Here is a 144179-nt window from a genome sequence, read left to right as displayed (position 1 = left end):
CAGAAGTCCTGGTTGCAATTAGATATATGAAAGTTTCTCCTGGACAAAGAAGTTGGTTCAAAAATGTTAGGAATTGGTTGAAAGCCACAGATCAGAAGCATTCTGCTTAGAACTTGGAAGGGGTTATCTGAAGTTGAAAAAAATCTAATCTCAGTTGTATGACTCATCAAGGAGACTGTCAGAGTCTCAAATTAAAAGAAATAGCTTTTTTAAACCTATAGAGGTGATGGAGAAATGAACTTTATCTGATGTTTAAGTACTAGAAAATGATGGTGTTAGATAATGGGACTGTATTTTTATTGCATTTCAAAACCATTCCAATTGTGATATATATAAATAGCTTGGATTTGGATACAGAACTGGCTCAACTGGCTCAAAGGGAGAAGACAGACAGTGGTGGTGGAGGGTTGTTTTTCAGACTGGAGGCCTGTGACAAGTCGAGTGCCACAAGGATCGGTGCTGTGTCCTCTACTTTTTGTTATTTACATAAATGACTTGGATGCGAGCATAAGAGGTACAGTTAGTAAGTTTGCAGATGACACCAAAATTGGAGGTGTAGTGGACAGCGAAGAGGGTTACCTCAGATTACAACAGGATCTGGACCAGATGGGCCAATGAGCTGAGAAGTGGCAGATGGAGTTTAATTCAGATAAATGCGAGGCGCTGCATTTTGGGAAAGCAAATCTTTGCAGGACTTATACACTTAATGGTAAGGTCTTAGGGAATGTTGAACAAAGAGATCTTGGAGTGCAGGTTTCTAGCTCCTTGAAAGTGGAGACGCAGGTATATAGGATAGTGAAGAAGATGTTTGGTATGCTTTTCTTTACTGGTCAGAATATTGAGTACAGGAGTTGGGAGGCCATGTTGCAGCTGTACAGGATATTGGTTAGGCAGCTGTTGGAATATTGCATTCAATTCTGGTCTCCTTCTTATCGGAAAGATGTTGTGAAACTTGAAAGGGTTCAGAAAAGATTTACAAGGATGTTGCCAGGGTTGGCGGATCTGAGCTACAGGGAGAGGCTGAACAGGCTGGGGCTGTTTTCCCTGGAGTGTCGGAGGCTGAGGGGTGATCTTATAGAGGTTTACAAAATTATGAGGGGCATGGATAGGATAAATAGACAAAGTCTTTTCCCTGGGTCGGGGAGTCCAGAACTAGAGGTCATAGGTTTAGGGTGAGCGGGGAAAGATATAAAAGAGAGTTAAGGGGCAGCTTTTTCACGCAGAGGGTGGTACATGTATAGAATGAGCTGCCAGAGGATGTGGTGGAGGCTGGTACAATTGCAACATTTAAGAGGCATTTGGATGAGTATATGAATAGAAAGGGTTTGGAAGGATATGGGCTGGGTGCTGGCAGGTGGGACTGGATTGGGTTGGGATGTCTGGTCGGCATGGATGGGTTGGATCGAAGGGTCTGTTTCCATGCTGCACATCTCTATGACTCTATTCTACTTTATCATCTTTTCTTTTGGATAATAAACTTGTCTTATTATGAAAACTAAATCTGTAGCATTGTTTGCTGATATTTCTGTAAAGATCACCTTGTTAATTTTGTAAAGATTTAGCCAGCTTTCTGACCAGGATTTGACTGGTCTAATAATATCATCCGTTAAGTCCATAACAGTACTATAACTTATTATTTCTTTAAACATTTTAATCTTTTTGATTTTATCTTGTCCAATGTTATTCGCATCAGATAAAATCAAAAAGATTAAAAGGTGTGAAGTGAGGTGAAGCATCTATTATTGAGGCTATAAGTATTCTGTCTGAGCCTTTTATATTATTGTAAGAGCAAAAGTTTTTTTTCCCAAAGTAGATTTATGAGTGATTTTTTTTTAATGTGCATTTCAAGACTTACTACTATTATCTTAATCATTCTTCTGTGCTGAGTGCACGTTGGCTGTGTGGGTATTAAACATGCAGAAGGGCATGGCAAAGATACAAAGGAGGCACAGAAAGGGCATTGTGTTCCGAATGGCATGGGTTAAAGACATTACTTTCAAAAGGTTCCAGAAAGCAGACTATTGTTCATGAATGCACTCTGGTGGGTGGAATGGTGGTTAGCATTGCTGCCTCACAGCGCCAGAGATGCAGGTTCAATTGCTGCCTCAGGCAACTGTCTGTGTGGAGTTTGCATATTCTCCCTATGTCTGCATGGGTTTCCTCCAGGTGCTCCAGTTTCCTCCCACAGTCCAAATAATGTGCAGGTTAGGTGAATTGGCCATGCTAAGTTGCCCGTTGTGTTAGGTGAAGGGGTAAATGTAGGGGAATGCGTCTGGGTGGGTTGTTCTTTGGAGGGTCAGTGTGAACTTGTTGGGCTGAAGGGCCTGTTTCTGCACTGTACGTAATCTAATCATGGACCTATGTCCTCAAGACTTTGGCCCATCTCAATAAAAATTGTGAGGGCAGATGTGAACTGCCTAGCCCACAGATTGAGAGTGTAGGATATGGGTTTACAACCCACACAATTATATTGGTGACACTTGCCTTTTGACCCTCCTGCGGCCACTTGATTTAAACAATTTCTCATGAGTCCTATTTGTTTCTTAAAAGGTGTGTAAGGGCAAAAGGAAATATGAGAATTAAAGACAGCAGTTCCAACATGTACTTAAAATCTACTTTTGAATGCTTTAATGAAGATATCTGAAGCAACAAGACACATTACACTACAATGAAGAAAGCAGAAAAGTCCGGCCTTCAGGGGAATGCAATCACTTTACAAATCAGGATAGTGCTCCCAATTGATTTAGATACCTTTTTTGCAGCTGGCAATATGAGGCAAGCGGAAAGTTGATCATTAAAGGAGCAACTGTCAAACAATCCTCATCTCAAGAACCAATTCAGGAAGCCCACCATTTGGAAAATCATTGAGAGTTAGGAGGGAATACCTGGTGCTGAGAACCAGTGAGGAGAGCATGCAGATGTGACAATTATGAGCAGCAAAGAGGGGAAGAAACAACAGCAACTGTCACCTACTTCTTGAATAGTGCACTGCCTTGGTACCAAATGAAGATGTTGTGTTACATTACAGACTTGCATTTACATTATAGTTGCGTGGTCCCTTTGTACGCTCCTGGAATATAAACCTTTTTCAAACTCTTGACTTCAGAAGAACAATTCAATTCTGTTCATGATAAACCCCAGACAGACAGATAATCCAGCATTGAAAGGCTAAGCCATTTCATAGTCTCTGTCACGTGGTTTACTACACATTTCAGGTTTGCACCTCTTCAAGGTTTCAAGTTTGTAATTCAGCCGAGGAGAGCTCAACCTCTGACCCGGAGGGAAAAAAAAGTTAATAAAGGGCTCACAGAAGGTGATATCATGACAGAATACATTGATTCTCTCAACTTTCTTGATCAAGCAGATATGGTCAACAATCAAGAAAAAGGAGATATCACTTCAACTCATCAAGATTCTGGAAATAAATCACTTGAGAACTGTCTGCCAGTGTATGAGAACTGGATATTACTTCTTTCATGTGGTGTCACTGATAGTATGCTGCAATGCTCACCAATGTTTACAGATGCACACTTGAAAGCATTCTATCTGGGTGCATCACAAAATGGTATGACAACAGCTATGCCCAGGACCATATGAAACTACAGAAAGTTGTGAACGCAGTCCAGGCTAATACACAAGCTAACCTTCCATCCATTGACTTCATTTATATTTCTTGTTGTCACGGTGAGGCAGCCAACATCATCAAAGACCCCCTTCACCCAGTTCTTCTGTCAGGCAGAAAGTACACACAGACCACCAGGGTATTGGAGCAGTTTTCTTCCACATAAATGTTATTATACTTCTGAATGGACCTCTTAAATTTCAAACAAATGTTGATCATACTTTCTGTGCACCTTCTTTGCAGCTGTAATTTTGTATTCCTCACTCTGTTCAATCATCCAACATCTCTGTGTCTTTGTATGTCATGATCTGCTTGCAAAACAAACCTTTCAATACACTCAGATGCATGCGATAATAATAAATCAAATCAATGTTACTGGAGTGTTTCTTAAAAGCAACCAACATCAAAGCTGGTCAGGCAGTCAAAGCTTTGGGGATACAAATAGGTATGCTGAAATTACTATACCATTCAATTCAATCAGCCAGTATTGGCGCCTCATGAGTAGCAGACACACAATGATAGAATCCCTAGTGTGGAAGCAGCTCATTCAGCCCATGGAATTCACAATGACCTTCCAAAGAGTATCCCATTCAGCCCCAACCCCTACTGTATCCCTGCATTTCCCATGACTAATCCATCCAACCTCCACATCTGTGGACACTATGGGCAATTTAGTATGGCCAATCAATCTAGACTGCACTCTTCTAACTTTTGGAGGAACCTGCAGCACCGAGAGGAAACCCACACAGACACAGGGACAATGTGCAATCCCATATGAAGCCCAACTCCCAAAAGCCTTCAACCATTTCCCTAACTTACCTTTAAATGTTGATTATGGTCCATTTCAAACAGACTTCAGTAATGCAAGGGCATTCTGCCCTTATTAATCATCTACAAAAGCATGTAATACTTACTTTTGATGTAATTATAGCTGTGTGCAGGGATACAGCATGTCCATGCAATCTAACCAGCATGTTGTCTTTGTTCAAGCTCTCTCATCGTGCAAAGACTTCAGATATGTGCATTCTCATTGGGAAACTCAATGCTGTTTGGAATGGTGCTTGGGACAATCTTTTGTTTTCTTCAACAGCATGCACAAATAACAAATGTTCACATTTGTCGGAAACGTTTTACACCACGTGCCACTGAAATGAATTCCTTTCTGATTTCTTCGCTCCTTGCAAGCTGTAAGCTTTAATGCTAGTTACACATGGACGTTCTGCAAGCGTCAGTAATTTGCATGCAGAATATGTAAATTCATATTTCATATTTAAATAAAGCCCCAACTCACCTGAAACACAACATAAAATGTAAAAGTGGGCAGATCAATTGAGATTGATCACTCTCAAACTGCAAGAGATCACTACTCCAGTGGTAGTACCCCTACCCATAAACGTCAGCAGATGGCCATGGCAATGCTGATTCTGAACACTGAGTTGATGATGCGTCCAATGGATGCAGTTGACATCCTCCATTACAAAAAGTGTAAGTGAGGCTGTTCAGTTGCAGATGGGGTACTCTGAAAATAAAAACCTTGAGGAAGACAAGGGCAAATCAACTCAGTTAAGTCTTCCATAACAAACAACTGAAGAAAGTTGTGAGTGATATTTAAGTTAGTATCTGTCCAAAGGTAGAACACAACGTGAATGAATGGATTTTGATTGGTTTCTTGTAATAAGTTAGACTTCCTTGCTCCAACAGCAACTATATGGTATTTGGCATGAATTTCCTATATTTGCATTTACAATAAAGAATACTGAAGTCTTAAAGGGTGCTGTTTTTAAGATGGTGAGAAACTACATTAAAGTTCACAAAATTCAACGTATTTTATTTACACAATAGATTCAAATATTGTCTCGGAGCAATTCAACCATAACAGCATCAAAATAAATCCTTGGAATTTTATGCCACCCTCCAAAGCTGCCCTGGGAACAAGTGTGAGATGGGGTTGAGCTTTGTAAATTCGGATGAGGTGAGAGGAATGCCAGTACCCATTGACATTCCATTTTTGCTGGTATTTTACCAGCAGAGGTGGAAAGGCTGAGGAGCCATAGGTCAACCTAAGACCCTTAACTGCACAATCAATGCTCACTTAAGTGCCACTTTCAGCTTTTTGCTGGCATTTTACCAGATGGAACAAAGAGGGAATGAGGCTGTATACAGGCCATCAGTGAAAATGAAGGGTCTAACCCCAGCGGCTGGTGTTGCCCACAGGAAAAAACATCCTTCTCTAACAATTGACACCCCTTTCACTGAGGCCTACACTATTGGTCCAGGCCAACTCACCTTTATCCTTAGCCTCTGCAATGTTTGTTGGCCTGGTATCTACTTCAGTCCCATCAATGGACTTCACTCCCAGTAGCACACCTGGATTTGAAAAGCAGTTGGCCTGCTGATTAGATTGCAACTCTTGGAGGAGGGACATACTACCTACTGAGGAATGGAAGCCATGATTTCAGGCAACTAATAGCCACAGCAACGTAGAGAAGCACTCCAAGGGCTGGCAGACACAGACATCTGACTTTCTGGTTGAGCCACCTTCTTCACATTAAGCCCCAGTCAAAGGGAGAATAACTGAAAGGAGAACAACTGGGTCTGGTCCTTTGTAACTCTCAAGCATCCAAGTATTCTTTGAGCAGAGGTTCACAGCTTAGATCCAAGAAGGAAGCCCTTGTAGAATTTCCCCATGCAGGGGAGAGCGAGGTTAGTGAAAACAACCTTGTTATTGACCAATCCAGAACAGATTGGGTAATAAACCTGTGCATTCCTGATCTGCCTGGCTGAACCAAGTGAGGCATTGAGGTCATTATAGAAGGAAACCTGTCCACGTACAAATTCAATATTTTGCTAAGTCAACATTTATGTCCCTGCCAGAAATGTTGTTTGTTCCAAAAGCAATTCTATTTATTTTAAGAGGCATAGTGTGTCCATTGGCAGAGTGAACCACGTTTTGCAGTTATGGCATGTTTACTTTAACATTTGAATTGCAATGACAGTGTGAGGTGCAAGTTTACAGAGAAAATGAAATTTCTGAGATAAGGCATATGTTTACTCTAGAAAGCAACAATATTCAGGAGGCAAAGTCTGAACTGAATGAACGTTGAGTTAGTGGCATTTTCTATTTGGTCTCAGAAGTCATAGTGCTTTTAAATTTGTGCAAGCTTTTTTTCAGTAGTATTGTACTGAAGCAGTAGAAAACTAAGTTAGAATTTAGTTTATGGATCCTGATTTTTCACAAAAGTTTGTGAATAGCTTTTGTGCAGGAGCTCTGGATATCTCAAATAATTTTATTCATTTGTTGGATGTGGGTGTTGCTGGCTAATCAACATTTATTGCCTGTCCATTGTTGTGCTTGAGGTGGTGGTGAGCTGCCTCCTTAACCATTGCAGTTGATGTGCTGCAGTACCCTTCAGGAGGGAATATCACAGAGCTTACAGACAGAGGTCATTTGGCCGAACTATATTCGAGACAAGCTTCCTCCCACCCTATTCAGTTCAGTCCATCATGTTCTTTCTTCGGAATGTAACTGTACAACTTCTTAAAATGCATCTATCTAATTTCTTCATCTACTTTTATGCCACGTTCTAATCACTTTCTGGGTAAAGATGTTTCACCTTAAATTTCTTATTGGATTTAGTATTAATGATCACCAGTATTGGGCTCCCCTCAAATGGAAAAATCACTTGCTGCAAAATATGCCTACTAACAAACACTGGAGTATGGATTAGGGCTTCAAATGGTAAAGTTCCCATTCCTCGAATCTTTTCCTGGAATCTGACATATTGTTATGACGTCGAGGTCAAACCTTGCACTGCTAATTAAACTAAAACACCCAGAGAAGATCACCTTGCCTTGTAATCTGTTAAAAATGTGCAAATGGAAAAAGATCCCTGATTTCCATTGTATAAATAAAAGTAACAATTTATTTATTTAACTCTAACAGTGAACACTCAACAAAACTATTAACAAACTGAAGTCTTTCCCCTAACTAACCACTATCCCTTAGCTGAGCACATTTCTATTAGTATGCTATTCCAATAACACAGTTAATAATAATGGTAAAACAACACTTAATCTCCTAAAGTCCACACAGATGGTTTTTTCTTCTTCCTTCAGCCTTCCTTCCTCTTCCTTAATCTGCCATCTTTTCCTGGGTCTTCTTCTTACTTTTTACTGTGAACATTTTTAGCTATCAAATGCCTTGGCAACTTTTAAACAGAAGGTGCTTTCATAAGAGATTTCTTTGAGATCTTTTCATGTTAGATGGGCAATTAGCTCTGAGCAATTTTCAAAATGCCCTCTTTTATAAAACCCATTGCTCTTTCCATCTCATTGGTCCAATACTGTCAATACAATCACATTTTAAATTATGGTTAATCAAATCTGGTTGCTTTAACTTAAAAAAAACAACCCAAGCTAATATTAATAACCCTATCACCAATTGTTAACATACTTCCAATTTTTAGTACTCTGTGTGACTCTGTCAGCTAGTCACAGACACACATGCTGTCAAAACCTCTCAGCTCAACAAAGCACACTCTCTTAAAGGGACCATACACACTTTCAACTTCATAACAGTATGGAACAGGAATGCAAATATCTTTATCCAATTCTTAAAGTGATTCTTTCATAAGGGAGACTACAATTAGTATCATTCCTCATTCCTCCAGTTAGAACATAGGACATTACAGCACAGTATGGCCCCATCAGCCCTCGATGTTGCGCTGACCTATGGAACCAATCTGAAGCCTATCTATTCTAAACTATTCCTTTCTCATCCATATGTTTATCCAATGACACTTGAAAGCCCTTAAAGTTGGCGAGTCTACTACTGTTGTAGGCAGGGCATTTCACACCCCTACAGCTTTTGGGGTAAATACCTCTGACATCTGTCCTATATCTATTGCCCCTCAATTTAAAGTTATGTCCCTTTATGCTAGCCATTGCCGTCCAGGGAAAAAGGCTCTCAGTATCCAACTTGTCTAATCCACTGACTATCTAATACGTCTCAATTAGGTCACCTCTCAACCTTCTTCTCTCTAATGAAAACAGCCTCAAGCCCGTCAGCCTTTCCTCATAAGACCTTCCCTCCCTATCAGAAAAGCATCTTAGTAAATCTTCTCTGAACCCTTTCCAAAGCTTCCACATCCTTTCTATAATAAAGCGACCAGAATTGTTTGCAATACTCCAAATATGACTGCACCACTACAGCTGTAGCATGACCTCGTGGCTCCAAAATTCAATCCCTCTACCAATAAAAGCAAACACACTGCAATCCTTTTTAACAACCCTATCAACCTGGGTGGCAACTTTCAGGGAGTTATGTACATGAACACCGAGATCTCTCTGCTCATCTACACTACCAAGAATCTTACCATTAGCCCAGTACTCTGCATTCCTGTTGCTCCTTCCAAAGTGAATAACCTCACACTTTTTTGCATTAATCCATTTGCCACCTCTCAGCCCAGCTTTACAGCTTATTTATGTCCCTCTGTAACCTGTAACATCCTTCAGCACTATCTGCAACTCCACTGAACTTCATGTCATCTGCAAATTTACTAACCTATCTTCTACACCCTTATGTTGGTCATTTATAAAAGATCTTTGCGGGACACCACTGGCAACTGAACTCCAAGATGAACATTTCCAATCAACCATCACCCTTCTTTCAACTAGCCAATTTTTGATACAAACCACTAATTCACCCTCAATCCCATGCCTCCGTATTTTCTGCAATAGCCTACCGTGGTGAACCTTATCACACGTCTTACTGAAATCCATATACACCACATCAACTGTTTTACCCTCACCAATCTGTTCGGTCACCATCTCAAACAACTCAATAAGGTTTCTGAGGCACGACCTACCCTTCACAAATCCATATTGACTATCCCTAATAAACTTATTCCTCTCTCAATGATTATAAATCCTTTCTCATAACCTTTTCCAACACTTTACCCATAACCGAAGTAAGGCTCACTGCTCTATAATTACCAAAGTTGTCTCCACTCCCCTTTTTGAACGAGGGAAGAACCGGGCGCTCCGGTTTCCTCCCACAGTCCGAAGATGTGCGGGTCAGGTGAATTGGCCATGCTAAATTGCCCATAGTGTTAGGTAAGGGGTATGGGTGGGTTGCGCTTCGGCGAGTCGGTGTGGACTTGTTGGGCCGAAGGGCCTGTTTCCACACTGTAAGTAATCTAATCTAAATTTGCCATCCTCCAATCTTCTGGCACTATTCCTGTAGACAATGACAAGAGAAAGATCAAAGCCAAAGGCTCTGCAATCTCCCCCCCCCCGACTTCCCTGAGAATCCTAGGATAGATCCTATCCAGCCCAGGGGACTTGTCTATTTCACACTTTCCAGAAATGTTAACACCTCCTCCTTGTGAACCTCAATCCTGCCTAGTCTATTAGCGTGTATCTCTGTATTCTCCTGAACATCACTGTCATTTTCAAGGTTGAATACGGATGAAAAATATTCATTTAGTGCTTCTCCTACCTCCTTGGACTTCATGCACAACTTCCCACTACTATCCTTGATTGGCCCTAATCTTTCTGTAGGAGAAAGTGAGGACTGCAGATGCTGGAGATCAGAGCTGAAAATGTGTTGCTGGGAAAGCGCAGCAGGTCAGGCAGCATCCAAGGAGCAGGAGAATCGACATTTCGGGCATGATTCCTGAAGAAGGGCTCATGCCCGAAACGTCGATTCTCCTTCTCCTTGGATGCTACCTGATCTGCTGCGCTTTTCCAGCAACACATTTTCAGCACTGATCTCCAGCATCTGCAGTCCTCACTTTGTCCTACTGCGAAAACACTTGGCCATTGGGTAGGATGCTGACTTGTGTTGCACTTAAACCAGAGACATCAGTTAACAAACACTGCACCGTGGAACGTGCCAATTGCTCAATTTTTGAAAGGCTGGGCTCCACGAAGCGCTGGTCACCTCCATGTTCCTTGACATTCAACATAAACATTTCAGGTTTCCAGCAGGCTTCTGAGAGCATCAGGTTAACTCTGTAACCTGATGTAATGAAACTTTTTTTTTAGTCTTAACAAAAGTACTGCATAATATCTTCCTCTGGTAAGCAGGGATCTTGTGCTCTCCTTTCATCCCTTACCTGCTCTTGCACATTTATACCTGATGTATCACCATATGATGATTTCTCTTTCATCTAATCTACTAAATAACATACAGTGCAAAAAGGAATAAGAACTATGTTGTAGTGAAGAGAGACAAAAATACAGAATTGCATGTTTAGACAGTGATGACAGAAACAAGATGGGGACAGATTTAACACTGGCCAGACAGTCGCTCTGCCACAATACTTCAGAGTTGTGCATGGGTATCCTGTGGAATCCCCACTGTAAGACACTCTGCAGGAGTTGTCGCTGAAATTGAATTTTCCTCCGGGAAAATCCTCTACTCCTGGAACTCTTCAAAAGTCTCAACAAAAATCAGCCTGTAATGAAATTAAGTAAAACTGTTATTCAGGAAAGGTAGATGATTAAATGATCATTGTGTAACTCTTGAGTAACTATTAAACTGACCCCATATTCCTCCATCTCATCATTATCTGAGCCTGCCAGACCTAGCCCTTGAACACTAGCCCTACTGCCAACACCAGACCAGAACCCTACTCTGCCAGGGACCTGACACCCCCCTCCAATGATCCACAGCCCCCACCTCAACAGTACGCCTAATCTGACAGCCCTCCCACTGGATCTGACCACCCATTCCCCTGCCCTTGTTCAACTGAACTGGACTCAGCCCAAAACCCCACCAGCGCCCCCACCCAGACTCGACATGTCCACCTGGTACACTAACTGTTCCCCATTGGTACCCTACTTACTTACACTGCACTCTACCCATCTGGTAGATTAGATTACCTACAGTGTGGAAACAGGCCCTTCAGCCCAAGAAATCCACACTGACCCTCCGAAGAGTAACCCATCTAGAGCTACTTCCCTCTGACTAATACACCTAACACTCTGGGCAATTTAGCATGGCCAATACACCTGATTTGCACATCTTTGGACTGTGGAAGTAAACCGGAGCACCAGGAGGAAATGCATGCAGACTCGGGGAGAATGTATAAACTCCACACAGTTACCCGAGGCTAGAATCAAACCTGGGTTCCTGGTGCTGTGAGGCAGCAGTGCTAACCACCGAGCCACCATGCCGCCCCCACCTACCCTCCCAGCACCCGAACATCACACTTGCCTTATATACGTATCCTTCTTTGACAGCAACTGTAAAAGTGGCTGTCAGGACTTTTAACTTTCAAACTGAGGCAGCTGACTGCTGCGAAAATGGGGTGTGGTTTGCCTTCCTCTGACAATTCTAAAAGTGATGGATGCAGGTACAATTACAGGTAGTTCTGGAATAACGTGCATTTTGGCAGCACAATTTGGCTGTAATGTTACTGAAGAATTAGGGAATGGTATTTTCGAGAATGCTTATCTTGGTTCATAATAGCGCGATTCCAGCGTGAATCAATTCACGCACGTTAGTGATTTTCTATTAAGCGAGGTTTCACTAGAACACAACTACAGTGTTATAGGAGAACTATCGGTACAACTTTTAAAAGACATTTGGATAGATACGTAAATTGGAAAGGTTTGGAGGGATATGGACCAGGAGCAGGCAGGTGGGACAAGTTCAGCATGGCTGGTTCGACCAAAGGGTCTGTTTCTGTGCTGGGTGACTCCATGGCTCTATAACCATCAGAATGGAAATGTGGCTCTGCATTTCTAAGCAGTCTCTGAATGTAATCTGTTCTCAGAAATGCAGAGCTCCTTATTTCTGTTTTAAAAAAAGTGGTCTGAGTAGCAACCTATGTGAGATTGCCAATCCTCAGAAAATCTGGTCCATTATTTTAACTTTGGGATGTTTGTGTCATTGGCAAAGTACTAGTTGTGTCTAATCTTCTGGAGCTTCCTTTTAGTGTTGTCAGCAGTGAAAACTGCCTTCTCTTTACAAGCTGGATGAAACCAAGGAGGAAAATCTAGGGGTATGAATTTCCTATGTTGAGGTTCCTTATCTTCTGATTTGGATGGGATCCAACAGTCAGTGGAGGTCTTATTAAGGTGTAACATACAGGTATCACCTGCTGGTAAAAACAATGACTGCAGATGCTGGAAACCAGATTCTGGATCAGTGGTGCTGGAAAAGCACAGCAGTTCAGGCAGCATCCAACGAGCAGCGAAATCGACGTTTCAGGCAAAAGCCCTTCATCAGGAATAAAGGCAGTGAGCCTGAAAGCATGGAGAAATAAGCTAGGGGAGGGTGGGAATGGGTAGAGAGTAGCACAGAGTACAATGGGTGAGTGGGGGAGGAGATGAAGGTGATAGGTCAGGGAGGAGAAGGTGGAGTGGATAGGTGGAAAAGGAGCTAGGCAGGTCAGACAAGTCTGGACAAGTCATGGGGACAGTGCTGAGCTGGAAGTTTGAAACTGGGATGAGGTGGGGGAAGGGGAAATGAGGAAGCTGTTGAAGTCCACATTGATACCCTGAGGTTGAAGTGTTCCGAGGCAAAATTTGAACGTTTGCTTTACGCAATTTCGCTTTTACAGAAGATCTACATTAGTACCTGTTTTCACAAATCCGAAGAGGATTTTCGCTTTTACGAAAAAAACGGCAATAGATTTTCCCAATATAAATCATGCATCTTTGCTTTATGCCATTTTTGGCTTATGAGAGGTTTCCTGAGAACGCTCTACTTTCAGTTGACGGGGCTGCTTACATTGTCTGTCAGATGATTGAGTGCATGTTCCACTGATGTTAAATTGCTACACATCTACATGCTGAAGCAGCGGCCAGTATGTTTTCCAAAACAATCTATTTATATCCCTTTGGTCAATATGGTAAGGCCCTCAGGAGTGTTGCTGAACAAAGAGACCTTGGAGTACAGGTTCATAGCTCCTTGAAAGTGGAGACACAGGTAGATAGGATAGTGAAGAAGGCGTTTGGTATGCTTTCCTTTATTGGTCAGAGTATTGAGTACAGGAGTTGGGAGGTCATGTTACGGCTGTACAAGACATTGGTTAGGCCACTGTTGGAATATTGCATGCAATTCTGGTCTCCTTCCTGTCAGAAAGATGTTGTGAAACTTGAAAGGGTTTAGAAAAGAGTTACAAATATGTTGCCAGGGTTGGAGGATTTGAGCTATAGAGAGAGGCTGAATAGGCTGGGGCTGTTTTCCCTGGAGTGTCGGAGGCTGAGGGGTGATCTTATTAAGGTTTAGAAAATCATGAGGGGTATGGATAGGATAAATAGACAAAGTCTTTTCCTGAGGTGGGTAAGTCCAGAACCTAGAGGGCATAGGTTTAGGGTGAGATGGGAAAGATATAAAGGGGCAATTTTTTCATGCAGAAGGTGGTACATGTATGGAATGAGCTGCCAGAGGAAGTGGTGGAGGTTGGTATAATTGCAACATTTAAAAGGCATCTGGATGGGTATATAAATAGGAAGGGTTTAGAGGGATATGGGCCAGGTGCTGGCAGGTGGGACTAGATTGGGTTGGAGTACGTGGTTGGAGTGGACGGGTTGTACCGGAGGGTCTGTTTCTGTGCTGTGTATCTCTATGACTCTAATAGGAACAATGATTACTCTTTGCATTTCCAACCTACATTACTGGGGAAAAAGTAGCCATTTGTTTTAAAATAAATAAGTGCACCATCAAATTAACAATCACCAAGTAGCAAGTTACAAACAGTTCCTACCAGATGCAGTGTGGCAGTAACAAACAAAAGGAGTAAAACAAGGGTGGGGAAAAGAACAGTTATTTTAGTTAGCCTGTTCAGACATGTTATGACAAATATCTGAAGCAGGTGGAATTTTCTCTGCTACTTCACTTCAATAAACACTTTCCTGCCAGAATGCAGGTAGACTGGCAGAATCAGGATGGTATTGGACCTCAAGAAAGAGACTTTGTGAAGTGCCTCAGAGATGGATTCTTAGAGCAGCTGGTGCTGGAGCCGACCAGGGAGAAGGCAATTCTGGATCTGGTATTGTGTAACGAACCAGAATTGGTCAGAGACCTCGAAGTGAAGGAGCCATCGGGAAGTAGTGACCATAATACATTAAGCTTCAATCTGCAAATTGAGAGGGAGAGGGTACAGTCAGAAATGACAGTACTTCTGTTGAATAAAGGGAACTATGGAGCTATGAGGGAGAAGCTGGCCAGAGTTCAATAGTGCAATACCTTATCAGGGATGGCCGTGGAGGAACAATGGCGGATATTTCTGTGTATAATGCAGAAATTGTAGGTTCAGTTCATTCCTAAAAGGAAGAAAGATCCCAGGAGAAGGCATGGGCGGCCATGGCTGACGAGGGAAGTTAAGAAACATATAAAATTAAAAGAGAAAAAGTATAACATAGCAAAGATAAGTGGGAAACTGAGGACTGGGAAGCTTTTAAAGAGCAACAGAGGATTATTAAGAAGGAAATACGCACAGGAAAAATGAGGTACGAAGGTAAACTGGCCAATAATATAAAGGAGGATAGTAAAAGCTTTTTTAAGTATGTGCAAGGCAAAAAAATGGTTAGGACTAAAATTGGGCCCTTGAAGTCAGTAACAGGGGAATATATTACAGGGAACAAAGAAATGGCAGAAGAATTAAATGGGTACTTCAGATCTGTGTTCACTGGGGAAGACACAAGCAATCTCCCTGAGGTAACAGTGGCTGAAGGACCTGAACTTAAGGGAATTTATATTTGCCAGGAATTGTTGTTGGAGAGACTATTAGATCTGAAGGTTAATAAGTCCCCGGGGACTGATGGTCTACACCCCAGGGTACTGAAGGAGGTGGGTCAAGAAATCGTGGATGCGTTGGTGATTATTTTCCATAGTTCGATAGATTCGGGGTCGGTTCCTGAGGATTGGAGGGTGGCGAATGTTATACCAATTTTTAAAAAAGGTGGGAGAGAGAAAGCAGGAAATTATAGACCAGTTAGTCTGACCTCAGTGGTGGGAAAGATGCTGGAGTCTATTATAAAGGATGAAATTATGACACATCTGGATAGTAGTAACAGGATAGGACAGAGTCAGCATGGATTTATGAAGGGGAAATCATGCTTGACTAATCTTCTGGAATTTTTTGAGGATGTAACTCTGAAGATGGATGAGGGAGATCTAGTAGATGTAGTGTACCTGGACTTTCAGAAAGCTTTTGATAAAGTCCCACAGAGGAGGTTAGTGAGTAAATTTAGGGCGCATGGTATTGGGGGCAAAGTACTAGATTGGATTGAAAATTGCTTGGCTGATAGGAAACAAAGGGTAGTGATAAATGGCTCCATTTCGGAATGGCAGGCAGTGACCAGTGGGGTACCGCAGGGATCCGTGCTGGGACCGCAGCTTTTTACAATATATGTTCATGTTATAGAAGATGGTATCAGCAATAACATTAGCAAATTTGCTGATGATACAAAGCTGGGTGGCAGGGTGAAATGTGATGAGGATGTTAGGAAATTACAGGGTGACCTGGACAAGTTAGGTGAGTGGGCAGATGCATGGCAGATGCAGTTTAATGTGGATAAATGTATGGTTATCCACTTTGGTGGCAAGAACAGGAAGGCAGATTACTACCTCAATGGAATCAATTTAGGTAAAGGGGTAGCACAGAGAGATCTGGGTGTTCTTGTACACCAGTCAATGAAGGCAAGCATGCAGGTACAGCAGGTAGTGAAGAAGGCTAATAGCATGCTGGCCTTCATAACAAGAGGAATTGAATATAGAAGCAAAGAGGTTCTTCTGCAGCTGTACAGGGCCCTGGTGAGATCACACCTGGAGTACTGTGTCCAGTTCTGGTCTCCAAATTTAAGGAAAGACATTCTGGCTATTGAGGGAGTGCAGTGTAGGTTCATGAGGTCAATTCCTGGAATGGAGGGATTACCTTATGCTGAAAGACTGAAGCGACTGGGCTTGTATACCCTTGAGTTTAGAAGACTGAGAGGGGATCTGATTGAGACGTATAAGATTATGAAAGGATTGGACACTCTGGCAGCAGGAAACATGTTTCCGCTGATGGGTGAGTGCCAAACCCAGAGGACACAGCTTAAAAATAAGGGGTAGATCATTTAGGACAGAGATGAGGAGAAACTTCTTCACCCAGAGAGTGGTGGCTATATGGAATGCTCTGCCCCAGAGGGCAGTGGAGGCCCAGTCTCTGGATTCATTTAAGAAAGAGTTGGAAAGAGCTCTCAAAGATAGTGGTATCAATGGTTATGGAGATAAGGCAGGAAGAGGATACTAATTAGGAATGATCAGCCATGATCATATTGAATGGCGGTGCAGGCTCGAAGGGCTGAATGACCTACTCCTGCACCTATTGTCTATTGTCTAATGCAGTGGTGGCACTTCGGTACTTTCTACTTGGTGATTGTTAATTTGATGGTGCATTTACTTAGGTGCCACTACGACATACCAATTAAGTCAATATTTACAAATTCTTCTCCATTATCTGCTAGAAAATCTGCTGGCCTTCCAAGGCCTATGCTAATCCATTTTTCCATAACCGTACCCATTTGTCTGTTTGTCCTTATCATTCATTACTGCAAATATGCGTAACCTATTAGCCTTATCTACAAAATACATATGTCAGATAAAGGCAGCATTGTGGCATCAACGCCACGCTCACAGGAATCCGATTCACTAGAGAGGAAGAAAAGGACAACCAACTCCCATTCCTAGACGTGATGGTACAGAGAATTCACCACAAAGGTGTACAGGAAAGCCACACACACAGACCAAGTCCTGAACTATGAAAGCAACCACTCCAACACATACAAAAGAAGTTGCAACAAGACACGGTTCAAAAGGACCACAACACACTGCAGTACACCAGAACTACAAAAAGAGGAAGAAGAACACCTATGCAACGTATTCGCCAAAAACGGATACCCCCGCAATTTCATCAACAGATGCCTAAGGGAAAGACAACGGAATGAGGACATGCCACAATCCAAAGGACTCGTCATGTTACCATACATCAAGAACATTTCTGAACTGACAGCCAGACCACTACGACCACTAGGACTCAGAACAACACACAAACCAACAGCCACTCTCAGACAACAACTCACCAGGACAAAGGACCCGATACCCAGCATGAGCAAAACCAACGTAGTGTACAAAATCCCATGCAAGGACTGCACAAAACACTACATAGGACAAACAGGAAGACAGCTAATGATCCACATCCATGAACACCAATTAGCCACGAAATGACACGACTAGCTATCCTTAGTAGCCACACACATAGATGACAAGCAACACGAGTTCGACTGGGACAACACTACTATTTTAGGACAAGCCAAACAGAGAACAGCCAGGGAATTCCTAGAGACATGGCACTCATCCACAGATTCTATCAACAAACACATCGACCTGGAGTAAAAAGTGAGGTCTGCAGATGCTGGAGATCAGAGCTGAAAATGTGCTGCTGGTTAAAGCACAGCAGGTCAGGCAGCATCCAAGGAACAGGAAATTCGACGTTTCGGGCCAGAGCCCTTCATCACGACCTGGACCCAATGTACCAGTCACTGCACTGGACAGCTGGAACTGATAACTGGAAGCAGCAGAGACAAACCACTATAAATGCCGGAGGAAACAACACAGAAGCACTTCACAGGAGGCTCCCAAGCATTGAGGATGTCACCTAGACAGGGGATGAAACATCGGCAACACAAATTCCCAGCTCGGCCAACAGAACCACAACAATGAGCACCCGAGCTACAAATCTTCTCACAATCTTTGAGCATTGATCAAGTGAATCCGTTGAGGTGTATAGGGGGTATTGAAGTACACTTAAGAGGGAAATCAGGCTGGCAAGAAGGGGACATGACATAGATTTGGCAGGTAAGATAAAGGAGAATCCAAAAACCTTCTACATATATTAAGAGCAAAAGAACAACTAGGGAAAGAATAGGGCCCTTAGAGATTAACAAGGTCATCCATGTGTAGAGCCCCAGGAGATGGGTGAGATCCTAAATGAAGATTTCTCATTGTGTAGAAAGACATGAAAGCTAGGGATCTCAGGGAAGTAAATAGTGACATCATGAAGAGTCCACATGACAGAAGAGGTTGTGCCAGAGACATTTGTATCATCGATAGCCATGGGTGAGATGTCAGAAGACTCCAAGGCAGCTAATGCACCATTATTTAACAAAGGCTACAGGGAAAAGCTAGGGAACAACAGTGCAGTGAGCCTAACATCAGTGGAGAGTACATTGTTAGAGGGATTCTGATGATAGGATCTACGTGCGTTTAGAAAGGCAAGAACTAATTAGGAAAAATCAGCATGGCTTTTGCAGGAGAAATTGCATCTCACAAATTTGATTGAGGTTTTTGAAGAGGTGTCCAAGAAGATGGATGAAGGTAGAGCAGTAGACATTATCTATGGAGTCATTAACAAGGCCTTCAACAAGATTCTACATAGTAACATAGAATCCAGAGAGAGCTACCCAATTAGATACGAAATTGGCTTTACGGCAGGAGACAGAGGGTGTGCAGTAGAGGGTCGTTTATCAGACTGGAAGCTCGTGACCAGTGGTGTGCCACGAGGATTGGTGCTAGGTCCATTGTTATTCATCATTTATTTAGAAGATATTACATTAAAGAATATAGGAGGCATAGTTAGTAAGTTTGTGCATGACCAAACTTGCTTTTAGTGGTTAGTGAAGAAGGTTATCTAAGAGTGCAATGGAATCTTGATCAATTGGGCCAGTGGGCTGAAGTTCAGCAAATGGAGTTGAATTCAGATAAAGGCAATGTGTTGCACTTTGGTAAGGCAAATCAGGGCATGACTTGCAGTTAATGGGTCCTGGGGAATGTTGCTAAATAGAAAAATATACAGGTGCAGGTACATAATTCCTTGAAAGTGGTGTCACAGGTTGACAGGATGGTGAAGAAAGCATTTGGCATACTTGTGTTCATTGATCACAGCACTGAGTACAGGAGTTGGGACATCATATTACAGCTGTACAAGATGTTGGCAAAGCCACATTCGGAGTAATGTGTACAATTCTGGTCGCCATGCTATAGGAAGGAAGTTATTGAACTGGGAAGAGTGGTGTGTATATGAAATGAGCCGCTAGAGGAAGTGGCAGGTGGGTATATTTGTAACATTTAAAAACATTTTGGAGAGGTACATGGATCGGAAAGATCTAGAGGGATATGGGTCAAATGCAGGCAAATGGGACCAGCTCAGTTTAGGAAATCTGGTAGGCATGGACTAGTTGGGCTGAAAGGCCTGTTTCTGTGCTCGACGACCAAATATTTCAACCCTCGTTCCATACTTTTGGTCCATAGCCACTACGTAATTAAACTTCCAGGCTTAGTCGGTCCTGACAACCTGATATGGCGGTGTCTTCCAATATTTGATGTATATTTAACTATGTATAATTATTTGATGTATATGTATATTTGATGTAGATGTAATGTCATCAATAAAGATATTCCTTATCCACAATTCTGGCATCTTCAGCATCAGCTTTCATTTACAATGTAGCATGAATAGGTCAAGCTATTCACAGAAGGTGAACACAACCACCTGATGAAGGAGCAGTGCTCTGAAAGCTAGTGCTTCTAAATAAACCTGTTGGACTGTAACCTGATGGTGCGTGATTTTTAACTTTGTACACCTCAGTCCATCACCAGCATCTCCAAATCATAGAAGGTGAAGCATAGGGAAAAGGGAGAAGGGTTATTAGCAGGAAACCTTATTCGTGTTGGGTCTTATTGGAGCATCTCTTTTTACCTCTTTTCAAAGGTGAATAGCCTTACTCATCTGTACTATACAAAGAAGATGTTCACAGAATCTGCTATCTCTTTCAACTAGGCCTGCAGCCTGAGAGGAGCATGAGGACAATGTTGCCCATGGCTGTGAAGGTGACCATTAGCACCTGAATTTTCTCCAGTTGGGATCATTCCTTCTAGGCGAAACAGGATCCAATATCTCCCAGTTTGCTGTCCACTACAAAATCAGAAATGAGAAATGCTCTCCACATCATTGAAAAATGAGTTCACCATATTTTTGGTACAGGTGTCTCTGAATGGAAAGTGGACCTAAGCATAAGGTAGGGTGCCATTACTGGCACACGTTATGGCCTTAGTGGCATTGTTCTTAATGCTGAGTACCATAACTACAAAAACTTCCACTGTTGCTGTAGTGTGGCCACTGTCAACAAATCATTCTCCATCCTGTTGTAGTCATGAAGCTTATAAAAATAGGAACATGCAAATTAGGAACATATGCCACCCAGCCCCAGAAGCCTATACTGTCATTCAATTAGAAAATTTCCGCCTACGTCTGATAATATTTCCGCCTTTACTTATCAAGAATCGATGTACCGCTGACTTAAAAATAATCAAAGACTCTGTTAGTACCACATTTTGAGGAAGAGAGTTATAAAGACATACAATGCTCTATGGGGAAAGATTTATTTTTAAACTGTCTTAAATGGTGACATCTTATTTTTAAACAGTAAATCCTTCTTTTAGATTCTCCCGCAAAACAAAACATTCTTTCCACATTCGCCCTGACAAGGCACTCAGGAACTCTCATGTTTCAATCAAGTCATCTCTTACTTTTCTGAATTCCAGTGGATACAAGCCTAGCCAGCCCAATCTTTTCTCATTAGGCAACCTGCCCATTCTAGCTGGCCTAGTAAACTTTTTTGAACTGCATTTGCATCTTTCCTTCAATAAGGAGATCAATTCTTTACAGTTACTCCAATGCTCAGCATAACTCCATAATTTCTCATTCTTTTTCCCATGCAATGCACAACAGATTTTATTCACCTCCCCAATTACTTGTTGTGACTGCACAACCTTTTGCAATTCTGTGATGAGGGTGTGATTTTATATGCATATATTTGATGAGTTTGTATTTTAAAGTAGTTGCCTATAGGTCTTGGCCCAGTTTTTTAGAAGGGGTTTTGAAATTAACTAGGTCAGTCTTCCAAAACCATAATCTTAAACCACTGTATTTCAGTCAGATGGTGACTGCAAGGCCCCCTCGACTGTTAAGTGAAGTTTGTTTATATTGTGTGGTTTACGACCAGAGAGAATGTATTGAAAGACATTAGCTTCCATTTGGGTTTAGATTAATCAAGGATTGACTTCAAGTTACAAAAATCCAGAAATCAGAAAGATTTCATGTAGTTTGTAAAAGAACTGACTACAATCAGATGCGAATATAGTCTCTTCTTGAAAAAGGTGATTTTTTTTAAGTTAATGTCATAGGTTATCTCAGTGAAAAGAATGCAAATTGTGGAACATCTAGACTAGGAGCATTTGGTTAGAAACTGCATGTAGCTGTTCAAAGCTGATAACATATAAGCTCTCTGTTGTGTGAATTTCAAGTAAAAGGCTTTGCAGTTCATAGGTCTGAAACCTTAATTCAATCCCCCCCCTCTCCATTTGATATTGAAGGAAACCTTTTTGAGCACCTATAAAGTGATGATGTCGGAGAGTAGATGGCATTATGTGCTGTCATATGCTTTGAAATCTTTCTATTTCTATTTAGTTAGCATGTTTTCTGGTGCAAAGAACTAGGTAAAAGGCTACAACTGATTTCAGTGCTTTGACACGTATCTGTCATTCGCCACTTTATCAGGACATCTTTAAAATAATTTGGAATAGGTCTTCCACCATTTGAATTTTGAGGATCTGGCCTTTCAATGATGGTTTTCATGGTTTCAATGGTAATTATCAAAACCTCTACTTTATCGCTAAAAACAAATTACATTCCCTACAGTGTGGAAACAGGCCCTTTGGCCCAACAAGTCCACACCGGTCCTCTGAAGAGTAACCTCCCGCCAGGCTCATTCCCCTACCCTATATTTACCCCCTGACTAATTCACCTAACATTCACACCATCATATCTTGTTCTTGACCACAAATAAAAGCTACCAAAATCATTTCATGCCAACTTTATCCAATAAAACATCTAACTGCTCATATCTAATAAAAAAAATTCTTTTATTTCCCATCTTGCATATATTTGTTCTTATACAGTGTTAATCCAGTGGTTGCAGCATGGCTTAGAGAGATTGGCTTACCATGGGGAGACTACAGAACAGGAGTTCAACAGGTCCCTTCTGAACAGCTCTGGATATAGGAGAAAGTGAAGACTGCAGATACTGGAGATCAGAGTCGATAGTGTGGTGCTGGAAAAACTAGCAGGTCAGGCAGCATCCAATGAGCAGGAGAATTGACGTTTCTATCAAGAGCCCTTAATCAGGATGGGCCCTTCCTGATGAAGGGTTCTTGCCCGAAATATCGATTCTCCTGCTCCTCGGATGCTGCCTCACCTGCTGTGCTTTTCCAGCACAACACTCTCGACTCTAGCTGTAGAAGGTCTGGCTTCACCTGGGCAGGAAGATGGGATAGGTGCAATGGAAGTCATCCTGCTCCATAATTATCAGTCTTCATGGTGAAAATGTCAGAATACACTGACATGTGGATGAAATAGGATAGATATTCAAAATAAACAGAGAATTAGGGGAATCTGGGTAAGTGTGACAAGTGTGGGTACAGTTGATGGGTGTCATTTTGCATGGCATCTTGCAAATTAACAGTACCAGTCAGGGTTAAAGAACTGAACCAGTAATATAGAGTCGAGGCATTAGGTCTCAAACTGGGGCATGAAAGCATTCCTCCACACGAATCCATCTTAGATTACTCAGGACTCTGAGATAGCTCAAAATAGTCACCAAATTTTGTTGCTATCTGACACTCCTTGATGTCAACCTTAAGTCAACCTAAAATTACAAATAACCCTTCCAAAGACAGAATTGATTGTTTGAATCAATTTCAGTTAGAGATGGAGCACTGACAGGCAATAAAGAGTCCCCCAAAACAGTGATATAGGTAAATATAATATTTGGTCACTTTTGCCCAGGAAAATTCAGCATCTAACAGACTTGCTCAGGTAATAGTAGCAATTGAGCCAAGAGGTTAATTCAAAACGTATCATTATAGAAGGTACTTACAACTGATTTTTTTTAAGCAATATAATCTTTGTGTGAAACAAAAATGATTGCACAAAAACTCTGCATTACAAGATGTGATTGAAAACAGGCTCAACAAATAAATAAGACATTAACAAGGAAACTGGTTAATTATTACTTTTTAGCAAAACACGATAGCAAAGTGACTAAAACCAGGCTTGTAATACCGCACTACCCATGTACCCAGAATGAGGTCAGAATGAATAATTCCATAAACAGCTTGTTTTCTAGTGCAAAGAACTAGGTAAAAGGTTGCAATTGATTCTAGTGCTTTCACATGTATCTGATGTTCTCCTCCTTATCAGAACTTTGAGATGATTTGGAATAGCTTCTCCACCATGTGAATGCTGAGGATCTGGCTTTTCAATGGTAGTTATAATCCCAGTACAAAAATGTGATTCCTGAGTGAGGGATCCAAAATGCATTCAAAGGATAATTAACTGAAAAACCAAATGCTAGCCCACCGACTTTACAAGGTGATAACTAGACTCAGTTCCGTGGTTGTCAGCAGTACTCAGGTACGTTGTTGTGGTTCTGTTCGCCGAGCTGGAAGTTTTTGCTGCAAACGTTTCGTTCCCTGGCTATGGAACGAAACGTTTGCAGCAAAAACTTCCAGCTCAGCGAACAGAACCACAACAACGGACACCCGAGCTACAAATCTTCAACCAGACTTTAAGTACTCAGGTACCCCAGCTAGATAGCTTCTGTCTAAGCCAAACAAAAATGTTGGTTGTCAGAGAGTCAGAGAGGTACAGCATGGAAACAGACCCTTTGGTCCAATTCACCCATGCCGACCAGATATCCTAAATTAATCTAGTCCTATTTGCTAGCATCTGGCCCTTTCCCCTCTAAACCCTTCCTGTTCATGTTCCCATCCAGATGCCTCTTAAATGTTATAATTCTAACAGCCTCCACCACCTCCTCCAGTAGCTCATGCCACACACGCACACTCTGTGCACAAAAATGTTGTCCCTTAGGTCCCTTTTAAATCTTTCCCCTCTCACTTTAATCCTATGCCCTCTAGTTGTGGACTCCCCCACCCTGGTGAAAATTGCCTGACTATTCACCCTATCCATGCCCTTCATGATTTTATAAACTTCTATACAGTCACCCCTCAGCCTCCAATACTTCAGGAAAAATAGCCACAGCCTGTTCTGCCTTTCCCTACAGTTCAAACCCTCCAAAATCCTCGTAAATCTTTTCTGAACCCTTTCAAGTACTTGACTTTAAGTCCGTAACAACTAAGCCAACCTCTGTGTCTGGTTTCTATGCTTGACAACTTTTAACAAAGGGTACAAAATAACAATAATGGGTCAATGCAAAGTTGGTTCACATCCTTATTTCCTGCAATTACAAATCCTCTTGATTAGTCTTTCACACAACTTTCTCTTTTTAATCTTTAATCATATAAACATTCATTAGTATGATAAGGGGTCCAGTGGTGCAGTGGTAGTGCCCCTATCTCTGGGCCAGAAAGTCCATGTTTATGTCCCACTTGCCATGAAGGGGTGTCATAACATGTCTCAACAGATTGCTTAAGAATAATTTTCTGCTGATGGTATGTGGTTGGATGCAAATTAGTTGCATTTGAAAGTGGTATTGTTCCCTTAATGTGTTCTTAGTCATCAATAAAGAATTGCGTTGGGTGCAGACTTGAATCTTATCAAATCTGATATTAATAACCTCCTGACTTTGACTTGAATTGTGCATATGGAGGAAAAGCTTTGGTGAGTCAGGGAATTTGTGACTCACTGCAGAACATGCAACTTATGTGATGAGTCTTTTAACCACTAATCACCCAATGAAAATTCAATGGTGGCAATTCCGTTCAATGCCAAATTCTTGAAGCTTGTGTGTTATTTGCCACTTAAAAGCCCAAACCTGAATGTCATGATTTGGAGGGTACAGTCCAACAGGTTTAATTGGAAGCACTAGCTTTCAGAGCACTGATCCTTCATCAGGTGGTTGTGGAGGACACCATTGTAAGGCACAGAATTTATAGCAAAAATTTACAGTGCGATGGAACTGAAATTATACATTGAAAAATACCTTGATTGTTTGTTGAGACTTTCGTCTGTTCGAATACCATGATAGTTTCACTTCTTTCACATGTAAATCACAAAACTTTTTTTAAAAGAAGTTGCATTCTCAGGTTAACTGTAACAATTGGTGTTAGCCAGATATGTTGAAGGTGTTAGCCCCCATGTTCTCTGTCTGTGCCATAATGTATAGACTGATTCTAATCTAGAAAGTGTGTGTGTGTGTCTGTGTGTGTCTGTCTGGGGTGGGGGGTTTTGAGTGTGCGAGAGTGTATATGTGTGTATGTGAGTGTAGAGTGTTTAAGTCTGTGAGGGGGGTGCATGTGTGATTGTGTGTGTCTGAGGTGGGGGGTTCTGAGTGTCTGTGAGAGAGAGTGTGTGAGTGTAGAGTGGTCTAACTCTATGACAGGATGCACGTGTGAGTGTGTCTGTCTGTAGGGGTGTGTGAGTGTGTGTGTGTGTGTGTGTATACACGTTTGTCCATGGGTATGTGTGCGTATAGGAGTGCCTGTGTGTGTGTATATAGTGTAATGGTGGTCACCCGTAGAGTGACATGAACCCAATGTCCAAGTTGAGGCCCTTTCTATGGGTACGGAACTTAGCTATCAGCCTCTGCTCGGTCACTTTTAGTTGCTGCCTGTCCCGAAGTTCGCCTTGGAGGATGGTCACCCGAAGGTCAGAGGTCGACTGTCCTGTGGGGAAGTCTATTGTCAACTTATCAGACCACACCCTTTGACTGGAAGAGATTGAAGTCCTGAGCAGGGGTCTCAACTTCTGCCCCACCACCAAAATGGACCCGCTGGTTCTTGCGGCAGACACGGAGGAGTTTATCAGACAAATGAGACTCTGGGAATTCTTTCAAGGTGCCAGCAGTAATCCCAACGAGCCCACTGATGAACTAGAACAGTCATCACAGGGATCTGCAGTGTCAATTTGGATTCCACCAGAGGAACGATGCCCTGGGGTTAACATGTATGCTCAAACCATCAGGAAATATATAAATGCCAGATTCATCAGCCATACCCACTACGTCGAGCAAAACATCACCTGTCCACAACGCAATGCCATCCAGGCTCTAAAAACCTGATGTTTCCTGATGAAGGGCTTATGCTCGAAACGTCGAATTCCCTATTCCTGAGATGCTGCCTAACCTGCTGTGCTTTAACCAGCAACACATTTTCAGCTGTGATCTCCAGCATCTGCAGACCTCATTTTTTACTCTAAAAACCAATCACAACATTGTCATCAAACCAGCAGATAAAGGAGGAGCCATTGTCATTCAGAAGAGAACAGATTACTGCGAGGAAGTGTATCGACAACTGAACAACCAGGAACACTACAGACAACTACCAGTTGATCCGACCAAAGTAAACACCCGTGAATTAAATACATTGATCAGGACTTTTGATCCAGTCCTTCAGAGTTCCCTATGTGCCCTCATCCCAAGTACTTCTTGTGTAGGCAACTTCTACTGCCTTCCAAAGGTACACAAAGCCAATACAACAGGGCGTCCTGTCATATCAGGCAATGGGACCCTCTGTGAGAATCTCTCCAGCTATGTTGAAGGCATCTTTAAACCTATTGTACAGGGGATTCCCCAGCTTCTGTCGCGACACTACGAATTTCTTACAGAAACTCAGCACCCATAGACCAGTTGAACCGGGAACATTCCTCGTCACAATGGATGTTTCCGCACTCTACACCAGCATCCCCCACAATGATGGCATCGTGGCAACAGCCTCAGTACTCAACACCAACAACTGCCAGTCTCCAAACACTGTCCTACAACTCATCCGCTTTATCCTTGATCACAACATCTTCACTTTTGACAACCAGTTCTTCATCCAGACACATGGAACAGCTACGGGGACCAAATTTGCACCCCAATATGCCAACATCTTCATGCACAGGTTCAAACAAGACTTCTTCTTGACGCAGGACCCCCAACCAACATTATACACCAGGTACATTGATGACATTTTCTTCATTAAACGACATAGTGATATCAACAAGTTTCATCCCACCAAACTCACTGCGGACTACTCTCGACTATCTGTCTCATTCTTGGACACATGCATCTCCATCAGGGATGGACACATCAGCACCATACTCTACCGCAAACCCACAGACAACCTCACAATGCTACACTTCTCCAGCTTCCACCCAAAACATATTATAACAGCCATCTCCTGTGGACAAGCCCTACGCGTACACCAGACCTGTTCAGATGAGGAGGAACGTGACGGGCACCTGGAAGTACTCAGAGATGCCCTCATAAGAACAGGGCACGATGCTCAACTCATTGAACGCCAGTTCCGACGTGCCACAGCAAGGAACTGTAATGATCTCCTCAGGAGACAGACATGTACTGCAACCGACATGGTACCCATCGTTGTCCAGTGCTTCCCAGGAGCTGAAAAACTACGCCATATCCTTTGTGACCTGCAACACATTATCAAAGACGATGAGCACCTCGCCAAGACCTTCCCCACATCTCCACTGCTTGCTTTTAAACAACCGCCAAACCACAAACAGATCATTGTTCGTAGCAAGCTGCCCGGCTTTCCAGACAACTCCACACAACCCTGTCACAGTGGGCGCTGCAAGACGTGTCAGATTGTGACATGGATACCACCATTACACATGGGGACACCTCCCACCATGTACATGGTAGGTACTCATGTGACTCAGCCAATGTTGTCTATCTTATATGTTGCAGGCAAGGATGCCCCGAGGCATGGTGCATTGGGGAAACCAAGGAAAGGCTACGACAATGGATGAATGGGCACCACACAATCAACGGGCAGGAGTGTTCCCTCCCAGTTGGGGAACACTTCAGTGGTGCAGGACATTCAGGTGACCATCTTCCAAGGCAGACTTCAAGACAGGCAGTAGCAAAAAGTGGCCGAGCAGAGGCTAATAGCTAAGTTCCATACCCATATGGAAGGCCGCAATCAGGACCTTGGGTTCATATCACACTGCAGGTGACCACCATTGTACCATATACACACACAGACACACACACATACATATGGACACACGTATACACAGACACGCGCACACATCCCTACAGACACACACTCCCACATGCACCCCTTCACAGACTTAGGCACTCTACACTCACATATACACTCTCTCTCACACTCACAACCCCACACCCCAGACAGACTTAGACCACTACACTCACACACAAACACATATATACGCTCTCTTTCAGACACTCACAACCCCCGCCAGACTCTCACACACCCCTGCAGACATACACTCCCACATGCACCCCCTCACAGACTTAGACACTCTACACTCACATACACACTCTCTCACACTCACAACCCCCCCACCCCAGACAGACACACACAAACCCACATGCATATATACATTTGTGGGGTGAACTTGTACTTGCAGAGTTACATTGTACTTTGCTCAAAAACTGCTTGAATTCATGTAAGACTGTTTTAGATTTTTTAGATTAGAATCAGTCTAAACATTATGGCACAGATAGAGACCACAGAGGGCTAACACCTTCAATGTATTATCTAGCTAACACCAATTGTTACAGTTAACCTGAGAATGTAGCTTTCAAAAAAAAGTTGTGTGATTTACATATGAAAGAAGTGAAGCTATCATGGTATTCAAACAGATGAAAGACTCAACAAACGATCAATGTATTTTTCAATGTATAATTTCAGTTACATCACACCCTAAATTTTTGCTATAAATTCTGTGTCTTACAATTGTGTCCTCCACAACCACCTGATGAAGGAGCGGCGCTCTGAAAGCTGGTGCTTCCAATTAAACCTGTTGGACTATATCCTGGTGTTGTGTGATTTTTAACATAGTAAACCTGAATGTCTGATTGAATGTGGAACATGGGGAAATGCAGGGTTACAGAGATAGGGGAGTGGATAGGTCTGGGTGGCATGCTCGTTGAAGAGTCAGTGTGGGCTCAATGTGTGCGTTCCCACACTGTAGGGATTCTGTGATCACATTATTTCATTGATGCTATACCTTACTATATATAAAATTCCAAATGTATATCTTCATTTATGAATAAAAAAAAGTGAAAATCACAATTTTCAAAATCAGAGAAATATTAGTATACTTAAACATACAGCATGACTATCACAACAGTATAGAACCACATAGAATTTACGCACAGAAGGCCATCAGCCTATCTTATAATATGCAATTTGTAATATTTCAGGCGCTGGCCATTCATTCAATGCTTGCATTATTCCCTGCGTCTTCCTGAAGGAAGTTGGAATTATCAACCTTCTGGGCCATGACTGTCACTCACAATTTGGTGGTTCACCAGGCGTTTCCGGCGAGGTGGTCATTGGCAACGGGCCACGCCTGCGCACTACCGCCGCCGCCGCCGCCATTTTGCTGCTTTCCCGCCCGCTGCGGGGAGGCGGTAGCGGCGCATGTGCGGGCCTGGCAGGGGGCGGCCTAGCGGTGGAACGTCAGCCGCATCAGCGAGGTGCTGTCACTGCATTGCTCCCGTTATCACTCATCCCCGGGCGCGACGCCTCACCCCTACCCCCACCCCATGATTTACTGAGCACGTTGTGCAGGATTAGGTTCCCGCCCCCAAATAATAATCACCGGCAACATAGTGTGAATTAGGTTTAGTTGAAGCAGGTAGGTACTGACCTTGCTGTTGATTAGTGGTGAACAAAGCTGGCGAATTTACAACGTGCAGTTGCATTTTAACATTCAGGTTGATGATGAGAGAGGCTGAAGCACCAGAGAACTCTGCAGTTTTGAAAGAAGGAGTGGATCACAAAGCTAAGGCCTCGAAATAATTTAAGAGAGACATGTGATCTTGTAGAATTGTTTAAGAATGGAAGATGGACCTTCAGTCTGAAGTGGCGCTGCAAAGTAACTGCCTCATACTCTTCTCAGCCACATGTTCTTCCTTTTCAAACAATCCTAACTAGTTTTAAATGTCTCATTTAACCTGTCTTTGTTGTACTTGGACAGTGCATTCCTGATCCCAACCATTAGCTATGTGCAAAGGTTTTCCTTATGCCCTCACTGGTGATTTTGTCAATTAAATCTGTGCACGCTTATTCTCAATGGTTTCACCATTGGGAAAAGCGGTTTTACTATCTCATTTGACCAGATATTTAGTGACATTACCACTGTTGCTGGATTAGTATTCCAGAAGCCCAGACTAATGTTCTATTGTTTGGCTTTGAATCCCACCAGTGACCATGACTCAGTAAGATTTAAAATAATTATGAATAAGAACAAAGAAAATAAAGGGTTTGAATTGGAGAAAAGGGATTTTAATATCGTATGACAGGATCTGGTCAAAGTGGACTGAGAGCAGCAAATTATATGAAAATCTCCATGGATGGATTGGGAGACATTCAAAAGGGTAATCATGAGAGTGCAGGGACAACATGCTCCCATGACGATAAACGGTATTTGTTTTTGCATGGCAATAGGGACAGACATGAGATGTAAAATTTTCCCAATGTGACAAAAAACCCATAAAAAAATTACATTCTATACCACCTTTCAGGAATTCATGTTGTTCTTAAGTCCTTTATAACCAATTGAATACTTTTAGAATGTAATTACATTAACGTTCCAGTGGTTAAAAGAAATATTTAAGTGGTTTGTAAAATTTGCTTTTCTTTTCAAACAGACAACCATGTCAGTGAGGCCTCCGACTTGGAAACGTTTAATAAAATGAAAATGCACTGCAGGAGTAAAGAGCGATGAGGTTGCAGAATGTAGAAGAAACATGAGAATAGTACAAGCAAAAATTTGGAAACAATGATGGAAAGTGAAATTTTACCCCATGATACAACTGTATTTTTGGCAAAATCAGAAGAGGACATCATGGAATATTCTGTGGAGCGGGGAGTATCTGACAAAATGCATGTTATCACGTTGCAGGTAGTCAACATGAATGAACACATCCAGCCCAGCCTAAGTGAGGTCAACGTGATGACAATGAACCAACAAGGAGTTGAAATGATTCCAAGTGAGCTGAGGCAGGCCTTGAGTAGTGAGGGTGAAATCATGCACACTCTTCCACTCCCTGAAGGAGTGCAGGTTTTTAAGGTATGAAGTTAGGAACTTACTGGACAAGAGGCCTTTACTTCTTAACATCCTTTTAAAACCCTTATTTTAAATTTCAAATAGTTAACAAATATGCATTTACTCTACAAATTAAACCATATGCCACCATCCTTTGTTGGGTTCTACTCATGCATGTCATACAACAAATAAACAATGAGCAACAGATTATGTCTTTGTCAAGAATTTCCAGTAAGGTTAGGACACAGTATGACTGTGAGAAGCTCAAGCAGTCACGGAAATTTGGTCCTACCTATTCTCAATAGAAGCAGCATGAGATTCATCAAGATGAAGTAGTGTGTTTGTCTGTTGTGCTGAGAAGAAGGCAGCTAAACATTCACAAGTGTTCTGCATTGTGTTGCTTACAGTGCTGGTCCCTGCTGCTGGTAGAGCAATGGTACAACTCCAACATTAACTGATGACTAACCAATGCCGAAAGGTGACCGACCTGAAACTCTGCACAGATATTACTGACCTGTGTATTCCAATATTCTCTGTTTTTTATGAAAGGCTCTATCTTCAATGGAGAAGATACGTTTGATTTGTTTGGAGTTGATTTGTCAGCTGACATGCCATGGTTAGAAAGTTCTGAATGAAATCAGCCCAATGTGACAGTGATAGTCTGTGATATTCCAGAATATTGTCCGTTGATTATGTTGTGAATGTTTTCAGGTCAGCCAGTTGGACCTAATACAATGAGTTCCCTGATTGGGGCTGTTAATCTGATGCAACAGTCTCTGGGCTGACAGACAAAAAGTGGAGTTTCAGAGATTCTGACACTCTGGGTGCTGACTTTGACTAGGTTGTGTCAGAGTCAAAGACTTTCTTTGTGTAAATATAGGGTAACGGGATACTGGCCTCTTTGGAGCTATTTCAGTGGCAACGATAGTAAAGCATATTCCTGAAGAAACTTGCTCGCAACAGTCACCTTTGAGTTGAGGTAAGCATTTCTTGCGTCATGCCTTTATTTGGGAAGCTTGACTCATTCGACCCTGCCTTCAAAGTGTATGGAAAGAATGCATTATCTTTCAGAGCAAATAAAAAGCCATGAGTAAGACCATAAGACATAGGAGTGGAAATAAGGCCATTCGGCCCATCGTGTCCACTCTGCCATTCAATCATGGCTGAAGGGCATTTCAACTCCACTTACCGGCATTCTCCCCGTAGGCCTTAATTCCTCGAGACAACAGGAATCTATCAATCTCTGCCTTGAAGACATTTAGCGCCTGGCCTCCACTGCATCCTGTGGCAATGAATTCCACAGGCCCACCACCCTCTGGCTGAAGAAATGTCTCCGTATTTCTGTTCTGAATTGAGCCCTTCTAATTCTAAGGCTGTGTCCACGGGTCCTAGTCTCCTCGCCTAATGGAAACAGTTTCCTAGCGTGCACCCTTTCCAAGCCATGTATTATCTTGTAAGTTTCTATTAAGTCTCCCCTTAATCTTCTAAACTCCAATGAATACAATCCCAGGAACCTCAGCCGTTCCTCATATGTTAGACCAACCATTCCAGGGATCATCCGTGTGAATCTCCGCTGGACACGTTCCAGTGCCAGTATGTCCTTCCTGAGGTGTGGGGACCAAAACTGGACACAATACTCCAAATGGGGCCTAACCAGAGCTTTATAAAGTCTCAGTAGCACATCGCTGCTTTTATATTCCAACCCTCTTGAGATAAATGACAACATTGCATTCGCTTTCTTAATCACGGACTCAACCTGCATGTTTACCTTTAGAGAATCCTCGACTAGCACTCCCAGATCCCTTTGTACTTTGGCTTTACGAATTTTCTCACCATTTAGAAAGTAGTCTATGCTTTTATTCTTTTTGCCAAAGTGCAAGACCTCGCATTTGCTCACGTGAATACCATCAGCCATTTCCTGGACCACTCTCCCAAACTGTGTAGATCCTTCTGTAGCCTCCCCACTTCCTCAGTACTACCTGCCTATCCACCTAACTTCGTATCATCTGCAAATTTCGCTAGAATGTCCCCACTCCCTTCATCCAAATCATTAATATATAATGCGAACAGCTGTGGCCCCAACACTGAACCCTGCGGGATACCGCTGGTCACCGGCTGCCATTCCGAAAAAGAATCTTTTATCCCAACTCTCTGCCTTCTGTCAGACAGCCAATCCTCAATCCATCCCAGTAGCTCACCTCGAACACCATGGGCCCTCACTTTGCTTAGCAGCCTCCCGTGTGGCACCTTATCAAAGACCTTTTGAAAGTCTAGATAGACCACATCCACTGGGTTTCCCTGGTCTAACCTACTTGTCACCTCTTCAAAGAATTCCAACAGGTTTGTCAGGCATGACCTCCCCTTACTAAATCCATGTTGACTTGTTCTAATCAGACTCTGCTCTTCTAAGAAATTAGAAACCTCATTCTTAATGATGGATTCTAGAATTTTACCAACAACCAAGGTTAGGCTAATTGGCCTATAATTTTCCATCTTTTGTCTTGATCCTTTCTTGAACAAGGGGGTTACAACAGCGATCTTCCAATCATCCGGGACCTTTCCTGACTCCAGTGACTTTTGAAAGATCTCAACCAACGCCTCCGCTATTTCCTCAGCCACCTCTCTCAGAACTCTAGGTGAATCCCATCGGGGCCAGGAGATTTATTAATTTTAAGACTTTTTAACTTTTCTAGCACTATCTTTTTTGTAATGGCAAACATACTCAACTCAGCCCGCTGACTCCTTTTAATTGTTGGGATATTACTCATGTCTTCCAATGTGAAAACTGACGCAAAGTACTTGTTCAGTTCTTCTGCTATTTCCTTATCTCCCATCACTAGGCTTCCTGCATCAGTTTGAAGTGGCCCAATGTCTACTTTTGCCTGTCGTTTGTTTCTTATGTATTGAAAGAAAATTTTACTATCATTTCTAATATTACTGGCTAGCCTACCTTCATATTTGATCCTCTCATTTCTTATTACTCTCTTTGTTATCCTCTGTTTTTGTAACCTTCCCAATCTTCTGATTTCCCACTGTTCTTGGCCACTTTATAGGATCTCTCTTTTTCTTTAATACATTTCCTGACTTCCTTTGTCAGCCTTGGTTGTCTAATCCCTCCCCGGATAATCTTTCTTTTTTTGGGGATGAACCTCTGTACAGTGTCCTCAATTATACCCACAAACTCCTGCCATTTTTGCTCTACTGTCTTCCCCGCTAGCCTCTGCTTCCAGTTTATTTTTGTCAGTTCCTCTCTCATGCCCTCATAATTACCTTTATTTAACTGTAACATCATTACGTCCGATTTTGCCTTCTTTCTTTCAAACTCCAGACTGAACTCTACCATATTATGATCGCTACTTCCTAAGGGTTCCCTTACTTTAAGATCTTTTGTAGAGTCTGGTTCATTGCAAAGCACTAGGTCCAGAATAGCCTGCTCCCTTGTGGGCTACATGACAAGCTGTTCCAAAAAGCCATCTTGTAAGCATTCCATGAATTCCCTTTCTTTGGATCCACTAGCAACATTATTTACCAAGTCCACCTGCATATTGAAGTCTCTCATGATCAATGTGACCTTGCCTTTCTGACATGCCTTCTCTATTTCCCGGTACATGTTGCGTCCCTGGTCCTGACTACTGTTAGGAGGTCTGTACACAACTTCAATTATGTTTTTTTTTGTCTTTGTGTTTCCTCAGTTCCACCCACACAGACTCCACATCATCCGACGCTATGTCATTCAGTGCCATAGATTTAATTTTGTTCTTAACTAACAAGCCAACCCCACCCCCTCTGCCCACCTCCGTCTTTTCGATAAGTTGAAGATCCTTGGAGGTTTAACTGCCAGTCCTGACCCCCTGTAACCACGTCTCTGTGATGCCTATCACATCATAATCATTCACTATGATCTGTGCCATTAGTTCATCTGCTTTATTATGAAGGCTACGAGCATTCAGGTAAAATGCCTTAATGCTAACTTTCTTATCATTAGAGATATTGGAAGTCATATGATGTCCTAAGTTATCCTTGCTTTTTTCTGCATTCCCAGTCTGCCTCAATTTTAAATCCGACTGGACACATTCTATCCTGCTGCTTATCTTTCCATTTAACGCCATACTCCCTGTCGCTTTCACTTTCCCTTTCCCCCCCAACTCAGAAGTTTAAAGTCCTACTGACCACCCTATTTATTCTCTTCGCTAGAACATTGGTACCTGATCGGTTCAGGTGGAGACCGTCCCAACGGTATAGATCCCCCCTGTTCCAAAACTGATGCCAATGCCCCATGAAGTGGAATCCCTCTTTCCCACACCAATCCGTTAGCCACGTGTTTACTTGCCTAATTTTCTTGTCCCTATGCCAATTGGCACGTGGCTCGGGCAGTAATCTGGAGATTATGACCCTTGAGGAGCTGTGCTTCAATTTCCTGCCTAGTGCTTCGTAATCCCCAAACAGGTTCTCCACCCTAGTCTTGCCTATGTTGTTAGTACCAACGTGGACCACAACAACTGGATCCTCCCCCTCCCGCTCCAATGTCCTTTCATGCCGGTCTCCTAACAGCTTGTGGACCCTAGCCTTTTTCTGTTCTTAGGAGCCTAACTTTCCCTGAAACACCAGATACTAAAACCTTTCAAGAATTGATGGATTTAGTAAAGGAATATTACAATCCCAAGCCTCCTTTAATTCTGAGACGGTATTGTTTTGATTTGGCAGTTTGAGAACCAGGGGAATCCGTGTCAGGAATTTGGTTAAGACGACTGGCAGACAAACGTGACTTTGGTTTATCCCTTAATGAGATGCTGAGAGACCCCAGTTGGTATGTGGGATTAATGATGTAAGCGTTCAAGCTGAAGCCCAACTGGACTTCAAACAGGCACTATGATTGGCTTTATCATTGGAAAATGGAGTAAGTGGATCATATGAGTTTCAGGGTGTTCGGATGGAAGTGGACACTCTTGCCAGGCCAACTGAGCTTGGGGAACACCACCTGAGTGCAGGCAATTGCGTAGCCTCACTCAGGACATAGCCTGATTGGAGGGTCTCTAGGTTGGTTGATGGCAAAGCCCCAAAGCAAAACCAAGTATCAGCCAAATAGTTAAAAGTTCTTCAGGATCTGGGCCGGCAAGCCTTTGTAGTTGCTGCTGGTATTTGGATTCGAGACAACAATAGAGACCTACTAGACCTAAGCTGAGTAATATAACTCATAGGCTGGTAACCAGGAGAAATCCCCCATACATCTTGTTTGGAAGTTACGTTGCTACGCAACAGTCAAAACAGTGGTTAAATGGTCATCTGGTTCTCATGGAGGTGGATACTAGCACATCCATTCCAGTGGTCGCAGAACCAGTTTTTAACAAAAATCGCTTTGGACTTTCAATCCTTACATTTGTGCAAGATCTCAGTTAGGCTGAGAATCTATACAGGGAAGCCTTTACAGATTAAGGGTACAACTGTGATTCTGGTCTCGTACGAAAAGCAGCTGGTTCAGTTACCAGTGATTGTAGTAAAAGGTTTAGGAGAGATTCGCCTAAATTAGCTCAATGTTTTTCAATTAGAACATGGCTGCCTGAGTGAAGTCCTAATGATTATCCAGAAGTCTTACAGCAAGATCGAGGGACAATCAGAGGAGCCAAGGCCACCTTGCATGTTGACCAAGAAGCGATTCCATGATTCTGCAAAGCCCACCCAGTGGTATTTACCCTCAGGGCAAATAAAGAGACAGAAATCAGAAGGCTGAAAAGTGAAGGAACCATCAAAGTAGTCCAATTTGCAGAATGGTTGTTTTAATTTTGAAGCCCGAAGGGTCAGTTTGCCTTTGTGGGGATTTTAAACAAACGTTAAGCCACTTTTCGTATCTAAATAAGTACTCAATACCTTGAATACAGGATTTATATGCAAAGCTGTGGGGCTGGGACGGGGAGCTGTCCTTCACAGAGCTGGATATAGGCCGCAGTTACTTGCAATTGTGGTTGGACAAGGATTTCCAGAAGTATGCTACAATTCATTCTTGTAAGTGTTTATACCAAGACTGTCATTTGACCCTGCTCATTTTGCAAGGTCTGCCTCAGGTTACCATTTATTTAGATAACATGTTATTAGCAGGGAAGGCTAATAAGGAACACTTAGAGAACTCGGACATAGTCCTTTTGAGGATGGTGTGAAGGGCTAATGTGTGTTCCAGGCTTCCCAAGTGACCTACCTGGGCTACAGAATCAATAAGACCGATTTACACCAATTGGAAGATAAAGTGAGGGTGAGAGTGCCCCGGTTCCCATGTCTGTCCAGAAGGTTAGATCTTTCCTGAGGCTGGTAAATGATTATGGAAGGTTCATACATAATGTGACTTCCATCCTGACATTCGACCATCAATTCCTAAAAAAAGGTCAGCCTCAGAAATGATTGTGCAGTCAAGCCAAACTTTCAGAGGCGTGAAGAAATAGCTATCGTCCTCTAAAGTGTTTTACACTATGATCTCAAGCAAGATCTGGCATTGATGCACGATGCCTCCCTGTATGGCATCGGGGTGGTTTTAACTCAAAGGTTGCCCAGTGGAGAGGGTGCCACATTTGGACACAGAATCTCAAATCTGAAACACCTGGTGGTGATGGGGGAAACCAAAGGGCTGTCATGGTCAGAACCAAAATCTTTTTGGATCAGGAGAGATTAGCTCACAGTGGAGGATGGCATATTGTTATGTAGAGCAAGAATGATTGTCCTGAGCATAGGTCGCTGCCTGGTACTAGTGAACTCCAACAGTGTCATCCAGGTGTCTCCAAAATGAAGATGCTGGCAAGAGTTACATCTGATGGCCAGGTTTGGATGCAAGTTTAGCCATGTTATTGGAGCAGTGCCCAGAATGCTAACAAGGACAAAAATGACAGCCAACACTCGTCCACGTCAGTGGGAATGGCCGGGTAAACCTTGGATTCAGTTGCACATTCAGTGTGCAGGTCTTTCCATGGGCTCAATCTTCTTAGACATTGTAGATATCCACACAAAGTAGTTGGTCATGCATATGGTCCATTCGTCAAATACAGGAATGACAATAGAAAAAGCGCAAACTTTTTTTTAATACACAAACTTCTCGAAGTGTTGGTCTCAGATAATGGGCCATCATATATCAGCAGGGAGTTTTGGTATTTACTAAAGTTGAATGGTGTTCAACATATAAAGATAACTCCATGCCATCCATTATCTAGTGACCTGGTAGAAAAAGCAGTCCAGACTTTCCAGGAGCTTGTGTATTAAAAAAAGTGTGCACTTTTTCTATTGTCATTTGTGTGTTTGATGAATGGACTGTATGCATGTCCATCAGAACTTTGAAGGTTACTGGAAACTTGTAGTATTGCCATGCTTGAAATAATTTGAAATCACTACCCTGGCCAATTCAATAGTCATTCATAGACAGGTTTGACAATGTTTTATTGCTAAGTTGCTTGGTTTTGAATTGTTCACCATCATTCTCATTGACAGATGCTTCACTCGCAATATAATTGAACAGTTTAGAAATACCTAAACATTAGTTTGTCACATGTCTAGGAGACAGTACAAAAATTACTAATCATTTTGCTTTATTGAAATTCTGGTATACAGGTATAGACGATCCTTTATCTGAAATTGTAGGGGCCAGCTGTTTTCTGGAATTCGGAATTTTTCATATTTCAGAATAAGTGACAGTTTGATGGTGAAATTTAAAAAAAAATCTTACCAGAGGGTCAGACTTACTAAGTAAACAGGCCTCGAGAGAGAATCAAGGCCTGCTGGTGCTGGGCCACGCCCTCTCATATCGTATCTGAGTGACACACATCGAGGGGGTGTCGACTTGAGTTAACTGTTTGCATGCCAAGCAACCTTGTTATTGAGAAATAAACTTCCCAAAAAAACCTTCAGTCTTTGGAGCTTTCCGGATTTCAGGATTTCGGATAAAGGATTGTTCATCTGTACTAGCAAAGACAGTGTAATAGAATTTAAAATTGTGTTGCTGGAAACGCGCAGCAGGTCAGGCAGCATGAAGAAGGGCTTATGCCCGAAACGTCGATTCTCCTGTTCCTTTGATGCTGCCTGATCTGCGCTTTTCCAGCAATACATTTTTAAGCTCTGATCTCCAGCATCTGCAGTCCTCACTTTCTCCTAGTGTAATAAAATTTGTATGCTTCGTAAAACTGAACATTTTTGGAAGAAGACAAATATTTTGCGTTAACTCTCCTCTCTTGAGCATTTGTTTTAGTTGTATACTTTAGTCCTTGGCAAACTGAGGTGGACAGGCAGCATGCTCCCTAGTCTTTAGAAGCCAACCTATAATTAGGTTAGGGTTGTTAAATGTTGAGACGAAAGTTGTTGCAGGACCCTTTCTATGGGTAATGCCCTCACTGTAAGTGACTGTCATACCCAACTGGTAATCTGCGGGGCTACATCCATATCGTTGCGGTTTTGGGAAATCAATATCTTGTACTTCAACTTATTTTGAAGTTACTTTGTCAGTTCATTCCAGCTAACTTTTTTCGCAGAGGACATTAGATGATTATTTAAATATAAATAATGTTCAGGTTTATGGAGTCTAAGCCTTTCAAATCTACCTTCACTAGTGAAGTTTGTCATTCTTGGAACCATTTGTTAAATGTCTTTTGCACTCCAGTGTATTTACATCCTCCAGCTGAAGGGTAACCTACCTCTTGCACTCTATGCCCTAATAAGCCTAGAATACCAAAACTTTATTTACCACTCTCCACCTACCCTGCCACCTTTAGTGGCTTAGTTACATAAACACCCATGTCTCCGTGTTCCCTTTAGAGTTGTTTTCTTTATTTCATACTGTCTTCCATGTTCTTTCTGCCAAAATATATCACCTCACACTTATTCACATTGAATTTCTCATGCCACCTCTCCGAGCACTCCACCAAATCATTAATGCGAATTTGATGTTCTGCACTGTCCTTCAGATTAGTCATGACTAGATGCTCAGTGGAGAAGATGGTTTTGACCCTGACCCTGATCTAAGTGATTTTTACTTAGATGAGGGCAAAGAATGTAGGGAGGGCAGCTCAAGAACGAGAGCCAGCTGAAAAGATTTTACTGAAAGTCAGAGCTGGAGGATCAAAGGGCACTTGATCCGGACACTGTTGCATTTAAGTGTAGCAGCTTAACCAATATTAATTAAAGGATAAACCTGTGAGGAAATATTGCTGAGCAGGAGTTCAAACAGAACATATTAAAAACATGTCCAAATGGGAAGGGTAAATATTTAAAAATATTTTTAATCTGCAGTTTGTATCTCAATCAATCTATGCCATTGTGTACATCATTAAAAGATAAAAACTTATTAATGACAATATTATATTAGCCACTACGACTTCAGTCTTGGATGATGTCTGATTCTGAGCGTTCTTAATTAATAAACATATCTCTTCAAAAATCATGAACAAAATGTGCATAACAACATAAACATCAATTTACATTGGAACTTAAATATTGAACAACAGAATACAAGCGTTCTGCTCTTTCTAAAATGCACCTTGGTATTTATGACATACATAAGATTTTTTATGGAAACCGTTTGGACATTGGAGATTTGAATATTGTCATAACTAGGGAAGTGTGTCGATAATTGATCCCAAGTGTTACACAAGCTGCCATAAATATGGAACCACCCAATTAAACCAACAAGCTGACCTATTTGCCTGACGTGACCACTCTTCAGGATAAAAGTAATTCATTGTAGGCTTTACTATTAACTGGAAAATGATTATTTATCATAAGCAAACTTATTCTGCAGCAAAAGTCAGCAAAAAAGTTCTTAATTGCTACAAAGCAACTTAAGCTGTACACTTTAAAAACCCCAAGCATATATGCATTAATTCATGAATAAGACAGACTAATACAAATGGTCATAAATATTATGAGTGTGAAAATATTGAAAGGGAGAAAGAAATTGTGTAATCTAAGAACCCAGATCACAAGAATACAATGAGTTATTTCTCACAGTTCTTTCCAGTTGTTCTTATTGATGCTGACAAATTTCTGCCGAGCAATGGTTGATCTTCAGTTCAGTGGCTGATGGATGGATCTATGTCTTTTCTTGTATTCGAACCATTTTCAAAATCTTCAGTTTTGCCTTTTAAACTCAGAGAAATGGCAAGAGGTGCTTCTTGTTTGCAAGGTTCTCATGTCTCTGAGTGCACAGAACTCACAAGACTGTAACAACTGCTGCTGGAGCAATACAAAGAATGTCGTTAAGCAATATTTCATTAACTCAGAGACTCCTGGTATCACTTTGTCCCATAAAATATGCATCTCCTTGATCTAAGAAGTAACCTAATCCTGTGCAGCTGAAATGTACACTGAACAATCCCACTTGATCTTCAAGTTGCAAAGGCTTTCCTGGTACTTTTTAGCTTTAAAGCAGGTTCAATTTTCATTTTACAGTATAAAGCTGTAAAGAAAAACAAAGAAATGTGGTCCTTACTGTGTAAGTCGCTATAATGCCAGCAAGAACAAGGGAGAGGTATTACCCTCGTTATTCATATTGTTACATGATGAAATACAATAAAGTTGTGGTTTTGCCTGTATTTGTGCTGCACTTTAACATTTTGGTTATTTGATAACATTATTAGGTAGGGCCAAATGGAGAGATGCAGTATATTGAGAGAATGGAACTGGATGCAGCCCATACTCCAGAAGAATACATAGGCACAGTGATAGAACAATACCACAATCCACTTGTCAAGAAAGAGAAAAAGAGTCTGCAGTGCGATATACAAATTGGGAATAATACAGATGTGACCATTCATCATTGTAGAGACAGACAACTGGAGGGACTACAGTCGGGTGTAGCTGTTGAAAAAACAACTAGTTCTGCTGTTACGGCTGGATTTAACAAAACTAAAAAGCAAGGTTAGTGTTCGTTTTTATTTGAGCATGTGTAACGTTTGTTGATGGTTATTTGAAGTGTTTTGACCTTACCATCCCCATCTGTAATATGAAAAATTCATCAGTTTCAATGTTCCTACTCTTGTTGCTGCATGATTAGAAGCTAGGAGGCATGAACGCAAATTCTGCACTGACTTTCAGCAATGGGGGAATCTGCAAATCTCACTTTAACAGAGAGTTCTTATAAAATGCATTTTATTCTATCTGCATGTATTCTTTGAACTGTGTGCTTTGTATTGCAGCTAATGCTTGTGTGTGGGGAAAGCTATGATATTACTTAGAAAGTTAATGAGCCTTATTGAGCATTTCCATAGGATTAAGAAGTCTGACCAAAGGATAATAGAAGATATTTATTATGATGTGTGATTCATCACTGTTTCAATCCATAGGCAGGATTCAGCCAGATAGTTTGGGGCATCCAATGTTTGAGAGAAGATCTTTCAATGGAAATTTCTGGGAGTGAATCAGAATCGTCCACTTGGACCGTTCATGCACCAATGACCACAGATCCTCTAACCTCCCCCTTTGCTGTGTGATCATGCCTCTTTATCAAGACCCTAAACTGTGGTCAATAGAAATTGGAATAAAATCAATTTCTAGTGAAATGCATGCTGGAAATTGCAAACATAAAGTAACAGCTAATAAGTCATATTAATTATGTGAGCAGGCCCATCACATCACTGATAGTTTTATGTAGCATTAAACACGGCTTGGTTCAAGTTGCAAATCTAACTGTTCCAAATAAAAAGTTTCATAGAGACTGTATGCGCATAAATTTTAACTGTTACCACTAGTTATGAACAGAGAAGAGTTTTAATTCTTAGTTTTAACTCCTGCATGGGACTATCAACGCATATGATTATTAACCACTTTTTGGAAACACATCATTGTGGCACGTATGTTATTCATTTGGAAACACAAGTGATTTACTGATAGTGGCTAATTATTGGGAAAAAATACCATGGGTGATTTGGTGATGGAAAAAATGTTCAATTTTGTATAAGAGCATTTCTGGATATTAAAAATAAAAGTATTTTAATCAGTGGCCGGTATGATTTCTGGTCCCGAGGTAGGGTCACTGCCACTGTACCACAAGACTCTTGAAAGAAATATTTGTTTTAATCAACCTGCTCAGATATGTTATCCAATATTTAAGGAAGGATACACTAGCAATGGAAGCAGTCCAAGGAAGTTTCACTCGGTTAATTCTGGCTATTAGAGTTAGGTTTTATTGTCACATGTACTCAAGTACAGCGATACAGAAGTATAGTGAAAAGTTTACAATGTCACCACTCACGGCACCAACTTAAATACAAAGTACATTGGTACAAGATCCTAGGTAAGGAGTAGAAAAATAAAGAAACAAGTTATAAGTTCAACATTACAGTTCTTGTCAGTATAAGGTAGTAAATAAGATATAAGGTTAAAAGTTTCAATTTACAGACCTTCTTTATTTGCCGGTCTGCAGTTGCTCCATGCTGGGCTTTCTCCACAAGGGCTTGATCTCTTGAACCTCGCGTCCACGCTGCTGTCTCCCAACAACTGCCATCCTTTTCCCACGCTGGGCTCGATCTTGTCTTATGAGGAGAATTATCTAAAGTTCTTAGATTTCAAAGAGGTTACAATGAGATCTTGATCAATTGGGTCAAAGAGCTGAAAAGTGGCAGATGGAGTTTAATTGTGAGATGTTGCGTTTTGGTAAAATAAACAAGGGCAGAACTTATACAAGTTAATGCAGGGCCTTGGGTAGTGTTGTAGAATAGAGATCTAGGAGTTTAGGTACATCATTCTTTGAGGTTTGTGTCAAATGTACAGGGTGGTTAAGAAGACGTTTAGCACGCTTGCCTTCATTGCTCAGATGTTTGATTATAGGAGTTGGGTCATCATGTTGGGGTTGTACAAGTCATTGGTGAGGCCTCTTCTGGAGTGCTGTGTCTAGTTCAGGTCGCCCTGGTATTAGAAGCATATTGTAATGCTAGAGAGGGTTCAGAAAAGATTTACCAGGATGTTGCCAGGAACGGAGGGTTTGAGTTCAAAGGAGAGGCTGGATATGTTGGGTCTTGTTTCACTGAGTGTAGGAAGTTGAAGGGTGACCTTACAGAGGTTTATAAAACCATGAGGTCAGTAGCAGGAATCTTTTCCCCAGGGTTGGGGATTTCAAGACTAGGTGGTATACTTTTAGGGTGAGAGGAGAAACATATAAAAAAGACATGGGGGTAACCTTTTTACACAGAGAGTGTATGGAATGAACTTCCAGAGGAAGTGGTGGATGTGGCTACAGTTGTAGTGATTAAAAGGCATTTGGATAAGTACATAAATAAATGCTTGGAAGGATATGGGCCAAAAGCAGGCAGGTGGGGCTAGTTTAGTTTAGAGTTATGGTCAGCATGGAGTAGTTGGTATGGGCATGTTTTGACTGCTGTATGAGTTGAGGAGAAGTTGAGTAATGGAATCAAGAGTTGCAGGGATAAGGGAGAAAATTGGAGTTAAGAATGATGGTATAGTGGCTTAATGATTAGCACTGCTGCATCACAGTGCCAGGCACCTGGGTTCGATTCCACCCATGGGTGACTGTGTGGAGTTTGCACATTCTCCCCTGTGTCTGCATGGGTTTCCTCTGGATGCTGTGGTTTCCTCCCACAGTCCACAGATGTGCAGATTAGGTGGATTGACCATGCTAAATTGCCATAGTGTCCATGAGTGTGCAGACTAGATGGATTAACCATGGGAAATGCATGGTTATAGGTTTCGGGTTGGGTCTGGGTGGGATGCTGTTCAGAAAATTGAACTGGACTCAGTAGACTGAATGGCCTGCTTCCAAACTGTAGGATTCTATGATTATCAGATCAGCCATGAAATCATTAAGAGCAGACTCAATAGCTTGGCAAGAAGTATGAACACCACAACTGCAATGCTTAAAAGACATTTAAATAAGTACATGAATAGAAATGTGTGGAGGGATATAGACCAAGCGCGTGCAGGTAGGTCAAGTTTTGTTTGGGATTATGGTTGGCATGGACCTTTAAAAAAAATACATTTAATCACCTGTCCAGGCACATTATGACACATCTCACTGGTTGATGAAATTTGAACCTGGATCTTCCGGTCTAGAGGGAGGGATACTACTACTGCAAACTAGACTTCGACGTTGTTAACATATAGGCTGATCTAAATAGGCTGCAGAGTCTCCTGATAGCACACATTTTAGTCTGGAAGCACAATAAAGCTGGCTGTAGCCCTGATTCTTGTTTAAAGACTTATTATCAAGATTCCTTCCTTATCTGGACACCACTTCGACTGGGACAACATATCCATCTTAGGACAAGCCAAACAAAGACACGCATGAGAATTCCTAGAAGCATGGCATTCCAACCGGAAATCTACCAACAAACACATCGAGTTAGACCCCATCAACAACACCCTGAGAAAAAGAACAGGATATGGCATTACCACAGGAAATGACATATTGTCTAGCTATCACCAATTGTTAACAGCTAACCTGAGAATACAACTTTTAAAAAAAGGTTTTGTGATTTACACATGAAAGAAGTGAAACTATCATGGTATTCAAACATATGAAAGACTTAACAATCAATTTTTCAATGTATAATTTCAGTTACATCACACTGTAAATTTTTGCTATAAATTCTGTGTGTTAGGATTGAGCCCTCCACTATCACCTGACGGAGGAGTGACGCTCCGAAAGCTAGTGTGCTTCCAATTAAACCTGTTGGACTATAAGCTGGTGTTGTGTGATTTTTAACTTTGTACACCCAAGTCCAACACTGGCATCTTCAATCATGCCCCTCATAATTTTGTAATCTTCTATAAAGTCATCCCTCAGTCTCCGACGCTCCAGGGAAAACAGCCCCAGTCTGTTAAGCCTCTCCCTATAACTCAAATCCTCCAACCCTGGCAACATCCTTGTAAATCTTTTCTAAACCCTGTTAAGTTTCACAACATCTTTCTGATAGGAAGGAGACCAGTATTGCACATAATATTCCAACAGTAGCCTAACCAATGTCTTGTACTGGGCTAATGGTAAGATTCTTGGTAGTGCAGATGAGCAGAGAGATCTCGGTGTCCAGGTACACAAATCCTTGAAAATTGCCACCCAGGTTGAACAGGGTTGTTAAGAAAGCATACAGTGTTTTAGCTTTTATTAATATTATTTCTGAGTTCCAGAACCATGAAGTTATGCTACAGCTGTACAAAACTCTGGTGCGGCCACACTTGGGAGTATTGTGTACAGTTCTGGTCACCGCATTATAAGAAAGATGTGAAAGCTTTGGAAAGGGTGCAGAGGAGATTTACTAGGATGTTGCCTGGTATGGAGTGAAGATCTTATAAGGAAAGGCTGAGGGACGTGAGGCTGTTTTCATTGGAGAGAAGAAGTTGAGAGGTGACTTAACAGAGACATATAAGACAATCAGAGGTTAGATAGGGTGGACAGGGAGAGCCTTTTTCCAAGTATGGTGACGGCGAGCACCGGGGGCATAGTTTTAAATTGAGGGGTGATAGATATAGGACAGATGTCAGAGGTAGTTTCTTTACTCAGAGTATTAAGGGTATGGAATGCTTTGTCTGCAACGGTCGTAGATTTGCCAACTTTAAGTACATGTAAGTCATCATTAGACAAGCGTATGGATGTACATGGAATAGTGTAGGTGAGATGGGCTTCAGATTGGTATGACAGGTCAGCGCAACATCGAGGGCCAAAGGGCCTGTACTGTATTGTTCTAAGTTTTATGTTCCATGTTCTGTACAGCTTCAACATGACCTCCCAACTCCTGTACTCAATCCTCTGACCGATAAAGGAGAGCATACCAAACGCCTTCTTCACTATCCTATCTACCTGAGACTCCACTTTCAAGGAGCTTTGAACCTGCACTCCAAGGTCTCTTTGTTCAGCAACACTCCCTAGGACCTTACCATTAAGTGTATAAGTCCTGCTAAGATTTGCTTTCCCAAAATGCAGCAACTCGCATTTATCTGAATTAAACTCCATCTACCACTTTTCAGCCCATTGGCCCATCTAATCAAGATCCTGTTGTAATCTGAGGTAACCTTCTTTGCTGTCCACTACACCTCCAATCTTGGTGTCATCTGCAAACTTACTAATTATGCCTCTTATGCTCGCATCCAAATCATTTATATAAACGATGAAAAGTGGAAGACCCAACACCGATCCTTGTGGCACTCCACTGGTCACAAGCCTCCAGTCTGAAAAGCAACCCTCCACCCCCACCCTCTGTCTTCTACCTTTGAACCAGTTCTGTATCCAAATGGCTAGTTCTCCCTGTATTCCGTGAGATCTAACCTTGCTAACCAGTCTCCCATGTGGAACCGTGTTGAATGCCTTACTGAAGTCCATTTAGATCACATCTACTGCTCTGTCCTCATCAATCCTCTTTGTTACTTGTTCTAAAAACTCAAAATTGTGAACCGAAAAGACGTGGTTATGTTCCAGCTGCCTGGCAAAAATCATAGAAAAGCTAAAGTAAATTATAAGGAGGTATAGATAGGATTAATTTGAGTTTTCTTTTCCTTAGGATGGGAATTTCAAGACTAGAGAGCACTTTTTAAGATGAGAGGCGAGAGATTTGTAAAAGACATGAGAGGCAAATTTTTTACACAGGGTGGTCCACATGTAGAATAAACTTCTTGAGGAAGTGTTTAAAAGACATTGGATAAGTACATGAATAGGAGAAATTGAGGACTGCAGATGCTGGAGATCAGAGCTGAAAATGTGTTGCTGGAAAAGCGCAGCATGTCAGGCAGCATCCAAGGAGCAGGGAAAAGCACAGCAGGTCAGGCAGCATCCAAGGAGCAGAAGGGCTGAAGAGCAGAACCTGAAGAAGGGCTCATGCCTGAAACGTCGATTCTCCTGCTCCTTGGAAGCTGCCTGACCTGCGCTTTTCCAGCAACACATTTTCAGCTAAGTACATAAATAGGAAAGGTTTGGAGGGAAATGGGCCAGGAGCAGGTAAGTGGGACTAGTTTAGTTTGGGATTATGTTTGGTATGGATTGGCTGAACAGAAGGGTCTGTTTTTGTGCTGTATGACTCTTTGACTCTGTTTATAACTTTGCAAGGTCAAGATGGCAATCTGTGTGGTTGAAATCTGCTCCTATTACTTACCCTTCCAAATTCAGACATTGCTTGAGATACAATCTTGTTGGAGTACGCATGACGATGGTTTGGAACCTGATGTGTATCATTAAGTCAAAAACAAAATCCATAAGAACTGCGGATGCTGTAAATCAGAAACAAAAACAGAAATTACAGGAAAATCTCAGCTGGTCTGGCAGTATGTGTACAGAGAAATCAAAATTAACATTTCAGGTTGAGTGATCCTTCCTCCGAACCAGTATCATTGAATCTCCTGTTTAGCACATCCTTCAACAAAATTTATATAAGGAAATATGCTCAAATTGTGCGAAAGTCAAAAATTGAAGCAAGATCCCACTAGCTATGTGAATCTGGTACAACAAAGAGCTCCCAAAGCAGTTTAATATTGTTAATTAAAAGCCAGGTAATGGGTATCATTTTGGTAATGGGGTCAAATGGTCCACTCCTGCTCCTGTTTCATGTGCTTTTATTTTGAATGGACGAGGTTGAGTACCAGAGGGATTTAAAGGCTCAAATTCACAAATTGCAGAACTTCAAATGGATAAAACCATAAGAAAGCCAATTGATTGCTGAGCTTTGTGGCAACAAATACATCATTAAACCAGTAATGTCAATATTATTTGAAGAAACACACCTTGAAACTTAATCCATGTTAAAATTAAACTCGGATAAGTGAAACAACTTGAAACAAAGTTAAAAATCACGCAACACCAGGTTATAGTCCAACAGGTTTAATTGGAAGCACTAGCTTTCAGAGCGCCACTCCTTCATCAGGTGGTTGTGGAGGGCTCAATTGTAAGGCACAGAATTTATAGCAAAAGATTGCAATTTGATGGAACTGAAATTATACATTGAAAAATTATACATTGTTGAGTCTTTCATCTGTTCGTATACCATGATAGTTTCACTTCTTTCATGTGTAAATCCAAAACCTTTTTTTAAAAGTTGCATTCTCACCCAGCTTAACTGTAACAATTGGTGTTAGCTAGACAATATGTTGAAAGTGTTAGCCCCCTGTGTTCTATGCCATGATGTTTAGATTGATTCGAGTCTAAAAGAGTTTTACATGAATTCATGCAGTCTTTGAGCAAAGTACAATGTAACTCTGCAAGTACAAATTCACCCCACAAAATATATGTGTGTGCATGAGGGTCTTTGTGTCTGTGTGTGTGTGTGTGTGTGTATAGGAGTGCATGTGTGTATAGTGCAATGGTGATCACCTGTAGTGTGAGATGAACCCAAGGTCCCGGTTGAGGCCCTCCCTGTGGGTATGGAACTTAGCTATCAGCCTCTGCTTGGCCACTTTTCGCTGCTGCCTGTCCCGAAGTCCACGTTGGAGGATGGTCACCGGTGCCCTAGGCTTGACATGTATGTTCAAAGCGTCAGTTAATATATAAATGCCAGATTTATCAGCCGTACCTACAAGGTAGAGCAAAACATCACCCTTACACAATTGAACGCCATCCAGGCTCTCAAAACCAATCACAACATTGTCAACAAACCAGCAGATAAAGGAGGAGCCATTGTTATTCAGAATAGAACAGATTGCTGCAAGGAAGTGTACCAACAACTTAACAACCAGGAACACTACAGGCAACTACCAGCTGATCCGACCAAAGAACACACCCGTGAATTGAACACATTGATCAGGACTTTGGATCCAGTCCTTCAGAGTTCCCTACGTGCCCTCATCTCATGTAGGCAACTTCTACTGCCTTCCAAAGGTACACAAAGCCAACACACCAGGATGTCCCATCATATCAGGCAATGGGACCCGCTGTGAGAATCTCTCCGGTTATGTTGAAGTTATCTTGAAACCTATTGTACAGGGGATTCCCAGCTTCAGTTGCGAAACTATGGATTTCTTACAGAAACTCAGCAGCCACAGACCAGTCGAACCGGGAACATTCCTCGTCACAATGGGCGTTTCAGCACTCTACACCAGCATCCTCCACAATGATGACACCATGGCAACAGCCTCAGTACTCAATACCAACAATTGCCAATCTCCAAACACCATCCTACAACTCATCCGCTTTATTCTCGATCACAATGTCCTCACCTTTGACAGCCACACATGAAACAGCTATGGGGACCAAATTTGCACCCCAATATGCCAACATCTTCATGCACAGGTTCAAACAAGACTTCTTCTTTACGCAGGACCTCCAACTAACATTATACACCAGGTACATTGATGACATTTTCTTCCTGTGGACCCATGGCGAGGAGTCACTGATAAAACTACACAATGATATCAACCAGTTTCATCCCACCATCAAACTTACCATGGACTACTCTCGACTATCTGTCTCATTCTTGGACACATGCGTCTCCATCAAGGATGGACACCTCAGCACCATACTCTACCGCAAACCCACAGGCAACCTCACAATGCTACACTTCTCCAGCTTCCAGCCAAATCATATTAAAACAGCCATCCCCTATGGACACACCCTACGCGTACACCAGATCTGTTCAGATGAGGAGGAACGTCTCGAGCACCTGGTAGTACTCTGGGATGCCCTCATAAGAATGGGGTACGATGCTCAACTCATCGACCACCAGTTCCGACGTGCCACAGCAAGGAACTGTAATGACCTCCTCAGGAGACAGACACGTGTTGCAACTGACAGGGTACCCTTCGTTGTGCAGTACTTCCCAGGAGCTGAAAAGCTACGCCATGTTCTTTGCGACCTGCAACACATTATCAATGAGGATGAGCACATCGCGAAGACTTTCCCCACACCTCCACTACTTACTTTTAAATAACCGCCAAACCACAAACAGATTATTGTTCGTAGCAAGCTGTCTGGCTTTCAGGACAACTCCATACAACCCTGTCATGGTAGGCGTTGCAAGACGTGTCAGAGTTTAGATATGGATACCACCGTTACACATGGGTACACCTCCCACCACGTACTTGGCAGGTACTCAAGTGACTCAGTCTGTCTTATACATTGCAGGCAAGGATGCCCTGAGGCATGGAACGTTTGGGAAACTGAGCAAAGGCTACGGCAACAGATGAATGGGCGCCGCACAACAATCAACAGACAGGAGTGTTCCCTCCCAGTTGGGGAATACTTTAGTGGTGCAGGACATTCGACCTAGGACCTTCGGGTGACCATCTTCCAAGGCAAACTTCGGGACAGGCAGTAGCGAAAAGTGGCCGATCAGAGGCTGATAGCTAAGTTCCATATCCATAGGGAGGTCCTCAACTGGGACCTTGGGTGACCACTATTGCGCTATACACACACACACAGGCACTCCTATACACGCACATACACACAGACACACATACACAATCTCCCATACTTACACATGCATCCTCTTAGAGACTTAGACCACTCTACACTCATGCACACACATATACACTCACTCACAGACACTGACAACCCCCCCCCGCCCCAGACACACATACCCGCACTCACACGTGCACCCCCGCACAGACTTAAGACACTCTACACTCACTACACACACACATACACTCTTTCTCACACTCACAACCCCCAACCTAGACAGACGCACACATAGACAGACACAAAGACCCACATGCACACGCACATATTTTGTGGGGTGAATTTGTACTTGCAGAGTTACATTGTACTTTGCTCAATCTAAACATCATGTCATAGACAGAGAACACAGGGGGCTAACACCTTCTACATATTGTCCAGCTAACACCAATTGTTACAGTTAACCTGGGGGAGAATGCAACTTTTAAAAAAAGGTTTTGGATTTACACATGAAAGAAGTGAAACTATCATAGTATTCGAACAGATGAAAGACTCAACAGACAATTGAGGTATTTTTCAATGTATAATTTCAGTTCCATCATACTGTAAACTTTTGCTATAAATTCTGTGCCTTACAATTGTGTCCTCCACAACCACCTGATGAAGGAGCGGTGCTCCAAAAGCTAGTGTGCTTCCAATTAAACTTGTTGGACTATAACCTGGTGTTGTGTGATTTTTACTTTTGTACACCCCAGTCAAACACTGTGTCTTCTCTGTGATTGTGCAAATTATGCAAGTTGCACCATGGGTATGCATCCTCTGTTTTTGCTCTCGTATATCCTCCTCTTGTTCCATTTTGTCTAATCACTAAGAAAATAATGTGTTGCTGAGTGATTGTTTTGAATTAATCAATTTTATCTTATAACTTTGTTTAGATAATTAAGAAATCTTTTTGTGTAGCACAGATTACTCCCTGGGAATTAATCCTCAGATGAATGTTCATCCATGACTGCTGGTAAAATAGTGTGACATTTGATGGCAAACATGCTTCGGGAGTTTTGAGATTGTGAAAGCCACTTTTTTTATTCTTTGAAAAACATTTCCTCATGACAGATATTAAGAAGACATTTCAGTGTAAATTATGTTCACGCACTTTTACACAACGGTCTAATCTAGACCGTCATATGAGAAGCCATTCAGATGAGCGTCCACACAGATGTCATCTTTGTGAAAAGGCATTCCGAACTGTCACCCTCCTGCAAAACCATATCAACACTCATACAGGTAAATTAACCAATTTCCTTCTGTAGCTGCATGTGTTATATCTCTATTGAACTGATTATGATAATGCAATCTATATGGCGGAAAATTGCTTACTCAATTGCTTTGGAGAATCAGTGCTACAACTCTGTCACTCTCGCGTGGTTTCTATGAGCTAGGTGTCCACTGTAAGTATGGCAACCAAGAATTTACCATTTTGTCTTGAACTGTCCAGAGACCATCCCCACAGCAATTTGAATCCTGGGTAAAATATTAATTAGCTACCTTTTAGATCCCATGGCTCTACCCTTCTTTGGAATGGAATATGATTTACGGCCTGTATCATTGTGAAAGTGATACCTTTGGAGAAATTGCTCTTTGGGAGAAATAGAGATAAGGTGAGTTTTAGCACTATTAAAAGTAGACATATTCACCGCTCAGTGAGATCACGGCTGATCTTCTATTTAAACACAATTTTCCTGTGCTATCTCAATGTCTCTTGATCCTTTTAATGTTTGAAAATCTACTAATTTCAGTCTTGAAATGTCTTCTTAATATCTATCATAGAAATGTACAGCATGGAAACAGAACGTTCGGTCCATCCCGTCCATGCTGTCAATGACAGAGTCTTCCCAGCCCTCTTGGGAAGAGAATTTCACAACCCTCTAAAAGAACAGATTCCTTTTTATCTTAGTCCTAAATGGCCTAACCCTTCCTCTGAGAGTCAGTCAAATTGGATTCCACCTGCCAGAGGAAATATCCTCCCTGCATCCACCTTATTGAACACTGAAAAAATTTTCTGTATGTTTGAGTGAGATCACCTCTCAATTTCCCAAACTCCAGTGAATAAAACCCCTGTGTATTTAATTTTGCCTCCTAAGATAATGCCTTGATCCCAGTAATTAATTTGAGGAACGTCGATGCACTCCCTTAATGGCAATTAAACCCTTACTAGCTAGAGAGACCAAAGCCGCACACCAGACTCAATGAGTGATCTCATTAACCAGTGTAAATTAATATATAATTGCTGCAAGACATCTTTACCCCAGAGTAAAAAATGAGGTCTGCAGATGCTGGAGATCACAGCTGCAAATGTGTTGCTGGTCAAAGCACAGCAGGCCAGGCAGCATCTCAGGAATAGAGAATTCGACGTTTCGAGCATAAGCCCTTCATCAGGAATAAGAGAGAGAGAGCCAAGCAGGCTAAGATAAAAGGTAGGGAGGAGGGACTTGGGGGAGGGGCGATGGAGGTGGGATAGGTGGAAGGAGGTCAAGGTGAGGGTGATAAGCCGGAGTGGGGTGGGGGCGGAGAGGTCAGGAAGAGGATTGCAGGTTAGGAGGGCGGTGCTGAGTTGAGGGAACCGACTGAGACAAGGTGGGGGGAGGGGAAATGAGGAAGCTGGAGAAATCTGAATTCATACCTTGTGGTTGGAGGGTTCCCAGGCGGAAGATGAGACGCTCCTCCTCCAGCCGTCGTGTAGTTGTGTTCTGCCGGTGGAGGAGTCCAAGGACCTGCATGTCCTCGGTGGAGTGGGAGGGGGAGTTAAAGTGTTGAGCCACGGGGTGATTGGGTTGGTTGGTTCGGGCGGCCCAGAGGTGTTCTCTGAAGCGTTCCGCAAGTAAGCGGCCTGTCTCACCAATGTAGAGGAGGCCACATCGGGTGCAGCGGATGCAATAGATGATGTGTGTGGAGGTACAGGTGAACTTGTGGCGGATATGGAAGGATCCCTTGGGGCCTTGGAGGGAAGTGAGTGTGGAGGTGTGGGCGCAAGTTTTACATTTCCTGCGGTTGCAGGGGAAGGTGCCGGGGGTGGAGGTTGGGTTGGTGGGGGGTGTGGATCTGACAAGGGAGTCACGAAGGGAGTGGTCCTTGCGGAACGCTGATAGGGGAGGGGAGGGAAATATATCCTTGGTGGTGGGGTCCGTTTGGAGGTGGCGGAAATGGCGGCGGATGATACGTTGCATGCGCAGGTTGGTGGGGTGGTAGGTGAGAACCAGTGGGGTTCTGTCTTGGTGGCGGTTGGAGGAGTGGGGCTCAAGGGCGGAGGAGCGGGAAGTGGAGGAGATGCGGTGGAGGGCATCGTCGATCACGTCTGGGGGGAATCTGCGGTCCTTGAAGAAGGAGGCCATCTGGGCTGTGCGGTGTTGGAATTGGTCCTCCTGGGAGCAGATGCGGCGGAGACGAAGGAATTGGGAATATGGGATGGCGTTTTTATTTGGGGCAGGGTGGGAGGAGGTGTAGTCCAGGTAGCTGTGGGAGTCAGTCGGTTTATAATAGATGTCTGTGTTGAGTCGGTCGCCCGAGATAGAAATGGAAAGGTCTAGGAAGGGGAGGGAGGAGTCTGAGACAGTCCAGGTGAATTTCAGGTCGGGATGGAAGGTGTTAGTAAAGTTGATGAACTGTTCAACGTCCTCGTGGGAGCACGAGGCAGCGCCGAGTCAAATCATCTTGTAATAAAGTCAGCCTGCCATTTGCCTTGTAACTGAATGTTAACTCTGTGACTTCAAAGGGCAAGTCCCTTCAAAACTCAACACTATGCAGCCTTTTCTTTCGAACTGTCGGCAGACCTGTCAAATGCAGCTATCAAGATTTAAAAGGATCTGTTAAAAAATAATTATGAAAAGGAACTGTCAGAAATTTTGATAGAATTTGTCCAAGGAAACTGTCAAAAGTCTCGCGGCACTTAAAATTTCAGACCTTTAAACCAAAAAAATTGCTGTTGAAACAGGCATGAGGATTGCGATGACTGGGTTAATGCTCTGTGATTGATACAAAAACATCTTGTATTACGTGGGTGCTTGCAATTTCATAGTTTGATTTGTAATCATAGAATTTCTACAGTGCAGAAAGAGGCTATTTGAGTCTGCACCAACTGTCTGAACCTTATCCCACCTAGCCTACACATCCCCAACAGGACAATTTACCATGTCCAATCCACCTAATTTGCACATCTTTGGACTGTGGAAGAACTGGAGCACCCATTGGAAGCCCACGCAGAAATGGAGAGAGTGTGCAGACTCCACTCAGAGAATCAGCCAAGGCTGGAATCGCATCCAGGTCCTTGCAACTGAGAGGCATCTGTGCTAACTACTGTGCTGTTCTAAACTCGAATGGTTTATAACTTTGATAATTGTATACTCTTTGAAGAGGAGTGTTTGTGTTTGTAAGGGATGAGACCATAAGACGTGGATGCCGAAGCAGGTCATTCCATCCATCAAGTCTGCTCTGGCTTACAATACAATCATGGAAAAGATTTACAAGGATGTTGCCAGCGTTGGAGGATTTGAGCTGAAGGGAGAGGTTGAACAGGCTGGGGCTATTTTCTCTCGAGCGTTGGAGGCTGAGGGGTGACCTTGTAGAGGTTTTCAAAATTATGAGGGACATAGATAGGGTAAATATGCAAAGCCTTTTTCTTGGAGTCAGGGAGTCCAGAACTAGAGGGCATAGGTTTAGGGTGAGAGGGGAAAGATATAAAAGAGACCTAGGGGGCAACTTTTTCATGCAGAGGGTGGTACGTGTATGGAATAAGCTGCCAGAGGCTGGTACAATTGCAACATTTAAGAGGCATCTGGATGGGTATATGAATAGGAAGAGTTTGGAGGATATGGGCCAGGTCCTGGCAGGTGGGACTAGATTGGGTTGAGATATTTGGTCTCGGCATGGACGGGTTGGCCTGAAGGGTCTGTTTCCAAGCTATACATCTCTATGACTCTATGGCTGATCTGATAATCCTCATCTCAATTCCCAAACCAGAGAACTGAGAAGCTTACAAAGACCAACAGAGGGGAACAATAAAGAAATAAGGAGGGAGAAGATTGAATATGAGGGTAATTTAGCTAGTAGTATAAATGAAGATATATACAAGGGGCAAAAGAGAGGCAAAAGTGGACTTTGGATCGCTGGAAAATGACGCTTGAGAGATACTAGTGGGGAATAAGGAAATAGCTGAGGAACTGAATAATTACTTCATGCCAGTCTTCATGATAGAGGACATAAGTAATACCCTAACAATTCAAGAGAGTGAGGGGGCAGAGCTGACTGCAGTGGCCATCACCAAGGAGAAGATGCTAGAAAAACTGAAAGGCCTGAAGGTGAATAAATCACCTGGATCAGATGGACTACACTCCACAGTTCTAAAGCGGATAGCTGAAGAAATAGTGGAGGCATTAGTGGTGATCTTTCAGGAATCACTAGAGTCAGGGAGACTCCCAGAGGATTGGAAAAAGAAGATAGCTGTCTGGCAGAAAGCAGAGAATGGCGATAAAAGGATCTTTCTCAGGATGGTAGCTGATGACTAGTAGTGTTCCGCAAGGGTCAGTGTTGGTACCACAACTGAGTTTAGATTAGATTACTTACAGTGTGGAAACAGGTGTTTCTCGATTCCATCAACTAAGTCGTTAACAAATCTGGTGAATAATTGGATACTCAACTGCTGTGCAAATCAACCATCAGGTTCGGGAGATTCACAATTCAGAACTTATCTCTTCTAACCCTGAACCTGCTGTCTGCTTTGTACACTAATTGTTTAGATTAGATTACTTACAGTGTGGAAACAGGCCCTTCGGCCCAACAAGTCCACACTGACTCTCCGAAGAGCAACCCACCCAGACCCATTCCCCTACATTTACCCCTTCACCTAACACTACGGGCAATTTAGCATGGCCAATTCACCTAACCTGCACATCTTTGGACTGTGGGAGGAAACCGGAGCACCCGTAGGAAACCCATGCAGACACGGGGAGAATGTGCAAACTCCACACAGACAGTTGCCTGAGGCGGGAATTGAACCCGGGTCTCTTGTGCTGTGAGGCAGCAGCAGTGCTAACCATTGTGCCACCGTGCTGCCCATGACTATTCACTTTATACATTAATGATCTAGATGAAGAAACTGAGAACATTCTGACTAAGTTCGCAGATGACACAAAGATAAGTAGAGGGGCAAATAGTATTGAGGAGGCAGGGAGACTGCAGAAGGATTTGGACAGGTTAGGAAAATGGGCAAAGAAGTGACAGATGGAGTAGAATGTGGGAAAGTGTGTGGCCATGCCATTTAGTAGGAGGATTAGCATCATGGACTATTTTCTAAATGGGGAGAAAATTCAGAAGTCTGAAGTGCAAAGAGACTTGGACGTTCCGGTCCAGGATTCTCTTGAGGTAAACTTGCAGATTTAGTCAGTAGTTAGGAAGGCAAATGCAATGTTGGCATTTATTTTGAGAGGACTTGAATATAAAAACAGGCTCTATCAGGCTCTGGTCTGGCCACATTTGGTGTATTGTGCACAGTTTTGGGCCCTATGTCTCAGGATGGATGTACAGCCCTGGAGTGGGTTCAGAGAAGTTTACAAGAATGGCCCCAGGAATGAAAAGCTTAACTTATAAGGAATGTTTGAGGACTCTGGGTCTATACTCAATGGAGTTGAGAAGGATGAGGGGGATCTAATTGAAACTTACAGAATACTAAATGGCCGAGACAGAGTGGATGTTGGGAAGATGTTTCCATTGGTAGTAAAGACTAGGGCCTGAAGACATAGCTTGAGAGTAAAGGGAAGACCTTTTAGAACAGATATAAAGAGATTCCCTCATAAGCCAGAGAGTGGTGAATGTATAGAATTCACTGCCACAGAAGGTTGTGGAGGCCAGGCCATTTAGTATATTTAAGACTGAAATAGATAGAGTGTCAAGGAGATCAAGGGGTACAGGGAGAATGGGGTTGAGAAACTTATCAACCATGATTAAATGGTGGAGCAGAATCAATGGTCTGAATGGTCTAATTTCTACTCCTATGTCTTATGGTCTTATTTTCCTGCCTTTGTCCCATTACACTTGATTTAAGAATCTATTTCAGCCTTAAATATACTCAATAACCTAGGGTATACTGCCCTCTGCAGTAAAATCCATAAATTCACTAAGTAGTAGCAAATTACTTCAGATACTGGAATCTATACTGAAAACAACAAATACTGGCGATCACAGTGCATCAGTCAGCATCCATGGACAGAGAGCAAGCTAACGTTTTGAGTCTAGATGACTCTTCATCACAGCTGATGTGAAGTGTCAAGGGTGCAGCAATTATGCTATTGTTGAGGGTGGGGATGGAGTGTAATGTGCTGGTGGAGAAAGGATGTTGGTAGTTCAGATTAATTGATCAGAGTGTGACAATGGCAGAACAATGCTGTGTCCAGCTACCAGACTTGAAAGAACAAATAGTAGGGGAATGGGGGAGAGGGCATGATAATGTAACAAGTAAAGCTAAAAGAAAGGGAATTGGTTCACAATTTGGAGGTGTCAGTATTGAGTCCAAAAGATTGTAAAGCGCCTAGTCTGAGATGAGATGTTCCTGCAGTTTGCCCTGTGATTCACTCGAGACTAGCCTGCTGAGGACAGTCAAGTGAGCATGCAAGCAGGATACTTTGTTAAAATGACTGGCTAAGTGAAGGTTGGGATCTTGCTTGCACACAGGTGTCCTGCAAAGTGGTCACCCAGTCTGTGTTTGGTATCTCCAGTGTAGAGTAGGCCACACATTGGGCACAGCAAATACAGTACACAAGATTGGAGGAGGTACTGGTGAAATGCTGCTTCACCTGGAAAAACTATTTAGGCCCTTGGATGGTGAGCAGGGAGGAGGTGAAGGGGCAGATATTGCATCTTCTGTGGTTACACGGGAAGGTATTGTGGGAAAGGGGATGGTGGTGTTGGTGATTGATGAATGAATTAGGGGGAACAGAGGCAACAATATCTATGACATGCAGACAGGGGAGTAAAGGGAACATGTGTTTGGTGGTGGCATTTTGCTGGATTTGTCCAAAATGGCGGAGAACGATCCTTTGACTGCAGAGGCTGGTGGGATGAAAAGTGAGGAGCTCTTCATACCCCACGTCCTGCGACGATTCTTACCCATTCTCCCTCTGTCATAACTTTTTGGATGATGCCACCTTCCAAAACAGTGCTAGTGCCATGGCTTATTTCTTCTGTAACCGGGGTTTCCTGCCCACTGTGGTTGACAGGGCCCTCAACCGCATCCGACCTATCACCCATGCCCCTTCCCATCAGTCACAAATAGTGTAAGCAGGTCCCCTTTGTCCTCACTTTTTTTTCCCACCAGCCTCTGGTTCTAGACTGTCCCACAACAGGAAACAATTTATCCACAACTAATCAGTCAATCCTCTAAGAATATTACATATTTCAGTAAGTTTGCTTTTCATTCTTCTAAGTTCCAGTGAGTACAGGCTCAATCTAGTCAACCTCTCCTTGTAAGGCAATCCCTCCTGACCCAGGTCAGTCTAGCAAACCTTTTGTAGACTGCCTCCAATGCCACCATATCTTTCCTTAGATAAAGTTCCAAAAGTATTCACAGTATTCAACCTGTGGTACGATTAGAGTCTTGTATAGTTTTAGCAAGACTTCCCTATCCTTATTCTATTCCCTTGGGGAAAAACAGCAAAAGCTTTTTTGTGATTTATGCATGATTATTCCCATATCCTTCTGTGCAGTAGTTTTCTACAAGTCTTTCTCCACTTGCATAATACTTGGCTCCTCCGTTCTTTCTTGGGTCCCCAAATGATCCTTCCACATCCCACAGAAATTTACCTGTACCTCCACAAATGTCATCTTCTGTACCCGTTGCGCCTACTGTGATCTCTATATTAGGGACACAGGACACCAAATTGCTGATCGTTTCAGATAACATCTCTGGGACACTCGCACCAACTAACCCCACCGCCCCGTGGCTGAATACTTCAACTCCCACTCCCACGCCACCAAGGACCTACAGGTCCTGGGTCTCCTCCATCACCAAACCCTAACCACCTGACGCCTGGAGGAAGAATGCTTCATCGTCCGCCTTGGGACCCTGTAACCACACGAGATTAGTATGGATTTCACCAGTTTTCTCATTTCCATTCCCTCCATGTTGTCCTAGTCCTAAGCCTCCAACTTGGCACCATCTTCTTGACCAGTCCATTGTCTTTCCCATCTATCTGCTCCACCCTCCTCTCTGACCTATCACCATCTCCCCACTTTTATCTACCTATTACATTCTCAGCTACCTTCTCTAGTTGCTCTTGAAAAGGTGATGAGCTGCCTACTTGAACTGCTGTAGTCCATGTACTGTATGTACATCTCCTGATTTATTCTCTGTTCTACCATATAGCTACTGCTAGGGGGCCGAGAGACTACTACTGCCTGTGTCTTCTTCCCCATTTTATTTCTTACCTCCACCCATATGGATTTTAAATCTTTTGATCCAAGATGATTTCTTGCTATCGTACTTATTCCATTTTGTACAGACAGTTCTTGCCACCATAATTTCCTTCCTGCATGTCCTTTAGAAAAATCTTATATACCTGAATAATTAGTTCCCTTGAATGAAATGTTTACTGTTACAAGAATTATATAAGTGAAGGAATTGAAATGTATTTTTTATCAATGAGTGTGTTTTTATAATAAAGGCTGTAACGTACACTTCGAGTGTTATATTATTTAATCTCAGTATGCCACCTGAGGTCTGCCCACGGTGAATACTTGATGAATTGGCATGGTAGATGTAAGAGTGAAGGATGATGGGGTGAGTTGGGGTTGTAAAGGGGAATGGAGGTGGGCAAGAATGGGTTGGCATGAAGAGTTATGCATTGAGTGGAATGCCTTAATATGGCATGGAGAGTACGGGAGGCTAGGAAGAGGACCACCAGTTAGCATGGAAGATAAGAAGCATTATGGGGAGTGATGGTAAAGAGGGAATGAGAAGTTATTTGGAAGCAGTGGAACAGTGGTAATATCAGTACTGTAGTAATCAGTACAGCAGGCTAATGTTCTGGGGCTTGGATTTGAAACCCAGTGTGGTAGATGGTAAAATTTAGTTGAATAAAAAAAACAAAATCTGTATTTCAAAGCTAACCTAACTGTTGCTAATTTTTATGAAAACGTGAAACAAAATGGAAAATGCTGGAGAAATTCAGCAGGTCTTGTAGCATCTGGAGTGAAAAACAGAGTGAATGTTTAGAGTCCATTAACCCTTCAGAACCATTTAACTTTAGGGAATGAAATCTGCCATCCTTACTAGGTCTGGCCTACACCTGACTCCAGACCCACAGTAATGTGATTGACTCCTAAATGGCCTTCTAAAATGGTGTGGAGAGTCAATCAATTCAAGGGCAGCTAGGAATAGAGTACTACTGATTACTACAGTACTAATATTACCACTATTCCACTACTTCCAAATAACTTCTCATTCCCTCTTTACCATCACTCCCCATAATGCTTCTTATCTTCCATGCTAACCTGTGCTCCTCTTCCTAGCCTCCCGTACTCTCCATGCCATACTAAGCCATTCCACTCAATGCATAACTCTTCATGCCAACCCATTCTTACCCACCTCCATTCTCCTTTACAACCCTTATAACAATGTATTGCCAACTTATCCCCATCATCCTTCGCTCTTCCACCACCTCCAAAAAGACCCCACCACCAGGGATATATTTCCCTCCCCACCCCTTTCCGCCCTCCGCAATGACTGTTCCCTCCGTGACTACCTGGTCAGGTCCACGTCCCCCTACGACCAACCCTCCCATCCTGGCACTTAACCCTGCCACTGCAGGAACTGTAAAACCTGTGCCCACACCTCCCCCCTCACCTCTATCCAAGGCCCTAAAGGAGCCTTCCACATCCATCAAAGTTTTACCTGCACATCCACTAATATCATTCATTGTATCCATTGCTCCCGATGCGGTCTCCTCTACATTGGGGAGACTGGACGCCTCCTAGCAGAGCGCTTTAGCGAACATCTCCGAGACAGCCGCTCCAACCAACCACACCGCCCCGTGGCCCAACATTTCAACTCCCCCTCCCACTCTGCCGAGGACATGGAGGTCTTGGGCCTCCTTCACTGCCGCTCCCTCACCACCAGACGCCTGGAGGAAGAATGCCTCATCTTCCGCCTTGGAACACTTCAACCCCAGGGCATCAATGTGGGCTTCAACAGTTTCCTCATTTTCCCTTCCCCCACCTCATCCTAGTTTCAAACTTCCAGCTCAGCACTGTCACCATGACTTGTCCGGACTTGTCCGACCTGCCTAGCTCCTTTTCCACCTATCCACTCCTCCCTTTCCTCCCTGACCTATCACCTTCATCTCGCCCCCCCCCCACTCACCCATTGTACTCTATGCTAATCTCTCCCCACCCCCAACCTCCCCAAGCTTATCTCTCCACGCTTCAGTCTCTCTGCCTTTATTCCTGATGAAGGGCTTTTGCCCGAAACGTCGATTTCGCTGCTTGTTGGATGCTGCCTGAACTGCTGTGCTCTTCCAGCACCACTGATCCAGAAGCTAGGAATAGGCAACAGATGGTGGCCTTGCCAGCAATATCAACATTCCATTATAAGAGTTAAATGAAAATTGGGTTGGCATAGAACAGGCATGGGGAATTTGGAGAGTTGAGAGCTAGAGAGATGTTTTATGTTCCATTTCTTTATAATTTTGGACACACTGTTGCAGAACAATGCTTGCCTAGCCCAATTGCACATCTCACATCTCTCATTCACAGGCCACTAAGCCTGACTCCCAAGAAACCCTAGCACACAGAACAAATTACAATTTCCAGAACACTTTCTCCTGGATTGGGTTAATGGATCTGGGAAATGTCCTGATGCTGCAGTTCTCAACCCAGGAATGAAAACCTGGCCCTGATTGTCTGTCTGTTATAAGCACAGCCGCTGGAGTCATAGTTAATTGCTGTGATGAATATCTTGCTTCCTATCTCCTGTAAAACAACCTGGGCCCATCTAACAAGCAAATTATCCAGGTTTGTTTTCACCAGAATTCAGAGCATGATATTTGATCACTTTCATCCTTCCTTTTAGCCCTTAGTTAAAGACTCAGACCAGAAACAAAAAAACTCATAAACCTTACATTTCTAACAATATACTTAAAATTTGAAGTCAGTCATATGTTGTGCAAAAGATAATCTGCACCCTTAATCTGTTTTTAATTTGGTTAAAATTAAATCATTTTTCTTACTGTCATTGTTTTTTTAGGTACAAGACCACACAAATGCCCTGACTGTGCAATGGCATTTGTTACAAGTGGGGAGGTGGTGCGACACAGACGTTACAAGCATACCCATGAGAAACCCTTCAAATGCTCAATCTGCGATTATGCTAGTGTTGAGGTGAGTGCAATACTGGGCCTGTGTGACTGCCAAAGAACCCAGTGGTTTTGAAAACCAAGAACAGGTTTTCGTCTTCTCTGTTCCTCTGGTTCCCTAGGAGCGGAGGAGTGAACTGGAGGGTATGGGCTTTCGCAATCTGTCAAATGTGGATGTGACTGTACATTGCTCAGGGATTTCTACATTGTTACATAGAAACATAGAAATAGGTGCAGGAATTGGTCATTTGGCCTTTCAAGCCTGCACCACCATTCAATATGATCATGGCTGATCATGCAATCTCAGTATCCCATTCCCACCCTCTCCCCATATCCCTTGGTTCCTTCAGCCGTAAGGGTCATGTTTAGCTTCCTCTTAAATATATCTAATGAACTGACCCCAACAGCTTCCTGTGAGAGAGAATTCCACAGGATTTACAGAATCTTACTTCTTACACCTTCAGTCTATTATCTGGGCCAGAATGACACCAGTGGTTAAAGTTCACTTGAGAATATAACTTTTAAAAAGTTTTGTGATTTGCATATGAAAGAACTGAAACCAACATGGTCATTCTAAAAGATGAGAGACTTAACAAACGAGGTCTTTTTCAATATATAATTTCAGTTCCATCATACTCTAAACTTTTCCTAAAAATTCTCTGTTTTCAATTTTATACTCCACAATCAGCTGATGAAGGAGCAACTCTCCAAAAGTTAGTGTTTCCAGTTAAACCTCTTGGACTATAACCTGGTGTTGTGTTATTTTTAACATTGTCTCTGTAACATGGTTTATTTATTGTAAACATTGCAGAATCGTGAATAGTTTCGGTGCAGTCATTGTCAGTTCCAGTGCAGCCTTTGTTCATTTCAGCGCGGTCGTTGTCAGTTTCAGTGCAGACATTGTCAGTTTCAGTGTCTGCATGGAAGTTCATTGCTGTAGTAATGGGCACTAATCGCTCTTCCTGAGAAGGACAATTACTGCAGCCCTGACTATTATCACTCTGTAGGAGTTAGTATCAAACTGTTAGCATTTCGATCAAAGGTGTTGGCTGGACCCAGACACATCAGGCAGTATACACTACTGATGTGTATTCTGTCTCCCACCTGCCTTAAACTAATTAACTTGGTTGTGAGTGCATTGTGCTGGCATTCTGGTGGCCCCAGGCAGTGTCTGTGTTTGCTCTGTTGTCTCTCTATATTGTAGTCCAGCGACCATTTTGTGTGTCAAGTGGCCAACTTATGGCTCAGTGGCCATCTTGTGTGTCCATGTACCAAATCCCACCCTGCCCCGTGCCATCTCTCACGTCTGTTATGTACAGGAGAGAGAGAGAAAGAGAGCGTGCATGTGAGAGCGTGTGTGCTTGCATGTGTGTAAGTGTGTGAGTGAAAGAGTATATAGTGCAGTGGGGTCACCTATAGTGTGACATGAAACCAAAGTCCCGATTGAGGCCATCCTCATGGGTACTGAAGTTGGCAATCAGTATCTGCTTGTCCACTTTGCATTGTTGGGAAGCAGATAAACTCAGGGCATGGGACTGAGATATCGTAGCGATTACAGAAATGTGGCTTAGGTATGGACAGGACTGGCAGCTTAATGTTCCAGGATATAAATACTATAGGAGGGCAGGAGAGGTGAGGGAATGGAGTTTTGATGTGATAGCATTATTGCTGTACTTCAGGCGTATATTCCTGGAAATACATTCAGGGAAATTATTTGGGTGGAACTAAGAAATAAGAAAGGGATGATCACCTTATTGGGATTGTATTATAGACCCCCTAATAGTCAGCAGGAAATTGGGAAACAAATGTGTAATGAGATTTCAGTTATCTGTAAGAATAATAAGGTGGTTATGGTAGGGGATTTTAATTTTCCAAACATAGACTGGGACTGCTTTAGTGTTAAGGGTTGAGATGGAGAAGAATTTGTTAACTGTGTACGAGAAAATTTTGTGATTCAATATGTGAATGTGCCTACTAGAGAAGGTGCAAAACTTGACCTACTCTTGGGAAATAAGGCTGGGCAGGTAACTGAAGTGTCAGTGGGGGAGCACTTTGGGGCCAGCGACCATAATTCTATTGGTTTTAAAATAATGATGAAAAAGATTACACCAGATCCAAAAGTTGAAGTTCTAAATTGGAGGAAGGCTAATTTTGACGGTATTAGGCAAGAAATTTCAAAAGCTGATTGGGGGCAGATGTTCGCAGGTAAAGGGATGGCTGCAAAATGGGAAGCCTTCAGAAATGAGATAACGAGTCCAGAGACAGTATATTCCTGTTGGGGTGAAAGGAAAGGCTGGTATGTGTAGGGAATGCTGGATGACTAGAGAAACTGAGGTTTAGGTTAAGAAAAAGAAGGAAGCATACGTCAGGTATAGACATTATACTCCTTAGAAGAGTATAAAGGCAGTAGGAGTATACTTGAGGGAAATCAGGAGGGAAAAAGGGGGATGTAATAGCTTTGGCAAATAGGGCTAAGAAGAATCCAAAGGATTTTTATAAAGACATTAAGGACAAAAGGGTAACCTAGGGAGATAATCGGGCCCTTCAAAGATCAGCAAGGCAGCCTTTGTGTGCAGCCACAGGAGATGGCGAAGATACTAAACGAGTATCTTGCATCAGTTTTTACTGTGGAGAAGGACATGGAAGATATGGAATGTGAGGAAATAACTGGTGACATCTTGAAAGATGTCCATATTACAGAGGAGGAAGTGCTGGATGTCTTGAAACACATAGAAGGGGATAATTCCCCAGTATTTGATCAGGTGTATCCTTGAACTCTGTGGGAAGCTAGGGTAGTTTAAGACTGGGCCCCTTGCTGAGATATTTATATTGTTGATAGTCACAGATGAGGTGCCGGAGGGTTGGCTAATGTGATGCCACTATTTAAGAAAGGTGGTAAGGAAAAGCAAGGAAACTATAGACCGATAAACCTGACATCTGTGTTGGGCAAATTGTTGGAGGGAATCCTGAGGGACAGGATTTACATGTATTTGGGAGGCAAGGACTAATTAGGGATAGCCAAATTGCTTTGTGCATGGGAAATCATGTCTCATGAACTTGATTGAGTTTTATTGAAGAAGTAATAAAGAGGATTGATGAGGGCAGAGCGGTGGACGTGATCTATATGGACGTCAGTAAGGTGTTCGAAAAGGTTCCTCAGGAGACTGGTTAGCAAGGTTAGATCTCATGGAATACTGGGAGAAGTAGCCATTTGGATACAGAACTAGCTTGAAGGTAGAAGATAGAGGGTGGTGGTGGAGGATTGCTTTTCAGAATGGAGGTGTGTGCCACAAGGATCAGTGCTGGATCCATTGCTTTTCATCATTTTTTGTAAATGATTTGATGTGAACATAGGAGGTATAGTTAGTATGTTTGATGACACTATAATTAGAGGTGTAGCGGACAGGGAGAAGGTTACCTCAGAGTACAAAGGGATCTTGATCAGATGGGCCAATGGGCTGAGGAGTGGCAAATGGAGTTTAATTTAGGTAAATGAGAGGTAAATTTCAGAAAAGCAAATCAGAGCAGGACTTATACACTTAATGGTAATGTCCTGGGGAGTGTTGCTGAGCAAAGAGACCTTGCAGTGCAGGTTCATAGCTCCTTGAAAGTAGTGTCGCAGATAGATGGTATAGTGAAGAAGGTGTTTGGTATGCTTTCCATTGTGGGCCAGAGCATTGAGTATAGGATTTGGGAAGTGATGTTGTGGCTGCACAGGACGTTGGTTAGGGTACTTTTGGAATACTGCGTGCAATTCTGGTCTCCTTCCTATCGCAAGGATGTTGTGAACCTTGAAAGGGTTCAGAAAAGATTTACAAGAATGTTGCCAGGTTGGAGAAAGGCTGAATAGGCTGGGGCTGTTTTCTCTGGAGCGTCGGAGGCTGAGGGGTGACATATAGAAGTTCATAAAATCATGAGGGACATGGATAGGACAAATAGACAAGGTCTTTTCCCTGGGGTGGGGGAGTCCAGAACGAGAGGGCATGGGTTCAGGGTGAGAGGGGAGAGATATAAAAGGGACCTTAGGGGCAATATTTTCATGCAGAGGATGGTACGTGTATGGAATGAGCTGCCAGAGGAAGTGGTGGAGGCTGGTACAATTAAAAAGGCATCTGGATAGGTCTATGAATAGGAAGGGTTTAGAGGGATGTGGTCCAAGCGCTAGTAAATGGGTCTAGATTAACTTAGGATATCTGGTTGGCATGGAGGAATTGGTCCGAAGGGTCTGTTTCCGTGTTATACATCTGTATGACTCTGTGAAGGACAATTTGAATAGATTGCAATAAATTTGAGCACATCGCATACAGCATCTCAGATTCCTTGTGTTGAGGCAATTTTCTATAGAATGCTGCAAACATAATGGGGAATTTAATTTGTAGCAGAAAGGTCAAATGAATATCTGTTTCATTTTGCTACCAAATGAAATGCACTGAAAATAATATGGAGCTTCCAGGTAACTATTTAAATTGTCAATGCTTTAATCATTTACTCTTGGATGGTGAGAACTGTTTCCTGCATGCCCAAAGCAAAAGATGTTATCATACTTTTAATAAATAATGTCTTGTATGTGTCTTCAAAATTAACTCAAAATTAAGGTACAAAACAAAAATTGATGGAAAAAATCAGCAGGTCTGGCAACATCTGTGGAGAGAAATCAGAGTTAGTGTTTTGGGTCCAGTGGCCCTTCTTCATAACTGATGGTTGCTCGGAAAAAGGTGTTTTTGCATGGCGGGGGGGCGGGGGGGGGGGGGAGGCGCGAGCGCCGGGTTAAGGAGTAAATGGCAGCTGGAGATAGAGCTCAAAGAGAAAGATGGTTGGACAGAAAGTGAATAGCCGTCAGCCTATTAACAGTGGGTTGTATGTACACTCCTTTGTCTGTTCAACTCTTGCTTTGTCTTCAAAGGATATTAGATCAGGACAGGGAGGATACAGTTATTGTGGACCATGTTGAATCAACAACATTGATAATAGATCCTGTTCAGGGAATATCAGGAATTAAGAGCAAAATTAAAGAACATCTCTGGATTATTACCCAAGCCACGTATAAATTGGCATAGAGTAAAATTGGCAAAGTAGAAGTAAACACTAAGGGAATGGGGGATAAAGAGGCTCCATTTCAGTTTTGGGACTGAAAAGATGTGTACTGTTGAAATAAGTTCCACCTTAACTGATTGGGATCAGTGTCTTAGTGGAAAAGCTAAATAGGGTGGTCACAAGGATTTTAAATTAATAAATGAGGAGGAGAGGGCTCTGGGGAGGTAATACAGTCTCAAAATCACTCTGTAACATGACAGCGGAGAACCAGTCAGGCATCCTATTTCAGATACAGCAGATAATGGCAAAAGTTTAAGTAGTGCCAATTGGCACAGGGATAAGAAAATAAGGGAAGTAAACACGTGGCTAAGGGATTGCTGTGGGAAAGAGGGATTCCACTTCATGGGGCATTGGCATCAGTTTTGGAACGGGGGGATCTGTACCGTTCTAGCGAAGAGGATAAATAGGTGGTTAATAGGACTTTAAACTTATGAGTTGGGGGGAAGGGAAAGTGAAAGTGACAGGGAGTATGGAGTTAAATGGAAAGATAAGCAACAGGATAGCATATGTGCAGGCGGATTTAAACTCGAGACAGACTGGGAAAGCAGCAAAAAGGAAGGATAACTTAGGACATCTTATGACTTCCACTATCTCTAATGATAAAGTTAGCATTAAGGCACTTTACCTGAATGCTCGTAGCATTCATAACAAAGCAGATGAACTAATGGCACAGATCATAGTGAATAATTATGATGTGGTAGACATCACAGAGACGTGGTTACAGGGGGTCAGGACTGGCAGTTAAACGTCCAAGGATTTTCAACTTTTCGAAAAGACAGGGAGGTGGGCAGAGGGGGTGGGGTTGCCTTGTTAGTCAAGAACAAAATTAAATCTATGGCACTGAATGACATAGCGTCAGATGATATGGAGTCTGTGTGGGTGGAGTTGAGGAACCACAAAGGCAAAAAAACCATAATGGGAGTTATGTACAGACCTCCTAACAGGGGTCAGGACCAGGGGCGCAACATGTACCGGAAAATAGAGAAGGCATGTCAGAAAGGCAAGGTCACGGTGATCCTGGGAGACTTCAATATGCAGGTGGACTGGGTAAATAATGTTGCCAGTGGATCCAAAGAAAGGGAATTCATGGAATGCTGACAGGATGGCTTTTTGGAACAGCTTGTCATGGAGCCCACAAGGGAGCAGGCTATTCTGGACCTAGTGCTTTGTAATGAACCAGACTTTATAAAAGATCTTAAAGTAAGGGAACCCTTAGGAAGCAGCGATCATAATATGGTAGAGTTCAGTCTGCAGTTTGAAAGAGAGAAGACAAAATCAGATGTAATGGTGTTACAGTTAAATAAAGATAATTATGAGGGCATGAGAGAGGAACTGACAAAAATAGACTGGAAGCAGAGGCTAGCGGGGAAGACAGTAGAGCAAAAATGGCAGGAGTTTGTGGGTATAATTGAGGGCACTGTACAGAGGTTCATCCTCAAGAAAAGAAAGACTATCCGGGGAGGGATTAGACAAAGGAAGTCAGGAAATGTATTAAAGAAAAAGAGAGATCCTATAAAGTGGCCAAGAGCTGTGGGAAATCAGAAGATTGGGAAGGCTACAAAAACGAACAGAGGATTACAAAGAGAGAAATAAAGGAAGGAGAGGATCAAATATGAAGGTAGGCTAGCCAGTAATATTAGAAATGATAGTAATAGTTTCTTTCAATACATAAGAAACAAACGACAGGCAAAAGTAGACATTGTTGAAAATGTGTTGCTGGTTAAAGCACAGCAGGTCAGGCAGCATCCAAGGTTCCTTGGATGCTGCCTGACCTGCTGTGCTTTAACCAGCAACACATTTTCAACTGTGATCTCCAGCATCTGCAGACCTCATTTTTTACCCAAAAGTAGACATTGGGCCACTTCAAACTGATGCTGGAAGCTAGTGATGGGAGATAAGGAAATAGCAGGAGAACTTAACAAGTACTTTGCGTCAGTCTTCACAATGGAAAACATGAGTAATATCCCAACAATTAAAGGGAGTCAGGGGGCTGAGTTGAGTATGGTTGCCATTACAAAAGAGAAAGTGCTAGAAAAGCTAAAAGATCTTAAAATTGATAAATCTCCTGGCTCCGATGGGATACACCCTATAGTTCTGAGAGAGGTGGCTGAGGAAATAGCGGAGGCATTGGTTGAGATCTTTCATAAGTCACTGGAGTCAGGGAAAGTTCCGGATGATTGGAAGATCGCTGTTGTAACCCCCTTGTTCAAGAAAGGATCAAGACAAAAGATGGAAAATTATAGGCCAATTATCCTGACCTCGGTTGTTGGTAAAATTCTGGAATCCATCATTAAGGATGAGGTTTCTAAATTCTTGGAAGAGCAGAGTCTGATTAGAACAAGTCAACATGGATTTAGTAAGGGGAGGTCGTGTCTGACAAACCTGTTGGAATTCTTTGAAGAGGTGACAAGTAGGTTAGACCAGAGAAACCCAGTGGATGTGGTCTGTCTAGACTTCCAAAAGGCTTTTGATAAGGTGCCACATGGGAGGCTGCTGAGCAAGATGAGTGCCCACGGTGTTCGAGGTAAGCTACTGGTATGGATTGAGGATTGGCTGTCTGACAGAAGGCAGAGAGTTGGGATAAAAGGTTCTTTTTCGGAATGGCAGCCGGTGACAAGCGGTGTCCCGCAGGGTTCAGTATTGGGGCCGCAGCTGTTCACATTATATATTAATGATCTGGATGAAGGGACTGGGGGCATTCTAGCGAAGTTTGCCAATGATACGAAGTTAGGTGGACAGGCAGGTAGTACTGAGGAAGTGGGGAGGCTACAGAAGGATCTAGACAGTTTGGGAAACGTGGTCCAGGAAATGGCTGATGGAATTCAATGTGAGCAAATGCGAGGTCTTGCACTTTGGAAAAAAGAATAAAAGCATAGACTACTTTCTAAACGGTGAGAAAATTCGTAAAGCCAAAGTACAAAGGGATCTGGGAGTGCTAGTCGAGGATTCTCTAAAGGTAAACATGCAAGTTGAGTCCGTGATTAAGAAAGCGAATGCAATGTTGTCATTTATCTCAAGAGGGTTGGAATATAAAAGCATCGTTGTGCTACTGAGACTTTATAAAGCTCTGGTTAGACCCCATTTGGAGTACTGTGTCCAGTTTTGGTCCCCACACCTCAGGAAGGACATACTGGCACTGGATCGTGTCCAGCGGAGATTCACGGATGATCCCTGGAATGGTTGGTCTAACATACGAGGAACAGCTGAGGATCCTGGGATTGTATTCATTGGAGTTTAGAAGATTAAGGGGAGACTTAATAGAAACTTACAAGATAATACATGGCTTGGAAAGGGTGGACGTTAGGAAATTGTTACCGTCAGGCGAGGAGACTAGGACCCGTGGACATGGGCCTTAGAATTAGAGGGGGTCAATTCTGAACAGAAATGCGGAGACATTTCTTCAGCCAGAGTGGTGGGCCAGTGGAATTCATTGCCGCAGAGTGCAGTGGAGGCCAGTACGCTAAATGTCTTCAATGCAGAGATTGATAGATTCTTGATGTCTCGAGGAATTAAGGGCTACGGGGAGAATGCTGGTAAGTGGAGTTGTAATGCCCATCAGCCATGATTGAATGGCGGAGTGGACTCGATGGGCCGAATGGCCTTACTTCCACTCCTATGTCTTGTGGTCTTATAGGCTTATAGTATATTGATTATGCTAAAAGGCAAATAATAAACAGGTAAGTAAAATGTCATTGCTGAGGGACAGCTTACAATGTATCGCTCAGGTGAGAGTTCTAGATGCAAATGCAGAGAGAGGAAGGAATACACTGGAAATTAATTGAGCTGCTGGCTCAGCTTCACATTGGAGATTATTGAGACATAGCTGCAGAATGGTCAGGTTTGGGAACTAAGTATACCAAGTTAGGAGGTTTTCAGAATGGACAGGGAAAATAGCAGAGGGGTGGAAGTGGCCTTACTAATTCAAAACAAATTTACTTAACAGGTGAGGCAGGATATAACAAAGGGGAAATATCCAGTGAAGACTGTATGGATGGAACAGTAAAGGATCTGAACAGTAGTAGGTGTTGGGTACAGAGCTAGTACAAAATTTTATAAATGCAGAAATTAGAAAATTAGATAACAATGCCTGAGTAGTAATAATAGGGGATTTTGATTTTTAACACAGATTGGGAGAGGTAGACAAATACTTGACAGAAAGGGAGTGAATTTGCCCAGGATATTTTCCTACAAGCAATATTGGATTTAATAATAAGTAATGGGCCGGATTTAATTGGTAACCTAATTAGATTAGATTAGATCATTTACAGTGTGGAAACAACAAGTCCACACCGACCCGCCACCTACCCATAATCTAACACTAGAGCAATTTAGCATGACCAATTCACCTGACCTGCACATCTTTGGACTGTGGGAGGAAACCCCCGCAGACACGGGGAGAATGTGCTAACTCCACACAGTCGCCTGAGTCGGGAATTGAACCCAGGTCTCTGGCACTGTGAGGCAGCAGTGCTAACCACTGTGCCACTGTGCCGCCCAATTGTGTGTGGACGTTTATCAAATAATGATTGTAACATTATTGAAATCAATGTAGCATTTGAAAGCTGCTCAAGTTTTAGATTTAGGTAAGGTCTACATTAATGAGATGAGACAGAAACTGTCCACCATAAACTGGGAAATTCTGCTAATGGGTAACACAGCTGAAAGCTAGTGTGCTTCCAATTAAACCTGTTGGACTATAGCCTAGTGTTGTCTGATTTTCAACTGAAGAACAGTGGGGAGTGTTTAAAGAACCATTTAACACAATACAACACCAGTTTATATCGCTGAAAGGGAAAATCTCCACTTGAACCATGAACAATTAAACAGATAAGGGACAGCAATAAACTAAAAGAAACAGCTTACAAACATACAAAACGCAGCAAAGATCTTGCGGAATGGAGAAAATTCAAAGACCAGCAAAGGGCCATAAAGCAACATGTAAGAGCCACTAAATGGAATCACAGAAGAACACTTGCCCAGGACATCAAAATAAATAAGAAGCATTTTTCTTGTACATAAAGGGAAAGTGGGTAGTCAGGAGCAATATTGGCCCAATAAAGACTGAAAGTGCTATGGAACGACTATGAAAAATGGCAGACATGTTGAATAATTACTTTGCTCAAGTACTTACAGTAAAAAAAAGGTTAGCTTGCTGGTATTCCTGCGGAATTTAATAGTAGATTGGGAAGAGGGTCTGAATAAAATTAACACAAATAAAACATTGGTAATGAGGAAATCTTTTTTATATATTCATTTGTGGGCTATGGGAGTTGCTGTCTGACCAGAATTTATTGCTCATCCCCATTTGCCCTTGAGAAGATGGTGGTGAGGTGCCTTTTTGAACTGCTGCAGCCCACCTGTTGACCCACAATGTCCTTTGGGAGGAAATTCCATGATTTTGACCCAGCAACAGTGAAGGAGCAGTTATATATTTCCATGTCAAGTTAGTGAGTGGCTTGGAGGGGAACTTGAAAGTGGTAGCGTTCCCATATATCCGCTGCCCTTGTCCTTCTAGATGGAAGTGGTTGTGAATTTGGAAGGTGCTGTCTGCGGATCATTGCTGAATTGCTGCAGTGCATCTTGATAGTACATATTGCTGCTACTGAGCATTGGTGGTGGATGGAGTTGATATTTGTGGATGTAGTGCCAATCAAGCGGGCTGCTTTGTTGTGGATGGTGTTAAGTTCTTGAGATTGTTGGGGCTGCACTAATCCAGGCAAGTGGGAAGTTTTCTATTTCGCTCCTGACTTGTTCCTTGTAGATGGTGGATAGGATTTGGGGAGTCAGGACGTGAGTTACTCGCCGCAGTATTCCTAGTTTCTGACCTGCTTTAGGTGACACTGTGTTTACGTGGCAAATACAATTGAGTTTCTGATCTATGGTAATTCCCAGGATGTTGATAATGGGGGATTCAGTGATGGTAACACCATTAATTGTCAAAGGGCAATGGTTAGTTTGTCTGTTAATGGTGATGGTCATAGCCTGGTATTTGTGTAGCATGAATATTATTTGCCATTTGTTAACCCAAGCCTAGATATTGTTCAGATCTTGTTGCTTTTGGACATGGAGAGCTTCAGTATCTGAGGGGTTGTGAATAGTACTGAACATTGTGCATTCATTGGCAAACATCCCCACTTCTGACCGTATGATGGAGGGAAAGTTATTGATGAACTAAATTGAATTAAAGAGTGATAAATCCCAGGACCTGTTGGTTTCCATCTGAAGATGTTAAAGGAAGTAGGGAAGCACATTGTAGATGCCCTAACTGTAATCTTTCAGAGTTCCATAGTCACAGGAGTCATTCCTCTGGATTGGAAAATTGAAGATGTCTCTCTGCTTTTTAAGAGGGGCAAAAGAGGGAAACCAAATAATTAGGGACCACTTAGCGTAACATCTGTGATGAAGAAATTATTGGAGCCTATATTCAAGGATGTGGTAACTGAACTCCGTGAAAATTTTCAGTTAATTACAGACAATCAGCATGGATTCATACCTGACAAACCTGATTAAATTGCTTGAAGTGGTAACTAAGGTAATAGACAGTGTAATGCCTATGGATGTTGTTTATTTTCCAGAAGACAAGTCTGGAAGAGGTTGTTAATTAAGGTGGAAGCCCATGAAATTGAGGGCAAGTTACTGATAAATTTCTGACAATGATTGAGTGGCAGGTGACAGAAAGTAGGGACAATGGATAGCTACTAAAATTGGTGGTGTGTGACCAATGGTGTCCTACAAGGATCTGTGTTAGGGTATTAATTATTCACATTATTAATTAATGATTTAGAGAATGGCATGTCAAAGGGATAAAAAGTAGGAAAAGGGATATTGAAAGATTAAATGAACGGGCAAAACTGTGGCAGATGGAGTTCTTGTAAGCAAATGTTTGGTTGGACTGAGAAAGTTTGGTTGGTGCTGTCTATATGATATGAAATTAAATACAGTGGATGTCCAAAGAGACTTGGGTTCATGAGCATAGATCTTTAAAATGTAACAAACAGGTGCAGAAAATAATCAAGAGAGCTAATACTAGCCTTTATACCTGGAAGATTTGAGTACAAGAATGCAGAAGTTCTGCTGCAGTTATGCAAGACCCAGGTTCAACCCCAGTTGGAGTACTTAGAGCAGATCTGTACTGTTTAACATAGGAGGAACGTTTGAGGACTCTGAGTCTGTATTGAGTTCAGAAGGATAAAGGGGGATTTAATTGAAACTTGCAGAATTCTGAATTGCCTGGGCAGAGTGGATGTTGGGAAGATGTTTCTGTTGGTAGGAGAGACTAGGACCTGAGGGAGATAAGGAGAAAGCTCTTCAGCCAGAGAGTAGTGAATCTATAGAATTCACTGCCACAGAAGATTGTGGAAGCCAGGTCATTGAGTATATTTACGATGGAGAAAGATAGGTTCTTGATTATCAAGGGTTACAGGGAGAAAGTGGGAGAATGGGGTTGAGAAACACATCAGCCATGATTGAATGGTGGAACAGACGCGATGAGCTGAATGGCCTAATTTCTGCTCCTCTGTCTTATGATCTTCTGGTCTGACAGCATCTGTGGAGAGGAAGCAAAGTTAACATTTCAGGTCCAGTGACCCTTCCTCAGAACAGCATTTATCATCCTCTGTGCAATCAGTTTAACCAGTTTCCAACCAGACAATGACTACACTTCCAAAGTATTCCACTGTCTGTAAAGTATTTTGAACATTCAGAGGTTTCAAAACATTGTTTACCATAGATCACAGATTAAAAGTCAACTTCCATAGCTTTAAAAATCCTCCCAAAACAGGGACGAATCATGTTAAAATCAAGTTCCCAGTAGGATTTTTCTGCATCTCCATGAAAACAATTAGACAGAAGATGACAGAGTGAAGTTGTTAATTAATAATATATGGAACAGGCATCCTGGTAACTTACGTAAAGAGTGTTGCTTATTAATGTGGGACATGTTTAAATCCAGTAGAACTGATGAGGTCAAAATCTGCCTGCCATGAAGTAACACACTTTAGTTATACAAATCTTTGGATGTGTATGTTAACAAATCATTTGAGAAACACATTCACTCAGCATGGATGGGAGATGGAGAAAACCAATCACAAAGGGCTTGGTTTTTATGGTCCTAGTGCCCCAAGTATAGGAGTTTGACAGGTTTGGATTGTAAGCCTACATTCCCAATCAAGAGGGGTGCTGGAACAGCAGGTCAGGCATCATCTGAGGAGCAGGAGAATTGACGTTTCGTGCATAAGCCCTTCATCAGCCCTTCATCAATCTCGACTCTGATCCCCAGCATCTGCAGTCCTCACTTTCTCCTAGTCTACGTTCCCAACTTGACCAGTTCCATCTTGGCAATAAGTATGACCTAATCCTCTTTATTCATCGTGGAATTGTGAAGTTGGGCCAACTTTCAGTGGACACCTGGTTCATGGCACCTCAGAGGAGTCATTGAAACATAGTCTGAATGAGGGAACATTTTGAAAGAAATTCCTCATGTCTTACCCCTGCCTCCACGCCAAGCTAGTCACCCCACATTTCCTTCCTCAATGGATTTTGATAAACTACATGCCATTTCCCTCCACCCACCCCAAAGTTCCTAATATCCAGTATGCCAAGCAATGGCATTTCAGTGCCTACTCACCCACTGGAGTGTCTAGACAATATTAGAGACTGAAACAGCTGCTCGCAGGGAAAACGTTGCTTGTGATTGACAGATCTGGCTCTCTGACCTATTCTGCTACCCACATAATATTTATTTATGCTGGATAAAGTTTTCAAGTCCTTGAAGTTTCTTCTATGGAGTTTATTTATATGCTCCCCCTTAATTTTATGGTTTCCTGATATGCATCTGGTGTATAAACTTCCATCAGATCATTCAAAAAATGTGGAATGTCCAATTCATGGATGGAGAGAAAGATGAATTGTTGATTCTGAAACAGAAAGTGCTAAACCTGACCAAAGAGAGAACATTATAATGGTGTCAAAACCAAGTGGACTCAGGAAGAGTTTGATTAACTCTTAGCAGCATCATATGCTGAAGATATTGAATTTGACTGTTTTAAAAGGTTCTACCCCTTGCAGAATTATTTAATTGAATAAAATGTTGCATTGATTTAATTTGAATTTCAGGCTTTGCATTTTAACCGTATTTCAAAATGGTGGCTAGCTGCACATTTTAGTTTGCATATTGGTTCGTGTATTATACTCAGTACATTGGTCATCCCTGTTTTGGGACGATTTTTCAAAACTTCAGAAGTTGACTTTTAATCTGTGATCTATAGTAAGCAATATGTTTTGAAACTTCTGAATGTTTCAAATGCTTTACAGCCAGTGGAATACTTAGGAAGTGCAGTCATTGTTTGGTAGGAAAGCAGACAGACAGTTTACACATAGGGTACTATCATCTGTATTTGTGAGATAAATGACCAAGTAGTCTGTTTTGATTCAGGGATAAACGTTACACCAAGTACCAGGAGAATTCTCCTGCTTCTCTTTGAATAGAGCTATGGGATGTTTTCCATCCCTCCACCTGAAGGGGCAGGTGAAACTACAGTTTATTGAAAGTAAGTGATTTAAGAGGAGCTAGGCAGCCATGAAATATAGCTTTGAAGAAAGGCCATATCATGATAATTTATACAAAGCCACACAGTGTCAGACCTTGTCTAAAATTTTGAGATGTGCTGATAATAAATTAACTAGGAGAAAGTGAGGACTGCAGATGCTGGAGATCAAAGCTGAAAAATGTGTTGCTGGAAAAGCGCAGCAGGTCAGGCAGCATCCAAGGAACAGGAGAATCGTCGTTTCGGGCATAAGCCCTTCTTCAGGAATGAGGAAGGTGTGCCAAGCAGGCTAAGATAAAAGGTAGGGAGGAGGGACTTGGGGGAGGGGCGTTGGGAATGCGATAGGTGGAAGGAGGTTAAGGTGAGGGTGATAGGGCAGAGAGGGGGTGGGGCAGAGAGGTCAGAAAGAAGACTACAGGTCAAGAAGGTGGTGCTGATTCCGAGGGTTGGGACTGAGATAAGGTGGGGGGAGGGGAAATGAGAAAACTGAAGATATCTGCATTCATCCCTTGTGGTTGGAGGGTTCCTAGGCGGAAGATGAGGCGCTCTTCCTCCAGGCGTCGTGTTGCTATGGTCTGGCGATGGAGGAAGCCAATGACCTGCATGTCCTTGGTGGAGTGGGAGGGGGAAGTTAAAGTGTTCAGCCACGGGGTGGTTGGGTTGGTTGGTGCGGGTGTCCCAGAGGTGTTCTCTGAAATGTTCCGCAAGTAGGCGGCCTGTCTCTCCAATGTAGAGGAGACCACATCGGGTGCAGCGTATGCAGTAAATGATGTGTGTGGAGGTGCAGGTGAATTTGTGGCAGATATGGAAGGATCCCTTGGAGCCTTGGAGGGAAGTGAGGGGGAGATGTGGGTGCAAGTTTTGCATTTCTTGCAGTTGTTTGGGAAGATGCCGGGAGTGGAGGTTGGGTTGGTGGGGGGTGTGGACCTGACAAGGGAGTCGCGGAGGGAGTGGTCATTCTGGAACGTTGATAGGGGAGGGGAGGGAAATACATCCTTGGTGGTGGGGTCTGTTTGGAGGTGGCAGAAATAACGCAGGATGATATGATGTATCTGGAGGTTGGTGGGGTGGTAGGTGAGGACCAGTGGGGTTCTGTCCTGGTGGCGATTAGGGGGGCGGAGTTCAAAGGCAGAGAAGCGGGAAGAGGAGCAGATGCGGTGGAGAGCATTGCCAACCACGTCTGAAGGGAAATTGCGGTCTTTGAAGAAGGAGGCCATCTGGGTTATTCGGTATTGGAATTGGTCCTCCTGGGAACAGATGCGATGGAGATGAAGGAATTGGGAATATGGGATGGTGTTTTTACAGGAGGCAGGGTGGGAGGAGGTGTAATCTAGGTAGCTGTGGGAGTCGGTCGGTTTATAGTAAATGTCCGTGTTGAGTCGGTTGACCGAGATAGAAATGGAGAGGTCTAGGAAGGGAGGGAGGAGTCTGAGATGGTCCAGGTAAATTTGAGTTCTGGGTGAAGGTGTTGGTAAAGGGGATGAACTGTTCAACCTCCTCATGGGAGCACGAGGTAGTACCGATACAGTCGTCGATGTAGCGGAGGAAAAAGTGGGGAGTGGTGCCAGTGTAGCTGCGGAAGATGGGCTGTTCCACATATCCGACAAAGATGCAGGCATAGCTGGGGCCTCCGTGGGTGCCCATGGCTACTGCTTTGGTTTGGAGGAAGTGGGAGGATTGGAAAGAGAAGTTGTTCAGAGTGAGGACCAGTTCAGTCAGTCGAAGGAGGGTGATAATAAATTAATACAGATGGTTACAGCATTGTCCAGTATCTGTAGCATAGATCAATCCAGTTCATTGTCATACATGGCTATGCATTTAGATTTCCCTGAAGACAGAGCAGATGTATTTCCATAATTGTGTTGTTGATTCAATAAGGCCTGAAAATAGTAGCACTATGCATATAACAAGTTTGCACTGCAGTTCCTCATGCCTATCATGGGCTTAAAATATTGGTCACGGATTTCGGATGTAATTGAGAAAAAGGCAGTTATGGCCATCATACAGTGAATGAGTCAAAGTTGTTACATGCTACAGATTCTGTTATTCACTTTAATTAATAGTTTCAATTGTAAACCACGGATATCACATTTCATTCTCATATTTTATTCTTATTAGGTAAGTAAACTGAAGCGACACATCCGTTCTCACACCGGGGAGCGTCCTTTCCCATGCACATTTTGCAGCTATGCTAGCAGAGATACATACAAACTGAAGCGACATATGAGAACTCACTCAGGTATGTTCTGGACATTTTGGTTATTCTATCTATGGATTATGGCATTATCCAGTCCATTAAGCAGACTTCCTTTTATTAGTATCGTAACTGCACAGTGAAAATTTGTAGTATTATTATTTTGCTATTGCAGTAAGAAAACGTCTTTTTAGTATCTTTAAGCCCTTCCTTTGAAGTATGATTTGATGTAATACAAAGATTCATAGGCTTCTTAACAGACAGACCACGACCCCAACCATTATGTCAACCAGTAGTATGGTTAGTTTATATGGTGGAGGGTTTCATAGGTTCTCATAATCTTTACAATGAAGAGAGAGTATTTACAACCACCAGAAATGAGTCTCTTGGTTGTTAACTTCCAGACACAGAGCCAGATTCTGCAAGCTGCTTTGAAATATATACCTTCTCACTCACTCAGGCAGCAGTGCTGCCACTCAATAGATCGGTAGTTCCATACAGAAAATCCTATCTTAGTAAAGAGATTCCACAGAAAGACCAAATGGTAAGTACATCACCAACATGGAATGAAGCATATTTGAAGGTCCCAAGGTGATAGCTCGCCTCTGCTTAGTTAGCCCCAACCTTTGACGTGGAGGAGCTGGTGTTGGACTGGGGTGGACAAAGTTAAAAATCACACAACACCAGGTTATAGTCCAACAGGTTTAATTGGAAGCACAACCTTTCGGAGCGCTACTCCTTCATTAGGTAACTGTCTAGTGAAGGAGCAGCACTCCAAAAGCTAGTGCTTCCAAATAAACCAGTTGGATTATAACCTGGTGTTGTGTGGTTTTTAAACTGTGTCCAACATTTGCTGTCAGTATGATCCATCACAGTTGAATGTGGTGGAGGAGTGGATTGCTCTATTAGTTTGAGTGCCTCTGGCCTATGCCAGGGAAGGTAAAAAGCTTCCAGAATTATTGTTTTTGGTTGCCTACCTGAAATATAAATGTGTATGGATATTGAACAAAATGTTTTTTGGGTTAGTTTGAAAAACCTGCCAGTGCTAACTCTTAAAGCTTAAACAAGGGATCTGAATGCTTAAGGAGAACTTCGGCAATTATGGAACTGAGACAGGGCAGTAAATCTGAAGGGGTGGAGAAAAAAGTACACAGAAAGAAAATAAGCATTGAAAAGAAAAGCTGTAAAGAAGGAATGCATGTGTCAAAGTGACAACTCTATATTGTGCTGAGAGTAGTAATCAAGATTCTGAACTTGTGTAAGAAACTGTTGGAAGAAGCAAGTTTGGTATTCTACAAGAAAGACTAACTGACCGAAATGAATCTTCAGTAACCTTTTTCTTTTGACTTGAAATTCTTACCTATGACCATAAGGAGCAGAATAAGGCCATTCGGCCCATCAAGTGTGTTCTGCTGAACATGACTGATATGTTTCTCAACCCCATTCTCTAGCCTTGTCCCTGTAACCCTTGATCCTCTTAACAATCGAGAACCTATCTGTCGCTGTATTAAATGCATTCAATGACTTGGTCCCCATAACCCTCTGTGTCAATGAGTTCTACAGATTTATTACCTTCTAGCAGAAGAAATCTTTCCTCATCTCATTTCTAAAGGGTCATCCCTTCATTCTGAGCCAGTGCCCTCGGGTTCTAGTCTCTCCAACAAGCAGAAACATGTTCACCATGTCCACTCTATCCAGGCTGCTTAGTATCCTGTAAGTTTCAGTCAGATTATTGTCATCCTTCTAAATTTCATTGAGTATAGACCCAGAGTTCTCAACCACCCTTCATGTGACAAGCCCTTTATCCCTGTGATCATTCTTGGAAACCTTCTCTGGACCTCCTCCAAGGCCAGCACATCTTTTCTTAGCCACAGAGACCAAAACAGCTCACAATATTCCATAGTGGGTCTGACCAAAGCCTCAATTGTACATCTGTGCTCATGCCTAGCATGTGTCAATTGTTAAGATGCAACTTAATGCTGTTTCTGACATGCTGGAAATCTTTACTTGGTACTTTCATTGACATTTTACATGGATTTGTTTCAAATCTTTACCAAATGATTTCTTTAGTTTATGCTACTAAATCAATCCACCTGGAGACATGCACATTGTTTGTATCAGATATGGAAATTAAAGCTGACTAGTTACAGAAGATTGCTCATCTTCTTAACAGCTAATTTAATAACACGTTATCCATAGATAGAAATTTCACTGTTTGCCATGAATTAATGTTCTCTTAAAATTAATTTACAGTGATGGGGTTTTGCTGATAATTTTGTTTTTAGTGATTAACGTTCATTCATTGGTTTCTTTACTCTAGAAATTTTATTTCAAGGGGCAGATATTGCACGCTCAAAAATGTCTGCAAAGCTACTACTACAATGCTTATTCGTTTTTGTGTATTATGGAATAAGATGTAATTTGGTTCTAATTATAATTTATAAGTAATGAGCTGAATAACAAGGCTTGTAATTTCTGATTTTTTTATAGGGGAGAAGCCTTACAAGTGCCATGTGTGCGAGGCTAATTTTACACAGAGCGGGACGATGAAAATGCACATCCGACAGAAGCACACAGACAATGTGCCCAAATACCACTGTCCTCACTGTGATGCCATCATTGCAAGAAAAAGTGACTTGGGTAAGGTCAACCAGAAAAAGCTAGTTTTGGTAGCTCAAAGGCAATGGAAATGAAAACTTCAACGATAGCCTCAATTTTACATTTTAAATGGCACCAGAGGCCAGAATCTAAATATCCTTCCCCTCAGTCTGACCCCTGCAGAAGTACAGCTGCCTTCAGTGAGATCTGATTTTGCGAGTAGGAGGTACAGTCCACAATTAGAGTCATAGAGATGAACAGCATGGAAACAGACCCTTCGGTCCAACTTGTCCATGCCGACCATTTATCCCAACCCAATCTAGTCCCACCTGCCTGCACCCGACCCATATGCCTCCAAACCCATCCTATTCATATACCCATCCAAGTGATTTTTAAATGTTGTAATTGTACTAGCCTCCACCACTTCCTCTGGCAGTTCGTTCCATACACGTACCACCCTCTGCGTGAAAATATTGCCCCTTAGATCTCTTTTATATCTCTCCCCTCTCATGCTAAACCTATGCCCTCTAGTTCTGGACTCCCCCACCCCAGGGAAAAGACCTTGTCTATTTATCCTATCCATCCCCTCATGATTTTATGAAGTTCTATAAGATCACCCCTCAGCCTCCGATGATCCAGGGAAAACAGCCCTAGCCTATTCAACCTCTCCCTATAGCTTAAATCCTCCAACCCTGGCAACATGCTTGTAAATTTTTTCTGAAACCCTTTCAAGTTTCACATATGCATCCAATGCCCTGTAAGCCGCAACATGACCTCCCAACTCTTGTACACAGTACTCTGACCAATAAAGGAAAGCATGCCAAACGCCTTCTTCATTATCCTCTCTACCTGCGACTCCACGTTCAAGGAGCTATGAACCAGCAACATTCCCTAGTGTATAAGTCCTACTAAGATTTGCTTTCCCAAAATGCAGCACCTCACATTTATCTAAATTAAACTCCACCTGCCACTTCTCAGCCCATTGGCCATCAATCCCGGTAGAGGATGACCTAAAATAGCCGGAATATTTTGGTGAACTGTGGCAAGACATCTATGGGGGTGGTCAGGCTTCCTTAGGAGAGGTAAATTGCCACATGGAATTGTAGACATGAATGTGCACCAAATGAAATTCACCAAAGCTTCTTAGACAGCATATTCCAAATCCACAACCACTTCCATCTAGAAGGACCTGGAACGCCAACACCTGCAAGTTCCCCTCAAGCTACTCACCACCCAGTCTTGGCAGTATACTGCTGTACCATCGCAGTAGTTGGGTCAAACACCTTGAATTCCCTCCCTACCAACATTGCAGGTCAACCCACAGCAAGTGGATTGCAATGATTCAGGAAGGCAGCTCACCACCACCTACTCAAGGGCAATTAGGGATGGGCTATCAATGCTGGCCAGTCAGCGATGCCCCAAGAATAAAAAAAAATTGTGTGAACCAATTAATCTGATTCATACCACGTTTTGGCAGAATGTTATTTTTGTTGAGTTTCATGGTCGAGTGAGATTTCTTACCTGATAATCCCAAACTTGCCTCATTAACTACTTATCAAGCCCCTTGCAGCCCTGAGTCTTCTACTAGTTGCCGTAGCAAGGGTACTTGTCATTGCCAGATATCCTGGGATACGCTGGCATCCCTGGTAGGAGCACCATCTTTATACCCCAATCATGCCCCCAGAGTTGCATTGGCAGCTTAGAGTTACCATTCACTGTCAACAGAATGGCACAGCAACTATAAACTTATGGTTCTCACACCTGTCACTTCTTTGCATATACTACTGTACATTCCTACACCATTCCCTGTTTAAGCTCCGGGACACACATCTCACCTGACTTAAATCACAACCTACTCTAAGTTACTGATACTTTTTCCCTCGTGTTCACTGTGACCAAGAATAGTTTAATGTGGGATAATCACAATACAGGGAAGCCGTTAGTCACCTCAAAACTTTCATTTGCAATAACAAAAGTGAACAGAAATCAAATAAACAGAAGTAAAATTTACCTCTCAGAACAGAAACAAATTGCTTGCCTGTCTTGCACTGATAGTTTTATGGTCATTAGCAATTGCTGCATTTATCTGTCGCCTACATGTTGTCCATTAAGTCCTATATGGTTTGTAGTGTCAGAACTGCTGTACTTGAGTACGGTGTTTAATATCCTCATCCCCCTCTGTGAAAAATGCCCCTGCTGTCCAAGATCATCAGCATTGCTTTGTTTCCTGTTCTAGTTGTGCAGAGAACAGCATGCTAAGATTATGCAGTGCGCTCTGGAGTCTACTGAAATACACCCTTATCCTGGTCCAAGCTGTGGAATCTGATCAGTATGCTTATCATCTGCCACCATGGCCATGACCAAAGAATGGACTGCATTCTATCTACACTGCCTTAGTTAGGAGGTTGCAGAGCAGAGTCATCAGTCATGGTCGCGCTGGGTATCTCTTGTCTCCCAATAATCATGTGCACCCTCAACCATAGCAGAATCACAGGAGTTCCCAAGGATATAGGCATTGTGACAGCTCCCAGGCTACTGTACAGAAAGTTCCAAGTAAAATTGATGATTACTGATAGAATTGATGATCATCTTGATGGAATGGAACCCTTTTCCATTGAAAAGCATACAGACCAGGCATCTACTGACCTTATAACGGGAAACAGGATGAAGTAGTGAGATTTGGCACAAATGGCTTCAGTCACAGCCATGATGCATTTGTGTATGGACAATTGGCGCAGGTCTTGGGAACTTCTTCTCAGGTGGCTTCATGGAGTCAGGAATTGCCCTGATTTTGCTCCCGACCTAAATGTACATATTCAAGGCAATTTAGTTATATTTCTACTAGCCAGTAGGCATGATTTAGTTTCGTGAACCTTTGTAAAATAATCAGTGTTCTGTGCAGTTAGCACTATCCTGGTGACTTTCCACATAATGGATGTTTTTTTCAAAACTGGCAAGGCCCCGACATTGGCTGCAAATACATATTGGTAGCATTGCTGTACCCTGCCAAAATTGCTCAGGATCATCCTAGACCGCAAAGATAACCACCAACGTCACAATGGTGGCTTCTTAAACCCCTCCCCCGTCTCCTCCATTCTCACCTCAATGAGCTCATTGGCCTCTGACACTAAAATTGAGACTACCTAATCAGCCCTCTTTATCTTCTATCCCACCAGACAAACATCTAGGCCTCTTCCTTTTGTATGTTCTCTCCTCATGCACTCTTCAAACTTCTCTGTGCATGAGGCTCTTCCTGTTCGCTTGACTCTATTTTCTCTTCATTTCCTGTCCGTTGATTTAGTTGATAATGTTAACAGTCTCTTTCCTCAGCTGTTTCCCTTCCTTTTAAATTGACTGACATCAGCCCTCTCCAAAAACCCAACCTTCCGTTCTTCCAAAATGTCTTCCATGTTCAGCTTCAAACATGCTTAAATTTATTGTTGCCTTTATATTTGTGCCAGTTTCTCCTGGAAATTTGTGTTTGAATCAGTCCAATCAGGTCTCAGCCCCTGCCACAGCACTGAATCCCTCACGCTGCAAAGTATAAATGACATCTATATGACTACGATCATGGGAAACTATGCCTCTCATCATTCTTGACCTGTCTGCTATCTTTAAAATAGTTGACCGCATTGCGATTTTCCCATAAGCCTTAATTGACATTTTCAGAATTTCACTATTGAGTGGCGATTGCCTTGTTTCTATGGGTTTGTATCTCATTAATACACCAACTTCCTCATTGAAACATCACTTAAATTCTCTCCTTCTGTGAGAAACTATTGACAGTGCAAGTTTCGACGATGTAAATCAGAATGCTATCCAGTGCTACAGATCATTGAATGGCTGTCCTGGTGATCATTCAACTGTTCTTTCATATGTTCCATGGACACCATCTTCCTTGACGCATTGTCCACATCACATCACCATGCTTTCGAACTAGCTTGCGCATCACTTCAATCCTTCAATACTTTGGATCTCAGGCACCGATAGATCCATATGCCTCATTGTCATTTTCTTCAACTCACTGATATACATTGCAAGCAGTGATTTAGGATGTTCTGGGCAATGAGCACTGACCTATGTCATCTGCTGAAGGAAGACTTGTGCTTAGAAGGACTGAATGACAATCTCATCCTGGTGATTGTCGCTCACAACTGTACTGCACTTTCTTGCAACTATTCATTTCAAGTAGCAGCTGGGGAATTGTGTGGCATCACCCACTGCCTGACCTGTAAATCTACTGGAATGTAACTGATGCTGTTTTCTCCAGATCACAGCTATCCTTCATCCTTTATGAAAAACATAAAGCAGCTCGGGCAATGGGATTCTCCACCAATGCTGGCTTCCCTTAGGTGCAGGATGGTATTAACTGCAATCACTTTGCTTCAAGAATACCTCATTACCAACCTGCAGAGTTTATCAACAGAAGAAAGCTTTTACTCCTTCAGTGCTCAAACCTCAGATTCCACTGTCTTTCCAAGGACCAGAGCACTGTAAAGTTGGCTGCTGAATGATAAATGTTATACCCTCCAAACTTGGCTCTTGAAACCTTTTTGAACATTTCAGATTGATGAACAGTGAGGATACAGTACTGCTCAGACTTGCACGAGGCCCATAGAAGTCTGGACCATATGTCTTCTTAACATGAGGACTGGCCCAGCAGAACCTTGCAGTATAACCGAGAAAGAGTTCACCACATCATTGTTGTGTGTTTTATCACTGTAATCCTGGATGGAGACATAATGGGGGATCAACAGTAACTAACCTTCTAAGGCTGAACATAAGGAACACGGCAACCGTCCAAAACCAATGTATTTGCAGAGCAATGCATCATCAAGCCTGAGAAGCCAGAGCTAGTCTCTTGAAAACTGCAGACAGAATGAATGAGTTGAGTTTGGTCTTTATTTTACATGTTCACATTCTGTTGGTAATCTGGCAAATGGCCCATGCATAGTGCGAAAGATGTGGATGTTGTTATTTTTGCAGTCCTTGACCTTTTCTGTTGTGAGTAAATTTGTCATTATCTATTCGAATATCCACTTGATATCTTCGGCTGGGGTCCACTCACTGATCACTAGGGAGAAAAACAGCAGTCGGTGAGATAGTGAATTAACCTTGCATGGCACTCAGATTAGGTAGCTCTAAAGGTTTCAGTCAACAAATTATAACTGAGTGTTTTGTGAAAAGTCTCTCGTAACCAGCAGGTTGAGAGGAATCCTCTTTTGGGCCTTCCATCTTTGATAATCGTCCAGTTCAGACTGTGGATAGACTGTTAAATTACCCTGAAATGCTTGAGAATTCTGTTGGAACAGCTTTGAACTGAGGCAAATCTTTGTGTATCTTTTCTCAGGCAGTGGGCTAATAGGGAGAGAAGACTAGTGACTGCCAATTTTACATTTTGTAGCCTTAATTGGTAATGTGGTGCTTTGAAAAACTGATAGAGTGGAACCTTCTCTCCAGAAATCTCTACATTTAACACTGATTCTATCTTCTCACACACAACAGGGGTGCAAAAGTTTTTAGCACGATCCCTGCAATTTCTGTTTAGCCTCAGTGTTGTCCCCATTAAAAATTGCAGTGCTGTGGCTATTCAAGCATTCCTGACAACTGATACTATCTGCAGTCAAGGGGTCAGTTGCTTGTGAGGGATGAACAGTGCTTGGCTATTGCAACATTGGTCATCCTTGAATTGTCTGAAGAGGCTGCTCGTCTGAGTGCAACTTAACCAGGTCATCAGTGAAAATTACTCTAGAGCAGATATTTTAACAGTGCAAGTAAAAATTTACAGTGATATTTCAATGATGCACTTACGTGACGTCAGTAAGGTCTTTTTTCTTCCTCTGCGTCCTACTTCATCTAAATGCAGTCCTGATTTCCACAATTGAAGGGGACCTGCTTTGTGATTAGTCCTGGTGGCCTGGAAAACTTGGATTGTTGTTCCTTGATGCCCTTTGGCATGTAGGACAGGGCTTACTGATAGTTCCAGTCCATTTGCAGGGTCACTGACCTCAGCTTGATTTTCTATGGCTTTACAATTGGAGGAGCTGGGCATCTTTGGAGCACCTTGTAATAAAGCTTCCAAGAAGTCCTGTCTATGTCTCTTCTTCCTGTGCTGGCACCACTACCTTGAGAAAGGGCTCCTTAGAGTGAGATTAATTCCTCTGTCCCCCTGTCACTGGGCCATTGATTCTGAGAACTTGTGGCTCAACTGAAATATTGCAGGTCTGTATATAGTTATAGCAAGTACTGAACCTGACTGTCCATGGCAGTCACCATGGAGATTGCCAAACATGTGCATGCTGCAACCATATGTTACTGATGATGCTGTTAGGCTCAGCTTACCATCTGCCGCTGACAGAACCTGCATGCAGTTCCCATACCTTTCTGTGGATTTTAACAAAATCATTAATGGTAGATCATAACATCATCTGTCTGGGGCTTTGAAGGTGCCTGGTACCTCGGAGTTGACTGAGTTCCAGCAGGAGAAAGTGAGGTCTGCAGATGCTGGAGCTCAGAGCTGAAAATGTGTTGCTGGAAAAGCGCAGCAGGTCAGGTAGCATCCAAGGAACAGGAAATTCGACGTTTTGGGCATAAGCCCTTCATCAGGAAGTTCCAGCAACCAGGGTGTGTCTTTCTCAACCAGCTGTGGAGATGTCTTATTGACGTGCTGACAAGGTTGTGCTCCCAGGTCAGATCCAGAAGTACCCATCAAGGTAAAAGGCGCTTCGCTGGTAGAGGTTGCAGGTGAAAGCTTGCCTGTATCCTCTGAGGGTTTGATGGCTTCTTTCTGACAGGTAGGGATGATGTTTCCTGGCAATGAGCCATTAGTTGGGGTGCACTGCGTGCCACTGGAGTCTGCATGAGAGAAGAGGTAATTGGTTTCCTAAAAGGGATAAAGGCTTGTGCAGATTAAGAATGCAGTACCACTATTGTTAATGGGAGAGCTACGCAACAAAACGCAGTGAAGCTTGGCTTGGTCTGTCTTTGGCCCAGTATGAGCCACCATGCTCCTCTCTAGCCACTTCAAGAATCTTGTGCTCATAGAGAAGGAGGAGCATGATGTCTTCCAACTTCTAGCTGGTGTTGGCCCACAGCCGGGTGCCAGTCATTCCTGCAATGTGACAATGTGATCAAGTGGAAGTGAACAGAAGGCCAGGCATGAACAGGAGAGATGGTGAAATGTGCCAGTGAGTGAATATGAATGATTAGTAATTTGGGAGGATGAGCCATTGAATTGACAAGATGCATACAGTACTTAGAGTTGTATTCCATGAGACATTTATCAAGGAAACTTGAACGGATTGAGTTTAAAGGGAGAAAAGGCAGTACTGTAAGAAATTCCATATTTTTCAGAAATATAAATTGAAATGGAATGTGGATAGCTGTTTTATCAGTAGATAATATTTGAAAATGTTTTAAAACATGAAAAACAAGTGTTGCATATTGTTTAGCTGTGTGATACGATGTTGCTTTCTGAAAGCCAAAAAATGAGGCAGTCGCTTAGACTGACTAGCACCAAGAAACATTAAAGTTTCTGATTTCTGCCTGACAGCAGTTTCTGATTGGTTGAGCTGTAGGGTTACAATTCTGTAAGTGCCAAAGGCAGCAGAGAGTGAAAAGCATCCATAGCCCACAGACAGAAAGCCATCAACACACTCTCTCTCTCTGTGTGAGGATAAAGACAGAAAACTGAAGAAAGTTTAAAGAAAAAATTCATACAAGGAAAGACCTATATTCACTTGATTAGACATTGAAGGACAATCATCACCATACAGTCATCAGTGTCACTCTGTTCAAAAAATCAAAAAGATTGTAGAAGAAATAAAAACTTTACACCTTATGGCCTTGATTTTTTATCTTTGGAAATTTGTTTACGTGTTTGAGTTTGTTTGTTTTGAACAGATATTATTTATTTTGCTTAATTTATAGATTATTTTTCACTTTCTTGTGTTTTAGAATAAAAAGAGAGGTCTTTTTATTATTTTTGAAGAAGTTTGTGTGGTTTACTTTTCTTCTTTGTAAGAGTCAGACATAATGGGTTTTAGAGGCTGATTGGGATTTTTATACATTTTGTGCTGACATTTGGAACAGTGGGTCATGACTATCAGCACATTATTCCCAGTTAAATAGGGCACTATTATAGTAGATGAAGGGGATAGCCTAGTTGTATTATTGCTAGACCTTTAATCCAGAAACTCAGCTAATGAACTTGGGTTTGAATCCCACCATAGCAGATGGTGGAGTTCAAATTCAACAAAATATCTGAAATTAAGAATCTACTGATAACCATGGATTGTCAGAAGAACTCATCTGGTTCACTAATGTCTTTCAGAAAAAAAAATCTGCTGTCCTCATCCTGTTTGGTTACATGTGACTTCAGAGTCGCAGCAATGCAGCAATCTCAACTGCCCTCTGAAAAGGCTTAGCAAGCCACTCAGTAGTATCAATCTCTACAAAGTTAAAAGTCACACGACACCAGTTATAGTCCAACAGGTTTATTTGGAAGTACTGCTCCTTCAACAGGTGGTTATGGAGTATAAGATCGTAGGACACAGAATTTATAGCAAAAGTTTACAGTGTGATGTAATTGAAATTTTATAATGAAAAAGACCTGGATTGTTTGTTAAGTCTCTCAACTTTTAAAATGGGCATGTTGGTTTCAGTTCTTCTATATGTAAATTCCAGAACTTACTTAAAGTTACATTCATAAGTGAACTTTAACAATAGGTGCCATATTGGCCCAGATAATGCATTGAAGGTGTGAGGTGTCCTGTGTGAGGCTGCATGTGCCCCAATGTTCAGACTGATTCTAATCTAAAAAAGGGATTTACAGAATCTTACATGGATTTAAGCAGTTTTTGAGCAAAACAGAATATAATTCTGCAAGTACAAATTCATCCCACAAACTTGTGTGTGTGTGTGTGTGTGTATATATATATATATATATATTATATATATGTACACATACACGCATGCAGGGAGGGGCATGAGTGTCTGTGAGAGAGTGTGTGTACGTGAAATCTGTGAGTCTGAGTTTAAAGGCATATACGTTTGTGAGAGGGTGCTTGCATGAGTGTGGAAGTGTATACGTGAGCATATGAGAGAGAGCTTGTGTGTGAGAGGGGGTCTGTATGAGTGTTTGGGTCTGTGTGAGTGTTTGGGTCTGTAGGAGTGTGTGTGTCAGTAGGAGTGTCTGTCTATCTGTGAGTGTGTGGCTGTATGTAAATGTGTGCCTGCCTGTGTGTATATAGTGCAGTGGGGTCACCTATAGCGTGAAATGAACCTAAGGTCCCATTTGAGGCCATTCCCATGGGTACTGAACTTGGCTATCAGCCTCTGATTGGCTACGTTGTGTTGTTGCCTCTCCCAAAGTTTGCCTTGGAGGATGGTCACCCGAAGGTCTGAGGTTGAATGTCCCAGACCGCTAAAGTATTCTCTGACTGGGAGGGAACACTCCTGTCTACAAAGTGTCAACAGAAAAAAACTGGATGAACCACCTCACATCAACCTTGGCACTGGAAATGACAATGACAAGAACAGTCTTGTCCACCCTGCAAATTCCTCTTTACTGACATGTGGGAGTAAGTACCAAAATAATCAAACAACAGTCAGACATAATCATACTTACAATATTCCACACACTACCATTACAAGCCCTGGACATGCCCCATCCCAAGAGCAGGGCAGAGGTACCAGGACGGTATGCAGTTGGGGAGTTACCCCAGGAAACCTCAATATTGACTCTGGACCCCATGATGCCTCATGGCACAAGGTTAAACATGGGCATGGAAACCTGTTCCAGTGCGGTTGCTGGCATCTATCGGACTATGGAAAATTGCCAAGGTATGTCCTGTACACAAAAGGTAGGATAGCTCTAACCTGACCAATTACCATTCCGTCAGTCTACTCTTGATCGTCAGTAAAGTGATGAAAGGTTGCATCAGTAGTGCTATAAAGCAGCACCTACTCAGCAACAACTTGCTCGCTGATGCCCAGTTTGGATTGCACCAGAGCCACTCAGCTCCGGATGTCATTACAGCCTTAGTTTAAACATGCACATAAGAGCCGAATTCCTGAGGTGAGAGTGAAAGCCCTTGACATCAGGCTACATTGGACCAAGTGTGGTATCAAGGAGCCCGAGAAATACTGGAATCAGTGGGCAATGAGGAAAACTGCCCATGAGTTGGAGTTCCCCCAAAACATAGGAAGATAGTTATGGTTGTTGGAGCTCAGTCATCTTAGTTTGAGGATATCTCTGCAGGCATTCCTCAGGATAGTGTCCTATGGCCAACCATCTTCAGCTGCTTTATCAGTGACCTTCTCTCAATCATTGGACCATAAATAAGGATGATTGCACAATATTCAATACTATTGAATCAATGATTCTTGAGATACTGCAGCAGTCCATGTTCAAATGCAACAATACCTTGGATAATATACCTTGGGTTGAAAAGCAACAGTAACGTTTATGCCACACAAATGCTAGGCAATGATCATCTCCAATAAGAGAGAATGTAACTGCTACCCTTGACATTCAGTGATGTTAACATCACTGAATCCCCAATTGTCAGCACTTTTAGGGGGGAATACTATTGACCAGAAACTCAACTGGACTGACCAATAGATACAGTAGGTACAACAGCACACAGAGTCTAGCAATACTGCAGCAAGTAATTCATCTCCTGAGTAATTTATCTAATTCAGTTCCCAAAACCAGTCCACTGCAAGGCAGATGTCAGGAATACTGTCCACTTGCCTGAATGAGTGCAGCTCCAACAATGCTCAAGAAGCTTGACACTATCCAGGACAAAGAAACCACCTAATTAGCAACATATTTACAACATTCACTATAGCCAGCAGTGTCTACCATCTACAGGATGCACTGCAGTAACTCATTAAGGCCACATCTTCCAAATGCATGATCATTTCCATCTAGAAGAAAAGGGCAGCAGATATATGGGAATACTACCACCTGCAAATTTTCCAAGCCACCCACTACCCTGACTTGGAAATATATTACTGTTCCTTCAGTGTCGCTGGGTCAACATCCTCCCTAAGGATTTTGTGGGAATACCTATAGCACATTGACTAGAGTGGTCAAAGAAGGCAGCTCACCGCCACCTTCTCAAGGGCAACTAGGGACGAGGAATAAAAATTCTGGCCATTCTGAGACACCCATGTCCTATGAATGAGTAAAAACAGTTACAAACTGAATTACAGAAACTGAAACCTCTTGGAGTTATCTCAGACAGTAAACACGATGGGCAAAAAGGCAGCAGTCGAGGGGAGAGGCATGTTTTGTGACTTATCCTGTCAAAAATACAAAAGAAAAAGGGTTAGAAGTCAGTTCAACACTGTTAGGATTAGGTGGTGCTACTGGAAGGAGGAGCTGAGACACGAGAGTCTACTAGCCAAGATTCAAGAGCTAGTATTATGTGAAAATCACAGTTGAAAAACTATTCACTAACCGCTCCTGCATTGCAGTTAAAGGATCGCTTCGCTCTGAGTATAAGAAGCTGTCTATCTGTGAAACTGAAACAGCGCAGTAGAATTTCAATCAACCTGCAAAACAAGAATCTCTAAAGTGACTGTTCGACTTAATTATCTACTCTTCACAAATGACCCAGAGACTAAATGGTAGACCTTTCAATTTTTATCTTTTATTACTTTTAATCTGTGGGTGTGAATAATAACTAATAAACATTACTAGATTACTTACAGTGTGGAAACAGGCCCTTTAGTCCCACAAGTCCACACCGACCCGGCAAAGCGCAACCCACCCAGACCATTTACCCCTTCACCTAACACTAGGGCAATTTAGCATGGCCAATTCACCTAACCTGCACATCTTTGGATTGTGGGAGGAAACTGGAGCACCCGGAGGAAACCCACGTAGTCCCAGGGAGAATGTACAAACTCCACACGGAGTCGCCTGAGGTGGGAATTGAACCCAGGTCTCTGGCGCTGTGAGGCAACAGTGCTTGCCACTGTGCCGCCCACATTCTTCTGTTAATTCAAGAAAACCTGGTTAAATCGGCTTTATTTGATTTTGGAGAATGATATCTATAACGGAGGGGGTCCTTTGGAAATTTATTGTGACCAGCTGACGGGCTGGGTCTATAAAGGCCAGCTAATCCCTCCTTAGCTAGGTGCTTGACAATTTGGGGTATCCTTTTTGGAAGTTTGATGACTTGTGGAATCTCACCCTGGTCTGGTTGTAACAGTTCATGGAGGACAATCTGGCTGACTGCTGTCTGCTTGGACAAGCTAATGTGAGTAGGCCTTGAGATTACTGAAGCAGTCTTTTTTCTAAGTTCACATTGAGTTCATGTGTGAGACAACGAGAGCATTTCACCTTGTTCCAGAAGGAAAAACAGTGTCACTGATAATGTGGAAATAGCCTTGATATAGCCATCATGCATCATATCAGCTCCTTTAAATGCCAGGTTTTGCTTACTTTTCCTGAATTTTAGATGAATTATTGTTCGCCCTTCAGTTTACCTCACAATAACAACTGCAACTAAGGCATGAATTTTTGCTCATGGCTCGAGCAGAGTTGGAAAAATCCTGGCTACATAAACCCAGCCTGAGAGAAAGTGCCCAGGAAGTTCAGTTTGGTTCTGGTGTGATAGGAGTAGGATGAAAATGGGAGTTGTGTGTGGCAGACCTTGAACGAAGGCAGAAGCTTCTGGGTGCAGAGGCAGTCTGGGCAGCAGGCCTGTTTCATTGCAGCTGTACTTTATGGAAGATATGAAACAAATAAAATAAATAATAGTTCTCCAGCTTACACATCACATTGGATTTTAGAAGGATGAAATATGTGAGGGCTTTGGCAGGATAGGTACTGAGAGGATGTTTCCTCTTGTGGAGGGCGGTCTAGAACTAGGGAACACAGTTTCTCTCAGCCATATTCTTATTAAATGGCAGAGCTACTTTGACGAACCAAATAGCTTACATCTGTTCTCATTTTCATAATCTACCCTGTCTCCTTTTAAAATTGCTGAGGGTAATTCATTAATTGAGAGTTCATTTTTATCAGCTTCTTAAAAATTGTCACTTGTATCTGCAATTTTAGGTGTCCATTTACGAAAGCAGCATTCCTTCACAAGCTTAAGCATGAAGTGTCGTTACTGTGATGCTACATTCCATGAACGCTATGCACTCATCCAACACCAAAAGACCCACAGGAATGAGAAACGTTTCAAGTGTGACCAGTGTGATTATGCATGTAAACAGGTATACTGCTGAAATGTTTCAAGGTATAGTCTACTCCAAATTTATATGTTTTGTTTGATGCTAGGATCCCAAACCAAATTTCTGAATACTCAAGCTTCTGTTACCATGGAGTGACAGCGTGTGTTATCACTTTGTAATGCTGCCTGTTTAGCCAGAAACTAGATCCAAACCTTTTCTGGTGGAAGCTATCAAACTGTTCAACTGCAGGGGTTTCCATTCTCAGCTGACAGCCACCTCTTACTCCTAATTTCCTAGGTGAGTAATCGTACTCATTAGGTTACATTCCCTACAGTATGGAAACAGTCCATTTGGCCCAACACATCCGCACCGACCCTCCGAAGAGTAACCCACCCAGACTCATTCCCCTACCCTATATTTACCCCTAATGCACCTAACACTTAAGAGCAATTTAGCGTGACCAATTCACCTTTGGATTGTGGGAAGAAACCAGAGCACACAGAGGAAAGCCACGCAGACGCTGGGAGAATGTGCAAACTCATGTGCAGACAATTACCCAAGGCAGGATTCGAACCCAGGTCGTTGGCACTGTGAGGCAGCGGTACTAACCACTGAGCCACCATGTGGCCCATTAGCAAATGGTTGCTTATGACGATGATACCTCTTATAGATGGTGAAAAAGAGCAGGAGCACAGCTGGTTTTTCTTCATTCGAGAGCACTGAGCCACTATGCAAGAATCATAGACTGGGCTTTATACTGCCCTGGTCCTGATCAACATCACTGACGTATACATTTGTTAGTTATGTGATTGTTCCTGTTCAGTGTGGATTTAGATACTTCTAAATTGAAAGGTATGCCACTTTTCAAATTTGAAATTTTATCAATGGAAAATTGATCATTGGTCCTATCTGCTGACCAAAGTAGAAAATGTTCCCAGTAGAACATAGGACTTGGGAGCAGCAGTAGGATATTTGACTCTTCAAGCTTACTTTGCCATTCAGTATGATCATGGCTGATCTGATTCTGGACTCAACATTTTCTTGTCTGTCCCCATAACTCTTGTTTCTTTAGTCTTTCAAAAGTCTCTCTAACTCAGTATTCAATAAATTCAGTGACTCAGCCTCCATTGTTACCTGGGAAGAGAATTGTACAGACTATTGCAAAAATGGACCTCAGCTTCATCTGTAAGGGAGCCCTCTTTAAATTGAATCCCCTTGCTCTAGATTCATCCACAAAAAGAAAAATCCATAACCACTGTCTCAAGTCCCCTAAGTATTTTGTTTCACTCAGGAATAGTTCTGACCTGTTCAACATATTTCCGTCAGATCAGAAATTTCCAGGAATAAGCCAAGGAAGCCTTCCCTTAATTACTTTTAATGTAATGATATCCTTTCCAAATATGGAGGCCAAAACATGTCAGAGCACTCCAGTTGTGGTCTCATTAAGGCCTTGTACAGCTGCATTAAAACCTCCCACTTCTATATTTCATTTCCATTGTAATAAATAACAGCATTCCAGTCGCTTTCCACTTGTAGTACTTTCACACTAACATTTTGGGACTTATGTACCAGGACAGCTAGAGGCTTCTGTATCACACTGTCTTGCAATTTCTTAACATACCTTTTCTATTCTTCCTGCCAAAGTGAACAAGTTAACATTTTTCCACATTATGCATGTATTCCATCTGCAAAATGTTACTCGATCTTTATCCTATCTGTATCACTATATAGCACTGTTTGCCTCCTTTTGACAATTTCTTTCCTACTTGTGTTAGTGTCATCGGCAAATTTTGCTATCATACGTTCAGCCCCTGCATCCAGGCCATTGTTATATCAGCTATCCCTGGGTTGCAAACAGGTTCTGTTCATGAGTTTGTTTACAAGTTGATCATAATGCAAGTAGAAACACAGTACAGGACAATATGAAGCAACTGTTCTTGAGTACAGGAAATGTGTGTATGTTGGATGTTTAAAATTACACCCGTATTGGGATCGTGTTTGTAAGTATAAGCATTCATAAGTTAGTTGTTCGTAAGTTGGGGACCCCATACAGATTGCAGATAGTTGAGCTCCCAGCACTGATCCCAATAGTACTCCATTTGTCACAGTTTGCCAAACTAAAAATGATCAATTTAATCCTCTCCCTCATGTTAGCTAGCCATGTTACATTTTGTGCCTTGATCTCTTGTTTTGTTTAGCAGACTTTGATCTGGCAACTTAGCAGATGTGTTTAGGAAATCCAGGTGCATCGATCCACCTGGCCTGCTACAATTAAACAAAAGCAGAAGGAGGCCAACATTCTGCTGATTTTGTGTGTGTTGGCTTTTTGCAAGACTGTCATAGATTTATTTAAAATGATGTATCTATCTCAACTTCTGCTATTGAGTTCCAACAATTCTGCATAAAGAAAACTTTCTTTCACTGATCGTGGTTAGTTGAAATTGATAATTTATTTCTGACTCTTCAAAGAGATATCCTTCCTTTCTCCATTCATCTTGTCAAATCAGTCATCTGTGAAAAGATCTTTATTGAGCCTTTTTATCTAATGGAAATAGTTAATATGACTGAAATGCTTGGTAACAATCAATAAAACCTAACCTGGCCCTGTTGAGAAGAGTTAAAAACACAAAGCGCTGGAAACATCTAACAGATTTTAGTGCATCTTAACAGTCATTTGCCAACAATGAATTACCGTGAAGTAGACTGTTATCTGGGCAAATGAAGGATCTTTGTCTATAATCAGTGCACCTGACCTACTAAGTATTCCAATAATTTATGTTTAATTCAATATTTTCAGTTGTTGAATTAAATAGTTTGCTTTATTTCTCTTAAAGTAATTTGATTTAGTGCCAGTGTATTGCTAACAATTGCTGTTCCTGTTTCATGCACAGAAACGTCACATGATAATGCATAAACGTATCCACACTGGGGAAAAGCCATTCAGTTGCTCCCACTGCGATATGCACTTCAGACAGAAGCAGCTCCTGGATTTGCATTTCAAGAAGCATCATGACCCGAGTTTCATCCCAGAAGCATACATTTGCTCCCAATGTTGTAAGAGCTTTTCTCGTAAGGTACCTGCTTGTATTTTGCATTTGCAAATACCTGTAATATTAGGTAGTCTGCAGCACACTCACATCTAGGAGTGACAACCAGACAATGATCTGTATTATCCACCCTCAAAAGTGATGATAGTCTGAATTAGAAACACAGTATTGCCAATTTGTCTGCGTGCAGAGCCACCCATGTAGACTCTTGATTATCAATTCCATTGTTCAGCAGTCTTTGGCTGCAAACTGATTCAAGGAGAAGAACTGCTGGATCCTTAGTCCTTGTAAGATGTAACTTTCAATTCATGATAGGTTATTCCACTGTTTAGAAATGACAAATAATGAAATAATACTCAAAACACAGATTAAAAACTACTATCTTCACTATAACTCAATATAATAACTCAATTATTAATAATACACCTGTTAGTTACAAATACATGAGAAATAATATATGCGACCATCTAGTGAGCAATTAGCCTTCCCCCTTGATGCAGCTGACCAGGTTAATTTGAGGGGACAGTGACTCATCTTTTTACGATGAAATTTATCTCTTTCTTTCCAGGACAAGATCATATTGTTCTATGAAAACCAGTCTTCAACTACAGTTGTTCAATGAGGCATCCAGTTCTTTGAACTGCGATATTTAACACTTAATTTGATGAGTATATGACTTAATACCTGAGGTAATTTTTGCCCCACAAGCTGTTGCCTATGCTTTTAAAATCTCTTATTAGTCCTATTCCCTAGTCACAAATACATTTTATGGCCATAGCACAATAAGACAATTCAGAAGCTTCTGAGTTATTCCAAACTGGAGAATTTCTTGTTGTGGTTCTGTTCGCCGAGCTGGGAATTTGTGTTGCAAACGTTTCGTCCCCTGTCTAGGTGACATACTCAGTGCTTGGGAGCCTCTTGTGAAGCGCTTCTGTGATCTTTCCTCCCGCATTTATAGTGGTTTGTCTCTGCCGCTTCCGGTTGTCAGTTCGAGCTGTCTGCTGCAGTGGCCGGTATATTGGGTCTAGGTCGATGTGTTTGTTGATAGAATCTGTGGATGAGTGCCATGCCTCCAGGAATTCACTGGCTGTTCTCTGTTTGGGAATTCCTAGAGGCATGGCACTCATCCACAGATTCTATCAACAAACACATCGACCTAGACCCAATATACCGACCATTGCAGCGGACAGCAACTGACAACCGGAAGCGGCAGAGACAAGCCACTATAAATGCCGGAGGAAACATCACAGAAGCGCTTCACAGGAGGCTCCCAAGCACTCAGGATGTCACCTAGACAGGGGACGAAACGTTTGCAACACAAATTCCCAGCTCGGCGAACAGAACCACAACAACGAGCACCCGAGCTACAAATCTTTTCCCAAACTTTGGAAAATTTCTTGTTTTCTACATTTCACATGGAACAATCTCTGACCTTGTCAGGTTGTCTCTCTTCCTCGCAGCTCTCAAAATATTCAAGATACTTCACTTTTGAAAATTGAAATCATATTTTTAAATCATGTCAGTCCTTTATCTTTGCATTCCCAGATGTTTCTAGATATTAGTGTATTCAAAACTTCTCCAGATTTTGACCTGAAGTCAAACTATAGCTTTTAAAGTAGGTTTGTTAACTGGTTTTGATTCATTAATGATTTTTCTAACACTTCTTACTACACATTCCATAGCTTTAAGTGTTACAGGCCAATGCATTCATCATCTCTTTTAGAAGATTCTATTCTGCAGTTGTTACACCTTACAAATAACATTCTGTTTTAATGTAAACAATTGCTGTCCCCCCTGGATTGAATAGTTTCTGCAAATCTCAGCCTTTCTCCAATTACAAGCATGATTAAGTCAGTCAAAAATATAACAGCCTCTTCCAGACTTGGGAAAATCCTTGCATCAGCGGATGATTAGATTCCATATCATGTGGAAACAGACCCTTTAACCCAATCAGTCCACACCGACCCTCCGAAGGGTAACCCACCCAGACCCATTTCTGATACTGATCCCATTTCTAAACCTTTGCTGATCCTTTGCTGTAAATAAGTGTGGACAATCGGGAAAGGAGCATGCTTCAGGTAAGGACAGTGGAACCCAAATTATGACAAAAATACCCACTGGTGTTCATTGACATGTCATGGTTAGGAATCTAATTCTTAGATGTTTTCATATCTGTTGGCTAATTGCTGTTGCACAAGATGAATGTCCTTGATCTTGGTTCAGATGATAGGGAGGCTATTTGAACATCTTGTAAACAATATTGTTTGAATCCTCCGTGTTGTATGTGTAAGTCCTGTCTTTCCTTCTTCGCTCATTGTCCCATTATATAATTTGTTCCTTATATAATCTCCTGATTGTGATGACAGTGAACATAGAACATAGAAAGATACAGCGCAGTACAGGCCCTTCGGCCCTCGATGTTGCGCCGACCGAATCCTACCTAACCTACACTAGCCCAATAACTTCCAAATGCCTATCCAATGCCCGCTTAAATGACCATAAAGAAGGAGAGCTCACCACTGCTACTGGCAGGGCATTCCATGAACTCACAACCCGCTGTGTAAAGAATCTACCCCTAACATCTGTCCTATACCTACCACCCCTTAATTTAAAGCTGTGTCCCCTAGTAACACCTGACTCCATTAGCGGTAAAAGGTTCTCAGTGTCAACCCTATCTAAACCCCTAATCATCTTATACACCTCTATCAAATCTCCCCTAAACCTTCTCTTCTCCAATGAGAACAGCCCCAAGTGCCTCAGCCTTTCCTCATAAGATTTTCCTACCATTCCAGGCAACATCCTGGTAAACCTCCTCTGCACTCGTTCCAATGCCTCCACATCCTTCCTATAGTATGGCGACCAAAACTGCACACAATACTCCAGATGAGGCCGCACCAGAGTCTTATACAGTTGCAACATGACCTCAGGACTCCGGAACTCAATTCCTCTACCAATAAAGCCCAGTACACCATATGCCTTCCTCACAGCACTATTTACCTGGGTGGCAACTTTCAGAGATCTGTGTACATGGACACCAAGATCCCTCTGCTCATCCACACTACCAAGTAGCCTACCATTAGCCCAGTAATCCATCCTCTTGTTACTCCTACCAAAGTGAATGACTTCACACTTAGCTACATTGAATTCCATTTGCCACCTTTCTGCCCAGCTCTGCAACTTATCTATATCCCGCTGTAACCTACCACTTCCTTCCTCACTATCCACAACTCCACCGACTTTTGTGTCATCCGCAAACTTGCTTACCCAGCTTTCAAGCCCTTCCTCTAGATCATTTATAAAGATAACAAAAAGCAATGGTCCCAAAACAGATCCTTGTGGTACACCGCTAGTAACTGCACTCCAAGATGAACATAGTCCATCAACTACTACCCTCTGTCTCCTTCCAGCCAGCCAATTCCTAATCCAAACCTCTAATGTATCCTCAATGCCATACATCCGTAGTTTTAGCATTAGCCTACCATGGGGAACCTTATCGAACGCCTTACTAAAATCCATATACACAACATCTACTGCTTTACCCTCGTCCACTTCCTTGGTCACCTTCTCAAAGAACTCAATAAGGTTTGTGAGGCACGACCTGCCCTTCACAAAACCATGCTGGCTATCCTTGATCACGTTATTCCTATCCAGATGTTCATAAATCTTATCCCTTACCATTCTCTCTAAGACTTTGCCCACCACTGAAGTCAGACTCACTGGCCTATAGTTACTAGGGCTATCCCTACTCCCTTTCTTGAACAAGGGGACCACATTCGCTATCCTCCAGTCCTCTGGTACTATTCCCGTTGACAATGACGACATAAAAATCCAGGCCAATGGCTCTGCTATCTCCTCCCTAGCTTCCCATAGGATCCTAGGGTATATGCCATCAGGCCCAGGAGACTTATCTATTTTCATCCTCTCCAATATTCCCAGAACCTCTTCCCTGCATATTTCCAGGCCATCCATTCTAATCATTTGTGACTCCATATTCACATCAGCAACAGTGTCCTGTTCCTGAGTGAATACTGATGAAAAGTATTGATTTAGTGTCTCTCCAATCTCCTCCGCCTCCACACACAACTTCCCACTACTATCCTTGACTGGACCGATACCTACCCTAGTCATCTTTTTATTCCTGACATACCTATAGAAAGCCTTTGGGTTTTCCCTAATCCTACCAGCTAAAGACTTTTCATGTCCCCTTCTCGCTTCTCTTAGCTCTCTCTTTAGATCCTTCCTGGCTACCTTATAATTCTCTATCGCCCCAACTGAACCTTCACGCCTCATCTTTACATATGCCGCCTTCTTCCCTTTCGCAAGGGATTCCAATTCCTTACTAAACCACGGCTGCCTCACAAGGCCCTTTACACCATGCCTGACCGGTACATACTTATCGAGGACACGTAGTAGCTGCTCCTTGAACAATCCCCACATCTCATTAGTGTTCTTCTCTTGAAGCCTGTTTTTACAATCCACACATCCTAAGTCATGCCTCACTGCATCATAATTTCCCTGCCCCCAGCTATAACTCTTGCCCTGCTGCGCACACTTATCCCTCTCCATCACTAAAGTAAAAGTCACCGAGTTGTGGTCACTGTCCCCGAAGTGCTCACCTACCTCCAAGTCTAACACCTGGCCTGGTTCATTACCTAGAACCAAATCCAGTATAGCCTCACCTCTTGTTGTCCTGTCTACATATTGCGTCAGGAAACCCTCCTGCACACATTGGACAAACACCGACCCATCTAATGAACTCGAGCTATAGCTCTCCCAGTCAATATCTGGGAAGTTAACGTCCCCCATAACAACCACCCTGCTACCTTCACTCTTTTCCTGAATCATCCTCGCAATATTATCCTCTACTTCTCTAGGACTATTAGGAGGCCTGTAGAAAACACCTAACAGGGTGACCTCACCTTTCCTATTTCTAACCTCAGCCCAAACTACCTCAGATGGCAAGTCCTCTTCCATCGTCCATTCCACTGCTGTAATACTATCTTTGACAAGTAATGCCACACCTCCCCCTTTTTTACCCCCATGTCTGATCCTACTAAAACATTTAAACCCTGGAACCTGCAACAGCCATTCTTGTCCCTGTTCTACCCACGTCTCTGTAATGGCCACAACATCGAAGTCCCAGGTACCAACCCACGCTGCAAGTTCACCTACCTTATTTCTTATACTTCTGGCATTGAAGTATACACATTTCAGTCCACCCTTCTGTTTACAGGCACCCTCCTTCGAGATCGCTGCATTATTCATAACCTCCCTACACTCAAGGTCCTGTACCCTAAAGCTACAGTCCAGGTTCCCATGCCCCGGCGGAGTTAGTTTAAACCCTCCCAAAGAGCACTAGCAAACCTCCCCCCAAGGATACTGGTGCCCCTCAGGTTCAAGTGTAGACCATCCTTTTTATAGAGGTCCCACCTTCCCCAGAAAGAACCCCAGTTGTCCAGAAACCGGAATCCCTCCCTCCTGCACCATCCCTGTAGCCACGCATTTAACTGCTCTCTCTCCCTATTCCTCGACTCTCTATCACGTGGCACGGGTAACAAACCAGAGACTACAACTCTGTTTGTTCTAACTCTGAGCTTCCAACCTAGCTCCCTGAAAGCCTGTCTGACATCCTCACCCCTCTTCCTACCTATATCGTTGGTGCCAACGTGGACCACGATCTGGGGCTGCTCCCCCTCCCCCTTAAGGACCCGGAAAACACGATCAGCGACATCACGTACCCTTGCACCTGGGAGGCAACATACCAAACGTGAGTCACTGTCGCCCCCACAAAACCGTCTGTCTGTACCCCTCACTATCGAGTCCCCAAGAACTATCGCTCTACCTTTCTCCACCCTTCCCTTCTGAGCAACGGGGCCAGGCTCCGTGCCAGAGGCCTGAACCTCGTTGCTTGCCCCTGGTAAGTCATCCCCCCCACAAGTATCCAAAACGGTATACTTGTTCTTGAGGGGAATGACCGCAGGGGGTCCCTGCACTGGCTTCCTCCTCCCACTCCCCCTCACTGTCACCCATCTATCTTGAACTTTCGGAGTAACTACTTCCCTAAAGCTCTGATCTATGACCCTCTCTGCCTCCCGAATGATCCGCAGTTCATCCAAATCCAGCTCCAGTTCCCTAACACGGGCTTGGAGGAGCTGGAGATGGGTGCACTTCTTGCAAGTGTACTCAGCAGGGACGCCAATGGCTTCCCTTACCTCATACATGTTGCAAGAGGAACATTGCACTGCCTGCACTGCCATCCCTCTAAAAAGCTAGCTTTCTTTAAGAAAAAAACTAAATGTAAAGAAACCAAACAAGCAAAACGCAGCACTTACCTGCTTGCCGCAACGGGTCTTATTATTTAGGTTAGAGGAGGAGGGCGGGTGGGAGGCTCTTCTGCCAAAGTGCCTCGGGTTACTCGCCTGCGCGTTTAAATAGAGAAAAAACCCTACCCAGGTAACCTAGCAACACAAGCCTCCGGGTCTACCCGGCGTTTTTTTAAAAAAAAACTTTTTAAATTTTTAGTTTAAAAAAGTTAAAAAAAAGTTAAGTACTGGAACTTACAACTTAAATTTTTAGTTTTTAAAACAAAATAAGAAAAACTAAGAACTGGAACTCACCCTGGAAAGTGAAGAACAATTGACCTGTGTGATTTGAACAAATCTATTTTCCTTTATGAGAATGTCATGAAAAAGCATGCTGAGAGATGTGGCAATGTGACGATACAAGATGGAAATCCAAAGTTTATGGCAAAGAAAAGGAGGAACAGGAAGAATAAATTGGAGTACAATCACAATACTGAAGCAAAAGGAGGTACGTTTTATTACTTCAAAATCATTTGAAGTCGTTCTGTTGATTAAAAAAACCCACAATTTCATGTTTCAGTAAGATCACGGGCAAGTTTCTTCTTATAACAGTGAAGTCATTGGCAGTGGGACAGGGAATTGAGCAACTTTCCTGCTCAGGACAGGAGGGCTGACTATGTGTGACCACACAGTGGGGGGCAGTTAGCTAATTGTGACCAAAGTGAACGGTGAATTATGCAGCAGGGACACGCAAAAAGATGATACCTATTGAAACTCAAGAGTTCTAAGTTCAAACCACCATATTTAAAGGGCAGCTAGACGGGCATTCATTCCTTGTGTGACAGAATACTCAGTCTTTCTTGATGGGAGAATGTTTTTGAGACTGCAGCACACCCTTCTGATCTTGCCTGCTCGATAAGCTCAGCTGCTACTGCCACCTGCTGTTCGGAGGTGATATTTCAGAGAAGGCAATGAGTGACTCCCCCAGTTCAGTGATACCTCCCTGCAAATTCTTCTCCAGTTTGTCTGAGAAAAGTGAGAGTATCCCTGCTTCCCCTGGAAGGAGGCCTTCACATTTGGCCAAAATTATGGATCAGATCAAATTTTGGGCGGTACGATGGCACAGTGGTTAGCACTGCTGCCTCACAGCGCCAGAGACCCAGGTTCAATTCCTGCCTCAGGCGACTGACTGTGTGGAGTTTGCACATTCTCCCCGTGTCTGCGTGGGTTTCTTCCGGGTGCTCCGGTTTCCTCTCACAGTCCAGAGATGTGCAGGTCAGGTGAATTGCCCGTAGTGTTAGGTGAAATGGTACATGTATGGGTGGGTTGTGCTTTGGCAGGTCGGTGTGGACTTGTTGGGCCGAAGGGCCTGTTTTCACACTGTAAATAATCTAACCCTCAAAATATATCAAGGAGATGGCCTCGGCCCTAACATTTTATTTTATTTAAAGGCACTATGTTCAGGACGTGATTCGATTGGTCCACCGTGAGGATTTAATCAAAACATACTTTATTCTTACAACACAGTTAAAATACATACAAGAACAGAAGAATTGGCATAACTTTAACTCTGTTGAAATACTTAATAAAAATTTGTATAACTACGAGTCATTCAATGTTCCAATATTGCAGCAGTCCAAAAATATATCCTTGACAAAGGCAAATTCAGTAAAACAGACTTTCCTCACATGCTATCTCCCATTCAGTCCAGGAGAAAGGCAAGCTAAAAGAGACAAAGTAGCAGCAGAGAGAGATCTGAAGCTTTTTCCGCAGCAGAAAGAGAGTTATATCAGCTTCAGCACCCAACTTCAAAACTCCTACTGGACACCCTCTGTGAGACTGACTCCACCCATTCATGTTTCTTTTGTATAATTAAGAAAAACACTCAGGGAGCTCAGAGTTGTTTACCCACTGACTATGAAGCACTCATTCTGGCACCACTGTGGTAACACTTCTATGCAAGAAAATCAGAATAAAACAAATCTCTCTTGAAGGCAGAGTACTGTCACACCAAGGTGACCAGGATGGAGATTGTAGCAGTTAGTGGTCATGGGGGTCAATACAGAACCTGCATCCACTGCCAAAAGTGAATAAAGGATTTCTCTGCTGTGCAAGGCTAAGTGGCACTGTGTGTTTACTGCAAAGAGCCATGCACAATGGCATCAAGCAGCAAGTATGCTGGTGTACAGGGATGTCAAACAGAAGTCCACAGTATCAGATGGAATACGTGGATTGAATGTATTGTGGTCACAATCCTGCAGCTGAAGGAGAACGTGAGAGTCAACATCTCTGACTTTCAGAGGGTTGCTAGAGACTAGGATTATGCTGCACACTATGCAGATGGCGAACCTATGATTCAACCGTAAGAAAGCTGTTGGGGATGCAGAGTCATGCAAAAGAACATCTTGCAGAGATGTCAAAGGCTAAGTGTTAACTTGAGTGAAGGGTAAAGGAGTCATGCTGGCATGAGAGCACTTGGTTTCCACCATGGAAAAGATTGTGACCATCGTGGAGTCCCAAGTCCAGCAGAACATCCAGTGGCTGACAGATATGTGTTTGAATCTTCATTTACCTCATTCAGTCCATGATTACTGTGCAGCAATGGCTAGAGAAGAGGACAGTAAAGCATCTTGACCTCTTTCCAAGTGTCCTTTCTCCTCAAAGAGAAGAGAGGTGCCATTACACACTGACATGGAGAAGGAATACCAGAGAGGCACTCCCAGAGATTCACCCCAGGGCCCTTCCAGTCCACCTCCACTCCAATGATCCTATTGCCTCCAACTGAGCAGGAAACTTACCCCTGAGCAGGCCAGAGTTCTCTGAGTCTTAGAGCCCCAAAGAACAATAACCAAGATCATCCCCAGTATCAGAGCATAGCAGTCAGCAGGCTGCCTCCATTTCAGCTGTGGATGTTGGAGCAGCATTTAGCTATAGAAATAATAAAACTAAAATAAAGTAATTGAGAAATTAAGAAAGTTAACACAGGTCTAATCACCATATTTATTAAGCTCACTTGTAAGGAGTTCTTAAATTTGCTTCAAACTTACTGGGCTAACAGCCTGGAAATTAAGCCCTGTTATTTCTGGAGTCGTCACAAGAGTTAAAGATTTTAAAATAGATACACCAATTTACCTGATTTTCAGGCCCAGGTTGACAGAAAGTACAAAACAGATTTTTGTGCTATTATAAGTAATTAGAGTCTGTCCATAGGTAAACAATTATAAACTGCTGACACATAACACAAAAACTTAAAACTTTAATCTACTAACTCCCCCTTACACACACACACACACACACACACAAACAGACATAGACATAAATGCTATGAAAAGAGGGAAAATGAGAAAGGCAGTTCATTAGTGTTGTTTACGAGAACTGTTCAGTTGGTCCTTGCTGATCAGAAGATTTCTTCTTGGCCTTTTTTCAGAATGCTTCTACTGGTTTATAAGAGTCACAATGTGGCTGGTTCCCATCAATTTAACATAAAGACTACAGCAACCACTGAAGGAATTATAAGCTGGCTTTCTTCAGGTTTGAAGTGGGTATTGATGACAAAGAATAAAGAGATAGCTCCTGAGTTGGTAGAGATCTGAAACTCAGAAAATAAGAACAGGAGAAGTATAATGATACTGTGGCTTTAAGAGGTGTATTTGTCCTGATTCCTTTTGGAGAGAGATTGGGGACAGGAGACAAGCAGTCTATGAGAAGATAAACAACTTGTGAAGCATTGGGTGTATTTTTAAAAGCTGGAACAATAGAAGCAGCCTGAATGGGTGTCATCAAGCTCCCACTCACAGAACCAGGGATTTGAAGTTTAGTTTTCAGTTGTTGCTGGGGTTTTGAAGAGGTGGAAGCTGTTTTTTGTCTCTCTTGGTTACGGCTGAAAACTCTGGCTTCTCTGCCTACCACGGGAGTTGCATCTGGTATAATCTGTTTTCTGAATTTGCCTTTTGTCAAGGATGTGTTCATGGGATTTTATTATATTGGAACAGTCAATTAGTAATATTGACCGTATCTATTATTCTGTTAAATTTTCCAGTATAGTTAAGTTATTACAAATCCTTCTTTCCTTAGTTATATTTTAACTATAGTGGATGAATAAAGATAAAAATCACACAACACCAGGTTATAGTCCAACAGGTTTAATTGGAAGCACACTAGCTTTCGGGGCGACGCTCCTTCATCAGGTGATTGTGGAGGGCTCGATCGTAACACAGAATTTATAGCAAGAATTTACAGTGTGGTGTAACTGAAATTATATATTGAAAAATTGATTGTCTGTTAAGCCTTTCATCTGTTTACTTCTACAGTGATAGTTTCACTTCTTTCATGTGTAAATCACAAAGCCCTTTTTAAAGTTGCATGCTGGGGTTAGCACAATGGTGATAGCTAGGCAGTATGTTGAAGGTGTTAGCCCCCTGTGTTCTCTGTCTATGACCTGATATTTAGATTGATTCTAATCTAAAAAGTAAGATAACAGAGTTTTACATAAATACCTGCAGTTTTTGAGCTCAGAGTTTGACATGAATGTATGCAGTTTTTGAGCAAAGTGCAATGTAACTGTGCAATATAAATTCACCCCACAAAATATATGTGTGCATGTGGGTCTTTGTCTGTCTGTGTGTGTCTGTCTGGGGTGGGAGTTGTGAGTGTGAGAAAGTGTGTGTGTGTGCAGAGTGTCTTAAGTCTGCGAGGGGGTGCATGTGTGAGTGTGGGAGTGTGTGTGTCTATAAGGGTGTGTGGGTGTCTGTGTGCGCATCTGTGTGTACCTGTGTCCATGTGTATGTGAGAGTGTGTGTGTGTGTAGGAATATCTGTGTGTGTAGTGCAATGGTGATCACCTGTAATGTGACATGAACCCAAGGTCCCGGTTGAGGCCCTCCCTATGGGTACCGAACCTAGCTATTAGCCTCTGCTCGGCCACTTTCCTCTGCTGCCTGTCCCGAAGTCCACCTTGGAGGATGGCCACCCGAAGGTCCGAGGCTGAATGTCCTGGACCACTGAAGTGTTCCCCAACTGGGAGGGAACCTCCTGTCTGTTGATTGTTGTGCGGTGCCCATTCATTCGTTGTCATAGCCTTTGCTCGGTTTCCCCAATGTACCATGTCTCCGGGCATCCTTACCTGCAACGTATAAGATAGACAACGTTGGCTGAGTCACATGAGTACCTGCCATGTACAAGGTGGGAGGTGTTCCCACGCGTAATAGTGGTATCTATGTCCACAATCTGACACGTCTTTTAGCGTCCACCATGACAGGGTTGTATGGTCATAGGTAGAGAACACAGAGGGCTAACACCTTCAACATATTGTCTAGCTATCACCATTGTTAGCAGCTAACCCGAGAATGCAACTTTAAAAAAAAGGGTTTTGTGATTTACACATGAAAGAAGTGAAGCTATCACTGTATTCTAACAGATGAAAGGCTTAACAGACAATCAATTTTTCAATGTATAATTTCAGTTACATCACACTGCAAATTTTTGCTATAAATTCTGTGTTACGATCGAGCCCTCCACAACCACCTGATGAAGGAGCGTTGCTCCGAAAGCTAGTGTGCTTTCAATTAAACCTGTTGGACGATAACCTGGTGTTGTGTGATTTTTAACTTTGTAAACCCCAGTCCAACACCGGCATTTCCAAATCATGGATAAGTAAAGTGTGTTTTGCTTTAAATCCAGAAGTCTGACCAATGGAATAGTATCTGGAACACAGTTCCTTACATTTACTCTTAAAATAAGAAAAAAAAACAAGGTCTAGACTACCTTCTGAATATTTTGGGAGACATTTGGCCTGGGTCTATAACAGTAGGCCATTTGGCCCTTCAAGCCTGCTCTGCCATTAAACTTGGTCATGGTTGATCATCCTACTCAATCCCTTTTTCCCACTTGTGCCCTATACCTGTTGATCTCTTTAGCCCAAGAACTATATCTGTCTGCTGTTTAAAAATTCAATGTTTTGACCTCAACTGTTTTTCCTAGCAGAGAATTCCATAGGCTCGCCACTCTCTGGGTGAAGAGATATCTCCTCACCTCAGTCCTAAATGGCCTAGCCCTTATCCTTTGACTGTGACCCCTGTTTTTGTACTCCCCAAGTATCTGGAACATCTCTCCTGCATAGTCCTGATGGAAGTTTATAGTTTTCTGAGATTCCTCCCCCATTCTTCGAAACACCAGCCAATGTAACTTTAAACGATCTTCTTTTCATATATCAGACTTCCAGCCCAGGAATCAGTCTGGTAAGTTGGAGTCAATTGGCTACGTGGTTGGTTTGTGATGCCAATAGTATGGGTTCAGTTCACACACCAGTTGAGGTTACCATGAAAAATTCTCTTTTTAAACATTTCCCCTTGCCTGAGGCATGATGACAGTGAGATTAAACTGCCATCAGTTTTCTCTCTTTTTTAATGTGAGAACATTCCTATAGTCTGGTAGGACTATGAGACAGTGAGTCTGCAGATGCTGGAGATCAGAGTTGAGAGTGTGTTGCTGGAAAAGAGCAGCAGGTCAAGCAGCATCCAAGGAGCAGAGCCCTTCATCAGGAATGAGCTCATTCTTGATGACCCGAAATGTCGATTTTCCTGCTCCTTGAATGCTGCCTGACCTACTGTGCTTTTCCAGCACCACACTCTCACACTGGTAGGATTATGACAACTTTACCTTTTACCTTCAGATAAGGAGACTAAAACTGCACACAGTATTCAGTCTGGTCTCACCAAAGCCCTGGACAATTAGAACATAGAACATTACAGTGCAGTAGAGACCCTTCAGCCCTCGATGTTGCCCACCCTGTGAAAGCATCTAACCTACACTATTCCATTCTCGTCCATATGCCTATCCAATGACGATTTAAATGCCTGTAAAATTGACGAGTCTACAACTTTGCAGGCAGTGTGTTCCACACCCCAATACTGCAGCAAGACATACATGCACCTGTAGTCAAAACTTCTTGATTTGAAGGTCAACACACCATTCACCTTCTTCATCACCTGCTGCAACTACCTGCTTGTTTTCAGTGACTGGTGTGCAAGGTTGCCCAGGTCCCATTGCACTTCCTTCTTTCCCAATCTATCATCATTAAGATAATAATCCAGTTTCCAGTTTTTGCTACCAAGTGGATAACCTCATTTATCCACATTATACTTCATTTGTTGTGTATTTACCCATTCACTTAACTTGTTTAAATCACACTGAAGCATCTCTGCATCCTTCTCACAGCTCACCCTCCCAACCAAGCTTTAGAGATATGGCATTTAGTTCCCTCATCTAAACCATTCATCTATATTGTGAATAGCTGGGGTCCAAACACTGATTCCTGTGGTACCCCAGTAGTCACTTGCTGACTCTCAGAAAATGACCCGTTTATTTCTACTCTGTTTCCTGTCTGCCCGCATGTTCTGCATCAATGACAGTATATTATCTCCAATCCTGTGCGCTTTATTTTTAAATGCTAATCTCTTATGTGGGATCTAATCAAATGTCTTCTGAAAGTCCAAGTAAACCACATCCATGGATTCCACCTTATTAACTATACTAGTTACATACCTGAAAAATTTCAATCGATTTGTCAAGCATGATTTCCTTTTCATAAATCCATCCTGACTGTTTAATCCTGTCATTGTTTTCTAAGTTCCTTGGTATTAAATCATAAAATCCCTACAGTGTGGGAACAGGCCATTCAGTTCATTGAGTTCACACTGACCCTCTGAAGAGCATCCCATTCAGACCCATCCCTGTATTTCCCATGGCTAATCTACCTAGCCTACACATTGTGGGCAGTTTAGTATGGCTAAGCCACCTAACCTGCACATCTTTGGACTGTGGGAGGAAACTGGAGCACCCAGAAGAAACCCACAGACATGAGGAGAATTTGCAAACTCTATATAGACAATTGCTCAAGGTGGGATTGAACCTTGCTCTCTGGTGTTGTGAGGTAGCAGTGTTAACCACTGAGCCATTGTGCTGCCCAATTAAAAGTCTTTTATAATAATGACATTTTTCTTACTATTAATGTAGTAACTAACTGATCTACACTTCTGTTTTCGCTCTACCTCCTTTTTAAATAGTGGGGTTACATGAGTTACCCTCCAATCCATGGGAACTGTTCCACTGTTTAGAATCTGAAAGATGACCATCAATATATCCAACATTTCTAGGACCAGATCCTTAAGTACTCTGTGTAGTACTAAATAATTTTAATGCTAGCTCCAAAGTGAACAGTTACCTGCCCAAAATCCACACCGCCCGTTTCTACCTCCTGCCCAAAATCCACACCGCCCGTTTCTACCTCCTTCCCAAAATCCACACTGTCCGTTTCTATCTCCTGCTCAAAATCCACACCACCCATTTCTACCTCCTGCCCAAAATCCACAAACCTGACTGCCCCAGCCGAGCCATTGTCTCAGCCTGCTCCTGCCCCACCGAACTCATCTCTGCATACCTCAACATGGTCCTGTCCCCCTTAGTCCGAGAACTCCCCACCTACATTCGGGACACCACCCATGCCTTCCTTCTCCTCCATGATTTTCGCTTCCCTGGTCCCCAACGCCTTATCTTCACCATGGACATCCAGTCCCTGTACACCTCCATCCCCCATCATGAAGGACTCAAAACCCTCCGCTTCTTCCTTTCCCGCCGTACCAACCCTCCTTCAACTGACTGAACTGTTCCTCACCCTGAACAACTTCTCTTTCCTCCAAACCAAAGGAGTAGCCATGGGCCCCAGTTATTCCTGCCTCTTCATAGAATATGTGGAACAGTCCATCTTCCGCAGCTACACTGGCACCACCCCCCACCTTTTCCTCCGCTACATTGATGACTGTATCGGCGCTGCCTCATGCTCCCAACGAGGAGGTTGGACAGTTTATCCACTTTACCAACACCTTCCAACCCGACCTCAAATTCACCTGGACCGTCTCAGACACCTCCCTCCCCTTCCTAGACCTTTCCATTTCTATCTCGGGCGACCGAATCAACACGGACGTTTACTATAAACCGACCGACTCCCAGAGCTACCTAGGCTGCACCTCCTCCCACCCCGCCCCCTGTAAAAACGCCATCCCACATTCTCAATTCCTTCGTCTCCGCTGCATCTGCTCCCAGGAGGACCAGTTCCAATACCATACAACCCAGATGGCCTCCTTCTTCAAAGACCGCAATTTCCCCCCAGACATGATCGACGATGCCCTCCACCGCATCTCCTCCACTTACTGCTCCTCCGCCCTTGAGCCCCACCCCTCCAATCGCCATCAGGACAGAACCCCACTGATCCTCACCTACCACCCCACCAACCTCCATATACATCGTATCATCCGTCGTCATTTCCGCCACCTCCAAACGGACCCCACCACCAGAGATATATTTCCCTCTCCTTGCCTTTCTGCGTTCCAAAAAGGCCACTCCCTCCGTGACTCCCTCGAAAGGTCCACACCCCCCACCAACCCAACCTTCACTCCCGGCACCTTCCCCTGCAACCGCAAGAAGTGCAAAACTTGCGGCCACACCTCCTCCCTCACTTCCCTCCTAGGCCCCAAGGGATCCTTCCATATCCACCACAAATTCACCTGCACCTCCACACACATCATTTACTGCATCCGCTGCACCCGATGTGGCCTCCTCTATGTTGGGGAGACAGGCCACCTATTTGTGGAACGTTTCAGAGAACACCCGCACCAACCAACCCAACCCAACCATCCCATGGCTCAACACTTCAACTCCACCTTACTCCACCAAGGACATGCAGGTCCTTGGACTCCTCCATAGCCAGACCATAGCAACACAATGGCTGGAGGAAGAGCACCTCATCTTCCGCCTAGGAACCCTCCAACCACAAGGGATGAACTCAGATTTCTCCAGTTTCCTCATTTCCCCTCCCCCCACCTTGTCTCAGTCTAATTCCTCGAACTCAGCACCGCCCTCCTAAACTGCAATCTTCTTCCGGACCTCTCCGCCCCCACCCCCACTCCCGCCTATCACTCTCACCTTGACCTCCTTCCACCTATCGCATTTCCAACACCCCTCCCCCAAGTCCCTCCTCCCTACCTTTTATCTTAGCCTGCTGGATACACTTTCCTCATTCCTGAAGAAGGGCTCATGCCCGAAACGTTGACTCTCCTGCTCCTTGAATGCTGCCTGACCTGCTGCGCTTTTCCAGCAACACATTTTCAACTAGTTACCTGAGAACCAATTGCATAGTTGTTGGCAAGCAGAAGGCCTTTGTTATTGATATCTGGTCACCAGTCCATAGATCAGTCAACGTCTTGTTACCACCCAAAGCTTTATCTGAATACAGAATCCTTCAAGTTCCAGTTCATCTGCAATCACTTCAGTTATTGCTTGTTCAAACAGCTGTACAAACAATGCTTGCCATGAGGATCAGGTGACTTGCTTTTTGAAACCTGCTGCAATCCTTGAAAAATGCTGGTTCTTGCAACAGTTCTTTTTCTTTCCGTATGCAACTTTAAAAAAACATGAACATAAAAGGACAGTTTTTACATGTTTGTTATATTGTCATTACATTGCTAGTTTCTGCAATCGTTAAATGCGTCACCATCCTCTTCCACCTGATTGAACTTGTTCTCAATCTGATCTACTTCTACAATTCCACTCTCTCCAAACAAAAATGGATACCTCTATTGGTCCCAGTCATACCTGCCATTTTGTAGAATATGAGGATCACTTGTTATGCTCCCACATCAATGACTGTGCGATGCCACTTTTTGCTCCCACCAAAAACTGGAAAATTTAGTTGACTTTATTGCAAATTTCCATGCTTCCATTGCATTCACCTGGTCCACCTCTTATTTTTCCCAATCCCTTAAATATAGTCTGTTGGCTAATATTCACTGCAAACCGACAACTATTTCAACGACACTTCTTCACACCCTGCTGCCTATAAAGCTCCCTTCCATTCTTCCAGTTTGCCCACCTTTTTGGCATCTGTTCCAGTTATGCACTTCACACCAGCACTTCTAACATTATTTTTCATATTTTTTACTCTCGAGGATTCCGATTCATAAAGGACATTCGTGACCTAGATGGGATTTTACAAAAATCCCAAAAATAGTTTCAAGTACATTATTAGATTTCTAATTCATGATTACATGAAATCCAAATTCCTACCATCTGGTGAGGTGGGTTTTGAAACCAGGTAACCTAAATAGAATCCCTACAGTGTGAAAGCAGGCCATTTGTCCCATCGAGTTCACACTGACTCTCCAAAGAGCATCCCACCGCATCCCTGTAACCCTGCATTGCCATTCGCTAATTCACCCAACCTGCACATTCCTGAACACTTTGAAGCAACTTAGCATGACCAATTCACCTAACTTGCACATCTTTTAGACTATGGAGGAAGCCAGAACACCCGAAGAAAACCCACACAGACACAGGGAGAATGTGCAAACTCCACATAGACAGTCGCCTGAGGATGGAATCAGAACTGGATCTCTGATACAGTGAGGCAGCAATAAGAACCACTGAACCACTGTCTTGCCCATTATGTATCTTTATGTAGCTTTTCTGGCCCAGCAATAATGCCACTGCATCATACTGTGAAAAAGTCTGTAACCTTTGGTACAAAAAAGGTTCCACCTGAATTTTCTAATTCCTAAAATATTAATCACTGTTGTGCCTGGGTTTTGGATGCACTCTGTGATAGATATAGGTCCAGGCACATTTAATCAAAATTTTAGAGCTGTATGTAAATTTGACAATTGTTCTATTTAAACTGCATTGTGCATTACTGTGAAGTTTTTGATTGTGACAGATGGACCTTCAGTTCGACTTGAGACTCAACAACCCATTGAAATAACTGATGAACCTCACATCAAGAATGCTGCCACAGCACTGACTAAAACAAATGTGACTAAAAGGAAAAAAATGGATAAAAGAAAATCAGGTAGAGAACTTCAAATTATATAAAGAGGACTGAGTGTCAAATCATAGGATTTACAGTTCGATGTCGGCTATTTACTCTTAAGTCTGCTTCCATCTTTTTTTCTATCCTTTAATTGCCTCCCTTCTTAAAATAACTAAATATCATAAGTCAACTAGTATTTGATAAAACATTCAGTGCAATCAAGTAATATCTCAAAGAGATTACTTCATGAAAAGATAAACATTTTAGCTGATACATCCCTGAACTCCCTGGGTGGTTTGCAAAGTGTATAAGTCTCTGACATGTCTCTTGCCTGTTTCAGGCTAATTTTGGAACCAGGTCACCAGACAAAGGGAGCTAGATAAATGTAAAACTGGGGTGTGCTGTGGACAATTATCCACCCACCTCTGCTGGAGTTTTACTCACAGCAAGTTAACTTGCAGTTTGCCAGCTCATAGGCTGATTGAGGCCCTCAGTTAAAATCTTCCCAGCCCACTCTAATTGTTCAAGCACCTATGGAGTCAGCTGTAAGCTGCTTAGTCTCTTGACAGAGAAATGAGGAGGAGTAACCTCCCCAGTCTTCCTTATCTTGTCCAACCCCCACTTTCAGCTCCACTTGCTAGGGTCTGGCAGTCTGCACAGTCCCACACATTCCCAACTTATCATTGCATCCCGAACTTACAGCAACAGCTCTCATCAGGGACTTGATGCAGGCCATCACTGGTCACCACTCCTGGACTGCTCCATGTGATGAGCTAGCTGCTGTCCATGAAGAAACATCCTCCACAAATGGGGGCTTATTTGTGGTCTTCCAGATGTTAAGCTAACATAATGGGTGTGGGCGCATCCCTGATTATTATGCTGGGGAATGGGGTCTGCAGATTATAAAATCACAGCCTGGATCAGGGGAGACTGTTACAGGGCGTGCTGTCATCAGTCTCTTAGATCCAGTGCTCTCCTTCAGATACACTTGGCTCCAATATACTGTTCCAGAAACATTGTTTTCAGTCCTGGGCACTTCTTTAAACATTTTCTTTACACAGACTCTCAACTGGAGTTAATGACTCACATACTTTACCATGTCACTCAGGTATTGGCAATACTTTAAAGACCAAAAGCCAACTTAAAATAAATATAGATTGATCATGTAAAATTTGCAACTGAGCTAACCAAGGCAAGCAACAACTCCACTACATAACACAAGGGGGTGCAGTTACAGAGAGACTTTTATCACAATTGAACAGCTCCCTGGTAACTTTGACTGACACCTGCTTTATATTTATAGATTTTTTTAAAAACTGACCTTAGATAGCTTTCTGGATTGTTAGTTCAGTAATTATACCATAGTGTTACTATATCGTTTTCCTGACTTACCTCTTTCTTTCTTGATCTTAATTATCTGGTTCCTTCTCTCTTGCACTTCCTTCTTCTTTGTATTTCAGGTTCTCACCTTTTTCTTGCTTTCTTTGCTTTTCTGTTGATCATCTCTCCCACTTTCCCTGGCCTTGCCTGTGCTTCACTGTTTCTCCGGCTCATTCTTTGGCTCTCTAATTGCTGATGCCACAGGGTCTTCTCCTGCCTGGGCTCAGCAGCTACCTAGTCTCTGACAACCTTGTGAGTCTGAGCAGCCAGAATGTTGTGGCGCAGTCACAGTGGTCTCACACCTCCCAACGCTAACATTCCCACCAAGTTGACAGAATCTGAGCTTATGCAACTTGCAAGAGTCAGTAATGCAGATGCTGCCTCTGAGTCCTTGGCAGTTATGTTCTCAGGGGTCGGGGAGATGGCTTCTGGGTGAGCTGGCCATTTCACCACAAGGTGGACATGCTAGCAGTACTTGCAAAACAGAGAAAGTAGTTAGAAGTCATGTACAGTGAATGAGGGGGGGTGGGGGGTTACTGTGAGTGTTGCAGTGGAATGAAGAGCGCTACTTACTTGGTTGGTAGAATATGGATGTCTCCCTTTTGCAGCAATCCTGGTCTTCTCCTGTCCTCAGGCCTGAGGATTCAAAAGTCATGCACCTCTTCACCTGCCTGGTCCCTTTCCTTGAATGAGAGAACAGATGGACAAGGTTTGTGAAAACTTGTAATTCAGGTTGAGGTTTAGGGTGTAGGTTTGCTCGCTGAGCTGTAGGTTTGATATCCAGACGTTTCATTACCTGGCTAGGTAACATCATCAGTGGCGACCTCAAAGTGAAGCGAAGCTGTTGTCTCCTGCTTTCTATTTATATCTTTCTCCTGGATGGGTTTCCTGGGGTTTGTGGTGATGTCATTTCCTGATCGTTTTCTGAGGGGTTGATAGATGGTATCTAGATCTATGCGCTTGTTTATGGCATAAAGGTTTCAGTTGCTGCCACTTAACATACCCCTGTGTTCCCTTGGCAACATCTCTTTGTCGGTCCTGATCTGGTATTCCAGCAAAACTCCATGCCAGCTGGGGGACCTGCTGACTTTCACCAGAATTTTCTGTTTTTGTGCCACGGATGAGAACTGGTTAATCGACAGAAATAGAGAACAGAATAAATGAACCATCCTCATGCTAGGACCCGAGCTATTCACAATCTATAATAATGATTTGTATGTGAGAAAAAAATTTAATATTTTCAAGTTTGTTAATGACACAAACATCAGTGAAAATGTGAGTTGTGAGGAGGAGGCAAAGAGACTTTTCAGGGGAATTCAGACAGACTGGGTATGACAGCAAGAACATGTCAGGTGAAATATAATGTGGAAAAATATTATGTTATCCATTTCTGTTGGATAAACAGGAATGCAGAGGTTTCTTTTACATGGTGAGAGATTGGGAAGTGTTAATGTTGAAAGAGTATCACTGAAAGCTAACACGCAGATGCAGGAAGAAATTAGGAAGGCAAATGGTCTGTTGATCTTTATCACAGGAGGATTTGAGTAAAGAAGTGTTGCTGCAATTGAGTGGAGTTTTAATGAGACTGTACTTGGAGTAGTATACAGTTTTGGTCTCATTGCATTAATATTTTACATTAGGAATAATACATTAGGAAGTTTCATATGTATAATTACATAAGGAAGTCATGATTTGGAGGTGCTGGTGTTAGACTGGGGTGTACAAAATTAAAAATCACACAATAACAGTTATAGTCCAACAGGTTTATTTGGAAGCACTAGCTTTTGGAGCGCTGCTCCTTCATCAGGTGGTTGTGGAGTATAAGATCGTAACACAGAAGTTTACAGTGTGATTAACTGAAATTATAAGTTGAAAAAGACCTGGATTGTTTGTTAAGTCTGACCATGTTGGTTTCATTTCTTTCATACGTAAATCCCAGAATGTTTTTTTTAAAGTTACATTCTCAAGTGAACTTTAACAATAGGTGCCATGTCAACTCAGATAATGCATTGGAGGTGTGAGGTTAAAGTCTGTCTGTCTTTGCCCCCAGTGTTCAGACCGATTCTATTTCTAAGAAAGGGATTTACAGAATCATGCAGTTTTTGATTAAAATAAAATGTAATTCTGCAAGTACAAATTCATCCCACAAAGTTGTGTGTGTGTGTGTGTGTGTGTGTGTGTGTGTGTGTGTGTGTGCGCGCGCGCATGTGTGTCTGGGGGTTTGTGAGTGTCTGTAAGAGAGTGTGTGTATGCATGTGAGTGTAAAGGGCTATAAGTCTGTGAGAGGGTATGTGAGTTTGGTGGGGGGGGGGTCTGTATTTGTGAGCACATGAGAGAGCTTGTGTATCAGCGAGAGTCTGTGTGAGTGTATGGGTCTGTAGGAGTGTGTGTGTGTGTGTGCATGTTTGAGAGAATGCGTAGTGCAGTGGAGTCACCTGCAGTGTGACATGAACCCAAGGTCCCAGTTGAGGCCACCCCCATGTGTATTGAACTTGGTTATCAGCCTGTGCTTGGCCACTTTAAGTTGTTGCCTGTTCTGAAGTCTGCCTTGGAAGGTGGTCGCCCCGAAGGACCGAGGCCGAATGTCCCAGACTCACTCTACCTCAAATCCACGGATAATCTGACGATGCTACACTTCTCTAGTTTCCACCTGAAATAAGCACATGAATGATGATGGGCTGGTGTAGGGGGATGAGCTGAGAATAGTTCATAGGTCGGTGCAACATCGAGGGCTGAAGGGCCTGTTCTGCACTATATTGTTCTATGTTCTATGAAACATATTAAAACAACCATCCCCTACAGACAAGCCCTCAGCATACATAGGATCTGTTTGGATGAGGAGAACATGACAGACACTTGAACGTGCTCAAGTATGCCCTCATAAGAATAGGATACGATGCTCAAGTCATCAACCCCCAGCTCCAATGTGCCACAGTAAGAAACCACAATGACCTCCTCATATGACAGACACGGGCTCCAATAGACAGGGTACCCTTCATTGTCCAGTACTTTCTGAGAGCCAAACAAGTATGTCATCGTCTATGCAGTCTGCAACACATCATCGATGAAGGTGAGCACGCGCACACACACACTGCCATACACAAGCTCTCATATGCACACACATACACCTCTTGCATTCACACCCACACACGCACCCTCTCACAGACATATACCCCATCCCACTCTCTCTCTCACACACACACACACACACACACACACACACACAATCACGTGCGCTCACACCTACATGTACGCACTCACATGCACACTGTCTACCGCTCCAACATGCGCACATGTATAAGTTTATGGGGTGAATTTGTTTTTGCAGAATTACATTTTATTTGCTTAAAAAGTTGCATGAATCCATGTAAAACTATACAGAGGGTTTGTCAATCTAACTCAACATTGGGACACAGACAGACTTCACATTATTGTCAGAAAAGCTGAGCTACTTTGAGAATGTAATTTAAAAGAAGTTCTTGGATTTACATTTAAAGAACAGAATCCAGCATATCCCATTCTAAAAGATGAAAGATTTAATCAAAAATTGTTTAATGTATCACATCTCTATGACACTAAACTCCTTTGGCTATAAATCCTATGATTAAAGTGGTGCTGGAAAAGCACAGCAGTTCAGGCAGCAGTAAAATCCTCATCTTCCGCCTCAGAACACTTCAACCCCAGGGCATCAATGTGGACTTCACCAGTTTCCTCATTTCCCCTTCCCCCACCTCACCCCAGTTCCAGACTTCCAGCTCAGCACTGTCCCCATGACCTTTCCTACCTGCCTATCTTCTTTTCCACCCAACCGCTCCACCCTCCTCTCTGACCTATCACCTTCATCCTGCCCCATCCACACATTGTACTCTTTGCTATCTTCCCTCACACTGCTCCCTGACCTATCACCTTGATCCTCACCCCCACTCACCTATTGTTCTTTATGCTACTTTCTCCCCACCTCCACCCTCCTCTCTTTTATCTCTCCACCCTTCAGGCACTCTGCCTGTATTCCTGATGAAGGGCTTTTGCCCAAAACATCGATTTTACTGCTCCTCAGATGCTGCCTGAACTGCTGTGCTTTTCCAACACCACTCTAATCCAGAATCTGGTTTCCAGTATCTGCAATCATTGTTTTTACCTATAAATTCTATGATCATGATCTTATTCTCCACTACCATCTGATGAAGGAGCAGCGCTCCAAAAGCTAGTGCTTCCAATTAAACCTGTTGGACTATAACCTGGTGTTGTGTGATATTTAACTTTGTCTACCCCAGTCCAACACTGGCAGGTGCAATCGTGTTGAGGTGGAAAGTCAGCCATGATCTAGTTGAATGATAGTGTAGCCTAGAGGGACTGAGTGGCCTAACCCTGCACCTAATTCTTATATTCATGTGACTTATTATTTTTCCTTCTCTGGTATATTCTCTCTAAATTTCTCTCTTCTGATTCCATCTGACTTCTTCTTTCCTCTCTGATGTATCATCTTTCTCTGACTCCCTTTTCTTCTCTCATTTGCTCATTCTCCATCAACTTCTTTCACAATCTTTAACTCACGTATCCATTCTGCCTCTGCAGCTGGAATGAAATCAGAGCCACAGGAGTTTACAGGCAGTGTTTCTAACCACACAATTGAGATCATACCAGTTGACAGCAGCAAAGAGCTAACCACAGTGAATGGTCAGCGCAAAAAAACGATCACCCCTGAGATGATTCTGAAACAAATGGTCCTGTAAGACACCATCTTCATTCCTATGTTACTTCAGTTTTATACAAGCAGTTAAGGAGATAATTCTGTGAAGAGAAGGCCATCAAATGGAGAGAGGACTATTGAATAAAAGTGATTGACTTTTTAAATACTTTAGGAATGGATATAGGATGGTTGGTTCTCAAGTTAGCACATTTAGTGTATCACAATAAGGGACGAGATTGTTTAAAGTGAAAAGCATCTGTAAAAAGAAAATTAAGTCAGAATTTGTAAAACAATGCAGAACAACTTTTGAAAGCTAGAATTGTGTTACGCTTTATATTTCTGAGTTGATGTTGTCATTCATAGCTTGTTAATTGAATAATGTTAATAGCTTATGATTTCTAATTCCTTCACATCTAAGCGTGTTCCTGGAGCTTTGTTGCAGCTTAAGACCATTCCCAGCCAATTACAGACAAAATGCAAGCAATGTTCGTTTAGTAAAGAAAAGGGGACATATGTTTTCACTACTCCTTTGCATGCTATGCGTTTTTAAACTGGTGCCCACTATAAGAAATGATGAGATCAGTTGCAGAGAATTAGTACAATTGCTATGTCTTGCGAACAATATGATAGATGTGAGATTTAGAATTTCCTTGGTCTTATTGCCAAGTTTCTGGTGTCAGTAAAGGACATAGGACCCCGTTGGGTCAGATGGTTACAGTAGTGAAAAGTTCCATTGAACGCTGTCTTGTTGAGTTAGCCAGAATTAGCAACAGCACTGAAGAGGCAAAGGGAAATTGACCAGACTCCTGATGCTTAGTGCTGTTAAATGGCTCTGGTTATGTGAAGTTCAGGTGTGAGGGTAGGCACTGTGGAATGAATCAGCTGACCTGTGACATCACGCTATATGTCAGAATTGAATTTCCATGCAAGTTTTTCCAAATGTTATTTCATTCAAAAATCCATGGCATTTCTTGAAATAATGGCAGAAGCATGGTTGATGATTAGGAGAATCCCTTCAACAAATTCAAATCTTCCCTTGCCCAGTTTTAGACATCCAGATTGGGCACGTTGTAAATTCCCAGTAGACAACAAACATCATGGCCTGTGCCAACTTAAGAAGTCAAGGTTTTCGGCAGTGAAAGCAGAAGAACTGATGGAAGAAAGGAATAAGACGATTTTCTTTGGAAATATAAGATATTCAGTTTACTTTTCTAGACCAGTACCTGTTGCCAAATGTAATTTCCTAAAGCTGATAAGCTGCTTTCCAGTGAATCCTGATGGTGCTAGATGTTTGGAATACATGTCTATGATGGAGTTTAGAAACTTAGCTCTAAGTATTAGTTATATTGCTCCTCATTTAGGAGGTGATGGAGCAATATAATGTGATAGGACCAAGTACCCAATAGTGTATGCCTTTTTTAATCTAGATTTCTAAGCTCCAGTTCTTTTAACATTTACCATTTATGTTAGGTTTATCTCAAATCTCTACTATGTCTATCTGTCCGAACTTTGACCTTGTCTGTTAATTCAGTGGTTGGCTTCAGGTTTTCAGTGCTACATGGGCCATTAATCCGTCATGAATTTGTTGTTTCAGTCTGTTTCACAGTAATGTTTAACAGTATCACATATTTTAACATTATTCTCGAGAGATTGTATCCTTGTGAACAGTTTATGACTAGTTCTTCTGCCCTTGTTTTTGCATCTGGCCTCACAACATAAACTTAGTAAACAATTGCAAGTGGAGAAGAATTACGGTGCTTGTCTAAAAGAAGTTTACCGTTACAACTTGAATTAAGGTTAAATAGAAACTGACATGAGATGAGATGATTGCTCATGAAGTGGAAAATATCACCTGATTTACAGGTATGTTTTTGTCACTAAATACTTAGTGATCAGTCATTGCTTCTTTAATAATTAAAGCTGACAATTCAGTATAGTGTTGAGAGACTGTTAAATTGTCAGTAGTTTTGTCCTTTATTTGGGATGCCTATCTGCTTGTTTATGGAGACATTAAAAATTTCAGGGCACTTGTTAAAGCAGAACAGAGTCTTTCAAGTGTCATGACACTTTTATTCATTTAAAATCAGGCATTAGCTGTTGCTCTCTCTTGTCTCCTCCTATTCCTCCCTCTCCCCTCCCTTCCCAAAATAAATGAATTGATGGTGCAGAATCGGTTAAAATGTCTGGAATTTTCTGTGTGCAAAATGATTGTGATATTACAGCAGTAGTTGCTATAGCCATTATTACTGATTGAAGCACTTTGGAATGTTTCTGAGAGAGGTTAAAATAGTGTTGAACAAATCTGAACCTTTACTGATTTGTGGTGTGCAGCTTTTCAAACGATACATCAGCCAAATACATTTTTGGACCTATACTGCAAAATAATGAATTGCCTCAAAGCATTTCACAGTCATCAACGCTTGTTTGGACATTCCACAGTTACGGATCACAGAATAATTTTATAGAGGGATAAAGTTGCCTTAGTTGGTAGACATATTGAAGCCACCTCTTTCACATACTGTTTGGATTTCTTCACCACCGGGCCTGATGAAGTATGAAATGGGCAACATTTGTCAGCCCTCATTTTACAGCACTGGACAAGACAAATTTGCAGCCCATAGTTTTCAAAAAGAAATGTGTGTTAGAAAATGTACACTGTTTGTAATTTTTCCCTTTCTTGTTTCTTTTTACTGTAACTGTTATCTCTGAAATAATGTTCAAAGTTGCAAACTGTTGAAAATAATGTTGAAGTTGTAGGTAATTTTTGCATTATGTTTGTGCTTTTGGTTATGCAGTAAAACTTGCAATATTGTCAGAAGACATTTTTATTGTAACTGAAATGAATTTACTGTTCTTTGTATTTCTGTGCATGTTGTGTAAGTACAGAAATGCTGTGCTCACTAAATAAACGGAGCATGTTCTCCTGACACATGCTTTTGGTTGTGTGATGCAGTGTTTCCATCATTTAAAAGACCAGTCAAAATCATTCCCACTGTGTGTGTTTGTGGGAGTAGTACCAGGCAATCTGCTGATTTAAGTAAAAAATGAGGTCTGCAGGTGCTGGAGATCAGATCAGAGATGCTGCCTGACCTGCTGTGCTTTAACCTTGGCAGATGGTCACTTGAAATGGGGAATTAATATCATCCAGGCTGCTGAAGTGTTCCTTATAAATGTGCCCCCCACTTGAAGCATGTTTTAATAGTGCTTTTTACTTTTAATATGATTGGTAAATTAGAGAATTTCTGCAACAGTGCTGCCACAATTTTCATTTTAGCATAGTTACTAACCCCAGCTTGCTGCTTGCTCCCCCTGACCTTTATCATGCACTCACCAAAATCTCAGGGCACCCTCCATTACATGTAATTCCATAAGACCTAGGAGTGGAAGCAAGGCCATTCGGCCCATCAAGTCCACTCTGCCATTCAATCATGGCTGATGGGCATTTCAACTCCACTCACCCGCATTCTCCCCGTAGCCCTTAATTCCTCGCGACATCAAGACTCTATCAATCTCTGCCTTGAAGACATTTAGCGTCCCGGCCTCCACTGCATTCTGCGGCAATGAATTCCACAGGCCCACCTCTCTCTGGCTGAAGAAATGTCTCCGCATTTCTGTTCTGAATTGACCCCCTCTAATTCTAAGCCTATGTCCACGGGTCCTAGTCTCCTCGCCTAACGGAAACAATTTCCTAGCGTCCACCCTTTCCAAGCCATGTATTATCTTGTAAGTTTCTATTAAATCTCCCCTTAATCTTCCATACTCCAATGAATACAATCCCAGGATCCTCAGCTGTTCCTTGTACGTTAGACCAACCAATCCAGGGATCATCCGTGTGAATCTTCGCTGGACACGTTCCAGTGCCAGTATGTCCTTCCTGAGGTGTGAGGACCAAAATTGGACACAGTACTCTAAATGGGGCCAGAGCTTTAAAAAGTCTCAGAAGCACAATGGTGCTTTTATATTCCAACCCTCTTGAGATAAGTGACAACATTGCATTCGCTTTCTTAATCACGGACTCAACTTGCATGTTTACCTTTAGAGAATCCTCGACTAGCACTCCCAGATCCCTTTGTACTTTAGCTTTACGAATTTTCTCACCATTTAGAAAGTAGTCTATGCTTTTATTCTTTTTCCATTTTTTCTCTCTTTTGTATTCTTTTATTCTTATTCCCCTTCCTTTAGGGCTCCCACATCTCTGTTGATGAAGCAGGATGCCACTTACCCTCTCCAACATGTCCAGGGCAAATATAACACCTTTCAGAGCATCTGCGAGTTGTCAACGCTTGACCAGGTTCACATCTGGGGTTTAAAGGTGGTGCTGGCATCAAGAATCCCAAGAGATCCCAGCTGTAGTCAGTGCCGACTCTGACAAGCGGAAGCATAAATCGAGTAGGATGCCATGGGGACTTGGTGCATGTGTAATGAGGAAATACTGTGAGAAAATTCGTTAGGGCTCACAGAGAGAAACCGTCCATGAAACTTTCCAAAATTGACACTTTACAAATTTGACAGAGAAAACTACCCCTCAAACCTCAGCCGACCTCCAGCCCACCCAACCAAAGAAACACCCAACACACAAGCCTGCAGTCTTAATTCTACAGTTTACTCCAGGCAGATTTGGGGTGTTTCATATTTCTCCTCATGTTTTTGATGAATTGAGTTTATTCTGTTTCGTCACTGGATGGCGCAGTTATACTTTAGAGAAGATAAGCTTTTAAACAAAGGTCCCAGAAAGAACCAGGAATGCACTCAGAAGGTGAAGCACCATCTGTTGATAGAGATGGGTAAGCTAATTTTTGGAAGTGAACTCTTTACCAGCCCTCAGGGAATTAGATTAGATTAATTACACTGTGGAAACAGGCCCTTCGGCCCAACAAGTCCACACCGACCCGCCGAAGCACAACCCACCCAGACCCCACACTACGGCCAATTCACCTTATTGGACTGTGGGAGGAAACCAGAGCACCCAGAGGGGGCCCACGCAGACACAGAGAGAACGTGCAAACTCCACACAGTCAGTCACCTGAGGCAGGAATTGAACCCTGCTGTGAGGCAGCAGTGCTAACCACTGTGCCACCATGCCACCCACTGATTTGGTGCACAGCCTCACTGGTATTTTGAAGCTGCCTGTATTTACAGTTTGTTATGCAATATCTTCAGAGCGATGGAACTCAGTATCGAAAGGATAAGGAAGGGCATTTTATGGGACATGTATCATTGCAGGGTGATGAAATCAGGGGGAGCTGAAATCCTGACTGCCACCATATTGAGATGTAGAGATTAAGTCAGAGGTGTGTTTGTAGTTGTCAGGAGCCATGTTGTCCTCCTGAACACAAAACACGAAATTGTTGCTTCCACAACAAAGAAATATCTAGAACTTCCCTGTAGCCATCAGTGTGTGCTAACCACGAGGAGTGCCAATACATTTAGCTCTTTGATTAAGCTAGTCTCAGCTAATAAGCATAATGTACACATGAATAAAGTGAAGTCAGGATAAATATTTACAAGTAAAATTTACATTTTAATAACATCCATTCCACCTTTGTGCTCTTGCTAAATCTTATTTCACTGGAGTTTGATAGAAAAATTGTGGCCGTAGTGAATCTCCCTGTTTGTCTTGTAAACTGTTTTATAGCTGCCTGTACCAGCAGAATTGTCAGCTAGTGGCAAGTTTTCCAACTGAAAAGCTTTCTCGGCACCTAATCACACATGCCTCATGCACACCCAGTATTTTAAATTTTAATTGTAATCCAATGGGAAAAAGGAAGGTCAGAGTTCATGTCCCTTTCCTGTTCTAACATCAGAAAGAGAGCAGCATAGTTAAAATTCTGTCCACGCTGTTAATTCAGATAGGATTTATCTGAAACAATACATCATAATCCAGGATTATACTGGGTTGTAACGATTTTACAAAATGTGTTTTCCATCCCGTAATATACTTGTAGGAAACTAGATAATACAAGATAGCAAGAAATAAAAGGAATTGTGAGAAGGTAAGAAGAAGTAGGATGGGAAGATGCCTGTGTTAATCATAAACACCACCTGTTGGGATGAATGGTCTCATTATTTTCCAATTTATTCTAAATATTTCATTTATGTAAATGGGCTTTATTTTATAAATGAATATTAAATACAATTAGAAGCAATACTGTAAATATTCAATAAACTTGGCAACATTTATGTAAAGGGAAACAATTTACATTTCAAGTCATTCATCAGGACTTGAAAAAGTCAGTCATGTTACAGGTTTTAAACAGGTGGCAAGGAAAGAAGAAAGGGAAAGTCCCTGATAGGTGGGGAGTAGGTGAGATCAAATGTAAGAAGGGATAATTGTGCAAAGAAAGTAATAATGTGACAGTTAGAGAAATGGTGTGGCCCGATGGCTGAGTGGTCAGCACTGCTGCCTCACATCACCAGGGACCTGGGTTTGATTCTAGCCTCGGGCGACTCTCTGTGCGGAGTTTGCACATTCTCCCTGTGTCATATGTCATACAGCACAGAGTCTGCATGGATTTCCTCTGGGTGCTCCGGTTTCCTCCCACAGTCCAAAGATGTGCAGGTTAGGTGGATGCCAAATTGCCCATAGTGTTCAGGGATATGTAGGCTAGGTGCAATTATTCGGGGGGAAACGTAGAGATAGGGAAATGGGTCAGGGTGGAGGGTTGGTGTGGACTTCGGAGGGTTGGTGTGGACTTGTTGGGCCAAATGGCCTGTTTCTATACTGTAGGGATTCTATGATAACTAGAGGAGAAGTAAACAAAAATAGGTTGATAATTTCCAAGAACTGTAAATTGAAAACAAAAATGGGGCTAGTGGTATCACCTGAAACTATCTGTTGAGTGTGGAGGCTATAAAGTATAATCAAAACATGAAGTGCTATTTCTCAAGTTTCCATTGAAGTTCATTGGAATAGTGTAGAGCACCAGGTGGAGTTGGGCAGAGGATGAAAATAACAGGCAACCTGATGCTGGGTGTCTGGGCCTGTGAATTTGAATTCTCCGAATGCAAGTGCGAGATAATGTCGTAATATTGCTGGAGACAGGCTTTGAATGTCAGTGTGGCAGCTGTGGAATTTGAATTCAAATAAATGTTTGTTTTAAAATCTGCAATATATAGCTAGCGTCAGTAATGGTAATCATGAAACCAGTCTCGTAAAGCTAGTAACCAAAACACTCATCTCAGCTATGGTAACAATGAAGCTATCATTAATTATTTAAAAACCTATTTGGTTTATTGGTGCTCTTGAGGAAAGAAAATCCTGTCTTCTTTTCCTGGTCTGACCTACATGTGGCTCAAAGATTTACAAGGATGTTGCCAGGGTTGAAGGATTTGAGCTATAAGGAGAGATTGAATAGGGTAGGGCTGTTTTCCCTGGAGCAATGGAGGCTGAGGGGTGACCTTATAGAGGTTTATAAAATCATGAGGGGCATGGATAGGGTAAATAGACAAAGTCTCTACCCTTAGGTGGGGGAGTTCAGAACATAGCTTTAGGGTGAGAGGAGAAAGATATAAAAGAACCTAACGGGTAACTTTTTCACACAGAGGGTGGTGCATGTGTGGAATGAGCTGCCAGAGGAAGTGCTGGAGGCTGGTATAATTGCAACATTTAAAGGGCATCATGATATGAATAGGAAGGGTTTGGAGGGGTATGGGCCAGGTGCTGGCAGGTGGGACTAGATTGGGTTGGGGTATCTGGTCAGGTTGGACCGAAGGGCCTGTTTCCGTGCTGTACATCCCTATGTCTCTGTGACTCCAGACCCATGGCAATGTGTGTGACTCCTAAACTGCTCTCTAGAAATGGCCTACCAAACTACTGAAGAAAGATTAGAATAGGCAACAAATGCTGGCCTTATCAGCGATGCCAGCATTATGAAAGGATTTTTTTTAAAAGTGATCATCCAACCTGTGTCTGGTATGCTCAATGCAGAGGAGATCCCATTTGTGACCGCAGTTTCCCTTCCCACGTGGTTAAAGATGCCCTCCAACGCATCTCGTCCACATCCCGCACCTCCGCCCTCAGACCCCACCCCTCCAACCGTAACAAGGACAGAACGCCCCTGGTGCTCACCTTCCACCCTACCAACCTTCACATGAACCAAATCATCCATCGACATTTCCGCCCCCTCCAAAAAGACCCCACCACCAGGGATATATTTCCCTCCACACCCCTTTCCATCTTCCACAAAGACCGTTCCCTCCGTGACTACCTGGTCAGGTCCATGCCCCCCAACAACTCACCCTCCCATCCTTCCCCTGCCACCGCAGGAATTGCAAAACCTGCGTCCACACCTCCTCCCTCACCTCCTTCCGCATCGATCAAAGTTTTACCTGCACATCCACCAATATCATTTATTATATCCGTTGCTCCCGATCGGTCTCGTCTACATTGGGGAGACTGGACGCCACCTAGCAGAGCACTTTAGGGAACATCTCTGGGATACCCGCACCAATCAACCACACCACCCTGTGGCCCAACATTTCAACTCCCCCTCCCACTTAGCCGAGGATATGGAGGTCCTGGGCCTCCTTCACCGCTGCTCCCTCACCAACCAACACCTGGAGGAAGAACGCCTCATCTTCCACCTCGGAACACTTCAACCCCAGGGCATCAATGTGGACTTCACCAGTTTCTCATTTCCCCTTCCTCCACCTTACCCCAGTTCCAAACTTCCAGTTCAGCACCGTCCCCATGACCTGTCCTACCTACCTATCTTCCTTTCCACCTATTCACTCCACCCTCCCCTCTGACCTATCACCTTCATTCCACCCCCATTCACCCATTGTACTCTTTGCTACCTTCCCCTCCCCTCCTCCCTGACCTATCACCTTCATCCCCACCCCCATTCACCTATTGTACTCTATGCTACTTTCTCCCCACCCTCCTCTCATTTATCTCTCCACACTTCAGGCACTCTGCCTGTATTCCTGATGAAGGGCTTTTGCCCGAAACATCAATTTTCCTGCTCCTCGGATGCTGCCTGAACTGCTGTGCTTTGCCAGCACCACTCTAATCCAGAGATCCCATTTATGGCAGTCTTTCCCATAGCCTCCAAACTCAGCCTCAATTTGCAAATAGCACTGTATTTGGTTAGGAGGCCAAAAGGAGAGTGAGGTGCCCTTATATACATCCACATATACTATAATGTGTACACAATGAATTTCAATGAATGGACGACCCTGTTCGTTATGAGGCACCCATGGATCCACGTACTCACAAGGTCGAACCCAGACCCCACTTTTTCTCTCATTGATTCACCCAGTCTGACCATGCAGTCCTTTGCATTACCTCTGAGAGTTAATTAAGAGTGGTGACCATCATTTGTATAACTGCAGGATGCCCACGCCAGATGCAATGCTTGAATATGTTGTGTCAACACAGTGAGGACTGCAGATGCTGGAGATCAGAGTCAAAACGTGTGGTGCTGGAAAAGTACAGCCGGTCAGGCAGCATTCGAGGAGCAAGAGCGTCACCGTTTTGACAATACACTCTTCATCAGGAATGTGGGGAGTGGGAGGTTGGGCAGGCGGCTGAGAGATAAATGGGAGGGGCGTTGGCTGGGCTAGGGAGAAGGTAGCTGGAATACAGTAGGTAGATGAAGATGGGGGTGATGGTGATAGATCAGAGTGGAGGGTGGAGCGGATAGGTCAGAAGGACAGTTCAAGAGGGTTGGAGGGTTGAATCTGGGATGAGGTGGGTGGAGGGGAGATCAGGAACCTGGTGAAATCAGCATTGGTCCCATGTGGTTGGAGAGTCCCAAGGTGGAGAATGAGGTGTTCTTCCTCCACACATTAGGTGGCTAGAATTTGTCAGTGGAGGAGGCCCCACAAACAGACCAACTAGACCAACAGCTGGATACAGAGCATCATCCTCTGCCATGTCTGCCACCTACAATCAGCCCCCATCACCAAATCCACACCTGCACCCTAGAACCCCATCCCTCCAACCGCAACAAGGACAGAACCCCACCTTCCACCCCACCAATCTCCGATACAATGCATTGTCCTCTGCCACTGACAATCAGACTCCATCACCAGAGATATACTTCCCATCCTCCATTCCCAGCATCTTGCCCTGCCACGACAAAAGGTGTAAAACCTGCGCCCACTCCTCCCTCCTCACCTCCATCCAAGGCCCCAAAGGATCCTTCCACATCCAGCAGATTTTCCTGCAACTCCAAACACATACACTGTGTCCGTTGCTCTTGATATGGTCTCCTCCACATTGGGGAGACAGGACGCCAACTTGCAGAACATTTCAGAGAACATCTCCAGGACACATGCACCAAACAACCCCACCACACAGTGGCTAAACGCTTCACCTCCCCCTCCCACTCCACCAAGGATGTGCAAGTCCAGGGCCTCCTCCACTGCCAAAACCAAGCCACCCAACTCCTGGAGGAAGAACACCTCATCTTCTGCCTTGGGACCCTCCAACCCCACAGGATCAATGTCAAGTTCACCAGTTTCCTGATCTCGCCTCCCCCCCACCTTATCCCAGATCCAACTCTCTAACTTAGCAGCATCCTCTTGAACTGTCCGACCTGTTCATCTTCCTTCCCACCTATCTGCTCCACCCTCCACTCCGACCTATCACCATCACCCCCTCCATGTTCAACTACCAATCGCATTCTCAGCTACCTTGCCCCCACCCACGCCCCTCCACTTTGCCGCACCCCCCCCTACACACGCACACACATTACTGATGAAGAATGTATGCTGGAAACGTTGACTGTCTTGCTCTTTGATGCTGCCTGACCGACTGTGCTTTCCCAGCACCACACTTTTTGACCTGACATTTATAATAGTGAAGCCCCTGACACTAGCTAGAAATATTGAAATAGTAAGGATAATGTGAGGGATGGGCTACATGATTTTAACTTCCATTTCCCTGTGGCAAGTGCAGATTGTATCACAGAACATGTAGTAGAAATAGATGCCCATTCCTCACCCTGCGCTGTTTGGAAGTTACAAGAAAAGGCTATTTTATTCAGTTGAAACGGTAGGCTGTTATCAGTTAGGCAGGCCCTTATTTGGGTTAATGGGCACAACCTTTGTATTCAGTATTAACAGAATGATTGCATATACCATCCTGACAAATATTGATTTCTTGAATCTTGAGGTGATTTTTATTCAATTGGTATTTATCTGGGCAAACCACATTTTTCTGAAGGGACACTGCCTTCAGGAAAATAACTTTTCATCAATGTTTTCACTTAGAGACAAGGAAAGGGCTCCTTCTCTTTACACCTGAACCAGTGCCAGGATGAGGTAGTAATAAATACCAGCAGGTGCTGGGAATCTAACTATAAACAATGCCAGAAAGGTTAGACAACAGGTGTACAAAGAAGAAGAAAGGTTTAACGTCTCAGACCTGTGACTTTTCAAAAGAAAGTGCTTCAAATATGTTTGTAAACAAGGAGGAGATATTTGTTGATGTATCATCAATGGACAGATGTTCCTTTTATTGCAGACAAATTGGAAGATGATGAGAAATGAGGATTTGACATTGATTGTGATTGCTTTAAAACTAGTGGGTAGGACGTGCAAAATCATTGTAAAATCCAGCCTAGTTTCAGCCTGATCTACCCATCTTCGTATAGCTCAGCGTGCTGCCGAAAACAAAAATACATTTATCCTTGAGAGTGGCCTCAACTCTAACCTCTGGCCTGCCTTGCTAGAGGGGGACTGTCAGCCTCTATCATGACACTTTGGATAATGTTGCGTTGTTCAAGTGCACTCAGCTGTTCCTCAGGAGAAGGGGAAGTGGTTTACCAGGTCACCATGGCCCCTTGCACGCCAGCCTCCTGCTGTTAAGCTCGCGTCTGCCAGACAGCTTGACAAGGGGTTGTACACAAGCCACAACCTTTTCACCGTTGCTCCATCAGTGCAGACAGGCCAACCAGCCTTCCTCCCCCTACTGTACTAACACCACTGTTCAGCTGGGTTGTGCCCAACATTGACACACATTACTCACAGCCACACGTCATGTGAAAAGCAAGGGAGGCAAATGGTGAGCTTACCAGTTAATTTTAAAAGGGAAAACATCCAGTGAAATGAATTGAACTGTGGTGAGACACTTAGTAAAAATATCATAAGGTTTATTCCTAAGTGTCAATTTAATTGAGTTTCATGGAGAGTTTCTTCCCAGAAGGGCTAATGTGATATTTTGTTTGTTGTCCCAAACTTCCTCACCAACTACATACCACATACCCATGAGCTTCTCCAAGCCTGATTCTACCACTCACTATAGCCTGAAGAACTCATCACTGCCTGGATATCCTGCAATAATTGTCATCTGCGGTGCCCAAGCCATCTTTTAAAGGCACCTAGACCTGCACTGTCCACCCAGAGCTGTTCTGCAGGGTTCCTGACCTGGGAGGTGGCCAAAACAGAGAAATTTGTGGACCATTTGCAGACAGCCACTCTGAGATCCTGGTGGATGAGGTGGTGCAGAGCACAATGTTCCCTTTTCCTAGGAGCAGCAGAGTACACTATGCCATCAGACCCTACCAGCCTGGTCTAAGGTCGCCATCTGGGTCATTGCAATCTCAGTCGTCTGGAGGAATGTCCAGCAGTGAAAGGAAAAGATCAATGATCTTCCTCACCCAACTAAGGTAAATGTCACTATCTTCTCATTTCTACCTCACTCTCACTCCATTTCTGAGTCTCAAGCCACCTCTCACCAAATCTCATGATCTATTTCTCTCACAGTTTAATGCAACAGCCATTCCACACCACCATCTCCTAACACTGTTTGGCCTCTGCACTGGCTGTGCACTCACCTGGGACCCCTCACTACCTTTCCCTCAATAACTTCCACACTGACAGCTGTACTACCCATTCTTATCTCACGCAGTTCCTCCCTCCTTTCTCACTTCAGGCATAGGGTAGAAAACTCCAGGACAGGTGCTGGGTGCCTGACATTTGGAAAGCAGATACGATAGCAATGTTTAAGAGGCATTTGGACAGACACATGATGAGGCATGGAATAGAGAGATACGGACCATGTGCAGATGGGATTAGTTGAGCATGGCATCACATTCAACACAGACGCGGTTGGCTGAAGGGCCTATTCCTGTGCTTATCTGTGTTCCATAGAATTTAAACTGGGTCAGCCATCACAACCACCGCCCCGCCCCCCCCACAGTAATGTTGGTTGATCTCCACAAATACGCTGAGCATATTTTCAGCTCGGATGTTATGAGAAAGTGTAATTTATCTTTTGACCTCGCTGACTAATGCTGAAGTTCAGTGAGGCCTCAGCAGAGATTGCAACAGTTAATCTATATAACTGGGGAGAATTGCGATTAGACAACATGGGAATGACTAAGGACCCAGCAGCACAAGAGTGCATTCACCAGTCACAAACACAACTACAGTTGTACAGAAGAAGGTAAGGTCCTGATAGATTGGACCCAAAGCTGCAAAGACTGTACACTTGCTCCAAGCAGGCAGAGGGGGAGTTGGCCAAGGTTATTAGCAGCTTGTATGTCTGTAACGTTTACCAATATAGCCTGCAGAGAAACCAGCTCTTGGTAGCTCATCATCGATTAGAGGGAATGAAATGAAACCACAGGCAGCAGTGAGGACCCCCAAACCCATGGCAGACCCCCATGAGCAAAGTATTTCACTGTACTGGCCATTAGTAATGGATTTTGGTCCATTCCCCTCCACTGACATTGCCAATATAAATTCAATATAAATTCACCTTCATGCTTCAAGGTCAGCAACACACATGGACCTGCTGGCCCCAGGGTTTTCACAATCCACCATGAATATTTCATCAGAGGCTGGTTCAAGGACTGGAGAGGTTTTCCCAATCGGATTGTTTGATGTTGAATGTGGATGATCTCCTCCTACAGGCAGAGACAAGGACTGAGCAGTTGACACTGTTAACCCTCCTCACCACCCTAGGACTAAAGGTTAACCCCAGGAAGGCACAGATCATGAGGTCTCGGCTTTTGTACTTGGAACTGTGGTACCTCAAGAGAAACACAGAATAGAAGGGAAGTGCATTGATGTCATGGCCTGTTTGCTCCTTCTCTTGGGATGTGAGCTCGGTGTGTTCCTTTCTGGGCTTAATAGGATACAATTTGAACTGCATTGATGGTTTCATCACTAAAGGCACTCTACTCTCTGACCTCCTTACAATGGAATGGAGTGAACAACACATGGTTGCTGTTGTTGAATCAAAACAGGCCCTAACACAGGCCCCTGACCCGAACTCCCCTCACCTTGAAAGTTGAGTCCACTGATGCCACAGTTATGCTTCTCCGAGAATGACACAGTAATCTCGGACCAGCCTATGCCTCCCGGCCTCTGTCACCAGTAGAGCAGGGCTTCTCTACATTTGAGAAGCACTTAGCCAGCCATGTTCAGGGCAGTAACATTTTGCCTATATTATCAGCCTGAACTCCCCTTCATAATTCTTACGGAGCGCACCTGCATTGAACTTTTGCTGGACGGAAGGATTAAAGATGGCAGAGTCAGCCCAAACCTCATAGCATGTGGTCCTGATCAAGAACTGAAATCAGGTGAGTTATCAGGGCTATAAAGGGACAGAAGCCACAACTTACAAAGTTAAGAAACTGTATTGGTAGCCAGAAATGGGAAAAGACATAAAACATTGTGTCGTACATTGTATCATTTGTGCGCAGAAGAACCCAGACAAGTGTGCCAATAAAGAAAAGTTACGCTCCAAGCCTGGTGCTGTGCCTGTCCATGCTGGTCCTACAGGGCACCAGCTCCATACAATATTATAGATAGCCAATCCGTGTCATCTCAGCTTCACCTTATCCAAATCAAAGGCCATTTTTCATCCCACGCCTAAATTTTAACCATCCGGACCTCTGATGATGCTAATGCAACAAGCTGCCCTTTTGGATTAACCAATGTCAGGCCTGACACACATGCAGTTGACTGGCAAAAGGGGAATTGGGAGAATTCCATAAAAACAAATTTTGTGAGGAGTTTGGCCAAGACAAGAGTTTTTAAAAAAACACAGCTGGAGAAAGATGGGGAGGTATCTAAACTTGGTCAAATATTAAATAATAATAACAGATGCCATGATGACATTAAGGCTGTTGTATCACCGGCTAGCCTGATAGGATGTGATAGTTGGAAGCACTAATTAGCCAAGTGTACACCTATTCCAGCTCGATGTGGTTTGTCTCACCGGAGATCGGCGAATGTGAAGGTGGTGTTTTTGTGGGTCTATCCCAACAAAATCATAATGTTTTGGTATAACAACCAGCTGGAATACAAATAAGAACTCAGAGTATTGCTACTTGAGCACAGACACCACAGATTTGTGGGACTTTTCCACACATTGTCTGAAATGGGATGTTTGGCTACCGGCCCAAAGAAAGGGCTAGAAGGTGCACAGCGATGCCTGGGGAAGTCATAGGGGAGGGGCAGAGCTATTCTGTACAAAATTAGAAATGGGCTCAAAGCAGCCAGAAGTGCATCCCGGACGTTTGTCCAAAGACTACCCAGGAGCACAAAATGGGGTGATTTTAAAGTACCCAGGCTAAACCCTGTGTGACAACATACACTGCAAATTAGTACTGGAGCTATATCAGGAATCCAGCTAACAAAGCAGTGCCCTTTCCAACTCCAGATATTATACTTGAGTTTGACCATTCATCTATCAGGGAGACTAGACCCAGGCCAGCAGAGTGTAGTACAAGAGATATGTTCAGACACATAGGACAGTAGAACCCTGTGCAGCATCTATGTCCAGAAATTGGATGAGAAAGTCTGTCAAGGCTGACCTTGATGTCCATCTTTCATAAAACTCCAAAAGATCTACAGATGCTGGAAATCAGAAACAAAAATAGCAATTCCTGGAAAAAAATCTCAGCAGCTCTCTCAGTGTCTGTGGAGAGAAATCAGACATTTCAGATCCAGTGACTCTTGTTCAAAACCCATCCTTTATGTTTTTCATAAATGGTGTGATGAAATTTCCATTAGGCAGCTGGAAGTTGCCGTAGAAGGAGATTGTTGCTTGTTGAACTCCTTACTAACAGCTTAACACACCTCATTAATATTTAGCTTTCAACTTATCAAATGTGTCAAATAAGCTCAAAGTTGAGAAACCTCAAACTGGAAACCAGAGCAGTTGCCTGAATCAGCTCACAGCTCGTTTGAAAGGAATCCACATTGGACAAGGATATTTCAAGTTGCATCAATATCTCAAGTCACACTCCATGGGCACTGGCTACATACATCCATGGACATTGGCATCCAACATTTAGCAGCTTACAAGAATCTTCAATAGCACATCTCCAAGCCACTTAGAGTCATAGAGTCATACAGCACAGCGCTTGGCCCATATCCCTCCAAACATTTCTTAATCATGTACTTATCCAAATGTTTTTTAATGTTGTAACTGTACCTACATCCTCACTTTCTCCGGCAGTTCATTCTACACACAAACCACTCTTTGTGTAAAGAAATTGCCCCTCATGTACTTTATGAATCTTTCTTCTCTCATATTAAATATATGCCCCCTAGTTTGAACTCCCCCTCTTGACATTCACCTTATCACACCCCTCATGGCTTTACAAACCTTATTAAGGTCACACATCAACCTACACTCCAGTGACAAAAGTCCCAGTGTTTCCAGTCTATTTTTAAGTCTCAAACCCTCCATTACTGGCAACATCCTAGTAAATCTCTCCTAAACCTTCTACAGTTTAATAATATCCTTCCTATAACAGAATGACCAGAGCTCCACGCACGGTGGCTCAGTGGTTAGCACTGCTGCCTCACAGCACCAGGGTCCCAGGTTTGATTCCAGCCTCGGGTGACTGTCTGTGTGGAGTTTGCACATTCTCCCAGTGTCTGCATGGGTTTCCTCCCACAATCCAAAAATGTGCAGGCCAGATGAAGTGGCCATGCTATATTGCCCACTAGTGTTAGTGTTAGGAGGGAAATGGTTCTGGGTGGGTTACTTTTTGGAGGGTCGGTGTGGACTGGTTGGGCCGAAATCTGTGAGAAATCTAATTTAAATGTGATCTACTCCAGAAGCAGCCTCACCAATTTCCTGTACAACCTTAATATGATGGCCCAGCTGCTGTATCCAATGATCTGAGCGATGAAGGCAAGTCTGTAAAACGCCTTCCTAACCCCCTATCTACATGTGACGCAAACTTCAAATAATTATGCATTTGAATTCTTAGCTCTCTCTGTTCTGCAATACCACCCAGGACCCCACCATTAATTATACTTACAGGATGCTTCTTGTAATGCTGCAGCAAGGACACTCTACACTCAGGGATGCCCACCCAGCTCATTGACTGGAGCAGGCTGCATTTCTAGGCTGTTTGCTCTCTGTCCGAGCGCTCTCTCTCTCTCTGAGCCCACCTGGATGTTGATTGTATTGCTTGCCTTACATTGTCCTGTCACGCACAACATCACCAACACAAAAGCATGATGCAACCTTTCACCATTTAACTAATACTCCGACCTAATATTTTTACTTCCAAATGGATAACCTCACATTTACCAACATTGCACTCCATCTGCCAGACACTTGCCTACTCACTTAACCAATCTATATCTCTCTGCAGACCGTCACATCATGTGCACAGTTTGCCTTTCCACTCAATTTAGTGTTGTCAGCAGGCTTGGATACGTAACAGTCTCCTCTCCCAAATCATTTAGAAACATCGTAAACAGTTGCACTGACCCTTGCGGCACGCCGCTCAACACTGATCTCCAACTAGAGAAACATCCATCTATCCCAACTCTCTCCTTTCTTTTGGTTAACCAGTCCTCTATCCATGCTAGTCCCTTGCCGCAACTCCATGCATTCTTACCTAATGGATGAGTCTTTTATGTGGCACCTTGTTGATGCTTTCTGGAAATCCAAATATACAACATCCACCTGTTCCCCTTCATCCACGGCACTTCTTGCATCGTCCGAGAACTCCAGTAAGTTTGTCAAACATGACCTTCCCTTCCTGAATCCATGCTGCATCGGCCTGATGGAACCCTTTCCATCCAGATGTCTCACTATTTCTTTAATTTTAAAAATCACACAACACCAGTTTATAGTCCAACAGGTTTAATTGGAAGCACACTAGCTTTCGGAGTGTTGCTCCTTCATCAGGGGATAGTGGAGGGCTCAATCCTAACACAAACCTGAATTTTTGGTATAAATTCTATGTTAGGATTGAGCCCTTCACTACCACCTGATGAAGGAGCGTCGCTCCGAAAGCTAGTGTGCTTCCAATTAAACCTGTTGGACTCTAACCTGGTGTTGTGTGATTTTTAACTTTGTACACCCCAGTCCAACACCTGCATCTTCAAATCATTATTTCTTTAATGATAGCCTCCAGCATTTTCCTGACTACAGATGTTGAGCTAACTGGCCTATTGTTACTGCCTTTTGACTACACCCTTTTTCAGCAGCAGCGTGACATTCACTGTGTTCCAGTCCACCGGGACCTGCCCAAAGTCCAGTGAATTGTAGTAAATTGCCACAAACACATCTACTATAATATTACATTAATACAAAAAAACATGCAAGTTAGCAGGTGGAAGTGAAGGCAAACAAAATGTCGGCCTTTATTTCAAAGGGATTAAAGTATAATATTTGCTAAAGCTGTGCACGGCATTAATTGAACTGCAGCTGAATGCTGTGAACATTGTCGTCGGGAGTGTGGCACTGGAAAAACACAGCAGGTCAGGCAGCATCCGAGGAGCAGGAGAAACTATGTTTAGGACAAAGTCCCTTCATCAGGAATGAGGCTGGGAGCCTCAGGGGATGGTGAGATAAATGGGAGGGGGCTGGGGCTGGGGAGAAGGTAGCTGAGAGTGCAATAGGTAGATCGAGGTGGGGGTGAAGTTGATAGATCGGAAGGGAGGGTGGAGCAGATAGGTGGGAAGGAAGATGGACAGGTAGGACAGGTCATGGGGGGGGCTGCTGAGCTGGCAAGTTGGAACTGGGATAAGGTGGGGGGAAGAGAAATGAGGAAACTGGTGAAACCCACATAGATGCCATGTGGTTTGAGGGTCCTGATGTGTTCTTCTTCTAGGTGTCAGATGGTTAGGATGTGGCGGTGGAGGAGGCCCTGGACCTGCATGAGCTTGGCGGAGTGGGAGGGGGAGTTGAAATGTTGGGCCACAGGGCGATGGCGTCGATTGGTGCGGGTGTCCCGGAGATGTTCCCTAAAGTGCTCTGCTAGGAGGCGTCCTGTCTCCCCAGTGTAGAGGAGACCACATCGGGAGCAACGAATACAGTAAATGACATTGGTGGATGTGCAGGGAAAACTCTGATGGATGTGGAAGGCTCCTTTGGGGCCTTGGATGGAGGTGAGGGAGGAGGTGTGGGCGCAGGTTTTGCAATTCCTGCGGTAGCAGGGGTAGGTGCCGGGTCGGGAGGGTGGGCTGTTGGGGGACATGGACCTGACCAGGTAGTCACAGAGGTAACGGTCTTTACAGAAAGTGAATAGGAGTGAGGAGGGAAATATATCCCTGGTGGTGGGGTCTGTTTGGAGGTAGCGGAAATGGCAGAGGATGATGCGATGTATACAGAGGTTGGAGGGGTGGAAGGTGAGGACCAGGGGCTTCTGTCTTTGTTACTCTCCCTCCCCCCTCACCTCCATCCAAGGCCCAAAGGAGCCTTCCACATCCTTCAGAGGTTTACCTGCACATCCACACATGTCATTTATGGTATCCGTTGCTCCCGATGCAGTTTCCTCTACATTGGGGAGACAGGACGCCTTCTTGCTGAGCGCTTCAGAGAACATCTCCGTGACACCCGCACCAATCAACCCCACCGCCCCGTGGCTGAACACTCAACTCTCCCTCCCACACTGCCAAGGACATGCAGGTCCTGGGCCTCCTCCATCGCCACTCCCTAAC

General features: G+C 43.0%; 1 protein-coding gene across 1 annotated transcript; it reads left to right on the top strand.

Moving 5' to 3' along the window:
* Window positions 1-30278: 30278 nt before the first annotated feature.
* LOC132822634 (transcriptional repressor CTCF-like) lies at window positions 30279-100701 on the top strand. Its single transcript, XM_060835881.1, has 10 exons — window positions 30279-30315; window positions 31331-31752; window positions 42330-42609; window positions 53126-53296; window positions 64299-64432; window positions 81165-81285; window positions 83731-83880; window positions 96914-97074; window positions 99924-100106; window positions 100648-100701. Exons 2-10 carry the CDS (start codon window positions 31462-31464, stop codon window positions 100699-100701), a joined length of 1545 nt encoding a protein of 514 aa, XP_060691864.1. The 5' UTR covers window positions 30279-30315; window positions 31331-31461.
* The last annotated feature ends 43478 nt before the right edge of the window (window positions 100702-144179 follow it).

The sequence above is a fragment of the Hemiscyllium ocellatum genome, chromosome 15, assembly GCF_020745735.1.
Source record: "Hemiscyllium ocellatum isolate sHemOce1 chromosome 15, sHemOce1.pat.X.cur, whole genome shotgun sequence".
NCBI lineage: Eukaryota > Metazoa > Chordata > Chondrichthyes > Orectolobiformes > Hemiscylliidae > Hemiscyllium > Hemiscyllium ocellatum.
This window is presented reverse-complemented; position numbering and strand designations above follow the sequence as displayed.

What these genes read in the sequence shown, in the direction of transcription:
- LOC132822634 (XM_060835881.1), top strand. Translation starts at nt 31,462, where the DNA reads ATGATGGAAAGTGAAATTTTACCCCATGATACAACTGTATTTTTGGCA. An exon ending in AAGGAGTGCAGGTTTTTAAG is followed by an intron (nt 31,753 to 42,329) that starts GTATGAAGTTAG and finishes TAACATTATTAG; the next exon opens with GTAGGGCCAAATGGAGAGAT. An exon ending in GTAAGAGCTTTTCTCGTAAG is followed by an intron (nt 100,107 to 100,647) that starts GTACCTGCTTGT and finishes CTTTCTTTCCAG; the next exon opens with GACAAGATCATATTGTTCTA.